The sequence below is a fragment of the Salmo salar genome, chromosome 14 (assembly GCF_965601325.2).
Source record: "Salmo salar chromosome 14, fSalSal1, whole genome shotgun sequence".
NCBI lineage: Eukaryota > Metazoa > Chordata > Actinopteri > Salmoniformes > Salmonidae > Salmo > Salmo salar.
Genome location: NC_138304.1, coordinates 65918334 through 66062512, shown reverse-complemented (window position 1 = coordinate 66062512; position 144179 = coordinate 65918334). Strand labels below are relative to the sequence as shown.

At 42.7% G+C, this 144179-nt stretch overlaps 3 protein-coding genes and 1 long non-coding RNA gene across 14 annotated transcripts in view; 3 read left to right on the top strand and 1 right to left on the bottom strand.

The window, feature by feature from the left end:
• The first annotated feature begins 2289 nt into the window (after positions 1–2289).
• Positions 2290–8103, top strand: eomes (eomesodermin). 3 transcript variants are annotated; one of them, XM_082960660.1, is made up of 7 exons: positions 2290–2666; positions 3725–4355; positions 4768–4922; positions 5673–5794; positions 6035–6193; positions 6822–6883; positions 7027–8101. In XM_082960660.1, the coding sequence occupies exons 2-7, from the start codon at positions 3838–3840 to the stop codon at positions 7775–7777; spliced, it is 1767 nt and encodes a 588-aa protein (XP_082816786.1). In that variant the 5' UTR covers positions 2290–2666; positions 3725–3837; the 3' UTR covers positions 7778–8101.
• Positions 8104–28448: 20345 nt separating this feature from the next.
• LOC106570077 (sodium bicarbonate cotransporter 3) lies at positions 28449–94481 on the top strand. 6 transcript variants are annotated; one of them, XM_082961093.1, is made up of 28 exons: positions 58258–58730; positions 59878–59959; positions 62660–62806; positions 65874–66012; positions 66817–66977; positions 67277–67465; positions 68835–69156; positions 72724–72752; positions 76122–76240; positions 77835–77992; positions 78243–78330; positions 78570–78716; positions 79192–79304; positions 83732–83906; positions 84613–84746; positions 85444–85689; positions 85964–86069; positions 86168–86329; positions 86641–86754; positions 87635–87796; positions 88054–88179; positions 88522–88647; positions 89062–89130; positions 89383–89556; positions 89776–89913; positions 90090–90196; positions 90947–91057; positions 91858–94481. In XM_082961093.1, the coding sequence occupies exons 1-28, from the start codon at positions 58671–58673 to the stop codon at positions 91940–91942; spliced, it is 3789 nt and encodes a 1262-aa protein (XP_082817219.1). In that variant the 5' UTR covers positions 58258–58670; the 3' UTR covers positions 91943–94481. The 6 variants fall into 6 exon arrangements, with proteins under 6 accessions (XP_082817215.1, XP_013997516.2, XP_082817219.1 ...); XM_082961089.1 differs by lacking the exons at positions 58258–58730; positions 68835–69156; positions 72724–72752 and adding an exon at positions 28449–28609; XM_014142041.3 differs by lacking the exons at positions 58258–58730; positions 68835–69156; positions 72724–72752 and adding an exon at positions 43755–43939.
• An 18072-nt stretch (positions 94482–112553) lies between these two features.
• On the bottom strand, positions 112554–130814 carry LOC106570080 (homocysteine-responsive endoplasmic reticulum-resident ubiquitin-like domain member 2 protein). 4 transcript variants are annotated; one of them, XM_014142045.3, is made up of 11 exons: positions 130613–130814; positions 128450–128525; positions 128162–128237; positions 122096–122398; positions 120086–120163; positions 119777–119904; positions 115552–115665; positions 115245–115376; positions 114530–114820; positions 113429–113540; positions 112554–113197 (listed from the first exon to the last, which is right to left on the bottom strand). In XM_014142045.3, the coding sequence occupies exons 4-11, from the start codon at positions 122228–122230 to the stop codon at positions 113015–113017; spliced, it is 1173 nt and encodes a 390-aa protein (XP_013997520.3). In that variant the 5' UTR covers positions 122231–122398; positions 128162–128237; positions 128450–128525; positions 130613–130814; the 3' UTR covers positions 112554–113014. The 4 variants fall into 4 exon arrangements, with proteins under 4 accessions (XP_013997520.3, XP_013997522.3, XP_013997525.3 ...); XM_014142047.3 differs by lacking the exon at positions 130613–130814 and adding an exon at positions 128709–130234; XM_014142050.3 differs by lacking the exons at positions 128162–128237; positions 128450–128525; positions 130613–130814 and adding an exon at positions 123116–128124.
• Positions 130228–144179, top strand: part of LOC123726740 (uncharacterized) — a 47047-nt gene continuing 33095 nt past the window's right edge. The window contains exons 1-2 of the long non-coding RNA XR_006758863.2: positions 130228–130375; positions 131041–131169. This is a non-coding gene — a long non-coding RNA (uncharacterized LOC123726740). The remainder of the gene's footprint in view (positions 130376–131040; positions 131170–144179) is intronic.

The following is a 144179-nucleotide window of genomic DNA, read 5'->3' as shown; positions in this document are numbered from 1 at the left end:
GGTCAATACAGTTGAATATATTGATAAAAGTTACCTTGTCCTAGAGAGATTAAAACGTCACGCCAGGGTAAGACTACACGAAACACAGGCCTTACTTTAAGTGTTTCTAAAATCCTCTATGGGAAAAATATATGATTGGAACCATTTCCCTGTTTGACCGCTAGGTTTTACTCTATATCAACCACTGGGCACAGAAGTCAGTTCAATCTTTTGATGTCCATTTGATTGAGTTGTCAACCAAAGTGAATTCAACAAAACATTTCACCATTTCATTGGATTTAGGTTAAAAGTTGGGAGAAAAAATATGAAATGCCCTTATGTTGATTACTTTTTGCAAATCCATTTAGTTTTCCATCATCACGTTGATTTTTTGGGGGTTGAAATGACTTGGAAACAACGTTGATTCAACCAGTTTTTCCCCAGTGGGCACGGTGGCATATGAACTAAATTATAAAAGAGCAAACAACGCAATTACCACAACACAGGTTGTAATATGTTTTTTTTTGTTTTCCTGGTTTGGCTTCCCCCGTGTTTTTTTACCCACGCGCTGCTAGTGCATTGCAGTAAACGTCTGAAAGGAGACATAATCATTAGGTTAACGGTATTGTCAAATTTCAGCATTGGAATTATAGTAGCCTGGTGTTATATCTGTTTGCTCTGCACAATCACTAAAGAACGCTGTCCCAGATAGTCCCACCGTGAAACAAGGCGGCTGCTGCTCAACACTAGGTTAATTCTCAAATCTCTACAACACTTCACAGTGAGCAGTGAACATAATCGAGTAGCTTGTATGCCTAAACCTTTTTTCTGGGGATGTTAGTTTTAATTTAGAGGATACTTTTCATAACAGATATATAATTCCTACCCCTTTTATTTGTGTATGTTTGTGGAATAGCCTACTATTAACCTATTTAAACCAATTCGTTTCTATAAGAAATGGAACATAATGTCTACTCAAACATAAGATTGTTTATGTTATCTTTAGCAGACCGCCAAATAAAAATGACACATTTAAAAGCTACGTTTGCGTCAACTTTTGAATGTGCAATTGTGGCCAATGGGCTTTATGGGTGTCAAAGCGAAGTGGCAGTATAGTGTTTTTCTTATTGGGGCACGCAGGCGTTGTCTGCCAAGCCTCTGTACATGTACTCGTCGTATTCTGAATAAGGAATTTAGATACGGCTGTGGCTCTTTCCCGAGCTGTCTCTTCGTTATACATCACCGGTTACCTCAGACGGAAAAATAATTGGCCGTTTTCCTTTTCTTGGAGAAGAGCAACCCTGTGGGATTTGTATCCGCATGTCCCTTTCATATAGCATAACCGTTTGATTATGAGGACACGATCAGATGTTACATGAAATTAAAATATATATATTTTTGAATCTAAGAGTTATGATTATATTACAATTAAAATACAAAAACAAATCTATCAAGATCAGTTTATTTAAATATAGGTTTAGGCTATGTGATTACATCTAGGCTAATCATCTTGCTATCCCATTCAATTAAACCATTCCCAAAAGTAGGCCTTGCCTAGGCTACATATTATTTGCTTGATTGAGAGCCATGATTGTTTACACTATTTTCCCTTTAATTATAGGTTATCCAATTGATGGTCATTTATGAATATGTTTCATGAGTAGCCTTTTTGTGAGATTAATAACAAATAATACATTTTTTAGATGAGTTTATTTTAATTTTGTAAACCACAGACCTCACAGGTAAGACTTTCTCTTTTTTCATCGTTTCCTGTAAACAGGTTCACAGTCACTTCACATAATTGGTGCTGCAAACAAATGTGTCACTTCAGAAAGAACAGATGAGGACTGAAAGACAGATGAAGACTGGCTGATGTCGCGTGCGTAATGATGCAAATAAAGCAAAGTTCTTTATTATTTCACATCATTTTAACGTCTTATAATTTGACTTCAACATGCACACTTTCCTAGTATTCGAAGATGGAAATGTCTGCCATAGATTTTTCAATTTGACATACAAAAGAGTTCTCAACAGAGAAAACAACAAATAATGAGTTGATATGAATGGAGAGCCTAAACCTGACGTTTAGCGCACGTGCCGACTGATTAGACGCTCTAGGAATTGTTTGTGTGCGAAAAAAATCGGACTTTCTAATTAACTGCGGTACGAATTCGTACATACAATATAGCCCCGAGGAATGCGTAAAGTAACAAAATAATCCGAAATAGTTTCAATCCAAGTCTTTTTTTTTTTTAAACAAGAGTAAAATATGTTAATTGTGTATATAGTCCAAGAAAACCAATGGTCCAAACCTCATGTCTCCATCATAATCCGATCAAACGTTATTGGATTATTTACCCTTGTAGGATGACCAGAATTCGGGTGACTTAATGGAGGCCAGAGGGGGAAAAAAAGTGGTTAAAAATCTGGAAAAATTGCATCGTGTCAGAGCCTTAATTCTTGCACAGAATCTAGCCTATTGGCTACTTGACAGGCTCATTTTCCCATTTAACTCATCTTTCTTCTCGAATCCGCAGTATAGAGGTAAGATGGATATCGCGTTTGAGACATGACATGTAGTATTTTCATTTTATAGTATACGCTTTTCATATTAATTCGACATTCCTGTTTTTTTTCTTCGAATTCTTAAAAAACAAGTCTAGGCCCATCTCTGAAATCTCAACTGAGTAAGTACTTACTGAGCGTAGTTTTATTTCCAGAATCTTTTACATGTAATTCAACTCGTTATGTTAATTTTGCGACACGCGGAAACAACTTTGAAGTTGACGACCACAAAGTCATTTTCTCCAGTTGTTACGAGAAACGTGCATCGCTATGTCAACAGAGCTTGGTGCTTATTATCAGATGCATTATATTAAACCTTTTGGACAGAACGCTAATGATATGTTAGAGGGAGACCGTACCGAACGATTCAGAACATGAATAATCATGTCTTCATACTATATTTTATAACAAAAGGAAGTTGAACTTCATAACCAAAGCGCGTTTTCACCCACTCTGGTCAGTGGGATATCTCCCAATTACTTTGACATGTTACGGGAAGAAACTGATTTTCTAGTCCTTCAGGCATACTTTAATCAAACTGTAAAATGTTCAGCAAAAGTTGATGCATATAGGCTAATTGCTTTTATCCATAATATTCCCAAACATTGCGCGTAACTAACAATTTAGCAAATTCAATGTCATAGCCCTGTAGAATAGCCTAAATCATTATCAGAATATCTAAAAAGTGGTTTCGTTATAGGCTACCCGAAGTCAGTGCAAATGTACAATGGATTTAAAATGGTTAGCCAAATGTCAATTATGGTAGCCTCTGTCTAATTGAATTAAAATCAGTGAGTTGAACCAATGGGCATGGGAAGGGCTGTAGCCTATTCCATGGATCCCCAAAAGCTCCTCCCCTGACGCTTGCGGTGAGTTGGGTGTGTGAATAAGGCGATCTTATAAGAGCCCTTGAACAAGTCGTGAGCAGATCATAATCGTATAGTGAGCGTAAATTCGTAGGTGCAACTGAGAAGGTCAACATTAGTTATCAGAGTGGCGAGCCGCACACAGAGGACTCATACCAGGGCGCAGTGGTGTAGCGTCTTGATGGTTGTAGCCAATTTTTGGATCCTTTAAAACTTTGCAGTGTTTGCTATTTCAAAAATAATGCAGCTGGAGAATATTCTTCCCAGCGCATCAACCAACTTACCCAATACTTTTTATAACCTCTCGTCGTCAGATAGTGCAAATAATAGCCCGGGGCCATCGCAGATCGAATATCAAGAAGTTGACCGGACGGAATCCGAACCAAGTAACGGTCCCAATAAATATTTGAGCGGAGTGGGGAACGCCATGATGGGTGAGGGAGAGGGCAATGCCTTCACCGGGACTAAAGCTGCCCCAGACGGAAGAAAAGGCTCACCGGTCCTCGGCGAAGATGACCAGTCCACTGGCCGGCGGTACCACATAGATGAACTTGGCTCTGACAGATACTTTATCTCGTCCTCACAGACGAGCTCCGATGTGGCAAATCAGTGTTCCCTCTTTCCATACGCAGGACAAACTGGGACAATGTACAGCGGGTCAAATGGATCCAGGTATTCCTCCCTTCATTACGGATCGGTCCTGCCACCGGCAGGCTTTTCATCCTCCGTGTGCCCTAGCCGGAGTCAGTTTGGCAGTAGCTACCAGTTCGGCCAGGGTCCAGGTTGCCTGTACCCCTCCTATCCGGGAACGGGTTCAGGTATTGGTTCCATGGCTCTCCCGGGGTCCACACCGGGAACGAGGGCTCAAGTTTATCTCTGCAATCGGCCCCTGTGGCTCAAGTTTCACCGATTCCAGACGGAGATGATCATCACTAAACAGGGCAGGTGAGCAGAGACGTTGGAGACCAGTTGATGGAATGTCATGTTTGATGATGGTTACCTTACTAAATATCCGCCCATCTGATGTTCCAATAGTCGTTTATATTACGGTGTCATATTTGCATATTTTGACATGTTATTCACACCATTTTTATGAATAGCCATACATGCCGACTTGTACATGTATTTAATTGTGTATTTGTAAATTATTATGTAGTCTATACAAACGTTTAAGACGTTTTTTTTTTTTTTTTCGTGCAGGAATAGCCTAAGTGAGGAAACGTGTCAAATATTGATTAGTTCATGCCATGACCTAACCTTACGAATTCTCTTGAATGCAACGACTCCCTCTGATCATTTTTCGTTTGAGTAAACACTTAAAATTGCATAATTGTGACGAAATGTATTTTTCTTTCAGGCGGATGTTTCCATTTCTCAGTTTCAACATCACTGGACTTAACTTGGCCGCGCATTACAACGTATTTGTTGAGGTCGTGTTGGCCGATCCAAATCACTGGCGATTTCAGGGAGGAAAGTGGGTTACTTGTGGGAAAGCAGACAACAACATGCAAGGTGAGCCTAATATTAAATGCACCTGTAATGTAGGCTACCTATTTAGAGGGATATTCTCTAAAGTTCTCTATAGGCCTACAGAAGCAGCACGTTTCAATTAACGGAAATTAAATTACATTTCGATGGCGCATAGCCTGTCAATTAGGAACGTTTCGTTATGTCAATATACAATTCCCTAACATTTACACCCAATTAACTGGGTATTTATGCTGTGCAGCTGGTCGTTTCCAACCACACCATCACTTTACCTATACATGTTTTTTGTTGGTTTATTATCCCCATTTTAAAAGAAAGAGAACCATTCAAACATTGTTAGCTGGTGACATTGGTCTATAATGTGCTTGACCCGTTTCCAGTTTTCCTGGAAAACGGATTAAATTATTATTCATTATTAGTCATCATTTTTTTTCATATGGTGTAAAATATCTTACCAATGAGAAGGTTTAATAACATGAAAATAGTGAACTTACATTTTCTCCCAAAATGTTTTTTTTTTACCTGTGCAATTTAACCATATTTCCATATTAGCCTCATAGCTCCAGTTTCACATCTGATTGCTTTTGAAAATTGAAATCCTGAGCATGTGATTCCATAATAGCAATTTGCCAATTTACTGGTCTTTTTGGAAATGTATAGATTTTGACACACAAGGATTCTTAATTTGAACTACATTACATCTTTGTTTTGCATTTGTGCTGCAATGTACTTTAATATTGTGTTTTATGTCCCACATAATTTATTAAATCACAGGTAACAAGATGTATGTTCATCCTGAATCCCCAAACACTGGCGCTCACTGGATGAGGCAAGAGATCTCCTTCGGCAAACTGAAGCTGACCAACAACAAGGGGGCAAATAATAACAACACACAGGTGAGGCCTACACTGCAATTTATTAATTTGGACTCAAATGTCTTTGGCTAGTTTTAAAAAGCGGTCTTTGGTGTTCTAGATCACAAATCAGTCCAAAACCACATTTATTTTTATTTTGACAGTGCTATTGGCAAAAATCTCCAAAGTAACTGGTGACGTGACAAATAACTGACCACATGAACTGTTTTGAAATCATGAAAAAGCCAAGCACTGACTTTGAATTCACACCTTTTTTTGTAGATGATTGTCTTGCAGTCTCTGCACAAATACCAGCCTCGGCTGCACATCGTGGAGGTCACCGAAGAGGGAGTGGAGGACATCGGCAGTGATGCCAAAACACAGACCTTTACTTTCCCAGAGAACCAGTTCATTGCAGTCACTGCCTACCAGAACACAGATGTAAGATGGCCACTACTATGAATCTAGATAAATATTAAGATTTTTCTTAAGTTTCTGCACTGAGTACACAAAACATTAAGAACACCTGTCATAGCCTGACCAGGTGAAAGCTACGATCCCTTGTTGATGTCACTTGTTAAATCCAATTCAATCAATGTAGATGAAGGGAAGGAGATGGGTTAAAGAATAATGTAAGTATGAGACATGGATTGTGTATGTGTGCCATTCAGAGGGTGAATGGGCAAGACAAAAGATTTAAGTGCCTTTGAACAGGGTATGGTAGTAGTAGCCAGGCACACCGGTTTGTGTCAAGAACTGCAACGCTGCTGGGTTTTTCACACAAGTCTCCCATGTGTATCAATAATTGTCCGCCACCCAAAGGACATCCAAGTTAACTGTGGGAAGCATTGGGGTCAACATGGTCCAGCATCCCTGTGGAATGCTTTCAACACTGTAGAGTCCATATCCCCAAGGAATTGAGGATGTTCTGAGGGAAAGGGGTGGCGCTAGCTCAAAATTAGGAAGGTGTTCCTAATGTTTGGTATACTCTGTGAATATTGACTGTCTATAAAATGGGGTTTTGTCAACACTTCTGACCATGCCTTGAACATCAATCTTTCCTTTCCAGATCACACAGCTTAAAATCGACCACAACCCCTTTGCTAAGGGCTTCAGAGACAACTATGACTCGTAAGTGACAATGACTTCCTTTTTTGCATATGGTATTGTGGCAGTTTTTTTTTCTTCTGCTCTGCTACTTTTAGTCTCTAGTGTGAACTTGTTTTTCTTTTGCAAACGACTCATCCTTGGACCTTTTTGTCTCTCTTCCACAGGATGTACACAGCCCCAGAGGGTGACAGGCTCACCCCATCCCCGACAGCCTCCCCTCGCTCTCACCAGATTGTGCCGGGTGCCCGCTATGCCATGCAGCCCTTCTTCCAGGACCAGTTTGTCAACAACCTGCCACAGAACCGCTTCTACACTGGGGAGCGGGCCGTGCCCCAGACAAACAGTCTTCTCTCCCCCCAGGCTGAGGATGCCGGGGCCAGCTCGGCTCAGCGCTGGTTTGTCACCCCGGTCCAGCAGTCGGGCTCCAACAAGCTTGACCTATCCTACGATCAGGACTACTCAGCCAGCAGTCTGCTGTCCTACGGCATCAAGCCCCTGCCCCTCCAGACCTCCCACGCCCTCAGCTACTACCCCGACTCGGCCTTCGCCTCAATGGCGGCCGGCTGGGGCACCAGAAGCACTTACCAGAGGAAGATGACCACAGGCCTGCCCTGGTCCCCTCGGCCCAGCCCTCCAGCCTTCGCAGACGACCAACTGGCTGCTAGCAAAGACAAGCTGCCCGAGGAGAGCACCGCAGCCTCCACTTGGGTAGAGACGTCCCACTCGCTGAAATCTGTGGACTCTACCGATTCGGGCGTGTACTCCATGGTCTGCAAGAGACGCCGGATGTCACCTGGTGGGTCGAGCACAGAGAACTCCCCCACCATCAAGTGTGAGAACTTGACCACAACGGAAGAGTACAACAAAGACAACCCCAAAGGCATGGGCTACTATGCCTTTTACGCAAGCCCCTAAAGACTATTTATTAAAATCGTATTAGTTTTGTTTTAAATTGAGTGCCCACCTTTTTTTATTTAAATACCCTTTTATCTAAAGGTGCCAAAGCTTTGTCCTCCCAAACAAGCTGCACAGATTACTTACACCCCCGAACACACATGCATTGTGACAAATGTTTAAAGCATGTCCCCAGTTGATTTAATTTTTTACTAATGTGATTTTATTTAAGGTCATTTTGTTGTACAGTATTTGTGCACTTTAGTATGTGATGTATCTTGTACAAACTGTCTTCATGGAGGTGTTATGAAATGGGTAATAAAAACAAGCTTTTCATAAACAATGTCCCACTTTGCAAATGTTGTCTCGTTTATTATCAATAATATGTATTTACTTAAGGACGACTCCGTGAAATTACATTGCCAATAGCAGCATTGCAGCTACTTAGATGTGAGATACAAGTCTTCGCCCTCATGCAGTCACATATCTGCGCATGTGCACGGGTTCACTCACGCTGTGCACGGCGTGGGAGCCAGGGTTCCAAAACAGCGGAGAAGTTGAGCCTCACTCTTGAACGTTGCTCAAATCAACGTTTACAGTTCAGCAGATGTTATAGTAACATAAGCATTTCGCTGCACTCACTATCTCCTAACAATACAAAAAAGTTATCAAGAAATGTCCAATTTAATAACCCAAATGGCGCTAACAGTAATCCAAATGCAACCTATACACTCGATGAATTTACACTATTTACTGAGAATGATCTGTACAGCAGTAGATAGTGAGCTAAGTCAAGAATCCAGTATATAAATGTTGAATGCAACTAAAATGCAATGTACAGTATTAGAATGAGCTATGTCAAGAATACAATATTTAAACCTCATGGTAAAATAGAATTGCAGGAAATTAGCTTCTGAAAGACTCCAGAATATATGTATGTGAATAGATGTGTATAGCAATAGTTAGAGTGAGCAATGAGTAGAATACATAGTGGCTAAAATGGTATGTTCAATTACTATGTACATAGGTCAGCAGTTTAAGGTGCAGGGTAGAGTACTGGGTGCTAGCTGGCTAGTGACAGTGTCTGAGGTTCAGGGCAGGGTACTGGGCGGAGGCTGGCTAGTGGTGACTGTTTAACAGTCTGATGGCCTGGAGATAGAAGCTGTTTTTCAGTCTCTCGGTCCCAGCTTTGATGCACTTGTACTGTCTCCGCCTTCTGGATGGTAGTGGGGTTAACAGGCCGTGGCTGAATTTCTTCAGCCTATTGAAGAGGCGCGGTTGCACCGGTCGGTGTGAAGGGACCATTTCAGATCCTCAGTGATGTGCACGCAGAGAACTTGAAGCTTTTGACCCTCTGCTGCAGCTCCGTCGGTGTGGATGGGGGCGTGTTCTCTCTGCCATCTCCTGATGTCCAAGATCTGCTGCTTCGTTTTGTTTCCATTGAGGGAGAGGTTATTTTCCTGGCACCTCTCTGCCAGGGCTCTCACCTCCTCCCTGTAGGCTGTCTCATCGTTGTTGGTAATCAGGCCTACCACTGTGGTGTCATCAGTAAACTTGATTGAGTGGGAGATGTGTGTGGTCACGCAGTCATGGGTGAACAGGAACAGGAAGTACAGCAGGGAGCTGAGCATGCACCCCTGTGTGGCTGCTATGTTGAGGATCAGAGTGGTGGAGGTATTGTTGCCTACCTTCACCACCTGGTTGGCCTTGGCCAGTCAGGAAGTCTAGGACCCAGTTGCACAGGGAGGGGTTCAGACTCAGCAGTCTGAGCTTAGTGATGAGCTAGGAGGGCACTATGGTATTGAAGGCTGAGCTGTAGTCAATGAACAGCATTCGTACATAGGTATTCCTCTTGTCCAGGTGGGATAGGGCAGTGTGCAGTACAATGGCGATTGCGTCGTCCGTGGAATCCGTATGCAAATTGTAATGAGTCTCGGGTGTCGGGTAAATTGGAGGTGATATGATCCTTAACTAGATTCTCAAAGCAGTTCATGATGGCAGAAGTGAATGCTACGGGGCTATAGTCGTTTCGGTCAGTTACCTTCGCTTTCTTGGATACAGGAACAATAGTTGAAATTTTTAAGCATGTGGGGACAACAGACAGGGAGAGATTGAATGTCTGTAAATACTACAAAATGTACCCGCTATTCTGTTTACTTTCTGCACCTAGCCTACGTATTACCGATGAGTCTACCTTTAATTTAAATGAACAGTTATAGGCCTACTTTTTGGAAATGTCCAACATAATAAATGATTTGTTATTATGGTACGGTTGACCCAACCACAAACAATTAAGTGTAACTTTAGTTAGCTACGGTATGATTATCATGAGGCTACTCACCATTTCCATTGTGATCACGAACGCGCACGAGTGTGTGCAGGCCAGAAAGTATTGTTGATGACAAATCTTTTTGATTATCACCCCTGATCATCTTGGACAACCAAATATTTTTGTTTAATTCGTACCTTTTCGCAATAATTCCGAAGCATTAATTTGAGATGCTTGGAGATATAGCTGTCGTGAGCCCCGCACGAGCGCGTTGGTCTGAGATACATTTATAACTTGTTAAAAGGTACCTAATTTGCCTTATTTTTTATTTTATTTTTCAAAATTTCAAAAAATACAACATTCAAGTTTTTGTGATGGACTTAATGCAGCCTGTTGGAGATAACTCAATTTAGACAAAATACGACTGTAGTCATTCATCTACAAAGACCACAACCATATCCATATTATAGATAATAATTTACTGATCATTATTGTTATTAATATTAGCCTGTTATTATTACAATGTATGAGTTCATTCAATATGACATGATGTGTGGTGGATGGTGTAAGGCCTGGGTGTCAGAATCGCGAAAGTCCACCACCAGCACCATATAACAACAGTAAATTCCAACAAAAAACAGACTGTTAACTGTATAATAAGACTGTGCACTTCCGTTAAGAAGTAATTACAGGATATTGTTAGGCCTATAAGTTTGCTAGCTCATTTATGTATATAACTGGACTCAGTTACCCCCACCCCCTGCCCCCCTCTTGACTATGGAGAGAGAAAATGTACGTTTTCATTTCTGTTAATTCTACACATTTGCAATGGGGGAGTAGGGAAAATGTTTCAGTTTAAACTAAAGCTTTCTGCAATTCTACAAATATTGGCATGGGGCGGAGAGAAAATATTGTTGTGAGCCCCCTAGCGGCCAGGGGCCCTAAGCAACCGCTTGTGTCCTTATGCCTGGAGCCGGCCGTGCTTAGAATAGTAGAAGAATACACAAGGTGCAATTTCGAAATTTGGTTGTGCATCAGAAATGTTCCTCTTGTTATGTCAGTCACTGACAGTCAGTCAATTAGCCATGTCAGTTAACACTTTTTAGATTGGTAAGTCAGTGTAGCCAGATATCTAAACTTGTAGTATTCATGGCTGAATTACTTACTGGGCTCGAAAGGCATGTACCAAGGTGTCCTGACCTCAAGGAGGCCCCTATAGATTCACTCTTATGCAATTGTCATATTATCATATATTGCATAAGTTATGGTAAAAGGGGTAGGATTGCAGGAAATTAGCTGTGAAACCTTCCTGATCATGCAAAACTATATATTAATTCACCATTAAACTGGTGTAAACCAGTCTAAGTAATGGATAATACTGTGCCTTCAGAAAGTATTCAGACCCCTTGACTATTTCCACATTTTGTTACTTTAGAGACTTATTCTAAAATGGACTGAACAAAAAAAATCCTCAGCAATCTACACACAATACCCCCTAATGACTAAGTGAAAACAGGTTTTTAGAAATGTTAGCAGATTTAAAAAAGAGAAATACCTCACTCTAGAGTTCCTCTGTGGAGATAGGAGAATCTTCCAGAAGGACAACCATCTCTGCAGCACTCCACCAATCAGGCCTTTATGGTAGAGTGACCAGACAGAAGCCACTCCTCAGTAAAAGGCACGTGACAGCCCGTTTGGAGTTTGCCAAAAGGAACCTAAAAACTCTCAGACAATGAGAAGCAAGATTCTCTGGTCTGATGAAACCAAGATTGAATTCTTTGGCCTGAATGCCAAGCGTCACATCTGGAGGAAACCTGGCACCATCCCTACGGTGAAGCATGGTGGTGGCAGGGACTTGGAGATTAGTCAGGATAGAGGAAAAGATGAACGGAGCAAAGAACAGAGAGATCCTTGATGAAAAACTTCTCCAGAGAGCTCAGGACCTCAGACTGGGGCGAAGGTTCACCTCCCAACAGGACCACCCTAAGCACACAGCCAAGACAATGCAGGAGTGGCTTCAGGACAGGTCTCTGAATGTCCTCGAGTGGCCCAGCCAAAGCCCGGACTTGAACCCGATCAAACATCTCTGGAGAGATCTGAAAATAGCTGTTCAGCAACGCTCCCCATCCAACCTGACAGAGCTTGAGAGGTTCTGCAGAGAAGAATGGGAAAAACTCCCCAAATACAGGTGTGCCAAGTTATACCCAAGAAGACTCGAGGCTGTAATCGCTGCCAAAGTACTGAGTAAAGGGTCTGAATACTTATGTAATGTGATATTTCAGTTTATTTTTTATTTTTGATAAATTAGCAAACCATTCTAAAAACCAGTTTCTGCTTTGTCATTATGGGGTATTGTGTGTAGATTGATGAGGGGGAAAAACAATTCAATCCATTTTAGAATAAGGCTGTAACCTAACAAAATGTGGAAAAAGTCAATGGGTCTGAATACCTTCTGAAGGCATTCCTTTTCACAGACATTTTTGCACTACAGTTTATCCAATGTCCAAATGGTTAGTTGTAGTGAAGGGAGAAGTCATAACATTCGCAATGAGAAACTAGTGAGAACTTAAAAATCCTGTTCTCAATGATTCCCATTTGAATTGACTTAAATACCCCATATTCTAATTAATTCTGTTGTCAGACTCCTTGACAGAAAGTGAAAAATCTGACTTACTCCAATTAACACCTCCTAACAAGCTAGAGTTCTGATTGCTCTGGCCTTTCAGGAAGGAAGCATGCAAGAAATAGACTCTTGGGGGAACGGCGTTTAGAGCAAAACATCTTCCTTGTTTGCTCTGTGTTAATGTCAGTGAATCATTGTATTCCGTAGCATCTGACGAGCTAAGTGCTCTTGTGTATTGGCCTCTGCCTATAACACCAGGCATGAGGTGTTATACGTAGCTTGACATTTAGGCTTGTCAAGTGAACGCCCAAGATATTTAACAAGTGAAGTTTGCCTTGAAGGAAATGAGTGCTTTAAAAGTAGCCTGTATAGATATCGGAGGGCAAAGGTCTCAAGGGGCCAGTAGCCTTGAGGCTATACACTAGAGGGCTGGTGGTGCCTGAGGACCTATATAGCATAAACTCAGCACAAAAATAAATAAATTCAAAGACAATTCATAAAAATCCAAATTGTAAAGGGTTCAAACATTGTTTCCCATGCTTGTTCAATGAACCATAAACAGTTAATGAACATGCAATTAAGGTCACAGTTATGAAAACTTAGGACACTAAAGAGGCCTTTTTACTGACTCTGAAAAACACCAAAAGAAAGATGCCCAGGGTCCCTGCTCATCTGCGTGAATGTGCCTTAGACATGCTGCAAGGAGGCATGAGGACTGCAGATGTGGCCAGGGCAATAAATTGCAAAGTCCGTACTGTGAGACGCCTAAGACAGCGCTACAGGGAGACAGGATGGACAGCTGATCGTCCTTGGAGTGGCTGACCACGTGTAACAACACCTGCACAGGATCGGTACTACCGAACATCACACCAGCGGGACAGGTACAGGATGGCAACAACAACTGCCCGAGTTACACCAGGAACACACAATCCCTCCATCAGTGATCAGACTGTCCGCAATAGGCTGAGAGAGGCTGGACTGAGGGCTTGTAGGCCTGTTGTAAGGCAGGTCCTCACCAGACATCACTGGCAACAACCATCCTGTATGGGAACAAACCCACCGTCGCTGGACCAGACAGGACTGGCAAAAAGTGCTCTTCTCTGACGAGTCACGGTTTTGTCTCACCAGGGGTGATGGTCGGACTCGCGTTTATCGTCGAAGGAATGAGCGTTACACCGAGGCCTGTACTTTGGAGCGGGATCGATTTGGAGGTGGAGGGTCCGTCATGGTCTGGGGCGGTGTGTCACAGCATCATCGGACTGAGCTTGTTGTCATTGCAGGCAATCTCAACGCTGTGCATTACAGGGAAGACATCCTCCTCCCTCATGTGGTACACTTCCTGCAGGCTCATCTTGACATGACCCTCCAGCATGACAATGCCACCAGCCATACTGCTCGTTCTGTGTGTGATTTCCTGCAAGACAGGAATGTCTGTGTTCTGCCATGGCCAGCGAAGAGCCCGGATCGCAATCCCATTGAGCACGTCTGGGACCTGTTGGATCGGAGGGTGAGGGCTAGGGCCATTCCCCCCAGAAATGTCCGGGAACTTGCAGGTGCCTTGGTGGAAGAGTGGGGTAACATCTCACAGCAAGAACTGGCAAATCTGGTGCAGTCCATGAGGAGGAGATGCACACAGTACTTAATGCAGCTGGTGGCCACACCAGATACTGACTCTTACTTTCGATTTTGACCCCCCTTTGTTCAGGGACACATTATTCCATTTCTGTTAGTCCCATGTCTGTGGAACTTGTTCAGTTTGTCTAAGTTGTTGAATCTTGTTATGTTCATTCAAATATTTACATGTTAAGTTTGCTGAAAATAAACGCAGTTGACAGTGAGAGGACGTTTCTTTTTTAGCTGAGTTTATATGGTCTGGACCTTCTCTCTTGCAGACCACACTATACAGTGAAATTCTGCTGTTAACATGACACTTGGGAGATTAACTTGGTTTCACCAAACATTCAGAGAAAAGCCTATTTACAGCATATACAGACTTGCATTAACTACACATAATCTCTGCTCATAGCGTGTGAGATATGTGAGAGAGGAAGAAAGAAAGCAGGAGAAGAACCTAAAAGCAGAACTTTCTGTGTGGTGTGTTAACATTACTAAAGTGCCTATGTTGTGTTGGACTGCACTGCCCTGCACTGCAGTGTACCGTTCTCTAAACTCCCTCCCTTCATTGACTTAAAGCTGAAATATATAACTTTCTGGGCGACCAAACCAAATTCCCTTAGAAATGTGTGAATTATACGTGTCATTCTCATTGAAAGCAGTTCAAAAAAGTGGAGAATTTGTTCTATGTGCGCTATTTCTATGCCTCCTGTTCCTGTTGATTTTGCTTCTTTTACTTTCTGTTTTGTACACCAGCTTCAAACAGCTGAAAATACAATATTTTTGGTTATGGAAAATATATTTCACAGCGGTTTAGATGGTACAATGATTCTCTGCGCCATACTTGCTCGTTTTGTCGCTTAAACTGAAATTAGGCGAATTGTAGCAATCAGGAAATAGGGGATCGATTTCTGCATAGTGCATCATAGATCTTTTCCTGGACAAAACAAGAGAGAGCTCAGGGAGCCGTGACAAGTCAGAACTCCAACAACAAGTCGATAGACTTCAGTCGCTGTTCAAAACCATTCATGCAAAAGGTACAGTAATCAATAGACACCTCAACAGCATGCTCTTGAAACTCAGACATTGTTGAATATAGGAGCTGGGCGCAGTGGGATGATTCCGATGTGCACATTGTTTTCTTAGCTTCCCATAACAAAATCATTTTTTATTCAGTATCAGTTAAGCTCTATATTAGTAATCGATTGAATCTATACTGAACAAAAATATAAAAGCAACATGTAAAAGGTTGGTTGTTTCGTGAGCTGAAATAAAAGATCCCAGAAATGTTTAATACGCACAAAAAGCTTCTTTCTCTCAAATGTTGTGCACAAATTTCTTTACATCCCTGTTAGTGAGCATTTCTCCAGTGCCAAGATAATCCATCCACCTGACAGGTGGGGCATATCAAGAAGCTGATTAAACAGCATGATCATTACACAGGTGCACCTTGTGCAGGACACAATAAAAGGCTACTTTAAAATGTGCAGTTTTGTCACACACCACAATGCCACAGAGTGTGCAATTGGCATGCTGACTGCAGGAATGTCCAACAGAGCTGTTGCCAGAGAACTGAATGTTCATTTCTCTACCATAAGATAATTTTTTAAAACTTGGCAGTACCTGCAACCAGCCTCACAACCACAGACCACGTGTAACCACGCCAGGCCAGGACCTCCACATCCGTTTTGTTTTACCTGCGGGATCGTCTGAGACCAGCCACCCAGACAGCTGATGAAACTGTGGGTTTGCACAACCAAAGAATTTCTGCACAAACTGTCAGAAACCATCTCGGGGAAGCTCATCTGCGTGCTCGTCGTCCTCGCCAAGGTCTTGACCTGACTGCAGTTTGCCGTCTTAACCGACTTCAGTGGGCAAATGCTCACAGTCGATGGCCACTGGCACACTGGAGAAGTGTGCACTTCACAGATGAATCCTGGTTTCAACTGTACCAGGCAGATGGCAAACAGCGCGTATGGTGTCGTGTGGGCTAGCAGTTTGCTGAGTGGCCTATGGTGGCGGTGGGTTATGGTATGAGCAGGCATAAGCTACAGACAACGAACACAATTGCATTTTATCGATGGCAATTTAAATGCACAGAGATACCGTGACACGATCCTGAGGTCCATTGTCATGCCATTCATCCACCGCCATCACCTCATGTTTCAGCATGATAATGCACGGCCACATGTCGCGAGGATCTGTACACAATTCCTGGAAGCTGAAAAGGTCCCGGTTCTTCCATGGCCTGCATACTCACCAGACATGTCACCCGTCGAGCATGTTTGGGATGCTCTGAATCGAGGTGTACAACAGTGTGTTCCAGTTCCAGCCAATATCCAGAAACTCTGCACAGCCATTGACCTGTAGTCTAGCGATTAACCTGTTGGGGCTCGGGGGCAGTATTGAGACATTTTGAAAAAAATATGTGCCCATTTTTAACTGCCTCCTACACCAACTCAGAAGCTAGGATATGCATATTATTAACACATTCGGATAGAAACCACTCTGAATTTTCTAAAACAGTTTGAATGGTGTCTGTAAGTATAACAAAACTCATATTGCAGGCAAAAACCTGTGAAAAATAGATTAAAAAAAAAGTGAATTTTGTGACTGTACTATTTAGTGTCATTGTTTTATAGATACCATAGTGAGAAATGATTCATTTCGCAACACCTACGGCTTCCACTAGATGTCAACGATCTTTATAAAGTTGTTTGAAGCGTCTATGATAAACAGAGAGCAAATTAGAATCCAAGGAAGTTGACATGTCATCACTTCATTTTTTTTGCGCCTGCGCATAAATCTGAGAAACGTGAGTTTTGTCTTCATTGTTTATCTAGACATAAGGATAGGTTGTGTGAAAATATTACTGATGTTTAACGTTAAAAATGGACCAAAAGATTAATGCTAAACAACATTTGACATGTTTGAACGAACATAAATAGATTATTTACTAGGTTTTTTTTAGCTTTTCGGCGTGATTTTACAGTCCCCCCACCACGTTTTGTGGGAGCATAATGAACGCTAAGTACTTGGTGTTATTTGGACATAAATTATGAACTTTGTCAAAAGAAACCACATTTGTTCCGGAGCTGGGATGCCTTCCGGACCTGGGATGCCTGCCTTCTGATGGAGATAATCAAAGGTAAGGGGATATTTACAATGTTATTATCGATTTTAGATGATGCTAACTGTATAGCATAGCCTGTTGTTCTTAGCATAGCACCCCGTTTATTGCAAAATGTGATTTCCCAGTAAAGTTATTTTGAGATCTGGCCATTCGGTAGCAATTACGAGATGATAATATATTATTCTTTGAATGACAATATTATAATTTACCAATGTTTTCGAATAGTAATTTTGTTATGTTCACCGGAAGCATTTCAGAGAAGAAAAAAATCTGAATTTCACGCTACTGTAAAATGCTGTTTTTGGATATAAATATGAACTTGATGGAACAAAAAATGCATGTATTGTATAACATAATGTCCTAGGAGTGTCATCTGATGGAGATTGACAAAAGTTAGTGCATAATTCAAGCTGGTTTCTGCTTTTGGTGACGCCTGACCTTGAATTGAAAATGGATGTTTGTACTTTTGTGGCTATGTACTGTCCTAACATAATCTAACTTTATGCTTTTGCCGTAAAGCCTCTTTGAAAATCGAACAATGTGGTTAGATTAAGGAGATGTTTATCATTTAAATTGTGTAAAATAGTTGATTGTTTGAGAAATTGAAATTATTAGATTTTTGATGTTTTGAATTTCCAGCCTTGTTAGCAATCCCGGCTCGGGGTTCATTGCTAACCTGTAGCCCCAACAGGTGAGCATTGGGCCAGTAACCGAAAGTTTGCTCGTTCGAATCCATGAAATTGACTACGTGAAAAAGCTAACCCTAATTCTCTTGGAAGTCGCTCTGGATAAAAACGTCTGCTAAATGACCAAAAAAAATGATAAAGAAGTCGTGGGACAACATTCCACAGGCCACAATCAACAGCCTGATCAACTCTATAAGAAGGAGATGTGTCGCCCTGCATAAGGCAGATAGATGGTGGTCACACCAGATACTGACTGGTTTTCTGATCCACGACCCTACTTTAAAAAAAGGTATCTGTGACCAACACATGCATATCTGTATTCACAGTCATGTGAAATCCATAGATTAGGGCCTAATGAATGTATTTCAATTTACTGATTTCCTTATATGAACTGTAACTCAGTAAAATCTTTGAAATTGTGGCATTTTGCGTTTATATTTTTGTTCAGTGTATATTGAATTAACTGGCAAGCCGTAATTTCAACATGTAGTCCTACAGCACTGGTATAGGTCTGTCTGGGTGTATAGGGACTTTGTACAGTATGTGCCCTTCCCATAGGCCTTCATTGGTCCCAATGTGCTGTTTTCACATACTGTAAGAGCCCAACTCAATCACAAAAGAAAATGCAGTCCCTGTGCACAACTGCAGCAACTTATGGACCTTGTGGATTACGGATTATTTTGATGTACAGTGCATTCAGACCCCTTGACTTTTTACACATTTTGTTACGCTACAGCCTTATTCTAAAATGGATTAAATAAAACATTTTCCTCATCACTCAATACCTCATAATCACAAAGCGAAAATATGTTTTTAGAAATGTTTGCAAATATATAAAAAACAAAAACAGAAATACATAATTTACATAAGTATTCAGACCCTTTGCTATAGACTCGAAATTGAGCTCAGGTACATCCTGTTTCCATTGAACATCCTTGAGATGTTTCTACAACTTGATTGGTGTCTACCTGTGGTAAATTCAATTGATTGGACATGATTTGGAAAGGCACATACCTATATAAGGTCCCACAGTTGACAGTGCATGTCAGAGCAAAAACCAAGCCATGACGTCGAAGGAATTGTCTGTAGAGCTCCGAGACAGGATTGTGTCGAGGCACAGATCTGGGGAAGGGTACCAACAAATGTATGCAGCTGTCAGGTGCATCGTAGAAAGTGGACCAAGGCGCAGCGGGTATCATGCTCATCTTCTTTTATTTATATAAGTGAACACTTTAAACAAAATAAATCAAAGTCAACCAACAGTTCCATAAGGACACAAGGACTATACGAAAAACAACTACCCACAAAACCCATGAAGAAAAACCCCTACTTAAATATGGCCTCCAATTAGATACAACGAAGAACAGCTGCCTCCAATTGAAGGCCAAATCAAAACCCTGAACATAGAAAGAGAATAACTAGAAAACCCTCATAGAAATAGAAAACATAGAACATAAACCAAAACCCCGAACCACACAAAACAAACACACCCCTGCCACGTCCTGACCAACTACAATAACAAAATGACCCCTTTACTGGTCAGGACGTGACAGCAGCATTGAAGGTCCCCAAGAACACAGTGGCCTCCATCTGTCTTAAATTGAAGTAGTTTGGAATCACCAGGACTCTTCCAAGAGCTGGCCTCCCAGCCAAACTGAGCAATCGTGGGAGAAGGGCATTGGTCAGGGAGGTGACCAAGAACCCGATGATCACTCTGACAGAGCTCCAGAGTTCCTCTGTGGAGATGGAAGAATCTTCCTGAAGTGCAACGATCTCTGCATCACTCCACCAATCAGGCCTTTATAGTAGAGTGGCCACACGGAAGCCACTTTTCAGTAAAAAGCACATGACCGCCTGATTGGAGTTTGCCAAAAGACACCTAAAGACTCTCGAACCATGAGAAACATGATTCTCTGTTCTGATGAAACCAAGATTGAACTCTTCGGCCTGAATGTCAAGCGTCATGTTTGGAGGAAACCTGGTACCATCCCTAAGGTGAAGCATGGTGATGGCAGTATCATGCTGTGGGGATGTTTTTCAGCAGCAGGGACTGGGAGACAAGTCAGGATCAAGTGAAAGATGAGCGGAGCAAAGTACAGAGAGATGCTTGATGAAAACCTGCTCCAGAGCGCTCAGGACCTTCCAACAGGACAACAACCAGGGGCGGAAATCCCGGGGGGGACGGGGGGGACATGACCCCCCCATCCTGGGAAAAATATGATTTGTCCCCCCCCCAATATATCACTGAAACATAACTATGTAATTTAAATAATATTAACCTGTTAGGGCTAGGGGGCAGCATTTGCACGTCTTGATAAAAAAAATGTACCCGATTTAATCTGGTTACTAATCCTACCCAGTAACTAGAATATGCATATACTTATTATATATGGATAGAAAACACTCTAAAGTTTCTAAAACTGTTTGAATGGTGTCTGTGAGTATAACAGAACTCATTTGGCAGGCAAAACCCTGAGACATTTTCTGACAGGAAGTGGATACCTGATGTGTTGTATTACCTTTAAACCTATCCCATTGAAAAACACAGGGGCTTAGGAATATTTTGGCACTTCCTATTGCTTCCACTAGATGTCACCAGCCTTTACAAAGTGTTTTGAGTCTTCTGGAGGGAGATCTGACCGAACAAGAGCCATGGAACGGTGATGTCCCATTAGACACCTGGCGCGCGAGTTCATGTTGGGTACCCTCGTTCCAATACGTTATAAAAGAGTATGCATTCGTCCACCTTGAATATTATTCATGTTCTGGTTAAAAAAGGCCCTAATGATTTATGCTATACAACGTTTGACATGTTTGAACGAACGTAAATATATTTTCTCCCCTCGTTCATGACGAGAAGTCCGGCTGGCTTAGATCATGTGCTAACAAGACGGAGATTTTTGGACATAAATGATGAGCTTTTTTGAACAAAACTACATTCGTTATGGACCTGTGATACCTGGAAGTGACATCTGATGAAGAGAATCAAAGGTAATGGATTATTTACATAGTATTTTCGATTTTAGATCTTCCCAACATGACGTCTAGTCTGTATCGCAACGCGTATTTTTCTGGGCGCAGTGCTCAGATTATTGCAAAGTGTGATTTCCCAGTAAGGTTATTTTTAAATCTGGCAAGTTGATTGCGTTCAAGAGATGTAAATCTATAATTCTTTAAATGACAATATAATATTTTACCAATGTTTTCTAATTTTAATTATTTAATTTGTGACGCTGACTTGACTGCCGGTTATTGGAGGGAAACGATTTCCTCAACATCAATGCCATAGTAAAACGCTGTTTTTGGATATAAATATGAACTTGATAGAACTAAAGATGCATGCATTGTCTAACATAATGTCCTAGGAGTGTCATCTGATGGAGATTGTAAAAGGTTAGTGCATCATTTTAGCTGGTTTTATGGTTTTGGTTACCCTGTCTTCGAATTGACAAAACATTACACACAACTCTTGTAAATGTACTGTCCTAACATACTCTAAATTTATGCTTTCGCCGTAAAACCTTTTTGAAATCGTAAAACGTGGTTAGATTAAGGAGATGTTTATCTTTCAAAGGGTGTAAAATAGTTGTATGTTTGAAAAATTTGAATTTTGACATTTATTTGGATTCAAATTTGCCGCTCTTGAAATGCACCTGCTGTTGATGGAGTGCACCACGGGTGGCACGCTAGCGTCCCACCTAGCCCATAGAGGTTAATAATACGCAATGAAAGCAATTGTGCTGATTATAGACACTTAATAGCGCATTTTTAAGTTTCAAAAGATTGCGACCCCCCCACCCTTTGCCTCACAATGGTTTGATCCACTGCCAGTTCCTTAGCTTGCTAGGTAACAGAGAGGTCGTATCTACTGTCTGAAAGGCACTCAATGCACATAACTGACGTGAGGTTAATCCAGTCAATCGCGCACACACACTAGCTGAATATGCAGAGCTAGCGCGCAAATATTAACTATTAAGCTAGCTAGTACCTATTCCATTTATGTGGCGTCGTCAAAGATGGAATCTTTGCTATCGTCAATTTATTCCAAGATCAGCACGCAGATGATGTAAGTTAGTGCTTCAAAGTCCCTGTGATTAGGTTAGCGATAAACTGAAATCCAAACTGAACAGAACTACACTCTCTTCTACCATTGTCTTAAATATATTTAATGGTCTCATTGCAAAAGCTAAATTGTCGCAAGGGAACTTTTATTTATTTATTTAATTTCACCTTTATTTAACCTGGGTAGCAAAGATTATAGCAAACACCACTGAAACTGAATTGGTGCTCGCTAGCTTTGCAAATTCAGCAATTGTTGGAAGCCAGCCAATATGAAACAAACTATTAAAATTACAAAAGGTTGCAGCATATGTTGTGTAAATGGTGAACTCATACAGCTGTCAACTCTTGTCATTTTAATCCGTTTCACATTTGCTAGCTACCTTTTAGATCGAAGCCCATATAGAATGATTGAAGATGATAGAAGCCCATCTCCTACTGTAAATAACCTACACACTGTGTGTGTAGCCAGCCAGCCAGCCAGGTAGAAAAATGGCAGAAAAATAAAAGACGGACATCAGAGTATTTTTCAATACACCAAAACGCATAGTAAGAACCCTAGTAGCCTAATATCTCAAAGACTAGTTGATAAAATGTTCATAAGAAAGAAATGAAATTCTAATGGAAATGTTTCACAATGATGTCATTAGGCAGAGCAGGCAACAGATGGCACACAGACAGCAGAGTTGGGGACAGATATGCAGGGACAGACTGGCAGAGACAGGGAGTCTCAGGTAAGTTTGTTGAGTCTTTGTTTGGCAACATTATGAAAGGTTCTCAATTTTTTTGACTTGTAAAATAGGAACATAATTGGAAAATGCCATGGATACCCCCACTCTCAACTTAAACTGGTGACTGAACTAAGATTTGTTAAAGGCAATGGTATTGCTGTTGTGATTAGTTGTGTAGTTTTGGGTACCGGTAGTTAGGAGTACGGCAAACACCTTATTTCTTTGGTTCCTCAATATACATTTACCATATTACAATGTAGGCTATGTGTTACAGCACTACTTTTGGTGTCCCCCTCAGGAATTGCTCTTGAGAAAATTTCATGTAATTGTCCCCTCCAAAGTTGATATCAGATTTTCGCCCCTGACAACAACCCTATGCACACAGCCAAGACAATGCAGGAGTGGCTTCGGGACAAGTCTCTGAATGTCCTTGAGTGGCCCAGCCAGAGCCTGGACATGAACCCATTCAAACATCTCTAGAGAGACCTGAAAATAGCTGTGCAGTGACACTCCCCATCCAACCTGACAGAGCTTGAGAGGATCTGCAGAGAAGAATGGGATAAACTCTCCAAATACAGGTGTGCCAAGTTATACCCAAGAAGACTCGAGGCTGTAATCGCTGCCAGAGGTCCTTCAACAAAGTACTGAGTAAAGGGTCTGAATGTTTATGTAAATGTGATATTTCAGTATATATTTTTGTTGTTGTTGCAGAAATGTCTAAAAACCTGTTTTTGCTTTGTCATTATGGGATATTGTGTGTAGATTGATAAGGGGAAAAACGATTTAATCAATTTTAGAATAAGGCTGTAAAGTAACAAAATGTGGAAAAAGTCAAGTGGTCTGAATACTTTCTGAATGCACTGTATGTTAGCTTTCAGTCAACTCAACAGTTAAGTTGAGGCATTCATTCCGAGTGGTTAAGGAAAGGGTTAAGGTTTGGATAGGGTTAAAATAAAATGCAAAACGAGCACCTACCACTGGGATTGAACCCATGAACCTCAGAGCCATAGCTTGCGAGCCTAGTATATGGTAATACTTGCTCACGCTGTCCCTATTGGATGGTAGGACATTGCAATGGAAATAATAATGACACCAGGGTGTTGTAATGGGGTGCCTGCAGTTCTGCACCCAGGAGTCATAATCCATACGAGAGTGGCCTGTAAGAGCCATGAGAAAGGCCGCTGAGACAGAGAGCCAAGGAGGGTTGACATCCTCAGACCAGAACCCGAGGCAGTTTCCTCACCTCTCCAGTCACACACTATCACTGCTCTCAGTGGCTAAACGGGACCACAGGCAACAACATGTTTCTGGGTCAGGAGAATTCTAAAGTTCCCCTTCAAAAAGTAACCAAAGGACAGAATGCATTGAGATGGAGGTGAATGTTTTAGAGATGTGAAAGAGACTGTGTCTTAATTTAAGGTTTCCTGGTTAAATACATGTTAAATCAAATAAAAGGTTTCTTCTTTGTGATATAGCCTCTTTTGATGTGTTGCATATTATGTCATTATGTCTAATGAAAAGTCACAGCTCACATCTGTAACAAGAGAAGATAAGCATTTGGTTGACCACCATAGTGCCACCACTATGGACCACTATGGACCACCATGTCAAGTCATTCATACAAACCTATGTGCTTTACTGGTATCATGTTGAAGATTCTTTCATGCAGTTCTCAGCATATTTTTTTACATAAAAAAATGATTCAGCAAGCAAGGAAAATACATCTTTGACTCCTGTATTGTCAGCAACCGGTTCTTCGCACATACGTAGACGGCAAACACATCCATCTATTGAGCTTTGTGACACTTCTACATTCCTCTATAGGGGAAACTGGGGCTGGGTGTCACGTTTTACTCACACCTTTTTACTCGTGTGTGTACAGTATTTCTCAGCACTAGTATATCTTACAAGACTCTTGTCAACATTAATAGAAAGACCAAGGTATTGGTTTGAAATGGGGACCACTTGAATTCTCATATCTTATTCTAACTTGCTATGGGGTCGGATGTCACAATGTTTGCGGGGGCTGTAGTGGTGGATACATTCATTATGATGATGTGCAAAATCCTATGGCTGATGTTTTAGATCCCCCCCCCCCCCCCGGAAAAAAACTACATCAATCTAAATTGAAATGACTAAAACCAAATCCAAACTGTATAAATTATAATGGATGTTTATACAGTCTCTTCACTCTGTCCAGCTCGCTAACAATCACCCGAAACGAAAGCTAGACAGTCAGGGAGCATCAAAAATTCCCAAATCGGTGGATAGAGGAAAATATTTTGGCACATTTTGACAGCGAGGAAATATAACACATTTTCAGTGCTGCCCTCCGGACCTTGGTGAAGACCGAATGTTGAGTTTGACACCCCTGATTTAATACAATGATGTTCCAGCAACTTCTCCTTTGACTTTCCTTTAAATTTCAATTTGTTTTCATTGGGGGACATCTGATTTTCATAATGATGACAAAGCGTTCTTTCTAGCAACCCTAAGAATGTTATGTACTGTAAACAACATATTTGCTCATTGAATCTTTTCCTCAACCGTCAGGGAAAGGCGTGGACCGTGTTTGCGGCATGGGGTGAAACGCTCACAGGACCCTTATGTGTTAGGCCTATGTGTGAGTTGAGTCTCAACTTAGCAAGACCCTAAGTTTCCTGAGTAGGGCGTTGAGTGTTAGCAGAGACACTCAAGAAACAGAGAGGCGCTGCCGCTTGCAGGGCCTGCATGGTAGCCTACTCCGTCCTCCTCGGACCCTGATAGGGCCCCACTCTGTGGCGCATGACTAATGCCAGAACAAGAGACAGTGTCCCGCTGCTAGGCTGCACTTAACAGTGCATTGATTTCAAATCCCCAGCGCTCTTCCCAGGGGGTGCTGGGACGCACCTCTGCTGGTGGGTCGTAGGACCCCCCCCCCCCCCCATTCCTTGCCCCCCTCTATCTCCAGACCACATCCCCTACCCGCCGCTGTGTCTATTTGTGTGAACTAGACTAGATGGGTCTCTCCATACCCCCCCTCCCTCTCTACCTCCCCATGCTGTGGGTCTCAGTGGAGCCAACCAGGGTTCAGGGGCACTAAAGCTCTCACAAGACTGCAGACATGGTTTGGTCGGGAGGGGAGGTTAGGGCCAAGTGGAGTCAGGAGGCGGCCGAGTGGAACAGGTCTGTGGTCAAAATCAATGCATTGGCAATTTGGAGGAGCGCTTCCGACAGAGTTGGGAATTTCACATTCCCTAACCCCTTCTCTCCTCGTGCCTGGGAGAGCATCACCACTAGAAAAAAACAACATCCTGTAAATCTGTAGGAAAAGAGACTAGAGACTCTTGATTTCTGCAGCCTCCTGTCACAAAACTTGACCTGTTCAATACTCATCAGTGTGGTGGCCAGTGTCACGTTAAACACTCAAATCTATTGCATCGTTTGGAAAAGATTTCAGCTGTTTGTGTGGTTGAGGATATCAGTAAAAGCCTATGTGAAAAGCCTATTGATTGGATAACCTTCATTAACCTGCATGCATTTCTAGGGTTCAGTTGAGTCTGACCAAATTGCACGATATTATGACATTAGCTGAGCTACCAAAACATAACTGCAGAAAGTCCCCCCTCACTGCCTTTACAAGAGGGTTCCTTGATATTGATATCACTACAAGACGTCAACCTCAAGGGCTAGATACTTCCCATTTTTAAACTGTGAAATCACTACCCTTTTCTCTCCATTTTGATGCTTTAAGAGTGAAAACTCTGTCTTCTTCATGCATTGTAATGTAGCAATTTACATCTGTTAGTGTTAGTATCGTCCCTTGCAGGTGTGGAGGCATACGCAGCTTTCATGTGTGCATGATACTTCAGATTGATCTCTCCCAGCTGCATTCAGCGTGGTGCATGTTTTAAGTAAGGCAGACAGCATTTCACTGTGCGTTAATGGGCTCTCAGCCTGTTAAGAATCAGGGCACAATTAAGAGGTGATAGTTTGATCTCCCACCTCACAGTTCTATTTCAGCTCTGCCGTGTGATTATGCCTTTTTGGGGGAGCCTTATTTATAGTCTCACACGAACACTGCTGAAGGCAGGGTTTGGCTTGTTGAACCTTTGTTTGATTCTTGTTGTAATGTTCAGAATGACTATGGGTATATCTTTGGTCTGAAAGATGGTGTTGGGGTTTAAAAAATAGAGAGAGATCTGAGGGCTTCAAATTGAATGGAATAGCTTGTTGATCAGGCCAAACATAACAGGGTTGGGGATGATTGCGTTTTAGTGCATTTTGGAATTCCAATTCAAGAATAGAAAAATCCTTATTTAAAATCAATTTCAATACATGTTCCATTCAATAAACAAATGTATTTCTAGAATTTAATGTAGTTTATTAAAATGGAAATGACCCCAAACTTGTCACAGGATACTAACCTTTTACAATGCATGAATTAAGAAAATATTGCAATGTCTAGGTAGTTTTAATCAATAACTTAATTTGCCCTTCTGTTCCTTATATAGTTAATGATTTTTGTTGAGTAAATATAACATAATCTATATGTTATATTCCAGGCTAGGGCAACATTTTGTAATACTGGACTGCCACTTGCTGGTTAGAATGAGAAAATGCATTCTGTCCCTGACACTGATCATGCTCAGAGGCCTTACCTTATTTCATGTATTTTTTCATGGCCTATATTTTAAAGTCATAGTGCTTCATAGTACATTTAGTCTCCTGAAGAGTAATGCATCATTTCATAATCAGTCACAATGATTTTATTCCAAATTGTGTAATTAGTTAACTTACATGACTTATAACTCTGGTTCTAATTGGAAAATGATGATGATCTCTGTGGGCTGCTATGGAAACTTGACCTATCCTCTAGTCTAGAGATTAGGGGTGTGTTTGTTAATTCAATCTGGAGGGTCAGAGTGTGCTCTGGGTGTTCGTTAATTCAGAGCCTTGTCAGATTGTCCGTTTGTAAATTAATCAGTTACACTCAGACGAGAGTGCTCTGAAATCGGAGTAGATAGTAGCCAGAGTCAATTTACGAACGCACCCTAAGAGTGATTCTTAATTGCAGGGGCCTAGAACCCCTGGCATAGGGGCCTCAGTGAGCTTTGAAATAGGTTGATAAACCCTGTTTTAGAGTAGCCGACTTTCAAGGAAAGACTACAGAAAACTCATGAAATCAAAATGTTCTCTACTTTAGGTTGACAATTAGCTAGGGATTGTCACTGACTGTCATGGACTACGAAGAGTGCAGTATGCTCTCTTTTGTGTTTTTGCTTTTCAAAGCGCTGTTCTCTGCTCTGTGGTTTACCAAATATATTCTACGCATTTCATTATTGTACAAATGTCTCGAATGTATGTTGATTTACTACTTCCCCTTTGACGTATCTATTTTGAATAGAATTTGCATCCCTGTTGTCTGCTCAGGACCTGTTCAAGACCATGTTGCTAGTCACTTGCTTTGTCACAAAGCTCGCTGGAGGAGGGGACAGGGATACGCACCGTCCATCTGACATTCCTTGCATTTAATTGGCTACGGACACCAATCATTTATCGGCTAGTGGTGCGAAAGGCTGTCAATCGTGTCGAAGGGCGTCTCCATAACGTACGCTGAGTGGCTACAGTGGCGAAACCTTTACCAGACCGTCACACTTTCTTTTAGTATATTGAAGTGTCACCGGGCTATCACATTTGCTGAGGCGACAGGTGAAATGGAAGAAAACAGTGAACAGGAAAGGCCCCTTTTGAGGACAGTAAGTCATCGATAACGTCATGTGATATATATATATATATATATATATATATATTAGGTCGACCATAATGTCCTTTTTTGCGACTTAGCAAATGCAGAGATGGAGAAAGATGCTTTTGCCACAGTGGTCCGGTCTCTGTACAGGATTGAATAGCTTTTGTATTAAAACACATGGTGACAAAATACGATGTAAAAATGTTTTGACAACCGCACTTATGCAAAGCAACAGTTATTTTTATTTCGTTTTCTAATACTGTGTCAGATTTAGCTTCGGCTTTGGGGGATGCTAGCCAAGTTGCTAGCTAATGTCAACAAGACACTCGTGGCTTTCTGTTTCTGTCGCTATGACGCTTGTGAGGAGGATGAGCGAATCATGAACTCCTCATTGACTGTCCTCTAAGAAAAAGTTTAAGTAAATAGCTAGCCAGCTAGTAAAGTTTACTTTTCTCTGACTGAGTTGCAAGTCAAATATGCTTCGATCACTTTAGTTTTGACTGTTAAAATTATACTGATATGACAGCCCAGTTGGACTAGTTAGCAGGTAATGTGCTGTGAGGCATGCGTGATAATAATGGCTTACTGTACTTCCTGTTTTGTTGGGTGGGTCTTTCATTTTGGTGAGAGAAAGATAAGTGATGAAGAGGCAAAAGAGCAACATGGCCCAAAAACCTATATACCCTACTTATTTCTTCCGTCCACAGTGGCAGTGCTCTCTGAAGTGAGATTAGAGTTGGTAGCCTGGTCCCAGATCTGTTTGTGCTCTTGCCTGCTGCATTGCTCTCCATGTCAAGCATAAAATGTTTGGGATGGCTATGAGTCACAAGGACTTTGCATCATAGCACAAACAAACTGGTACACAGGCTAAGAATCGAGTGCATCTTTATATGTGCTTTCCCATCCTTTCTTACATTCCTCAGTCCTTCCTTAGCTGTCACTTACTAGAAGGTAAGTATACTTGCCATTCCTCCTCATCCAATTGCAGTCTTATCATAATGATGTCTTAGGAAGTGTGTGTGTGTGTGTGTGTGTGTGTGTGTGTGTGTGTGTGTGTGTGTGTGTGTGTGTGTGTGTGTGTGTGTGTGTGTGTGTGTGTGTGTGTGTGTGTGTGTGTGTGTGTGTGTGTGTGTGTGTGTGTGTGGGGAGGTGAGAGGGTGGAGTAACCTGACCCTTTGCTGCCCTGCGTGCATCTTTCCACTCAAGGCTGCCTCTCGTCAATCAGTGGCTTGACGGTGACACAGGAGACCTCAGACTAATGACTGCTTGAAAAGGACATGTTTAATGAAGCCCAGCTTCACTCTTTGTCAGAGCTGCTCCCCCTCCATCTTGACTTGAAGAATACGTGATTGTTCTTATGTCAGCAGGGAATTAGATTTGCTCTGTTCATCTTTTGGGACTGTTTAAATACAGTATTACCAGGAATGACATCATATAGACCTAGCTGGTCTCCCATATTTAACCCACAATTATACAACGGGTGGGTCGAATCCTGAATGCTGATCGGTTAAAAGCGCATTCCAGCCGGTGTCTATTCCACAAGTTACCACCGGCTAAATCAATGACGTTTCGTAAATTATAAACTTGATCTCCACTATACAAAGCATGTAGACATGATCTCACATTTCTTTTAGGCTAACATTTAGTTTTCAACAGCGGAGATTTGTATAAACCTTGCTGTCTGTCTCTCGGACATTTGCAATATTGTTTCGATATTCAATTTCGATCTCCAGCTGTCCCATAGTAATGAACGTGTCGGGAGTCAAGATGAGACAGACAGGCAGGCAGCGTATCTCAGCCAGTCAAAATCATGAATCAGCTGGCATCATTTTTATGGATATATACAAAGAAATGTAAATTGAAAAAAGGTCAAATGAAACGAAGTGCAGCTAGTTTGCAGTCTTTTCCAGCTTCAGTTTGAAGTGATTGTGTTAGCTGTGTTGTTGGCTAGCTCATCTGAACAACAGTGTCCTGACGAGAGAGCACATTTTCCGTGCCAGGCGAAATTGCACCTCATTAGTTTATTGTCATGGATGTATCCAAATAAATGTCACTAGAAAACAGCTTAAACAAATACAAATGCAGCAACTGTTGTTATTCTGGCTGCATGTGACGTGACTGTAAGTTAGCCATAGTTGGCTAGCAAGCAAGGGATAAGAACGTTGCCAGCCAGTATGGCAATGTAATATTTAGGACAAACAACATTTATCCCTTGCTTGTACAGAACAAAAAGACTGAACGACTGGGTCGCCGTCTCTGGCAACCGAACCAATGGAACAAACAACCAGCCGGCTTGGTAGCAACTCTAGATTTGTGTCTGGACTATATCTTGTGGAAGGATGAAATAGGATGAATAAATTAATCCAAATAACGTTTTTAATGAAAATATATCAATCATTATTTGAATTATTTGTATAAAAGTGATAATGCCTTATCACTTAAGTGTAACCCTCCTGACCTCTCCCACTGTGCATGATTCCTCCTGAATCTGTTTATGGCATTTGTGGAGAGCCCCTGAAACTCCTGACAAACAATCATTGTAAGCCTCAATGTATTAGATTATGAAATCAACTAACATTTTATTTGTCACATCATTTGTAAACAACCGGTGTAAACTAACAGTGAAATGCTTACGGGCCTTTCCCAACAATGCAGAGAGAAAAATAGGAAAATTTATATAAGAAATGCTACCAACAGGAATAGATAAACAAATGAGGGGGAAGGGGTGGTGAAAGCTGTGGCCTGATTGAAGCCAATGCCCATCCAAATGGACAGTGCTGTCATGGCCACAGACCTTGCCTGTGCTCGGCAAGTCCAAATGAAACTAGTTAGGTTTTAGACATTAATCACCCGACCCTGAGTGAAACCAAAATAGCTTTCATTCATACACGGGCTCAGAGTACATTACTTGGTGGGCTTACTTTCCCCAACAAATGATAGCTTGTGTGTGTACACCAATCCCTCTCTTAAGTCATTTAGTGGACATGCTCCTACAGGATTTTTATGCACTTGGTGGGAAAGCTTTAGAACCACTTTTCAAGAGATGAAATTCAATCACAACTCCTTCACCCTCAATTTAAGAATATCCCCCATAGTTTGAGCTAATATGGGAATAATTTTCTCAAAAATTATTTTGGGCATTTAGACCTATAGGTCCTATGACTGACCAGCGAACTCTTCCCTTATCCATTTCCCCTCAATTACTGTATGCATGGTGACCACATCCCCTTGCCTTCCTGATATACAGTTCATTCGGAAAGTATTCAGGTCCCTTGACTTTTTCCACATTTTGTTACATTATAGCCTTATTGTAACGGGCGTCGTATAGAGGGGACCAAGGCGCAGCGTGTTGAGTGCTCATAATTGTAGTTTAATGAAAACGAACACTTTGACAAAAGAAACAAAACGACAGCCAACAGTTCTGTCAGGTTACATTAACGAAACAGAAAACAACTACCCACAAAACACAATAGAAAAAACCCCAACTTAAATATGATCTCCAATTAGAGACAACGCGAACCAGCTGCCTCTAATTGGAGATCATCCCAAAACTCCAACATAGAAATAGAAAAACAAGAACTAAACATAGAAACAAAAAACAGAATGCCCACCCGTATCACACCCTGACCTAACTAAACTGAGAACAAAACGGAGATAAAGCAGCTCTCTTCGGTCAGAGCGTGACAGTACCCTCCCCCCCCCCAAAGGTGCGGACTCCCGGCCGCAAACCTGAACCTATAGGGGAGGGTCCGGGTGGGCATCTGTACTTGGCGGAAGCTCTGGTTCGGGGCGTAGCCCCCACACCGCCCGCTGATCCCCCTGCTTCTGTGTGTCCGGAGGAACCAGACCGTGGATCATCGCCGGAAGCTTTGGACTGCCAACCGCCGCTGAAGACTCTAGGCTAAAGGCCGCCGCTGAAGAACCTGGGCTGCAGACCGCCGCTGAAGACTCTGGGCTGCAGACCGCCGCTGAAGACTCTGGGCTGCGGACCGCCGCTGGAGACTCCGGACTGGGGAGCGTCGCCGGAGCCTCCGGACTGGGGAGCGTCGCCGGAGCCTCCGGACTGGGGAGCGTCGCCGGAGCCTCCGGACTGGGGAGCGTCGCCGGAGCCTCCGGACTGGGGAGCGTCGCCGGAGCCTCCGGACTGGGGAGCGTCGCCGGAGCCTCCGGACTGGGGAGCGTCGCCGGAGCCTCCGGACTGGGGAGCGTCGCCGGAGGCTCGGGACTGAGGAGCGTCGCCGGAGGCTCCGGACTGGGAAGCGTCATTATAGGTTCCGGACTAGGGACCGTTGCTGCAGGCTCCATGCCATGGATCATCTCTACAGGTTCCGCGCCATGGCTCATCACTGGAGGCTTCGTACCATGGATCATCTCTACAGGCTCCGGGCCATGGATCATTCCTACAGTCTTCTTTCCATGGATTATCCCTACAGCCTTCTTGCCATGGATTATATCTACAGGCTCCGGGCAATGGATTACCTCTGGAGGCTTCGTGCGATGGAACATCCCTACAGGCTCCGGGCCATGGATCATCACTACAGGCTTCGTGCCATGGATCATCTCTACAGGCTTCGGACCATAGATTATCACTGGAGGCTTTTCTCGTGGAGCCGGAACAGGTCTCACCGGACTGGAGAGACGCACTGAGGACCGGGTGCGCAGAGCAGGCACCGGACGTACTGTGCTATGGAGCCGCACTGGAGGGAGAGTGCGAGGAGCAGGCACAGGACGTACTGGGCTATGGAGGCGCACTGGACGGAGAGTGCGAGGAGCAGGCACGGGACATACTGGGCTATGGAGGCGCACTGGAGGGAGAGTGCGAGGAGCAGGCACAGGACGTACTGGGCTATGGAGGCGCACTGGAGGGAGAGTGCGAGAGGCAGGCACATGCTCACCACAATAAGCACGGGGAGTTGGCTCAGGTCTCACCCCTGGCCCCGCCAAAATACCTTTGTACCCCCCCAAAAAAAAATTTGGGGGGGCTGCCTCTCGTTCTTCCCCGGTAGGCTACGATACCTGTCTATTACCTGGCCCCAAGTCCAGTTTCTCCTTTCAATCCAATCCTCATTAGACCAGGTATCCATCTCTGCCCGGGCACGCCGCTTGATCCAATCGCGGTGGGTAGTTCTGTAACGGGCGTCGGATAGAGGGGACCAAGGCGTAGCGTGTTGAGTGCTCATAATTGTAGTTTAATGAAAACGAACACTTTGACAAAAGAAACAAAACGACAGCCAACAGTTCTGTCAGGTTACATTAACGAAACAGAAAACAACTACCCACAAAACACAATAGAAAAAACCCCAACTTAAATAGGATCTCCAATTAGAGACAACGCGAACCAGCTGCCTCTAATTGGAGATCATCCCAAAACTCCAACATAGAAATAGAAAAACAAGAACTAAACATAGAAACAAAAAAACATAGAATTCCCACCCATATCACACCCTGACCTAACTAAATAGAGAAAAAACAGCTCTCTTAGGTCAGAGCGTGACACTTATTCTAAAATGATTCAATTATTTTTTCATTAATCTACACACAATACCCCATAATGAAAAAGCGAAAAACAGGTTTTTAGAAATATTTTCAAATGTATACAAAATTAAAAATAGAAATACCTTATTTACATAAGTATTCAGACCCTTTGCTATGAGACTCGAAATTGAGCTCAGGTGCATCCTGTTTCCATTGATCATCCTTGAAATGTTTCTATAACTTGATTTGAGTCCACCTGTGGTAAATTCAATTAATATGACATGATTATGAAAGGCACACACCTATATAAGGTCCCACAGTTCACAGTGCATGTCAGAGCAAAAACCAAGCCATGAGGTTGAGTCAAGGCACAGATCTGGGGAAGGGTACCACAACATTTTTGCAGCATTGAAGGTCCCCAAGAACACTGGCCTCAATCGTTCTTAAATTGAAGTAGTTTGGAATCACCAGGACTCTTCCTAGAGCTGGCCGCCCAGCCAAACTGAGTAATTGGGGGAGAAGGGCATTGGTCAAGGAGGTGACCCGATGGTCACTCTGACAGAGCTCCAGAGTTCCTCTGTGGAGATGGGAGAACCTTCCTGAAGGACAACCATCTCTGCAGCACTCCACCAATCAGACCTTTATGGTAGAGTGGCCAGATGGAAGCCACTCCTCAGTTAAAGGCACATGACAGCCCGCTTGGAGTTTGCCAAAATGCACCTGAAGGACTCAGACCATGAGAAACAAGATTCTCTGGTCTGAGGAAACCAAGATTGAACTCTTTGGCCTGAATGCCAAGCGTCACGTCTGGAGGAAACCTGGTACCATCCCTACGGTGAAGCATGGTGGTGACAGCATCATGCTGTGGGGATGTTTTTCAACGGCAGGGACTGGGAGACTAGTTAGGATCGATGGAAAGATGAAGAGAGCAAAGTACAGAGAGATCCTTGATGAAAACCTGCTCCAGAGTGCTTAGGACCTCAGACTAGGGCGAAGGTTCACCTTCCAATGGGACAACCACCCTAAGAACACAGCCAAGACAAAGCATGAGTGGATACGGGACAATCTCTGAATGTCCTTGAGTGGCCCAGCCAGAGACCGGACTTGAACCGGATCGAACATCTCTGGAAAGACCTGAAAATAGCTGTGCAGTGACGCTCCCCATCCAACCTGACAGAACTTGAGAGGATCTGCAGAGAAGAATGGGAGAAAATCCTCAAATACTGGTGTGCCAAGCTTGAAGCGTCCTAACCAAGAACACTCGAGGCTGTAATTGCTGCCAAAGGTGCTTCAACAAAGTACTGCGCGATGGGTCTGAATATTTACAGTACCAGTATAAAGTTTAGACACACCTACTCATTGAAGGGTTTTTCTTAATTTCTTACTATTTTCTACATAGTAGAATAATAGTGAAGACATCAAAACTATGAAAATTACACAAATATATTTTATATTTGAGATTCTTCAAAGTAGCTTTGATAACAGCTTTGCACACTCTTGGCATTCTCTCAACCAGCTTCATAAGTTAGTCTCCTGGAATGCATTTCAATAACAGGTGTGCCTTGTTAAAAGTTCATTTGTGGAATTTGTTTCCTTAATGCGTTTGAGCCAATCAGTTGTAGGGGTGGTATACAGAAGATATCCCTATTTGGTAAAAGTCCATATTATGGCAAGAACAGCTCAACTAAGCAAAGTGAAACGACAGTACATCATTACTTTAAGACATGAAGGTCTGTCAATCCAGAACATTTCAAGAACTTTGAAAGTTTCTATAAGTGCAGTCGCAAAAATCATCAAGCGCTATGATGAAACTGTCTCTCATGAGGACTGCTGAAGAGGATAAGTTAATTAGAGTTAACTGCACCTCGGATTGCAGCCCAAATAAATGCTTCACAGAGTTCAAGTAACAGACACATCTCAACATCAACTGTTCAGAGGAGACTGCGTGAATCAGGCCTTCATTGTCGAATTTCTGCAAAGAAACCACTACTAAACGACACCAATAAGAAGAAGAGACTTGCTTGGGCCAAGAAACACGAGCAACGGACATTAGACCGATGGAAATCTGTCCTTTGGTCTGATGAGGCCAAATTTACGATTTTTGGTTCCAACCGCCGTGTCTTTGTGAGATGCAGAGTAGGTGAACGGAGGATCTCCGCATGTGTGGTTCCCACCGTGAAGCATGGAAGAGGGGGTGTGGGGGTGCTTTGCTGGTGACAGTGTCTGTGATTTATTTAGAATTCAAGGCACACTTAACCAGCATGGCTACCACAGCATTCTGCAGTGATTTGCCATCCCATCTGGTGTGTGCTCAGTCGGGCTGTTATTTGTTTTTCAACAGGACAATGACCCCAAACACACCTCCAGGCTGTGTAAGGGCTATTTAACCAGGGAGAGTGATGGAGTGCTGCATCAGATGACCTGGCCTCCACAATCACCTGACCTCAACCCAATTGAGATGGTTTGGGATGAGTTGGACTGCAGAGTGAAGGAAAAGCAGCCAACAAGTGCTCAGCATATGTGGGAACTCCTTCAAGACTATTGGAAAAACATTCCTCTTGAAGCTGGTTGAGAGAATGCCAAGAGTGTGCAAAGCTGTCATCAAGGCAAAGGGTGGCTACTTTGAAGAATCTAAAATATAAGTTGATTTGTTTAACACTTTTTGGTTACTACCTGTTTCCAAATGTGTTATTTCATAGTTTTTATGTCTTCACTATTATTCTACAATGTAGAAGATAGTAAAAATAAAGAAAAACCTTGAATGAGTCGGTGTGTCCAAACGTTTGACTTGTACTGTACGTAAATGGGATATTTCTGTTTTTTTATTTTCAATAAATTAGCAACAATTTCAAGAAACCAGTTTTTGCTTTGCCATTATTGGGTATTGTGTGTAGATTGATGAGGGAAAAAAATATTTTATCCATTTTAGAATAAGGCTGTAACGTAACAAAATGTGGAAGATGTCAAGGGGTATGAGTACTTTCCCAATACACTGTAGGTGGTTTATTTTCCCTTCACACACGTTTCCCTTGACCACACATAAGGTTCTGAGCTTTTACCACCACCTGCGTTTGACCTTGGCTCTACCTCTGTTGTCATGGAATTGTACCTCAGGTGCCAGGAGAATCGTGCCAAAGGGCTTTGTGTCCTGCTGTCTTCCCCCACTAAGATCTGAAATAGGTTCTTAGTTCAGCAGGTTCAGGCTCTCTGCTCTATTCCATTTAAAGCTCTGTAGAGGCATTATCAAAGAAGCTGACGTCTTCCTTAATTGCTGAACTCCAGTATCCAACAAAGCCTCCATCTTCACCCTACATTTTGTACCGTATGAACCTACACAAGACACAATGGGGCTTCTGTTTATACAGTACTGTATCTATAATGCTAGGCATAGTCTGGGGTAGGGTTGAAGTAAAGCACAGTCTGTAGTGGGCTAAGACTGTAAGCTTTTAAGTGCTGTTTTTCTTGGAAGGCTCACGGCCAAGAATGTGAAAATAATACCTTTTTGTACGCTTTTGTTTGTTTATGCTTGGTTACTTACTTTAAAATTAAATGTCATTATTTGCCCACAGAATTCTCCCCCCTCCCTAATTAAATTCCAGTCATGAGAATTTGATTGAGTTTTTACTGCACTGAGCTTATTGCTTAGTCTAAGCATGATTTGTAGGAGTGGGGTCATGAAGTAGGTACAATGGGGTATAAGCCTAAAGGAGAAATAGACCAAAATGATGGCTGGTGATTCTGGTCTCTACTTCCTACCACTGAGGTGTATTGTTCAATCTGATTCATCGGACCGCAGTAGTTAGTTAGTAAGCTTTGCCGGTGTGTGGAGACTTGATTCTGCAGTCATATGAATTTACAGGTGGTAGCTTAGTCTGAGGAGTCTGTATACTAGCTACTGCATGTCTGAACATTCATACTGGAGTCTGGACAATAGCCTGTCTGTCTACGAGACTCAATTAGACTGAAACATTTCCTGCTCTGGATCTTTCCCAAGGTCAGGTGCTGAGAGGAGACTGAGGACAGTGGTTTAGCCGTGAGCTGGAGTGCAGAAAGTCCCCCATCCCCACTCAACCCCCCCCCCCCCCCAAAAGCAGTCAACCCATTGGGTCCAGTCCGACACCTTCAGTATACAAAAGTATGGCCCTATAAATGTGCGATACGGATAACATGGACGGGATCACAGAATCCGACATTGAAACGGAATTGTACAATATTCAAAAATGCATTTAAGTTAGGGAATCAACTAAATGTATTGAAAATGAATTAACATGCCCAAGTTAATCATAAGACATGGACAAAATGCATCATTGATTCGTATTTCCTGCAACTTTCTAAAGAGACAATAAGAATTCCCCGTCTGCGTATGTGCGTTTACCACTTTGTGTAGCCGTTAGCGATGATGCTAATGAAAAGTCTTCTGGTAGATGGAAAGGCATTCAGTTAAATGTTAACTACAAAGTAGCCTATGCTTACCAGGCATAATGATATCATGATTATTTGCATCTATCCAGTGGGTGTTTGTTTTGCAAACTCAACCATCACATGTGCAATACAAAAACACAGTTACACAACAGCCTCTTGCTGGTGCTCACTGGAATTAAAGGGTTACTACACACCAAAATCTACATTTTTCCCAGACCTCAAAAGTGGACTTCTGATGTAGCTTAAGCATTGTTGTGGACTTAGAAAATCGAATTTAGTTGTTTTTCTACATAAAAAAAAACGGGGAAACCTAAACCTAGAATAACTGAAAAAACAGAATTTTAGGGAAAATTACGGAATCAGGCAAAATATTTTTACTGATTTTATAGAGGCCTACAAAAGGCAGTGTTTTTATGATTTGATTGTTGGACCTCATATTTCGTAAGTTCAAAATGTCATGTCTGTGCAAATTATGTTTTTCGGGCTATGATAAAGTAACATAGTTGTACTAACATAGACCTAGTTCAAACATTTGTCATATCCTCCAGAACTGGAGGGGTGTATTTCAGTTAGGGCTGGCACAATTACCGTATAATCGTGAAACTGCCGATTATGGATGAAAATAAAATTACTTTCAGAACCGTTTAATATTTGTTTTTGTTTTTGTGGGGGACATCTGACTAAAGACGGGACAGCCGTGCATTTGTGCGGTTGAGTCCATTTCTGCGATAACATAGGTTCTTTACAATGTGATGAAACTTTGTTGCTCCTTGCTGAAAGGAAGGTGTTGTAGCAAAGTCTTCTGTTGCCTAGGCATGAGCCATGAGAAAATTAGTTTTGATCAGCCATGGAAACAAAAGATCTGAAAAGAAATTGGCTCCATATTTTAAAAGAAGATGGAGAACAAACTGAAGGAAAAATACAGGAGTTTTCGTGCGGGTTCAGCAAACTAGCGCAAAAATAATATTGCGATATTGTCAAAATGATATATTGTCAAAAAGAATAACCCGATATGTAACTACCTATTTTCTTTTCACGCATCACTAAAAGATGGGACCAAATCTGTGCTCCTGGCACCAGTTTTGGATGGGTACCATAATCTTTGATCATTTTCAATCATGCAAGATCATTGTAATATCTGGATATAGCTTGGTTCTTGACTGGTGAGTCAAGCAATTGACTTGAATTAAAGTTGGGCAAAATGGCCAAAATATCATATCACTGTATTTTTTTTTTTTTAACGACGGTATTTTATGTTTTTGAATAATAAAAGTTAGACATTTGCTTTATGAGTAGTGTGTGAATCTAGGGTGCCAACACATACATTCTAAGTGATTTCAATGGGTCTTTCTCCATTCTGTGTTGTTTGACATGAAAATGCCAGGGAGGAGTTATTGTGACAGGGTAGGATTCAAAGTGATGGTCAGTGTTTCCTAGGGGACTATATATAACCTTTGGCTACATTGAATGTTTCTTCTTAGCTACTTCATGTAGATAACATATTCATGCTTTGCACATTCCTCTTTGATTTAGAAGATATCGTTGTACAAACAACATGCTGAGTTAGGTCGCACCATCCTTGGTATTATCAGGCTGTATAGCTAGTTACGTTTGCTCAGACTCAGTCCATTTATTAGCTAGCTAGCCAGCCAGCTAGCTAGCAATTAGCACGATTTAGGCCCAACTTGCTAAGAAAAGACAAACTAGCTGTTTGCAGATGTAAAAAACACAAACTAATAGTGTGATTATAGAACGCTAGTCTAGTGGATTTATATTAAGAAGTAAAGTGAAAACATATGTTGTCATCAACACTTTACCTTCTATAACGGTATTTGAATGTTTGAAATGCTTACTTACACGGTAAGGTCTACCCCTGTTGCATTCGGCGCATGTGACAAATACAATTTGATTTGATTTGATGTGCTGCATTGACCATGCAGACTGAACGCAAGGAGCTAGGTCTGTGTGGAAAGCGGCATGAGGAGAGAGATGACAGATGACTCAAGTAGCAGAGTAAACTATAAAAATGGGCGTTATAAAAGGCATATCATATTTAACAAACAAACATTCAAATACTGTTATAGAAGGTAAAGTAAAAACCCAAACCGGTCTGTGCATCAATACCAGTAAAATACGGTATACGGCCTAGACCTACCTTGAATGTGCCATTGTTGTGGCATAGTGAAACCTTCAGAAATGAGGCCTCTTCCTCTCTGTCTCACACAAATAGGGTGTAGGCCTAATTGAATTGGTCACTGAAATCAGCTTGGAGGACAGTTTTTTCTGCATTGGGCGGGCAGTTTTTTTTGGGGCCGCCTATGTCCAAAAAGTACATTTAGAAAATAAAATGTGGGATGGAAAAACGTTTTCCGTGTAAACTTAAACGACTAGGCTAAAACCAGATATAGAGTATGTAGAAAATGACCTATATATATATTTTTTAGAAGATCATCTTTGAGAACAAAAAAATCACACAAATATAAGATAGACAGAGAATCTAAAATTCCAATAATGATCCATTCAGGAGTATTTTTGTTATGGCATGGTGCCCCCATTGATTTTGTTATAATGTTTGAGTCACTCAGATAGCATAAACCATAGCAAAATGTGTAGAATTAAAGGGCCTAACATTTACTTTTTGGTCCACCAGCCACTGTGGCAGGTGGATGTAAAAATCTACCAGCCACTCAGATTTTTTACCAGCCAAAATATTTTTTTACGGCTAAAATTACACAAACAAAACACCAAAAATGGATGAACATGCTTTGTTATGTTTCTAAAACAATACATGTATTACTAGTTAGAAGTAATGTGGTATATCGTTTAATTTCATTTTTTTGTGACCTGAGTCTTTTAACCAAAATATCACAGATGACACAAACAATTTCACCTTCTCTTTTAAGGGTGAAAGGTTATCTCGGTAACGCGACATTCTTCATGTTTGCGCCTGTGCGATTGAGAGTTTGAGTAGTTGCCCAAATTGTCTTCTCTTGTCTAACAGTTGAAACTCAAACATTGAAAAACAACCTAGCTTGTGAACAAAACAGTGTAAATAGCCAAGAAACACAAGGACAAAGTCTCTCTTCAGTAGACTTCCTTTCAAGTAAATTAGACCAACTTGTCTACCTGTGCAGAGTGCTTCTCAAAATGAATCTTTACTCAGCTCTTCACCTGCGCACAGCCCCCAGCCAGACAGTGTTGCAGCGCGAGGTGGGATTGGCTATAGTAGGATTCGTAGTTCTTTGACTTTGTGCGTTTAAATTTACCAGCTTTGAAACAAAACGGAAGAAATCATTTGAGATCAGATACAGCAGCATTTATTTTGCTATACATGTGATCATACTTGACTATTTTCATTCACAAATGCTCGCACTGTGGAGCCCTGACCACCCGCCAACGTGGCTGGTGAAATAGACATCTTACCTCACCAATACAAAATCTACCCTTACTGCTGCCGACAGGCGGGCTTAAAGAATGTTGGTCAGCAACCTGACCATTGGCCATGCCCATGGTCACCACTTTAGCCCCATTTTGATCCAGAAAAAACCCAGGAGTAAAATGATGCCCCAGGGGGAGCACAGCACACCTCCAGCCATGGCGCCCAGCCTTCTCACGGATGATCTGGGGTAATCTAATTGATCATGGCTACTGGTCAATCCTACCTGTTGGCTTCATGTCTCAGCTCTCCAGCCCTCTACAATACTAATCCTATCTGGTTAATAATCCTCTCAGATTAAAAGACTGAGTGAGTCTTTGCTGTCGGCCATGTGATCAGTCTCTCTCCGTGCAGTGGTGGATAATGGTCTCCAGAGCTGGTGGTGAGTCCATGGTGCTTACGAATAGACTGCCTGTTGCAGGCTGAGTCCCAAATGGCACCCTATTCTCTATATACTGCACTACTTTTGACCAGAGCCAATACTTAAATAGGGAATAGGGTGCTATTTGGGACTCATTTGGTCAAAATGAGACACTGTCTTGCTGACAGTACACATAGTACAAGAACATAATTGGAGAGCCTGACCTTCAAATCCGGTTTAAAATAAATAAACTGAAAGTTCGCCGGTTCGAATCCCAGAGCCAACTAGGTGAAAAATCTGCCGACGTGTCCTTGATCAAGGCACTTCACCCTCATTGCTCCTGTAAGTCACTCTGGATAAGAATGTCTGCTAGAATCTAAAAATGTGTGTCAGCTGGCGTGCCAATACTTCGCCTCCATGTGAGATTCAGAGTTGGCCATTAGGTGTCACCCTGCCCCCCAGTTTCATCAGAACTGTATTGTACGTGAGGCAATGATCAGATGTATGGTTCTGTCCTGTCTTTAGCCATTCATTACTTGTTGTAGGCTACCTTTCTGTGATTGCGACTAAAAGTTGAACATTTTATTTTATTTAGGCGGTGTAGGCCTAGGCATCCCAAATGGCACCCTATTCCCTATGAAGTGTACTACTTTTGACCAGGGCCCATAGTGCAGGGCACCTCTTCTGTAGGGCTCTGGCCAAAAGTAGTGCACTATATAGGGAATAGGGTTCCATTTGGGACAGAGACCTTGATTTACCATCTTCTGTCTATTACCATTGTATGATGTTACACTGTTATTTCCCTATGTTTGACGACCTCATGTGGCCATGAGTCTCTATGGGATTAGAAGGTGCTGAAAGACGTGTACATGACCTTGAGACTGTGATAAAGATCACTAATGTATCAGAATCAAAGGAGGCAAAGACATTTAATGAGTACATCTCTGTCTGTCCTTCTCAATTCTCCATGCCCTCTGGGTAATGTTTGTGTGTGTGTGTGGGCGGGTGTGTGCCCTGAATGCTACTGTGGGTGATTTTGTGTGTGTGTGTGTGTGTGTGTGTGTGTGTGTGTGGGGGGGGGGGGGGGGGGGGGGGTCGTCTGTGTATGTCCTCTCTGTGTGCACGTCTGGGTGCGCTCTTGGCTGGGCAAATGAAATATTCATGGTGGCGGGGGATTGGCTGCTGAGAAAGGAGCGGGCTGTCAGAGAGGAGCAGGTCTGTTTTAAGACAGGCAGCACTCTGCTTTCTCCCTCCGTATTAACACAGACGAGCAGGCAACAGCAGCCCAGTATTCCAGTGTCTTAGTCAGAGCTCAGACACACACACACACACACACACATACACACACGCTTACAGCAACACACACACACACGCTCACAGAAACACACGCTCACAGAAACACACACGCTCACAGAACACACACACACACACACACACACACACACACACACACACACACACACACACACACACACACACACACACACACACACACACACACACACACACACACACACACACACACACACACACACAGGGGAGATAACAGAGAGACAAAGCCAGCTAACGCCACAGCTTCCTCGGCTGCCGCTGATGTTTTAGCCCCGATGGAGGGGAACCATGAAGGGGAGCATGTGCTGACGGTAGGTCTGCTCTGTCTCTTTGTTTTGTGTGCGTGTTCGTGTGTGTGTCTTCTCCATCTCTGACATTGTCTGGCTGTACCATAGAACAGTGGTCGTGGTTACCGAATAGAATATTGGATGTAGCTCAGAGGAGGAGGGGGGTGGCGTGGGGGGGGGGAGTGATAGGGGGAGAGTCCCCGCCTGCCTCACCAACAAATGCCTCTTAGAAAGGAAATGGTCCTTCCCGCTCTTCACTAGCCCTGAGGAGCCAGAATGGGAGAAAATGAGACAGGAACAGATATGGCTGCTTTAAAGAGCGTGAGAGAGGAGTAGAGGAGGAATATGGGGCAGCAGACCAGAGTATGCTCCTTTGATAAAAATGTATAGATTATGGATATGATGTTTATTGTTTATCTATTGAATATAAGTTCATGTCAGACACATTGAGGGAAATACAAAATGTTTGGCTATTGAAATAGCCTAGATAAGGCGAGAATGACATGGAAGGGGGAATATGTAACCTGTGGTTATTAGGTTGTACATACAAGGAGAGGAAAATGTGTTTTAGAGAGGAATGGAAATTATTTCCGTGACTGTGTAGCCTATGCTTTAGCCTATTTCCTGGGGGTGGGGGGCATGCAATTTGCTGCTGGCTCTGGTATCGCGTTTGGCCCATGTGTGACGGTGGAGATACAACTCAGAGGACTGGTGTGTGTCTCTAGAGCTAAGTGACTCCTCACTTACGTCATCCCCCCCCTGCCTGGAACAAGGCCCAGTAACAACAGCCTGGAATAGAGGGAACCTGGCTGTCTCTGAAATCACTCCTACACTAAACACCAGTCATCCACACCGATTCATTTCACATTCACACACAGTCACGGTGACAAGCACCAGTATTCATTGCTCAGTGAATTTAATTTCAAATGGTAGCCCCCATTCGAACAGATACTGTAGACTATACAATAACTGACCCTTTACACACACACAAATACAGTTTATTGGTCTAACTTGTTAAGAAAAATCTAAACCATGGATGACGGCAATTGGCCAGCCAAATGACCGCGGTCTCCGTAATATATATTTTTCGCTCCTGACCGCATGTGCTGTCATAGAAATAGAATGAATAGAACTGTCGGCCATTGCAAGTGTACCCAATAGGAGCAAAGCAGGAAGTAAAAGCAGGAAGTGTACCCATCAGTATGTGCTGTGATTTGTTAATTCAACTGAACTGACATGACCAAAAATACATTCCATTACATGAGCCACATCAGTTTACATCATTTGAACGAACATTCTACATTACCATGGAAATGATTGCATCACAATACCAGGCAGCCATTGCGAGTGAACCCATGAGTTTACCAGTCAAATTGCCAGTGTCAGAAGTTCCAAACCCATTTTATTCATTTAAATTTCTGTGTGTGCTGTTGCATTGTGGGGCGTTGCCTTGGCAACCAAAGTGTCATTTGCTAGTTTCTTGTTTCAGCAAGGAGCAACAAAGTATCATCACGTTTTTAAGACTCCATGTTACCTGTCACGTCCTGACCAGTAAAGGGGTTATTTGTTGTTGTAGTTTGGTCAGGACGTGGCAGGGGGTGTTTGTTTTATGTGTTTTTTTTTTTTTTTGGTTAATGTTCTATGTTAGTATATTTCTATGTTCATTCTAGTTTTTCTATTTCTATGTTTAGTTTATTGGTTGACCTTCAATTGGAGGCAGCTGTTCCTCATTGCCTCTAATTGAAGGTCCTATTTAGTAGGGGTGTTTTTCTATGGGTTTTTGTGGGTAGTTCCGTGTGTAGCTGTGTGCCTCACAGGACAGTTTTTTCGTCGTTGTTTTTGATTAAGTTTGGTTTTCTTCGTAATAAAGAAGATGAGTATTCACATTCCCGCTGCGTTTTGGTCCCATCCTTACGACGAACGTGACATTACCGCAGAAACAAACTCCCGTCTACGACTGTTGTGGTGACCGTATTACTGCCACACCGGCAGTCATGAGTCAGGGCCGCAATAAAAATTCCAAGTGATCACTGTTGAGTCACGGTAATCTCCTTTTATGCCCTCTGGACATGCGTTGGTAGTACCCAACTCGCCAACTACCATCAGGTCGCTAATGGCCTGGTACTCAGGGCTCTATTGTCCCAATAACCACACTGACATCAATGCAAATGCAGTTGAAAATCACATCAAAACAGTATCATGCCTTTAAAACTCACCTCACTGTGATGATCAGTTTGGAGAAAGAAGTTCAACAGCAGGTTGAAACCGTGTAAAACATGTTTGTTTGTGGATGTTGTTTCAAAGCCTAACAACAAAATGGACAGCACTTTCTAAGGTGATGATTAATTCATAACACCCATATGCATATTAGAGCTTATAAGGCTAATGAGCCCAAGCACGAAAGAAAAGCCTGAATTAAGATATTGATTGTGCTGTTATACAATGCATAGCCTACCGCATATTACACATGGCAGAAAAACATAAAACAAAACTGATTTAAGATGTCTTTGTTCCATAATTGGTCTAGCCTATGCTCCAAAATTACACAAATTCGAGTAATCGCCTTTGAATGTGGACTGTATTATTGTGCATACTGGATGGACCTTACGCTACATTTTGGAGTGTAGCGTAATTTTGGATTTTCTCTCCCCATGAGTCGGGGAGAGAACTAACCTGAGGCGATGCTGTTAGTTCATTGATTGTGCAGGGCGGCTTACAGTTAGCCTACAATTAGTGAATTTCTATTTGATTTTGAATAGACGAGTAAAAGATAATTAATTGGGTAGCAAAAGGTCTGAATACTTATGTAAATGTGATATTTTTTTAAAATAAATTTGCAAACATTTCTAAAAAACCTTTTTTCGCTTTGTCGTTATGGGGTATTTTGTATAGATTGATGAGTATTTTTTTTTGAATAAGGCTGTAACGTAACAAAATGTGGAAAAAGTCAAGGGGTCTGAATACTTTCCGAATGTACTGTGTATACAGTACCAGTCAAAAGTTTGGACACACCTACTCATTCAAGGGTTTTTCTTCATTTTTACTATTTTCTACATTGTAGAATAATAGTGAAGACATCAAAACTATGAAATAACACATATGGAATCATGTTGCAACCAAAAAAGTATTAAACAAATCAAAATATATTTTATATTTGAGATTCTTCAAAGTAGCCACGCTTTGCCTTGATGACAGCTTTGCACACTCTCAACCAGCTTCATGACATAGTCACCTGGAATTAATTTAAATTAACAGGTGTGCCTTGTTAAAAGTACATTTGTGGAATTTCTTTCTGCGTTTGAGCCAATCAATTGTGTTGTGACAAGGTGGGGTGCTATATAGAATATAGCCCTATTTGGTAAAAGTCAATATTATGGCAAGAACAGCTCAAATAAGCAAAGTGAAATGACAGTCCATCATTACTTTAAGACATGAAGGTCAGTCAATGCGGAGAATTTCAAGAACTTTGGAAGTTTCTTCAAGTGCAGTCGCAAAAACCATCAAGCGCTATGATGAAACTGGCTTTCATGAGGACTGCCACAGGAAAGGAAGACCCAGAGTTACCTCTGCTGCAGAGGATAAGTTCATTAGTTACCAGCCTCAGAAATTGCAGCCCAAATAAATGCTTCACAGAGTTCAAGTAACAGACACATCTCAACATCAACTGTTCAGCGGAGACTGCATGAATCAGGCCTTCATGGTCGAATTGCTGCAAAGAAACTACTGCTAAAGGACACCAATAAGAAGAAGAGACTTGCTTGGGCCAAGAAACATGAGCAATTGACATTAGACCGGTAGAAATCTGTCCTTTGGTCTGATGAGTCCAAATGTACGATTTTTGGTTCCAACCGCCGTGTCTTTGTGAGACGCAGTGTAGGTGAACGGGTGATCTCCTCATGTGTGGTTCCCACTGTGAAGCATGGAGGAGGGGGTGTGATGGTGTGGGGGTGCTTTGCTGGTGACAGTGTCTGTGATTTTATTTAGAATTCAAGGCACACTTAACCAGCATGGCTACCACAGCATTCTGCAGCAATACGCCGTCCCATCTGGTGTGTGCTCAGTTGGACTGTCATTTGTTTTTCAACAGGACAATGACCCCAAACACACCTCCAGGCTGTGTAAGTGCTATTTAACCAGGGAGAGTGATGGAGTGCTGCATCAGATGACCTGGCCTCCACAATCCCCATGACCTCAACCAAATTGAGATGGTTATGGGATGAGTTGGACCGCAGAGTGAAGGAAAAGCAGCCAACAAGTGCTCAGCATATGTGGGAACTCCTTCAAGGCTATTGGAAAAGCATTCCTCTTGAAGCTGGTTGAGAGAATGTAAAGAGTGTGCAAAGCTGTCATCAAGGCAAAGGGTGGCTACTTTGAAGAATCTAAAATCAAAAACAAAAAATATTTGTTTATCGCTTTTTGGTTACTACATGATTCCATATGTGTTATTTCATAGTTTTGATGTCTTCAATATTATTTTACAATGTAGAAAATAGTAAAAAGTAGGTGTCCCAACCTTTGACTGTGTCACGACTTCCGCCGAAGTCGATGCCTCTCCTTGTTCAGGCGGCGTTCAGCGGTCGGCGTCGCCGGTCTTCTAGCCATCATCGATCCACTTTTCATTTTCCATTTGTTTTGTCTTGTCTTCACACACCTGGTTTCAATTCCATCATTACATGTTGTGTATTTAACCCACATTTCCCCCCCATGTCCTTGTCCAGAATTGTTTATTGTAAGTGCATGTGCACGTTATCTGGTGTGTGACGGGTTTTGTTACCCATTGATTGTTCTATTTTCCGGTGGTTTTTATTATTAAACTGCTCCGTTGGAACACAGTTTTTGCTCTCCTGCGCCTGACTTCTCTGCCGCCAGTACGCACCCTTTACAGACTGGTACTATATATATATATATATGGTGTCCGGTCATCATACAATGTTATGACGGTTATTTTATTTAGGCACTAGGTATATTTTAAGAGGCTTTGAACTGGTAATGAACCTGGAATAATCTGCTTTTCTCAAGTGTAAACGCTGGCTTAGTATAGCCTAGCCTATTTGATGCCTTGTATCCGGTCGATGTATTAAACGGATTCAGTCTCTAGCCTCCCCAAGTCCCCATCACAATGAACAGTCAACAACTGTAGTTATGCAGCCCACTGAGCCCAGCCCAGCATCATCACTCCACTAGTCCTGGCCCGCTATCAAACCCCTGTCTTTATTTCCTGGCTCACCTTTCACTTTTATTACCATTCCCCCATCAAGAGACAGTCAGAGAGCTAATTGCCTTGGAAATCCACGAGCAGCAGAAGAGAAGTCGGTTACTTGCCAAATGGCACCTTTTTTCCAATACTGTGCACTACTTACGACCAGGGTCCATAGGGCTCTGGTCAAACGTAGTGCACTATGCAGGGAATAGGGTGCCATTTGGGACACAGAGGTCAGGACAGCAGGCAGGTGCTCGCTGTTCTTCCAAGGTGGTATTTCAAACAGGAGAGAGGTGATTATGGTAATGTATAGGTGGTGTGAATCTCAATGTCATCGTAAGACAGTCACATGGAAAGGAATGGAATAGATCACTGCTGCAGTTCCCCGGCCAGTGTGATGACTCTTGAAATCGATTATGGATGCTATCTCGTGAGGGGTGAGATGGAGACCCAAAGGCCATACTAATGATTGTACAAAAGATTAAGAACACTTTGCTAATATTGAGTTGCACCCACCACTTTTGGCATCAGAACAGCCTCAATTCGTCAGGGCATGAACTCTACACAAGGTGTCGAAAGTGTTCCACAGGAATGCTTCCCACAGTTGTGTCAAGTTGGCTGGATGTCCTTTGGGTGGTGGGCCATTCTTGATACACACGGGAAACTATTGAGCGTGAAAAACCCAGCAGCGTTTCAGTTCTTGACACAAACCGGGGCGCCTGGCACCTAGATGAAGGGTATGCCCCGTTCAAAGGCACTTCATCTTTTGTCTTTCCCATTCACCCTCTGAGTGACACATACGGAATCCATGTCTCAATTGTCTCAAGGCTTAAAAATCCTTCTTTAACCTGTCTCATACTCTATATCTACGCTGATTGAAGTGTATTTAACAAGTGACATCAAAAAGGGATCATAGCTTTCACATGGATTCACCTAGTAAGTCTATGTCATCGAAAGAGCATGTTTTGTATGTGTGTACTCTCTGTTTACAGGTAGACTAGCTGTGTGTCGTAGACACGGTTTTTCAAGACGCAGGTCACTTGTGCTCTGACTGATATGGAAAATACAATTTGTTCCATTTTAATTGACGCTTGTAAGACTTTTAGCTAGGCCTAGTTTAGATTTAAAACACAGCTTTGTGTTGGCAGTCCTACTTGCACACTGATTGCCAGAGCTGACTATTCTGCCAATCTCATTTGTCTCAGACAGCGCTCTCATTCACATTTTAGTCATTTCACAGACCCTCTAATCCAGAGATTTACAGGAGCAATTATGATTAAGTGCCTTGCTCAAGGGCACATCAACAGATTTTTCACCTTGTCGGGTCTCTTGGATTCGAACCTGCGCCCTTTCAGTTACTGCCCCAATGCTCTTAACCGCTAGGCCACCACCATGAAGTGTCCTTCAAACAGTGTCCTTCAAACAGTGTCCTTCACCATGGATGCTCTGCTCCTTGGGGATCTGCCTTTGTGAGCACTGCGAATGTGTGCGTGGTGTACCTCTGTATCTGTGTGTCTCTGTTTGTAGTAGCTCGAGCATACGTGCTCTTCATGAGAATGGAGGCTCAGTGCAAGAGGGGCTTGTATAGTTCAGTGGAGAGAAGGGTCGGAGCAAAAGAGACCCCAATGTCAGAGATATGTGCTCTGTGCATATCATGTTCCTATCCTCCTACTGTGTGTTTAACATCCTCACCCATTGTATCAGCTCTCTCTGCTGCTTAGCAGCAGTGTTTCTTTGTGATTGGTGGGATATCTCAAATCCTCCTCCAGTGGAGGAGATGTTGCATTTAAAGCCCTCAAATACACTGATATTCTTCTTCATCACTTACCAACCAAGTACCATATAGGCCTTAGGGCTGAGCGATATGGCATGACCCTAGGATGTCTTTCCCCATTCTGATTGTTTTATACTGTTCAATCAAATTTCAATCAAAAGTTTATCTAATTTGAGATAATTTCCACACTGTCATGTAGGGCTGCACAAAAATGTAGACCTTATTTTTGACAAAATATTGCATTTGCAATTTGACTTGCAATTTAGATCAAAACACTTGGGTGAACTGTTGGGCACTTTGAATACAGTGCCGTTTGACATGACAACGGATGGCAAAGCCAGGGAGGCGTTCATAGAATTAGGAATTAGTATACTAATAGGATCTTTTTGGATGCGTTATTGTGACAGGGTAGGAACCAAAGTGTTGGTCAGTGTTTCCCAGGGGTGTGGGACCCTATAATCTTTGGCTACATTAAATGTTTTCTCTTACTTCATGTAGCTAACATATTCATGCTTTGCCTATTCCTCTCTCATTTAGAAAACAACATGCTGATTTAGGCCTACACCAGCACTGGTATCAGGCTTTATTAGCTAGCTATATTTGCTCTGACTCAGTACATTTAGTAGCTAGCTAACTAGCGATAAGCATTAGTGGCTAACACAATTTATTTGAGCCATAACTTGCTAAGAAAAGACGAGCTAGCTGTTTGCAGACAGTAAGATACACAAACAAATAGTGTAATTATAGAACACTTGCGGATTTATATTAAGAAGTAAAGTGGAAAGCAGCATGGTTGTCATCAACATATTGTTCCATCTGCTCCATTGACCATGCAGACCAAAGAGTGAACCAAAGACAGTACAGTAACTCTGAGTGAACTGTCTGCAAATGCTGCGCTCCTTGAGTGACAGGGGGCGGGATTTGGTGAGAGAGAGAGAGACGACACAAGTAGTGGAGTAAACTCTAAAAAACGGATTGGCATACCAGATTAAACAAACAAAACATTGAAATTCCATTATAGAAGGTAAAGTAAAAACCCAAAACAGTCCCTGCATCAGTACCGTCATTTAGTAAAATACGGTATAGAGTAGGCTTATTTCTATTCTATTAAGAATTTCTGAAATAACCTGTCTGTAATTACGGACTGGACAAGTGCAAGCACAGACAAGTGCTGCTCTGAAGGTTTCTAAACCATAACTGAGCGGTCCAGTGGACAGCACTCCTTGTTTTACAGAAATAAAATACAGAAACACTAGAGAATTCTACTTACAGCAACATTACTTTTTCCCTCTTTTAGCCATACAACCTTTCCCCATACCCAATTTAATCCAGCCAAACTCCTCAGTATAGTAGATCTAAGCCAGCAGAGTTCTGGTTCACCCCGGTGGTATTTTTGCATCCGTTATGGAGGCTCAGGCAGGTCAAAAATAGCCTCCTCTCCCAGTCACAATACCTCATGTGGGGCTGAAATAGATTGAGAGACTTGCCTGTCTGTCCTCGTCGGGGCCATAGGAAACAGAGGGGAATGGTGTGAAACATCACTAATGAGGGCTAAGAGGCTTTGTATTAGGTTCGGTTGGATTCTGGTCACATATCAAGTGTAATTATTATTATCAGTATAGCACTGATTCAAAACAAATCTGTTTTTAATTGGACTTTGGAATCAAGAGGTTGTCACTATGAAGTGTGAACGTTTCTGTTAGGTAGTGTTGTTGCTACAAGGCATGAAATATGAATACCTTTTGGAACGGTGTAAATGGTCCTTTTGTCTAGTGCCACGATCATGACTGTTATGCTATTTCATTTCATTGGGCTCATAGTATTGCTTTATTTATGGCGTTTCAATAGCCTGTCACAGACATCTTGGTGATTCGTATATTTTCCAAAGCCACCTTATTAAAACTTAAATATGTTCTTCTGCATCATAGTTCAGGGCCCCGTTTCCCGAAAGCACCTTAAGGCTAAATTCATCGTTAGAACCTTCACAGGAGCATCGTTAAATCTCAGAGCTGTTTCCTAAAACTATTGTTAGTACTATTGCTCTTGAAAACGCTTGTTATTTACCAAATCCGTTTGCCTTCCAGACCAGAACGGCTAAGTGCGTTGTTAGAAAATGTTTGGCCCTTCCGTGTCACTTTATACACAGAAGATCTCCGCTTAAGATAAACATCTTGATTTTATCTGTCATTCTGTGACCGCCGATAACTTCAGAATGAATATGACTACAAATACAATGATGCCAATTTCTTTGCAATTGTTAATAACAAGCTTATGATAAAAGGATGATTCAATGAAAACCGAGATGACTGTATTAAAATACATAGACCCAGGGGTTGGAACCGGTTCAGGAAACAGAACCAAAAACTGGAGGAACAGAATCAGAACGAACGAGATCTATACTGTTTTGGAACAGAACCAATATTTTAAAAGCATGGGAACCGATTAATAGCGTTGTTTTACTTTCCGGGGATTTTTTTCAGACCCACAAAAAAACACAAAGCTCTTATGCAAAGCCCTCTCTCTGTCACTCAGAAACTTATTCCAGTGTCTGCCTGTCAGCTGAAAATCTTTGTGCGTGTGTGTTCGTGTGTGGGCTACCTGCCTCTCCCCTTCCGAAGCATAGGATACTGTAGCCTATTGACATTACAAGCGTGATTCTGAAATTAGGGAGAATTTTTAATTACAGAAGAATGGATTAACTTTTTCAATGCTAGTTAAGGATACTATAGTTATCATGTTTCACATTGGATTTATTACGCTCTGCACACACAAGCTTGCTTTCGCTCTAGTCCAACGTTAAGCCAACTCTTGATAGTTCAAAGACATTCAAAGTTCCTCCATAGAAGCCAATCCTCCGTAGGTATAATTCTGTGGGCATAATTCAAATAATGCATGTCATAACAACAAGATGCCAAGTGCTTCAAACCAAGCCTCCTCACCCACCCTCTCTTGCTTTCTCCCCACCTGCAAAAATCACATCTCTCGCCCTACATTTGTCTGTCCATCGTGCATGTAAACAACTATAGCTTGCCTGCTCCTAAACTGCTCTATCAGCACTGATTGGTGAAGTAAATAATGTCGAGCTAAATGTAAAAAAATATATATTTCAGAGGTTTACAAAGGAACGCTATAAACCGGTACTTTTTTTGGTTAGAACCGGTTCAGAACTTTATTTTGTAGGTCAGAACAGTAGAACAGATGAAAGGTATATTGGTTCTGTTCTGAATTAAATTATTGGAATATAATTACTGTTCCAACCCCTGTATAGACCTATATATTTAAATTATATTAAAATCAATTTCATGTACATCCAGTTGAGTTTGATTTAGCTATTTGTACATTACTACTGTCTGTACATTTTGCCTCAATATATTTAATGATGCTGTAGCAGGATCAAGGGTGTGGGATTTCTGCATCACCAAGTTCAATAACAAAACAGTAGCACAACTAGAATGCAAATGGGAAGTTTTAAGGATTTTTGTACACTGGGGAAGAAGGGGGAATTCACTAATTACTTCACAGTCCACAAGTGAAGTAAAATTCACGTTGGGTCTGGAAGTCCATATAAGGCTCGGGGGTGGAGCCAATAACCACTCCCCTCACCTCTCCCTGCCGTCTGCCACAGTGCATAACATGTGCACAACGATGTGCCAAATCTTGATTTTGTACTTATTTTGAATCTTTTTTTGTATTTTACCTCCTTTTTCTCCCAAATTTCGTGATATCCAATTGCGATCTAATTACTATGTTGTCTCATTGCTGCAACTCCTGGGCTCGGGAGAGGCGAAGGTCAAGTCGTGCATCCTCCGAAAGATGTGCCTTTTAACACCCGCCCGCTTAACCTGTAAGCCAGCCACACCAATGTGTCAGAGGAAACACTGTTCAAGTGACGACCGAGTCATCCTGCAGGCGCCCGGCCCACCACAAGGAGTCGTTAGAGCGATGAGCCAAGTAAAGCCCACCCCCGGCCAAACCCTCCCTTAACCCGGACGACGCTGGGCCAATTGTGTGATGCCCTATGGGACACCCGGTCACGGCCAGTTGTGACAAACCGGGTCTGTAGTGACGCCATAAGCTCTGCGATGCAGTGCCTTAGAACGCTGCGGCCACTCGGGAGCAAGATTTAGTACTTTTTTATAGGGTAAGCATTAGAACAAGCTGCCTGGGAGCTGATCAGTTGCCAGTATTGTGGTATAATTACAATGTTAAGGTAAGATTTGCTGATCCGACAGCAGCGCTGCTTTTCTTTTGATCCTATCAGTATTGACACACGCCTCAACGGCGTACTTAGCAAACATTCTCTCTACGTGGTGTTTTGGGAAACGCATGTTACATCATTGTCCGTTGTAGGAAAGATGCATCGTTAAAACACTCGTAAGCCTAAGTCAATCGCTATTGGGAAACCGGGCCCGGGCCATTAATCAGAAGTTAGGCAGCTAATCTGCAAGATAAGTCATATCTTGATCGCGTCTCATCTCATACCATCTTCTCATACCATCTTCTAGGCGTACTGTAGTAATTACTTCTCCCTTTTATTATTCTAGGATATACAGTTGAAGTCGGAAGTTTACATACACCTTAGCCAAATACATTTAAACTCAGTTTTTCACAATTTCTGACATTTAATCCTAGTAAAAATTCCCTGTTTTAGGTCAGTTAGGATCACCACTTTATTTTAAGAATGTGAAATGTCAGAATGATACTAGAGAATGATTTATTTCAGCTTTTATTTCTTTCATCACATTCCCAGTGGGTCAGAAGTTTACATACACTCAATTAGTATTTGGTAGCATTGCCTTTAAATTGTTTAACTTGGGTCAAATGTTTAGGGTAGCCTTCCACAAGCTTCCCACAATAAGTTGGGTGAATTTTGGCCCATTCCTCCTGACAGAGCTGGTGTAACTGAGTCAGGTTTTGTAGGCCTCCTTGCTCGCACACCCTTTTTCAGTTATGCCCACAAATTTTCTATAGGATTGAGGTCAGGGCTTTGTTATGGCCACTCCAATACCTTGACTTTGTTGTCCTTAAGCCATTTTGCCACAACTTTGGAAGTATGCTTGGGGTCATTGTCCATTCACGACCAAGCTTTAACTTCCTGACTGATGTCTTGAGATGTTGCTTCAATATATATATCCACATAATTTTCCTGCCTCATGATGCCATCTATTTTGTGAAGTGCACCAGTCCCTCCTGCAGCAAAGCATCCCCACAACATGATGCTGCCACCCCCGTGCTTCACGGTTGGGATGGTGTTCTTTGGCTTGCAAGCCTCCCCCTTTTTCCTCCAAACATAACGATGGTCATTATGGCCAAACAGTTCTATTTTTGTTTCATCAGACCAGAGGACATTTCTCCAAAAAGTACGATCTTTGTCCCCATGTGCAGCTGCAAACCGTAGTCTGGCTTTTTTATGGCGGTTTTGGAGCAGTGGCTTCTTCCTTGCTGAGCGGCCTTTCAGGTTATGTCGATATAGGACTCGTTTTACTGTGGATATAGATACTTTTGTACCTGTTTCCTCCAGCATCTTCACAAGGTCCTTTGCTGTTGTTCTGGGATTGATTTGCACTTTTCACACCAAAGTACGTTCATCTCTAGGAGACAGAACGCGTCTCCTTCCTGAGCGGTATGACATGCTGCGTGGTCCCATGGTGATTATACTTGCATACTATTGTTTGTACAGATGAACGTGGTACCTTCAGGTGTTTGGAAATTGTTCCCAAGGATGAACCAGACTTCTGGAGGTTTACATTTGTTTTTCTGAGGTCTTGGCTGATTTCTTTTGATTTTCCCATGATGTCAAGCAAAGAGGCACTGAGTTTGAAGGTGTGCCTTGAAATACATCCACAGGTACACCTCCAATTGACTCAAATTATGTCAATTAGCCTATCAGAAGCTTCTAAAGCCATGACATAATTTTCTGGAATTTTACAAGCCTTTTATAGGCACAGTCAACTTCTGACCCACTGGAATCGTGATACAGTGAATTATAAATGAAATAATCTGTCTGTAAACAATTGTTGGAAAGATGACTTGTGTCATGCACAAAGTGGATGTCCTAACCGACTTGCGAAAACTATAGTTTGTTAACAAGAAATTTGTGGAGTGGTTGAAAATGACTCCAACCTAAGTGTATGTAAACTTCAACTGTAACTGGCCTACAACAGTTTTTCTATGAACTTTCATCCTCAGACAGAACCTCCTCTGTTCCACTGCACCAGAGATCTTTATATAATGACGAGATGCTCATGTCTCCACCCTAACAATTCGGGCTGGGACGATGCCAGTATCGTGGTACTCAACAAAACACGAAGCAGATTGAACTTCTTTTAATGTCGGAAACGAACATCATTATGTTGTCATCCAGAGTCATATTTATTTCCTTTCCGAGCTGTAGCGCACTATATCTTACATACAGCAGGTTTTTAATGGACCAAAGAGTTTGGTCTGCTTTGTGTTTACATTTTTGCCATGGAAAAAAATATCCTAACTGCCCTACTAACAATGGGAGTCGTTGTCCCAAAGGTGGGAAGCCAGGCGACAAGCTTAGGTCCAGAATAAGGCAGAACCGCTCCTGTTCCACTACACTGCCAGCCAGGCAGAACCTCCACTGTTTATAGCCAATTTATGGTCAATCCGATGTCTGTATTGCCTGTACAGCATTTACGGCGATGCGGCCTCTGCAAAAGTCAGGGTATTCATAATTATTGCGCTTCACGGAGCAGAGCTGTTGTTAAGGAAGTTGTCAAGGAAGTGAGTTTGTGTTTATACAGGACGTACCGCCCCCACCTACCAACAACCAATCATGTCAATGCAGAGCTATATGGAATTCACGTAGCCCTCCATATACATAGCCCTTGTTACAACATTTGAGAGGTGCACAGCGATGCGATATGGAGCTTGATTTGGACTCCGCAAGCATACAGAAGCTCTGCAATTGCATCACACCCTCCGTATGGAGCCTCCGGACAGGATAGCTGGATCAAGCATAAATCAGCTTTTACCCTCAATGCCAGCCAGGCAGAACCTCGCCTGTTCCACGTCACTGCCAGCTGGACAGGCAGAGTGCAGTTTGCATTATTGAAGCCCCAACATGCATCATGATCGGTGTAACTCCCACAGTTCAAAGTCAGATGCTGAGCACTGCTGACTGTGCTGGTTAAAGGTAGACTCACAATGCATGAAGTAAACTGCAATACCGGGTCCAATTCAGCAACTAAGACCGTTTGAGCATGAGGCTAAGTCCACTGCTTTGGTCCTGTAGCTATCAGGTTGTAGCAGCGTGACACGCACCCTTGCACATGCGCAGATATTCTGTGTGCCTGTGTGAGAGCAAAGTGTTACATCGCGCTCATTTGAATATCTGCGTTTCTGCTCGTACCAACATATCGCTGAGACTCAGTTTAATATGACATTATTTTAAAGCCCATCTAGGAACTGATGTGTGTAACTCCCAAAGTTAAAAGCCAGTTACTAAGCATTGCTGACAGTGCTGGTTAATATTATATTACTTCAAAGTCCATCAATGGACTGATGCTGCAAATTCGGGCAAGCTTAAAGGACAGTGTTTTTTTTTATTTTTACAAAATCTCTATTTTTGCTGAAAGGACGCACATGCTTACACACTAAAAAGTATTGCTCGAGTTCAACAAAATAAAATCTATAATTGCGGATAGTTTGGAATGACACAATTTCATGTGTACAACATTTAAAGACCTGCATCACTATACTGGAAGCTTTGCCGTTTCTGAAAGGACGTATTTGGGTGTTTTTGAGCTTTGTTCATGTTTTCTGCGTGCCCAAATAACTGCCGAATGAGCCTTACGAGGTCTATCACTGGTGGGGTAAGTTTCTCAAAACCAAGTGAAGTCATAAAAAAGTGTCTGAACACTTATATAGCATGCAATTTACATCCCAAAATAGAGATTTGGTAAAAAAAAAAAAAGGTACTTGCCCTGACTAACGATAGGCCTAATTCAATGTGTCAATGTTTGAAACTGTTCCTTAACAAATACACTTTATTATTAAATTGCCCCATTTCTGGGATGCCGCTTTTTGCATCCCTGCATTAGTACATTTACGCTAAATGATACATCTACTTACTTACTCTTGCCAAACTGTGATTTATGTTACATTATGCTTGTACTGTACCAGTACAGGTCCATGAAGAATACTTAAAGCAGATATAGGCCTAATCCACTAGTGTAGGGCTATTCAAATCATACCCTGCAAGTTCTGGAGCCTGCTGGTTTTCTTGTTCTACCTGATAATTAATTAATTACACCCACCTAGTATCCCAAGTCTAAATCAGTCCCTGATTAGAGGGACATTTATTTTTTTAAAGCAGTGAAACTGGCTTCGAGGTCCTGATTTTAATTTGAGGGCCCTAGTGTATCTCCCCATGAAGACTCCGAAACATCCTTGCGATAAAGTACCATTACCTTTCCTCCAGAGGATGGAAAATATTCATCCTATCCGATAAGCTACATTTCCCCTAGCTTCGTAGGACCATCCTGATGTCACGAGCGTATGGTGTTCCGTTTTGCTACACGGATTCAGTTAAGTGAAACGAAACGAGAGCACAGTGTTCTGGATGGTGGGATCAGGCTAACATTTCCTAGCCCAGGTGCAGGAATACTGTCAAATATGCCTATTCCCAGAGACAATATATTATAGTCGCCTGATATTCCTGAATCCTGAGATCAAATCAAACACACAGAAATGGTGTGTGTGTGTGTCAAAGCAGCTTGTTCTCTGCGAAGGCAACAAAAGCTGCTGTTACACATGTGGTTCTTTGAATATCAGGCAGACATCAATCTTGTTGGTGATTTCGGTGGTAAACCTAGACTTTTGGTTGGATGTGCTGTTATGCCACGCTGGCAGTCTTCTAAAGTCATTTTTTTTTATATGCCTCTGGCTCAGTCTTGGTTTCAACTGTCAGTTTATTGGTCCATTAAAGGTCTGACACCTCTTTCCGTCTCTGTCTCTCAGGGTCTTGACGAGGAGGCCATCGTTGACCTTGGGAAGACCAGCTCCACCACCCACACCAACTATGAGACGGAAGAGCTGGAGAGTAAGACCCTACAGTACAGCCCTACCCACTTACTGTAACGTTGTGTATGTCTATTCCTGTGTGCATAGGGAATGTGTTGGAGTGGTGTAGCAGTCAGGAATGGGGTTAATTCCACGTCCAATTTCCTTCCTGAATTGACTGAATTGATATTGAATCGACCTACCTTGGTATCAGTCAGTGTGTGTGTGTGTGTGTGTGTGTGTGTGTGTGTGTGGTGTGTGTGTGTGTGTGTGTGTGTGTGTGTAGCTACAGTATGTGTGCTTTCCTTTGTTACTGTGGTCTACATGCCTGTTTGGTTGTCTCTGTGTGGGTGCTTCCTGTCCACATATAGGCCTAGAGACGTGCTGTGAATAGAAAGAACAGGTGTTGCTGAGTTCTTGGCAGGTTAAAGCCAGCCCCAGCCTGGCTCTCCACTCCTGTAGCTTTCCAGAAGGGTATGTTCATTAGCCAGGCGTACATGAACCCGCAGGAATATTGTAACTGTAATAGAGCTTATCTGTCATGTACAGCTATATTCAAGTCCAGCCGGAGACTCTTTGTGGGTTTTTTTTTAAACGCACCTGTAGGGCTATATAAAATAATTATGTATAATTATGTCACATAGCCTAGAGCTTAGGTTTCAATTACAAAATAAGGATTTCCAATGGGATGAAATGCCATGCCAGCGGGGAAAAAACATCTGAAATGATGTCATTGCAACCAGAAACTGGTTATGGGATGATTTCGACCCGTTTTACCCGCTGGGATAGTATCAGCTGTGGTATTGTAGTGTCATATCACATAAAACTACAGTACATAAAACTACAGTACATAAAACCACAGTACATAACAGTACGGTGGTGTCTCCTTACCCCAAACATTCTCTGGTTATCTAACTTTGTTTAGCCTCAAATTGGGAGATTAGGACATGATTAGCTGTCCACATGGCCTCTGAGTATCTTGGCTGTCTAGGTTACAAAGCTAGCTTTCTCTATCTGAGCTGTACATTCAAGGGGATTTCAAACAGGACCTGTGATTATCTCTAATTACTAGAAAAGAACTCTGTGTTTGCCTTGAAACAGAGGTGGCAGTGAGCCAGCCGTGATTGAGAGTGACCCTCTGTGGTCCATCTCCTGGGAACGAGGCAGAGAGAGGAGAGGCTTTTAACCCTTTTGATTCAAATCTCATTAGCATAATAAAACAATCCGCATTAAAAATCGGCTTAAGTCTGTTTAAGCTAGAGATATGTTTTGCATGAGCTGCGTCTCAATCCGCCACATCCGCCGATATTGACCTTCCGTGTTTGTCGGACCATGAAACATCCCGTAAATCGGTCTTCTCACGAAAACGGCTGTAGTGTCCGAACGGTTTAGCCTACAAAACTATTATGACATGTCTATGGAAACACTTACATCTCGGTGGTTTTGCTCTACGACCCCCACAAGCTTCACAGGACTCGTCTGAAGGTAGCCCGAAACCAGTTTAAAAAAATGAATGGACGTATACACTAAGTGTACAAAACATTAAGAACATGACAGACTGACCAGGTGAATCTAGGTGAAAGCTATGATTCCCCATTGATGTCACATCCACTTCAATCAGTCTAGATGAAAGGGAGAGACAGGTTAAAGAAAGATGTTTAAGCCTTGACACAATTGAGACATGGCTTGTGTATGTGTGCCGTTCAGAGGGTGAATGGGCAAGACTTAAGTGCCTTTGAACAGGGTATGGTAGACATACCAGCTTGTGTCAAGAACTGCAATGCTGCTGGGTTTTTCACGCTCAAAAGTTTCCTGTGTGTATCAAGAATGGTCCACAACCCAAAGGACATCCAGACAACTTGACACAACGTGGGCCAGCATCCATGTGGAGCTCTTTCGACACCTTGTAGAGTCCATGCCTTGATGAATTGAGGCTGTTCTGATGGCAACTCAATAAAAGGAAGGTGTTGTTAATGTTTTGTACACTCAGTGTATATTGACGTAGTTTAGTGCCTAAAAAAGGGTTTAAATATGTGTCAAAAGTATTTTTCTTCTATATCTCCCACACTTCAAAAGAAACTTCCTTTTGATATTTTTTTCAATTTTTACATGTATGAATCTGTTATTCAATGCGTTTCTATGGGCTAATAGCAGTAAGGCTACTTAGACTCGAGGGTTAAAGGAAGTGTCAAATGAGGCTCACGTCTGGAGAATGCTGCTAGCAACAACATCATTGCCACGTGTATCTCCGATTCCTCCCTCGCTGTATCTGTCGTGTGTCTCTCTCTCCATTATCTTTTCCCTCTCCCCCCGTTCTGTTCTTGTATTTTCCGTCTCTGTATCCCGCTAAAACACTATGGCTCCTTCCCTTCATCTCTTTCTCTTTGTATATTCATCTGATAGACTCATGTCTTTCTCTTATCCTTTCCTTTCTCTTCTCCCCTCATGTCTTATTTTCATTATTCCCTAACTTGAGAGTATCTCACAATTCAAAGTGCAATGACTCATCCTCCAAAGTGACTATTGGCACAGAAACTAGGACATTTCCATTTCAGAGCAACAATCTAACAATCCAGTGGAACAAAAACTATAATGAGGGATTGTGGAAAAAAGTAACAACAAAAATAAACATGTGAAAAAAGTGATGGTCTTTTCCTTCCCTATCTAAGTAGGTTATTCACAGAAAATGGAAACCAGCTAATCTGTCAATCTCTCTCTGGTCTGGTCTGGTTTGTCTTAGGCCACAGGGCGGTCTACGTCGGGGTCCATGTGCCCCTGGGCCGGGAGAGCAAACGCAGGCACCATCGCAGAGGCCACAAACACCACCGCAAGAGGCGGGAGCGGGAGGAGGACCATGAAGAGGAGGACCGTGAGGACCCCACTTATGGTAACCAACTTCTACCTTAAAGTCCAGTAGAAAGCTGACTGTTAGAAATGTTAGTTAGAGGTGCTGACTAAAGGAATATGAAACGGTGTAATAAATTAATAAAGTTAGACACTTTATATGCTGACAACAATTTAATAAGTTAACAATTTTTACCCATTAGCTGACTGTTAGAAATGTTAGTAGAAGTGCTGACTAAAGCATTAGTAAAAAAAAAAGGAAGGAAGTCAGACACTATATATGCTGACAACAATTTAATAGGTTAATGTAGTGTCTTTTTTTTTTTTTACACACAATTAACTTCTATTCTACCTTCCGTGGTGTTCCTCGTTCATCTCCTCATGCAATTGAATAAATGTGTGGTGGCACATACAGTGCATTCGGGAAAGTATTCAGACCCCTTGACTTTATCCACATTTTGTTACGTTACAGCCTTATTCTAAAATGGGTTAAATAGTTTTCTTCCCTCATCAGTCTACACACAATACCCCATAATGACAAAGTAAAAACAGGTTTTTAGAAAATGTCGCTAATTTATATATTTTTTTAAAACTACTGAAATATAACATTTACATAAGTATTCAGGCCCTAGGCTGTGTGCTTAGGGTTGTTGTCCTGTTGGAAGGTCAACCTTTGCCCCAGTCTGAGGTCCTGAGCGCTCTGGAGCTGGTTTTCAACAAGGATCTCTCTGTACTTTGCTCTGGTCATCTTTCTCTCAGTCCTGACTAGTCTCTCAGTCCCTGCCACAGAAAAACATCCCCACAGCATGATGCTGCCACCACCATGCTTCACCGTAGGGATGGTGCCAGGTTTCCTCCAGATGTGACACTTGGCATTCAGGTCAAAGAGTTCAATCTTGGTTTCATCAGACCGGAGAATCTTGTTTCTTATGGTCTGAGTCCTTTAAGTGCCTTTTGGCAAACTCCAGGTGATCTGTCATGTGCCTATTTTTTCTGAGGAGTGGCTTTGGTCTAGCCACTCTACCTTAAAGACCTGATTGGTGGAGTGCTGCAGAGATAGTTGTTCTCCTGGAAGGTTCTCCCATCTCCACAGAGGAACTATGGAGCTCTGTCAGAGTGAGCATCAGGTTATTGGTCGCCTCCCTGTCCAAGGCCCTCCCCGATTGCTCAGTTTGGCCGGGCGGCCAGCTCTAGGAAGAGTCTTGTTGGTTCCTGTAACGTGTACACTTCGAGTTGGGAAGCAAGTACAGGGAGTGAATTTAGTAATCAATAAAACAAGAAACACAAGTAGCGTACCGACATAAAACACAGGAACAGAATCAATAACGCCTGGGGAAGGAACCAAAGGGAGTGACAGGTATAGGGAAGGTAATCAGGAAGGTGATGGAGTCCAGGTGAGTCTCATGGGGCACAGGTGCGCGTAACGATGGTGGCAGGTATGCGTAATAATGAATAAACTGGTGACGTCGAGTGCCGGAGAGGGAGAGCGGGAGTAGACATGACAGTACCCCCTCCCTGACACGTGGCTCCAACCGCAGGACGCTGACCAGAGGGACGGTCCCGAGGACCAGGAGCGGGCCTGTTGCTTCTGCTGATGCGCATTAACCTGTAGAGCCAACTGAGGCGCGGGAACATGTAGAGCCGGCTGAGGCCTGGGAGCCTGACGAGCCGGCTGAGGCCTGGGAGCCTGACGAGCCGGCTGAGGCCTGGGAGCCTGACGAGCCGGCTGAGGCCTGGGAGCCTGACGAGCCGGCTGAGGCCTGGGAGCCTGACGAGCCGGCTGAGGCATCCCCGGTTGCTTCGGCAGCTGCACTTAGACCCGATGTCACCAATAAAAAATAAAAAAACATCCCGGTTGCATACCTTTGGTGAGGCGTTATTCTTTAACGTGCAAGCTAGGAGTCAGGAAGCAAGTACAGGGAGTGAATTTAATAATAAATAAAACAAGAAAAATGAGTAGTGTACCAACATAAAACACAGGAACAGAGTCAATAACGCCTGGCGAAGGAACCAAAGGGAGTGACAGGTATAGGGAAGGTATTCAGGAAGGTGGTGGAGTCCAGGTGAGTCTCATGGGGCACAGGTGCGCGTAACGATGGTGGCAGGTGTGCGTAATAATGAATAAACTGGCGATGTCGAGCGCCGGAGAGGGGGAGCGGAAATAGACATGACAGTTCCAAACTTCTTCCATTTAAGAATGATGGAGGCCACTGTGTTCTTGGGGACCTTCAATGCTGCAGACATTTATTGGTACCCTTCCCCAGATCTGTGCCTCAACTCAATCCTGTCTCGGAACTCTACGGACAATTCCTTTGACCTCATGGCTTGGTTTTTGCTCTGACATGCACTGTCAACTGTGGGACCTTATATAGACAGGTGTGTGCCTTTCCAAATCATGTCCAACCAATTGAATTTACCACAGGTGGACTCCAATCAAGTTGTAGAAACCTCTCAAGGATGATCAATGGAAACAGGATGTACCTAAGCTCAATTTCTAGTCTCATATCAACATACTTATGTAAATAATGTGTTTCTGTAGTAGGCTACCATGGGCTAATTTGGATCAGTCAGTTGTGTAGCACTAGACATAATCATAACGTATTGGAATCACGTCAGTCAACTCAAAACAACTCCCACCCCAGCTGCTACCCTCAAGCATTCTCCCAAATAACATTTGGATTATTATTGTCAATTTAAATACTGTGTTGTGTCATGCTTCCCAGAGGCAGAAACAGAAACCTGTAGTAGCCAGGGTACCTGGCAAAGTCTCTAAGGCATCTGTGAGTGTTTGGCTGAGCTCTTCAAATAGAGGCAGAAACATGGAGACCTATCTATCTATCTGTCCGTTCGTTTAGAGAGAGTGTGCATGCTGTGAATGGAACGTCACTCTTAAAGGCAAACCCAGGCCTCCAGGAGCAAGCAGTGACACTGACGGAGGGGGAGAGTGTGTGTGTGTGTGTGAGTGTGTGTGTGTGTGTGTCTACATCTACGTCTACGGGAATTCACAGCAGTTCATTCAGAAGCTAAGCGTTGGATCCTGCTCCTCCCACACTCTCCTCCAGTCCTCGTCTCTATATCTCTTGTCTTCTCTCTCTCCCCTCCCCCTCTAGACACGCCCTCCCAGCGGGTGCAGTTCATCCTGGGTACGGAAGATGACGACGTGGAGCACGTCCCCCACGACCTGTTCACCGAGCTGGACGAGCTGTCCTTCAGGGACGGGAGCGCCACCGAGTGGAAGGAGACAGCCAGGTAGTTCACAGCCCAGCTCAGGGTCCAGCCTCCACACTCCAGGGTCCAGCCTCCACACTCCAGGGTCCAGCCTCCACACTCCAGGGTCCAGCATCCACACTCCGGGGTCCATGTGACTTCATCATGTCGTTCTTTGTTCATTCAGGTCTAAATTCAGTGGCACTTTATTGCTACCGCCGGTTTTCCATGAAACGTCGATGAGTTTAACTTTGCATCTTGAGAATTTTGAAGTCGTCTTCTTGACTGTGGTAAATATTCAGGGAAACCAACTTTTTAATGGCCAAAACTGTAGGCTGGTAAACTGTGGCCTTTTATAACCCTCTTGAAATTGTCTTGCGGGGGCTGGGGAACAGAGAACTATGAGATAGTGACGTGTCTTGTGTGTGAGTGGGAATGTGTTATCATGAGTAATGGGTAAGATTGACAGAGCTCTACTGCCTACAAGTCTGGCTGTGAGTCAATCTATCTTAGTCATCCTCCATAGCCATGGCAATATCACCATCCCAGACAATGTCAGCCTACGCTCACGGCTCAGACGCAAATACACAGCAATTTACCTCTCTTAAAAAAACTGGTTGAAACTGGTTTCAGTCTGACAGGAGGTAAAAGCCGGAAAAACATTATCAAACTTTTTCCATTACCTCTCAAAAGTGAACCAGTCAAGGGAATGCAAATTGTCTAGTACGTTCAGGCCTGGTCTTAACCTCTGGTCGAGCTGTTCTTAGTCAGCATTGGGGAAATTTGATTTAGATATTTTTTTTTATTGTGTGTGCTTGTCTTGTGTCTGTGCGCGTGCGTGTTTAGGTGGCTGAAGTTTGAGGAGGACGTGGAAGATGGAGGGGAGCGTTGGAGCAAGCCCTACGTGGCCACCCTGTCTCTACACAGCCTGTTTGAGCTGAGGAGCTGCATCCTCAACGGAACCGTCATGCTAGACATGAGGGCCACCTGTATCGAGGAGATCGCAGGTACATTCCTATCAGAAGAGTTTGTGTGTATGTGTGCGTGTGCGTACGCTCATGCGCACGCTATTTGATTATTTCGATTTGTGTGTGCAAACGATAAACAAGGCAATAATGAAAAGTGGGTTCAATAAGGTGAAACTGAATTCATATGTGTGTGTGTGTGCGCGTGTGTGTGCGTGCAAGCTCATTTGCAAGTGTGTGTGTGTGTGTGTGTGTGTACCAGTGGTGTAAACCTCCAAATGAACAACAATACAAGGCAATACAATGCATACGTGTGTGTGTATTTACATGTGTGTGTCCAGACATGCTGATTGACAGCATGGTGGCGTCAGGCCAGCTGCAGGAGGAGCTGTGTCAGAAAGTGCGTGAGGCCATGTTGAAAAGACACCACCACCAGAACGAGAGGAAACTCAGCAACCGCATCCCGCTGGTCCGCTCAATCGCAGACATAGGCAAGAAACATTCAGACCCGTTGTTGCTTGAGAGACACGGTGAGATCCCCTGCACCACGCACAGTCCGTTTCTTTTTCCTCAAGCCTCGAGGGGTTCAGATAATCTTTGCAATCCTTGGTATTCCAAAAAAGGGAAAGGTGACAGCATCTCCCAGATACTCTCTTAGGAAAAAGCTTTCCAAAAGGCTTCTTCGGCTGTCCCCATAGGAGAACCCTTTTTGGTTCCAGGTAGAACCCTTTTGGGGTCCATGTAGAACCCTCTTTTGGAACGCTTTTTCCTAAGAGTGTATGTGGGAGATGCTATGACCACAACAATCATGTATGTGATCTATGCCGTTTAGCCGGCACTTTTATTCAAAGTGACTTACAGTACAGTGAGTACATACATTTTAGTATGTGTGGCCCCAGCGGGATTTGAACCCACGACCCTGGCGTTGCTAGGCGCCATGGTTTTACCAACTGAGCCACACAAGACCAAATCCACCATGGCAGTTCAGGAGGTGTCAAAGTAATGAAGTGAGTAGATGCTACAATGAGGTCATAAGCCTCATAGAGACAACTACTACTGCCCCCCCCCCCCCCCCCCCCCCCCCCCCCCCACCGTAAAAGATACATCTGGGTGCGGATGGTGCGTGTGGCTGGCCTGGCTCAGGGTTTGGCCTCAGGAATTAACAATGGCTTCTACTCTATGTTGGAATGGTTGGGCTGATGCTCTTCTTGCAGTTCGATATGTTTCGTTTGCTGAGCATGACCTCAGGGTGTGATGTGAACGATGAGTATGGTGTGTGACTGTTTTATGTGACTGAAATAACGAGCTCGTGCTACAGTTCTAATGGTCTCTGGTCTCTGTCCTACTGTCACATTTTGTTCTATTGAATGCATTGAATGCAATGTTGCCTGGGTATAAAATACGTGTGAAATGTCATATATTAATGTGCTACACAATCATAGTAAGTTATTGCACAGCTTGGACAGATATGAAGTATGTCTGGTTTGTGTGTGGTTCTGTATTTGTATGCACAATATACTGTACCCTGACACTATGCTAACCAACCCACACCTCTTCTCCTGCTTGCAAGCATCTCTCTACCCAAAATGCTCCCCCTCAGTCTGTCACTGTGTGATTGGTGAGTGGACAAGCCTATTGGTCTGTTGTGGACACCTCCCCTCTCTCACCTTTCCCCTGCAAGAACCTCTCGACGCCTCTGTCTCTCTCTAACCACACTCCTCCCAAGCTCCCACCACCTTCTCTCTCTGCCCCCAGAGAATGCACCCTTAAAACCACCTCTCTGATGACATTCTCCCTCATATGTTCCTCCTTTTACCATCCTCCCCCTTTTTCCTCCCTCCTCCCGTTCTTCTCTCCCTCTTTTCCCTTCTTTGTTGTTGTGTCTTCCCCCCGCTCCAGGGGAGGGCCTCTCTGCCTCCCGCCACTCCCTGAAGCCGGGGGCCTCCGTCTCCAACCTGTCCCAGAGGCGAGAGTCCCGGGTCTCCGTCCTCCTCAACCTCCTCCTGCCTAACTCCTCCTCCTCCACCTCCGCTGGGGGGTCCTCCCCCGGACCCTCGCCCCTCACCACCCCCCAGAACACCCCCCCTACTCCCCGCCGCTCCCCAGACCCTCCCCGCGCCCCTGGACCCGCCCCGGTCCCCCAGGCCATCCCGGAGGTGGTGGTGTCACCGCCTGAGGACGACGAGTCGCCACCCACCGCCATTACAAAGGATAAGGAGGCGTATACCAATCGGCATCCGTCGCTGCAGACTAAAGGGCTCCAGCAGCTGCCCTTAGAAGGCAAATATCTGTGTAGCCTGCCAGTGTGAGTCACGGCTTGAACAGAGAACACTAGCACCAGCATGCTGGCTGTGCCCTCCTTCCCTACCCGACTACAAATCCATGACAAACCCCCAGCAAGGTTCACTTTTTATACCCCTCCTCTATTAACTCAACAAGACCTCACAATGTTTCCCTCTACCTTGTTTTTTTCTTGCACACCTCTCTGTCTGTGTTTCTCTAGTTTAGTCTTATCAAATACATTGTTCTGCACTCTCTCCTTTTCTCTCACATCTCGCTCCATTCCTAGGCTGTTTATTGTTCACGATCCTTTCTCTCTCTCTGTCTATCTCCACCTTTCTTCATCCGGCCCTTCCACACTAACCCCACCTTGCTTGGCTTGGTCCCTCCACTTCTCTCTGGTCAGTGTGTGTGCATGGCTCTTCTCGAGAATGTGTTTCATCATTTACCATACCATAGTTCTGCAGGGTCCGACATTAACAATGGGCCAGTAAAAACATGTCGAGCCAGTGGATCTCCTCAGTCACTGGGCTGCCCGTGCATTTTGGCGTTCCAGTTGACATTTACCTGCTATGTAATCTCTAATGGACAGATCTCCGGAAACATAATTGGTACCTTAGAATCTGTTGGGAAGGAATGGGATGTGTGGGATAGCAGGGAGCATGTAGTTCTGGTGTTGGGGTTTTTCGTCATTGGACAAGTCACGATCTCGTAGGTAAGGGAAAATTCGGCCCGTGACTTGCAAAGAGAGAGGGTGGAACTCGTCGTTCCGGTTCCGCTCCTCGTTCTAGCATCGTTCTAGCACCTGGATGGCAGTGACGTACTGGGCCGTACACACTACCCTCTGAAGTGCCTTGCGGTCGGAGGCCGAGCAGTTGCCATACCAGGCAGTGATGCAACCAGTCAAGATGCTCTCGATGGTGCAGCTGTAGAACCTTTTGAGGATCTGAGGACCCATGCCAAATCTTTTCAGTATCCTGAGGGAATATAGGTTTTGTCGTGCCCTCTTCACGACTGTCTTGGTGTGCTTGGACCATGTTAGTTTGTTGGTGATGTGGACACCAAGGAACTTGAAGCTCTCAACCTGCTCCACTAAAGCCCCGTCGATGAGAATGGGGGCGTGTTCTCCTCCTTTTCCTGTAGTCCACAATTATCTCCTTTGTCTTGATCCCGCTGAGGGAGAGGTTGTTGTCCTGGCACCACACGGCCAGTTCTCTGACCTCCTGTAGTCTGTAATAGTTTGCAAGTCCTGCCACATCCGACGAGTTTTGGAGCCGGTGTAGTACGATTCGATCTTAGTCCTGTATTGATGCTTTGCCTGTATGATGGTTCGTCAGAGGGCATAGCGGAATTTCTTATAAGATTCCGGGTTAGAGTCCCGCTTCTTGAATGCGGCCGCTCTACCCTTTAGCTCAGTGCGGATGTTGCCTGTAATCCATGGCTTCTGGTTGGGGTATGTACGTACAGTCACTGTGGGGACGACGTCATCGATGCACATATTGATGAAGCCAGTGACTGATGTGGTGTACTCCTCAATGCCATCGGAAGATTCCCGGAACATATTCTAGTCTGTGCTAGCAAAACAATCCTGTAGCTTAGCATCTGCTTCATCTGACCACTTTTTCATTGACCGAGTCACTGGTGCTTCCTGCTTTATATTTTACTTGTAAGCAGGAATCAGGAGGATAGAATTATGGTCAGATGTGCCAAACGGATGGCGAGGGAGAGCTTTGTACACGTCTCTGTGTGTGGAGTAAAGGTGGTCTAGAGTTTCTTTTCCCTCTGGTTGCACATTTAAAATGCTGGTAGAAATTACGTAAAACTGATTTAAGTTTCCCTGCATTAAAGTCCCTGGCCACTAGGAGCGCTGCCTATGGATGAGCATTTTCCTGTTTGCTTATGGCCGTATAGAGCTCATTGAGTGCGGACTTAGTGCCAGCATCGGTCTGTGGTAGTAAATAGACAGCTACGAAGAATATAGCTGAAAACTCTCTTGGTAAATAGTGTGGTCTACAGCTTATCATGAGATACTCTACCTCAGGCGAGCAAAACCTTGAGACTTCCTTAGATATCATGCACCAGCTGTTGTTTACAAATCTACATAGACCGCCACCCCTTGTCTTACCAGAGGCTGCTATTCTATCCTGCCGATACAGTGTATAACCCACCAGCCGTATGCTATTCATGTCGTCGTTCAGCCACTACTCGTTGAAACATAAGATATTCCTGTTTTTAATGTCCTGTTGGTAGGATATACGTGCTTGTACGTTGACCAATAGTACCGATGGCAAAGGCATATTAGCCACTCGTCGCCGGCTCCTTACCAGGCACCCTGATCTTCGTCCAGTTCAAGATGAGTAATCTCTGTTCTGATGTCCAGAAGCTCTTTTTGGTCATAAGAAAACAAACAAAATAGCATGGTTGGTTTAGAGCCCATAAAATGGCAGCCATCCCCTCCGGCGCCATCGAAGGGGATGGCTGAGATTACCTGCCGTGTTGCAGTCTTGAAAACCATTGAAGACTACATGCGGAAAAGTCATGCTGTTTGTATTTGAGAAATATGATTGGCCATTCATTCAACCACGCTGATCGCGACTCACAACTTCTCGAGCAGTACATAAGTTGATCCGGTCACACGGCACACGCAAGCCGTCCAGAGTAAAAAGAAGCGCTCACCAATCCATTTACTTTAGGGAAATTGATTTACAAACGTCAACCTTCAATAGTGAACATGCTAGCAATATGCTGGCTACTGTTGATAGTCTGCACATTGAAAGCTACAAAAAGACAGCTAGCATTTGTCTTGGCTAGCCTACTGTGGCCAGATCAATATCTTCTCTTTTGAAACACAGTTGTCTTAAAGGGGTCCTATTTTCAGATGTAAAAAAATCTTCTCAAAATGAAACAAAGCGAATGCAGCAGGTAGCCTAGTGGTTAGAGCGGCAGGTAGCCTAGTGGTTAGAGCGGCAGGTAGCCTAGTGGTTAGAGCGGCAGGTAGCCTAGTGGTTAGAGCGGCAGGTAGCCTAGTGGTTAGAGCGGCAGGTAGCCTAGTGGTTAGAGCGGCAGGTAGGCTAGTGGTTAGAGCGTTGGGCCACTAACCGAAAGGTTGCTGGATTGAATCCCTGAGTTGACGAGGTAAAAATCTGTTGTTCTGCCCCTGAGTTAACCCACTGGTTGCCGAAGACATGGATTGGTTGATTATGGCAGCCCCCCTGCACCTCTCTGATTCAGAGGGGTGCAGAAGACACATTTCAGTTGAATGCATTCAGTTGTATGACTGACTAGGTATCCCCCTTTCCCAATGAATGCAATTCTAAAGAATTATATCGCTAGATTGTATTACACAGCGTTTTGATACATTCCATAATAACCAAATGTAGCCTAATGCTAGCTGAATATAGAGAGGAAACATGCCAACCTGTAGGTCCTGCTTAGGCAATGCATTTTAACTACACAATGTCCGGGCCAGTAGAAATTCTGTTCAGGCCAGTAGATTTTTGGCCAACAGTAAGAAAAAAAAGATTTGGTTGAACCCTGGTTCTGTGATATTTCTTTGTCCACTTTTTCATTGCAAACCTTTTTTTCATTCAGTCCTAAGATGAAACCTGAAGGGGTTTAATCGACTGCACATTTCCATCCCTTATTTTCCATCCCTTATTTTCCATCCCTTATTTTCCATCCCTTGTTTTCCATCCCTTATTTTCCATCCCTTGAGGGCCTTTTTTAAATCCAGTCAGTGTAAGAATTGAGTCGCCAGACTCGCCACTATGGCAACAGGTCTCATATCATGGCGTATCTTCCCAGCTGTAACCGTCACTGGTGACTGTCCTATCGTGAATATACAGTCAGGACAGACTTAAACAACTTAAAAACATCTTGTCTTTTTCCAGAGCAGCATTGTTTGGCATCTCTCCTCCATAATTCCTGAGTATAAACACACAGATGTCTCAGAGATGTTGTCTCCATTAAGAGTCTAGCTCGAGACTCCTACGTGTGCAAACAGCATGCTAAATATAAAGCCATAGAGTGGGGTTTGGGGTGGGAGGGTTGTAACGTTGGCACGTAACTCTCTCAGTCCCAGTGTCATCCACCATGACTTTTTGTCTTCCCAGACCTGGATAGTCTTTATCCCCTGTGTGTGTGTATATATATATATGGTTTGGAGAGAAACATGAATTAAGGGTGGCAGCTGGTGGTCTTATTATAAGTACTAGTGTGGTTCTGTAATCTTCCATTACGTAATGTCTATAAAGACAACGTTTGCCAAGAAACAATATAACGTACTTGACCACGCTGTGAGTATCGCTCGAGTGAACGTTGAATCCCATGCTTGACAACATGACAACATTTGCCAACAAACGATATACTACGTACTTACTTCACCTTGTTCTGAGTATCGCTCATTTGAGTTTGAATTCCATGCTTGCATAGACAGGTGGTTAAAGATGATTTGTTGGAGCTTTTAGTAGCATACAATGAATAGAACACCCTCCCTACAATCAAAGATGGGGGAGGTTTGATAATGCTGTGGGGTTGCTTCGCTGACTCTGGTACTGGGGGCCTTGAACGTACACAAAGCACAATGAACCTGCTGTTTACCAGGTGTTTTGGAGTGCAATGTTCAACCCGGTGTCCAAAAATTGGGTCTCCATTGAAGGTTGTGGGTCTTCCAGCAGGACAACGACCCCAAACACGCATCCAAAAGCACCCAGGGATGGTTCAAGAGAGACGATGGACTGTAATGGAGTGGCGAGAGAAGAGGCCAGATCTTAATCACATCTAAAACTTATGGCGAGATCTGTAAACAGCAGTTGGTGGAGGGGACCCCCTCAAACATTGAAGAATTAGAGCAGTTTGCTGCTAAAAAGTAGGACAAATGACCCGTGAAAGGAGCCGCAAGCTCATTGATGGCTGCAAGAACATTTGTCTGCAGTTATCTGGCCAAAGGCTGTGCAACCAAGTAGTAGCTCCGGGATGCCAGTCATTTTGCCCATGCCATTTGTCTTTATTTTCTAAATTAAAATTAGAAACTTTATATAGTTTACAAAACTAAAATTGGTTCTGCAATGTTGGCTGCTGAGTGTACAAAACAGTGTACTGATATTTCCATGACAGACTGACCAGGTGAATCCAGGTGAAAATCCACTTCAATCAGTGTAGATGACGGGAAGGAGACGGGTTAAAGAAGGATTTTTAAGCCTTGAGACAATTGAGACATGGATTGTGTGTGTGCGCCATTCTGCGGGTGAATGGGCAAGACGAAATATTGAAGTGCCTTTGAACGGGGTATGGTAGTAGGAGCCAGACACATCGGTTTGAGCATGTCAAGAACTGCAACGCTGCTGGGTTTTTCACGTTCAACAGTTTCCCGTGTGTTTCAAGCATGGTCCACCACCCAAAGGACATTCAGCCAACTAGACACAACTCTGCAAAGCATTGGAGTCAACATGGGCCAGCATCCCTGTGGAATGCTTTCGACACCTTGTTGAGTCCATGCCCCAACGAATTGAGGCTGTTCTGAGGGCAAAAGGGGGTGCAACTCAATATTAGGAAGGTGTTCCTAATGTTTTGTACACTCAGTGTATATACAGTATGTATACAAACGTATGTGGACACCGCTTCAAATTAGTGGATTCGGCTATTTCAGCCAATGTCAGCACAATAACTGTTTGTCAGGAGCGTCATGAAAGGGTTTCCATGGCCGAACAGCCGCACACAAGCCTAAGATCATCATGCACAATGCCAAGCGTCGACTGCAGTGGTAAAAAGCTCGCCGCCATTGGAGTCTGGATCAGTGGATTCACTATCTGGCAGTCTGGCGGACGGATCTGGGTTTGGCGGATGACAGGAGAACGCTACCTGCCCCAATGCATAGTGCCAACTGTACAGTACATGTAGTGTCAGCTCTTAGTATGCAGATGAAGGCAAATTATCATAGAGTCAGTAGTTTTTGTCCTCAGTTTACCCCTGGTTTTGGAATGATATGATTTGATTATTCGGACTCGTTTGCATATGGACCGTGGCCTGAGGTCCAGCATGGAGCCCGCATTCCGGGCTTTATCTTCCTGAATGAAGTGTGTCCGCGGATGCAACCTTCACTAATCCCTGTCACTCCCAGGGGCTTTGTAAGGAATGTGAGCGATGGCGCTTCTGTTCATCCCAACGGGGCTGCCTAGTAGCCCGCAGGGCCAGGTTACAACAGGTCACAGGTCAAGGATGACCACAAGGAAATTCACCCATTCATATTCATTTGAACATTCATCTACGTTCTAGGTGATTGAGACAGAGGGAGTGAAGTGTTGCTATGTTACAATTCATTCATTTCTGTGGTCATTTCCTCAATGCATGTCTCCCTCGCTGAAGTGCTGGCGTTTCCTGTGTACGGCTCACCTCACATGGCTATAGGGTGCATTGAAGTGGGGAGGCAGATGCACAATTTCTTGAACCCTTATCACTGCAGGCCATAATGAATTTTAATTATGTTAGCAATTTGTTAAGGTCTTTGAGAGTGTATAAGTCAAACTATGTATCAAATACTATTATATATACATCTGTAGTCTGGAGAACCTATACAGAGAACCTATTGAAAAAGAATTGCAAACCATTTGTCAGAGTATAGCTACATCATTTTTGAATACATTTTCAATAGAAGAGCCTGTATTGTGTTTTGATGCTTTGCAAACTCTGCATATAAAATGATATATGAAAAACACAATATTATCAAATGTAGGCATTCTAATGTATCCACGAGAATGCACTGAGCAGCAGGTGCCTCGGGTCCTCCAGAGCTGAAATTTCTAACACTCTTCTGCCGCTATCCCCTGTCTGTCTGTCTGTCTGTCTGTCTGTCTGTCTGTCTGTCTGTCTGTCTGTCTGTCTGTCTGTCTGTCTTGTCTGTCGTTGCAGGGCCACTGATGTCCACGCACTCTGTCCCCAGTAACCTGGATAGCAGCAGCAAGACCGGAGAGAGGAGGCCCTCCAGAGCTGGGGTCAGTAAAGAGAACAGCAGTGTGGACTTCAGCAAGGTAACCCCTGCAACTGGGCAAAGAAAACCCCTCATCATCAGCCACTCTCATTCAGACATCCAAGACAATCATCATCAATCACAGCCCTTACTCTCTGAGCATAAGAAACTTCACCCACTCCCTGCCTGCTAGAACCAAGAGCCAGTCTCAAAGTGAACTGTCCATTGTTTTAATTCAATAACTGGGTTTGGTTAAGTGAGATCTTATCCCTCATTATATCCCTTTGTGACTCTTTTCAACCATGAAATAAGTAGGCTGGCGGCCGTGAGGAGTCAGCTTACAACCAGCTTTCATGTGTTTTCCAAGAAGCAATCTCATACTTGACTGGGGTAGTCGAATCAAAAGAGGGAGAGTGTGTGTGGGAAGAGAGAGAGTTGCGGATATTACCCATCTCAGTGGGCAAGGTCTCCCAGCTCTGTTACATAGTTCAAACAACCCACCTTGTGATGAAAGGGACTCCTTTGCTCAGTACTGCCCCTTATAGCTTCCCTCTATGCCACTAACAACGTAGCTTCCTCCAACCCTAGCGTCCATCCATAGCTGCTATCTGCCACTGAGCATGATCCCTCCATCCCCAGTCATTCCTTCCTTTCATTTGAAGTTTCTCCCTACTCTGTTGTGCCAATTGGGCTCCAGGTAGATATAATGACATAACATATATATTTTGCTGGGCTTGATTTGTTATACCAGTGTTTCCCAATATAGAGCTGCATTGACCTAAGGTCCCCGACAGATCGTAGCAGCGCGGTTGGCGGTTTTCATGCTGCGGTCGGTCAGACAGACAACTTTGGGATGAAAACATGTCACAGTCCCACAGATTATTTTGAACGGTTGTCTTTCTGTGTTGTATGTGTTATCTATTGTATAAAAAAAAAAACTTTTTGTGTCACAGTTCACAAACTCTTATAGGCTAATTCTGCTTCAATTTCAGTTAGGCTACCTCTCCTCGTTTTTGTTGGGCGTGCGAGAGCAAATGCCCCTATGTGTGGTCTCAGTTAAATAGCCTGTAGCCTATATGCATGGGCGGAGAAGCACGGCGCAGTTGTCTTTCCATGGAAAATTACTTCCTGAATAGGATAGGCTATAGTTTAGGCTACGACATTGACTGGAAATAAACATTGATGACGCATGCATTTGTCTGCCTGCGAATCGTCCTGCTTCTTTTAAAGTTATGCAAGGTTATTTCGAAAACGCTTGGTCTTTCTGTTTTGTATGCTATGTGTTATCTAAACTGCTGGGACTGGGGATGCAAAGCAAGCTGTGTCCCATACACCTACATTGCGGGACTGGGGCCAGATTTAGGACCAGTTCTGGCGGGAGTGGGTGGGAGTCGGACGAGAAGTCAGCAGAAGCGGGCGGGCGCGGTAAGAAATTTCCCAATCCTGGTTCTGGAGACCCAAAGGGATGCACATTTTTAGTTTTTTCCCCCTTAACACTAACACACTTGATTCAACTAATCAACTCATCATCAAGCCTTTGATGGACCAGGATTCACAGGAGTCACAGAAACAGGGCCAGGATTGGGAGACACTGTCTTATATAGTTGTTACATCCTAAAGTCTCTCTCTCTCTCTGTCCCGTTCCGCTCCTTTAGGTGGACATGAACTTCATGAAGAAGATTCCTCCGGGCGCCGAGGCGTCCAACGTGCTGGTAGGGGAGGTGGACTTCTTGGAGAGGCCCATCATCGCCTTCGTACGCCTGTCCCCTGCCGTCCTCATCACAGGGCTCACGGAGGTGCCCGTGCCCACCAGGTAGGTACACTACATCTCTACACCCACTCTTTCACTTCTCTTTCTCTGTCTAACCTGCTGGTTCTAGGTTTTATTCTTGCACCTGCTCCCCTACCATTAGCCTAAACCATTAGTATTTGGAGTCATAAGTCCTATCACCAAATATACTAAATTATGTTGGGTTTTGAATAAAATACATTGTATCTGCCTATACCTGGCCATCTACATTGCGTTCAGTCTAATGTGTGAAAATGGTTTGTGTCCCCTACAGGTTTTTGTTTCTGCTGCTGGGTCCACACGGTAAAGGCCCTCAGTACCATGAGATTGGCAGATCCATGGCCACACTGATGACAGATGAGGTGAGAGGACGGGAGATGTTTTACGTGCTGCTGTTTGTGCAATTACCCTTTATAGTCTTATGAAGATTAGTAACAGTCAGTCATAAACATGAATTAGCTCCCTCCCCACATGCATAGAATAGAACAACTCATTTGTGTAACTTTTTCCCGCCAGGGGGGATCTTTAGGTGTGGCGTTCAGATTAGATCAATTTTAAGATCAAAACGTAAAGCTATACTCTTTCCTGCATTTCACTGTAGATATTCCATGATGTGGCGTACAAGGCCAAAGATCGGATGGACCTGCTGTCTGGGATAGATGAATTTCTGGACCAGGTGACAGTCCTGCCCCCAGGAGAATGGGACCCCTCGATACGAATCGAACCCCCCAAGAACGTCCCATCGCAGGTGAGGGTCTAAGTTGACAATGTGCTCTGCCTATAAACAGAAACAGAAAATCGACATGTCTGAAGTCAAGCCTGATTTTAGATGATTGGTCACATAGTGCTCTTCAATCTTGATCCTGGAGACCCACAAGGGGTTTTGTTTCAGCCTAGCATGAGCACACTTGATTCAATGAATCAAGGGCTTGATGATTAGATGAATCAGATGTGTTGGAAATATAGTCTGCCCTGTACCACCTGTGGGTCTCCAGGATTAAAGAACACCGGCTTGCGTGGTAGTTTTCTATGACGTTTCCATGATGTCTATGACTGTGCCTCCTGGTGGCAGTAGAGGATATAACAGCCCTGTAATAACTTAGTCATGTGTGCATGCATTTTCCTATGGATGGCCCCAGCGGGAATCAAACCCATGAACCTGGCGTGGCCAACTCCATGCTCTACCATCTGAGCCAAACCTATAATGTCTCTCTCACTTGTAGTTGAAGAGGAAGATTCCCTCCCAGCCCAACGGGTCGCCCTCACCCTCTGGGGAGATGTTGAAGGAGGAGGATGAAGGCCACGGAGCTGGGCCCGAGCTGCAGAGAACCGGACGGTGAGCTATGCATATGAATTTATAGGGGAGGTTTCCAGGACACAGATTCATCTTAATTCTGGACCTAAAAGCCTTTTCAATGGAGATTCCCCACTGAGCTTGCTTTTTATTCCAGGACTAGACTTAATCTGTGTCTGGGGAAACTGCCCCATAGAGAAGAGTTGATAAGGGTAAATCTCAAATGATACCCTATTTCTTACATAGAGTTGTGATCAACAGTAGTGGACTACCATACATGTGGAATAGGGTATCATTTGAGACACTGCCTACGGCTTTTTTTTAAATACTATGTTATGACATAGGCAATAGGCAGTAAAACTTTTTCTTTTAACTGTTTTGATGTCATAGAAATAAAATGCTTTTTATTCTTGATGAAATCCATTAAACGTGTATAAGGTAATCCAGTATTGAAACTGTTTATGAAGGCAAAAATGAATAACATACAATGCCCACATACTGTGACATTACCAATGCACTGCCCACGTTACAATTACGATGCTGACATAAGTAAATTGTCAGGTTCTCCGGGTGAAAGTCTCTGAGATCGCGTGGCTGCCCTGCTGGTAGAGTGTGATTATTTGTGACCTCACTCCCCCAGGACACACACACCTCGCAGACTGGGCACTGCATTATTTACCCCTCCGCAGATCCACTCTCGGCGTGCTGCTATAAAAAGCAGCATGCCGGCAGAGAACGACTGAGAGAGAGGTAGAGGGGGGGGAAGGAGGGATAAAGAGCATTAGAGAGAGAGAGAGACTAAAGTAGGGATAAGGGATAGTCTTTACAGGGTGTTATGCAGTCCCTGAACACACAAAGGGGTGGTGACTTAGACCTGAGAGTGGTGGGTTGAGTGTGTTTGTGTGTGTGAGGTGGAAACCTGGGTGTGAATGGGTTGAGTGGTATCTGGGTCAGAGAGCAGGAGCGTGTCCAGCCCTGGTGGGAAACTAACAGGGTTCCCCTCAGCAAGGAACCTAGCTCTAAGCATCACAGTTAGGAAATGACCATTAAACAAAGATCTCTAAAATGTCAATTCATTCTTGTAGAAAGTGTCCAAAAATGTGTACCACATTTGAGGGCTCCAATTTTTTTTCTGGCAGACCCTATTGATGGTAGTGTTGTCACGATACCAGAATTTCTGACTTCGATACCAGGTTTAGTATCATAATACTCAATATCAATACTCGATACCAAGGCAAAGGAAAGTGTATTAGCCAAATTCACAGAATAACCTTTGGGCATCTTTTGAGTTTTTGTCGTACTTTGTGTGAAGGAAGTTGTAATTCTAGCACAGATGTAATGGTAGGCTGTAAGGATCTATGTATAGCTGGTGCAGAGGAGTCAGGCGCAGGACAGCAGAGACGAGGAAATAAAAGTAACTTTACTCAGTCATCAAAATACAAGAGAATTACCAAGCCCACAAATACGGACCACAATACAACAAACAATCACTCACAACCAAACATGGGGACCAGAGGGTTAAATAATAAACAGGTAATTGGGTGAGTGAAACCAGGTGTGTAAGACATAGACAAAACAAATGGAAAATGAAAAGTGGATCGGCGGTGGCTAGAAAGCCGGTGACGTCGACCGCCGAACGCCGCCCGAACAAGGAGAGGGACCGACTTCGGCGGAAGTCGTGACATAGGCTGTAGCTGATGTGTGGACTTCAGCCTAAAATCCTTCTGCAAAACCATACATGAGCATATAAAAATGTTACAATATAATCTACTAACTGTTTTAAAATGTACTTTGATGCATATCAGGGTAAATTTACTCATCCATGGTCATAATATTGGGTCAAATTATACTGAACAAAAATATAAAAGCAACATGCAACAGTTTCAAAGATATTAAACCCACTGCCACCATGAGGCACTCTGTTCACAACGTTGACATCAGCAAACCACGCGCCCACACGACGCCATACACGTGGTCTGCGGTTGAGACATCTGTGGCATTGTGTTGTGTGACTAAACTGCACATTTTAGAGTGGCCTTTTATTGTCCCCAGCACAAGGTGCACCTGTGTAATGATCATGCTGTTTAATGAGCTTCTTGATATGCCATACCTGTCAGGTGGATGGATTTGCTTACTTCCCCAATAGATCCACAGACGATGCAATCGCCATCGCACTGCACACTGTCCTATCCCATCTGGACAAGAGGAATACCTATGTAAGAATGCTGTTCATTGACTATAGCTCAGCATTCAACACCATAGTACCATCCAAGCTCATCGTTAAGCTCGGGGCCCTGGGTCTGAACCCCGCCCTGTGCAACTGGGTCCTGTTCTTCGTGACGGGCCGCCCCCAGGTGGTGAAGGTAGGAAACACCACCTCCACTTTGCTGATCCTACACACAGGGGCCCCAGAAGGGTGCGTGCTCAGCCCCCTCCTGTACTCCCTGTTCACCCATGACTGCGTGGCCACACACGCCTCCAACTCAATCATCAAGTTTGCAGATGACAGTAGTAGTAGGTCTGATTACCAACAATGACGAAACAGCCTACAGGGAAGAGGTGAGGGCCCTGGGAGAGTGGTGACAGGAAAATAACATCTCACGCATTGTCAACAAAAGAAAGGAGCTGATCGTGGACTTCAGGAAACAGCAGAGGGACCGCAGTGGAGGTGGTGGAAAGCTCCTCAGCGCACATGACGATCTGAAATGGTCCAGCAACACAGACAGTGGCAACAGCGCCTCTTCAACCTCAGGAGGCTGAAGAAATTTGGCACAAACTTTTACAGATGTACAATTGAGAGCATCCTGTCAGGCTGTATCACCGCCTGGTACGACAACTGCACCGCCCGCAACCACAGGGCTCTCCAAAGGTTGGTGCGGTCTGCTCAACACATCACCAGGGGCAAACTACCTGCCCTCCAGGACACCTACACCACCCAATGACACAGGAAGGCCAAAAAGATCATCAAGGACAACAACCACCCGAGCCACTGCCTGTTCACCCCGCTATCATCCAGAAGGCAAGGTCAGTACAGGTGCATCAAAGCTGGGACCAAGAAACTGAAAAACAGCTTCTATCTCAAGGCCATCAGACCTTGTTAAATAGCCATCATTAGCCAGCTTCCACCTGGTTACGTAACCCTGCACCTTGGAGGCTGCTGCCCTATATACATAGACATGGAATCACTGGCCACTTTAATAATGGAACACTAGTCACTTTAATAATGTTTACATAATGTTTACATACTGCTTTACTCATCTCATATGTATATACTGTATTCTATTCTACTGTATTTTAGTCAATGCCACTCCGACATTGCTCAATCTAATATTTATATATTTCTTAATTCCATTCTTTTACTTTTAGATTTGTGTGTATTGTTGTGAATTGTTAGATACTACTGCACTGATGGAGCTAGGAACACAAGCATTTCGCTACACCCTCAATATCATCTGTCTATGTGACCAATACATTTTGATTTGATATATTTATCTTGGAAAAGGAGAATTTCTCACAATTTGAGAGATACAAGCTTTTTCAACGTATGGAAAATGTCTTCTATCATTTATTTCAGCTCATGAAACATGGGACCAACACTTTACATGTTGCGTTTATATTTTTGTTCAGTGTACTGAGCTGAAACAAAAGATCCCAGAAATGTTCCATGGCAGACATAGGCTATGGTCAACAAACACAATTGCATTTTATTGATGGTAATTTGAATGCACAGATATACCGTAACGAGATCCTGAGGCCCATTTTCTTTTAAGGTGTCTGTGACAAACAGATGCATATCTGTATTCCCAGTCATGTGAAATCCATAGATTAGGCCCTAATGAAATTATTTCAATTGACTGATTTCCTATATTGAACTGTAACTCAGTAATATCTTAGAAATTGTGGCATGTTGAGTTTATATTTTTGGTCAGTATCATTGTCGAACTGGAACGCCAAACGTGCTGGAAAGTTAGGCTGCTGGCCCAGTCGACATATTACTAGACAGGCTTGATCATCTCAGTCAGTGTACGACGTGAGACACATTTGGTAGAAGAACCGAAAGTAACAAGCTCTAGTACTGAACTGTTTCTCATTTTACAGTATCAGAAAGTACCTAGGTTTTGGTGCACCGTGCAACACTGATGTTCTGTAAAGTTATCTGTGGGTCCTAACAAATCTCTGGGAGCCCTATAGATCCAAAAAGAGTTATCTCGGAGTCCAATAATGTGTTCCCACTGGGCACAGACATCAATAACATCTATTCCACGTTGGTTCAATGTCATTTCATTGAAATGACGTGGAAAACGTTGACTCAACAGGTGTGTGCCCAGTGGCTTGTATGGTCCAAAAAACCTAATCCAGATGTCTACGGATGTAATCTGGGATTCCTCTGGGTTACTTCACCACACTAGTATAATCCTGCTACTTTAGTTAGCCTGCTGTAAAGCGTTGTGGTTTTGCCCTTCCTCTAGGATCTTTGGAGGCCTCGTGATGGATATAAAGCGGAAGGCCCCGTTCTACTGGAGCGACATTCGGGACTCGTTTAACCTGCAGTGTCTGGCTTCCATCCTGTTCCTCTACTGCGCCTGCATGTCCCCGGTCATCACCTTCGGAGGACTGCTGGGCGAGGCCACCAAGGGAAACATAGTGAGTGGGTCCTTGTCCATGAGTGTCAACGAATGCCACTCCGATTACAGCAGTCTGTCTTCTATCTGTGCTGTATCCCATAATGTATGCAAGTCACTCATCTGCCTGGTGAAACTGGTTTAACCCTGCTACAAGTCAATGTAAGCCTTGCACTAATTATGTATACGTTTACCAAAAGGTCTTACTAAAGTTCTTACCCTATTTGCTTATTACTATATAGAAATATCACTAAAAGCATATAGGAATCATATCACTATAAGCAAATCGCATGTGTTTAGACAGTGTCCCTCTTCCTCACTGCGAGCTACTCAACATACTGTCTCCATGCTTTGATCCTGACAATGAGTTACACACACAAACCCTACAGTAACTCCAGAGGGAGACTGTTGGCATAGCTAGCGTCAGCGTGCCGGGGTGTGTGATGCGTCTGAGTAAACTCATTAGAAGGCCAGTGGCGGAGGGATATAAGAACAGACAGGCCGACGGGCTGGAAGAAGTAAAGCAGTTTATCTACACGGTCTGATGCTAGGCAGCCGGAGATGGAATGTCGCTTTAAACTGATGTGCTATGTTGTGTGGGGTGTTCTGTCCGCTTTGCCTTATTCCCCTTAGTACCTCCCTCTCTCTGGTTTCCTCTTATGTATTTACCACCTCCTCCTCTTCCTCCCCTTCTCACTCCTTCCCCTCCCTCTCTTCTTTTGCTACAGAGTGCCATAGAGTCTCTGTTTGGGGCATCCCTCACAGGAGTGGCCTTCTCTCTGTTTGCGGGGCAGCCCCTCACTATACTGGGCAGTACGGGGCCTGTCCTAGTTTTCGAGAAGATCCTCTTCAAGTTTTGCAAGTGAGTGTGCAAACATATCCTGGTTTCACTGTCATTTGCACTGTGGCCCTCTGGTGGTAACAATCTGCAAGTACAAGCTCGCCTGCCATTTGGGGATTTCTAATTTGTTTCTGATCAGTAACTCCCTGAGTTTTATGTACTGTGTACATGCACAGTAAATCAAGTGCCTGGAGTTTTTCTTGGTCAAGTCACATGGTCAGGAAAAACTCAGGGCCATAACTAGTTATGAAAGAAGTTGGGACAGGCTCAAGGTCATTCATTGATGAATCCTCAATCATTTCATAAGGCATGGTCCGAGTGATGGCGCCTCCCCTACAACTGTCATAACCTCTATGCTTTGAGCTCACTGCTTGCAGTACCTAATAAGATATTAATGTGAAAATACACTGAAAACATCCAAAATACATGATATATACAGCTAAAATCTACAGTACAATGCTTTGTAAAGTTTATATTGAGGTTAAATAAAGTGTGCTTTCTTAATTCACCAAATTTTTCTAACCGTTGCTTTAGATAAAATCAAGAGATCAATATTCTTATGTTTTTTTGTATGAAAAATCTTAAATTACAGCTCACTTTGAGCAAATTCATAATTTGCGATTAATCGCAGAGAATCCTGCGAGTCAACTCGATTACATTGTTTAATGATTTGACAGCCCTACTATTGAATCTGGAACTCCTCTCCTCTCCTACCCAGGGACTACGGCCTGTCCTACCTGTCTCTGAGGACCAGCATCGGCCTGTGGACGGCCTTCCTCTGCCTGGTCCTGGTGGCCACAGACGCTAGCTCCCTGGTCTGTTACATCACCCGCTTCACAGAGGAGGCCTTCGCCGCGCTCATCTGCATCATCTTCATCTACGAGGCCCTGGAGAAGCTCTTCCACCTGGGGGAACACTACCCCGTCAACATGCACAACGAGCTGGACAACCTCACCCTCTACTCGTGAGTCTGGGTTAGAGAGCCTCGGTGGAGGGCAGAAGCCACGGGAAGTGGGCACTGCCATTTTTCTGCTGCCTTAAAAAAAAAGAAGAAAGAAAAACCGTTTTGATAGCTGACCAAGCACACATTTTATTCAGGAAATGTACCTTTTCTATTTGGATTGCAGTGTTTTAGATGATATTACCACTGACTCGCGCCCAAAGATGGAAAAGGGGAAATGGTGGTGGTGTGGGGAGTGTAAGGCATGGAGTGTGTAAGATTTCTTCTCTTGACTCAGGTGTCAGTGTTCTCCACCAGCCAACACCTCCACTGAGATCTTGCAGACGTGGAATCGGACAGGACACACACCAGACACTATCTCCTGGAACAGCCTCAACGTGTCGGTCAGTCAGAGGACACACACACACACACACACACACACACACTGCAAAAACATCTGTTGAGCCTGTGTATTTCTCTGACCCTTTACACTCTTTGCCAGATGTGTAACCTGCTCCATGGAGAGTTTTCTGGTCCTGCCTGTGGTCACCACGGCCCCTACATCCCAGATGTCCTCTTCTGGTCCATCATCCTCTTCTTCACCACCTTCTTCCTCTCCTCCTTCCTCAAGGAGATCAAGACCGAGCGATACTTCCCTACAAAGGTGTGTTATTCACTTGCAATCAGGGCGTACAGCTAGTGTGTGTGTGGGTGGGTGGGTGGGTGGGTGTGGTGTGTGTGTGTGTGTGTGTGTGTGTGTGTGTGTGTGTGTGTGTGTTCCTCTAAAAGTTTATTGTGCTGCAACAACATTCACAGTTAATTTCAAGGTCATCACATTCTTCCCACACAATATGTCTCACGCTTTGCTGTTACCGTTAGCTACTGTGTGTGGGTGTTCCCACTGAGTGAATTATAATGGTTTTGTTGTTTACACATTACCATGTTTATGTAATGTCATTATTATGGGTTGTGCAGGTACGCTCCACCATCAGTGACTTTGCTGTGTTTCTGACCATTATGATCATGGTGCTGGTGGACTATCTGATGGGCATCCCCTCTCCTAAACTCAACGTACCCGACCGCTTTGAGGTAGGACTCTTCTGATATTGTATCTCTGCGTAGGCGTTCAAAAGACGCCGTACTGCCATATGGCGTACTGATCATATCAACATGTCATGTGATACTGATGACGGCAATGATATCTATCCTGGGCTGATACTTGAGCCAGTAGTGATCCTAGTAAGCTAATGTGGACACTGACCTTTTCAGATCTGTCTAGGGCAATGGGATGGCTTTCTTTTAGCCTTAGCGTTGACGCTAACTCTCTGCCCTGCTGCAACCCACCTCCAAGCACCACGGCAGGCTATCCGGTGTAACGCGATAGCTAGCTACTAGCCTTAGCATTATAGCTAAAGTCACTCACTCAGTCACTCAGTTACTCACTCAGTTACTCACTCAGTTACTCACTCAGTCACTCACTCAGTTACTCACTCAGTCACTCACTCACTGAGTTACTCACTCACACAAGCCCACACATATGCAGATACAAACACATATATATACACACACACACTCCCAGGCACACACACACATTCAAGCCACACACACACACACCACTGCTGTTATTGGACTTCTGTTGAATAATGCACAACACACTTCATATCTCCCTTCCCCGGTACACGTGTAAATATTGCAATGTGCCTTCCTTGTATTTATACCGCTGCTAAATTTGTATTCTATTTTTTTTTATAGCTTCTATTGAGCTTCTATTCTTTATATACATTTTTATTACTTATTTTCTATTCTTATTGTTGTCGCATTGTCGAGAGGGGGACCTGCAAGCATTTCATTGTACTGTTTACACCATGTGTTCCTGTGCATATGACAAATAAACTTAACTCGAAAACTATAGCCTGACTGCAAGTTATTAGCATTGGTTTAAAAGCTAACTCTATGCTCTGGTCTACAGCCTACCTCCAAGCATCGCGGCTGGCTGATCTCCCCGCTGGGCCCCAACCCCTGGTGGACCCTGCTGGTGGCGGCGCTGCCCGCTCTGCTCTGCACCATCCTCATCTTCATGGACCAGCAGATCACCGCCGTCATCATCAACCGCAAGGAGCACAAGCTCAAGGTGAGCAAGCGCTGGTTATGGCATAGACTTCCGTAGTCTACAGACTCCATTTCCATTGTCAAGGTGGGTGGAACAGACACATTTCTTACAATGCTGTTCTGTTTCCTAGTTCTGTCCATTATATGATCGTTCACTGTGTTGAATGTAGCTAGTGTTTCCATGAAGCGTATTCACTGTGTACCATTTGGTGCTCCCAACTATAGTATATTATAATCACTTTTTATCCTCTTCTTCCCCCCCTCTTCTCCATCATGTAGAAAGGCTGTGGCTACCATCTGGACCTGCTGGTGGTGGCGGTAATGCTGGGGGTTTGCTCCATCATGGGCCTGCCCTGGTTCGTAGCCGCCACCGTGCTCTCCATCTCCCACGTCAACAGCCTCAAGGTTGGCAGCCTGCTGCAGTCTTTGTTTATTCGTTATAGGTCAGTGGTGTAAAACGCAATTCCTGGAGGGCAGAGTGTTTGCGTTTTTTGTTGTTGTTGCTCCTCCCTTGTACTTCATTGATCAGTTAAGGCCATCAATTAGTTAGGGACTGCTCTCACCTGGTTGTCTAGGGCTTAACTGGACACATTAAAAGAAAATGACAAGAACCAGCAGACATTCTGCCCTCGAGGTATTAAGTTTGACACCTCTGTTGTAAGTGATTAGTTGTGGGTTGGGTTTTTGTTTGAAAAGTAATGTGTTTCTCTGAGTATATAACAGATATTCATCTAATCAAATGTAAAGGTGGAGTCGGGCTGCTCTGCGCCAGGAGAACAGCCCAAGTTCCTGGGCATCAGAGAGCAGAGGGTCACCGGCTTCATGATCTTTGTCCTCATGGGCTGCTCTGTCTTCATGACCTCCGCACTCAAGGTGACAGCTCTTTGGGTTTTAGAAAAGTGTTCTAAAAAATCTGATGGATCATTAATATAAGACAATGGGCGCTGGACCCCTAATGCAATGTGAATGATAAGCAGTTTGACTCACAGGCTTCCCTGTGGCTCAGTTGGTAGAGCATGGTGTGTGCAACGCTAGGGTTGTTGGTTCGATTCCCACCGGGGGCCAGTACAAAAAAAAGAAATTATAATAAATGCATGAAATGAAATGTATGCATTAACTACTGTAAGTCGCTCTGGATATGAGCGTCTGCTAAATGACTAAAATGTAAATGTTATGTGTTCACCTTACAGTTGAAATGGTGACATGGATGATTTTTTAAAAGGCGCTTGAAATTATTATTATTGTCATTATATACTGTATGTTCAACTTTTCTCCCCCAACCTCCAGTTCATTCCTATGCCAGTGCTGTACGGGGTCTTCCTCTACATGGGAGCCTCTTCACTCAAAGGCATTCAGGTGAGATTATATTCAATGATTAGTTGAAGATATGATCATAGATTTGGATCTTTAACAGTAAAGCAATGCCTTGTCTGTAATGATGAGCTTACTCTTTTGTAATGAAACTCCCTTTGATCAAGAAAACATGTCATTGCATTTGAACTCTTTCATTTCAAATGTGTCTCCTGACAAAAATGTGAAGTGGATGATGAATGGTGCTCAGTACAATGTTCACATCTCTCTCTCTCTCTCCCTCTCCCTCTCTCTTAGTTCTTTGACCGTATCAAGTTGTTTGGTATGCCAGCCAAGCACCAGCCCGACCTGATCTACCTGCGTTACGTTCCCCTGTGGAAGGTCCATGTGTTCACCCTGGTGCAGCTCACCTGCCTGATACTGCTGTGGGTCATCAAGGCCTCCGCAGCCGCTGTCGTTTTCCCCATGATGGTAATACCCATAGAGAGAAATGTTTTATAGTAGTACTGCCATCAATCTATCTCTCCGTGGTTAATATCACTCTCCACATTTACAAACTGGAGAAATGTGATATCTTGTCTACCAACAAGGGTGTTTGTAAACATGAAAATATCTAAAACCGTGTGTATGGGTCTGTGTAGTTCGTTTGCTTCCTCTCTCCCTCTTAAAATATCCTGCTTTTGCTTAAAGGTGCTGGCCCTCGTCTTCATTCGGAAGCTTCTCGACTTTTTCTTTACCAAGAGGGAGCTCAGCTATCTGGACGACTTGATGCCCGAGAGCAAGAAGAAGAAAGAGGATGACAAGAAGAAGAAGGAGAGGGAGAAACGGGTAACACACAGTGTAACACACTTTAAAGCCATTAGTTCCCCCGTCTAGCACGCTAACATGACTTGGCCCCACAGAAATCAAACTAGATCGGGCAAAGCCGCTCAGACGATGTCAATTTGACTGCACTCTCATGGGTACACATGATTGTAATTCTCCGCTTGTCCCCTTGGTCCCAGGAGGCCCAGGCTTTATTGCTCGTAGAACAGGTGGGCGTGAATTCTGTGAAGGTCCATTATGATGGTGGGAACCTGCTCAAGATCCCAGTCAAAACGTTCTCAGGGAGGTGAGTGCCGCCCACCATGCAACAGGAGTACAATACAAAACATTACACTGGATAGATAAATGAAGGGCACGCTTTTCTTTGGCTTTATCTAAGTATGATTTGATGATATCATTTTATTATGCTATAAAACAACAACAAAAATCTCCATCTCTACATTCTTGGTATTGCAACGTAAAGGTAACAGTGGTGATGTTAGTTCTGTAACGTGTTTATCTTGAACAGATCGTACAGAATAACCGCTCATACCCTCCCAATGGATGAAGAGGCGGTAGGGGTGGGTGTCCGATATAGCCAGCCCACGTGCTGAGTTTTAACCCTACTCAGTAATATACAGTAACATCAGTGAGCGCATGGCCAAAATCGTAACTTGGCTATTTACTATACCTGTAGATGATGCCTTTTTATTGTGTTTTGGGGGGGGGGGGGGGGGGGGGATTGTTATGATGATACATACTGCTCTATAGTATCATGGCAAGGTAAAAAGGCTCTAAAACCATGTGAATACTAATGACTAATGTACACATTGATTACATAGAGAACTCACCCCAGACAACCATCCAAGAGTCACAATTGCCTCCAAAGCGATTGTTACATATTTTTAGTGCAAGATACAATGACAGAGAAACGCTTTGACTGAGAACTGGTGCCAAGTAGCCCTGTGTGCTTCAATTTTTTGTTTGTTTACCTTATCCATATGCATGCATGTCTGTCTCCCCTCCCTTGTTCTGTCTTGTTCCTCGCTGCATGTAGCTCATGTGACCTCAGCAATGTTAATATCTCTGAGGAAATGGCCAAAAGCGGGGCATGCAAAGCAGTGGCGTTGAGCGCCGACTTCGGCCCGTCTATGAAGCGTAGCCAAAGGTAGCTATGCCGACGACGACTCGCCTTTAGCTGTCACCCCTCTTTGTCCTGAAAATGGAGGAGCCTTTTTCCAGACACACCTCAGGTCTACTGAAATCTCATCAAGACAAGATCACATTGATAACTTACCCCTTGTAGATCATATAATTCTATTATATTCTGTGACTATTCTAATGTACAGTAACGAATCTAATATAACTAAATAATCTACTTAATTCTGTGACTATTCCATGAATGAATAGGTATGATAAGGACAATCTACCCATTTGTATGTAATGAGAGTATTAAGATCTTGCTTTTGCTGTGCCATAACTTGCATAATTTTCAGTTGCATGTATGTTGTGAGATCTGAATTGTGTGTGGATTTTTCCATAAAACAAGAACACATTCTATTTTCCTGAATATTGTATTTGCCTACAGATATATTTGCCTACAATATATAAAAGCAAAGCGTTGAAGAGGCTTTGCCCTGAGGTTCTAACATGTCCTGAGGATCTAACTGGGTGCTGCCACATTTTATCCTTCCGTCCCAATTATAATGGTTAAGAACAACATACTTTAACACGTGAGCCCGCCATCTTTAAGTCTAGGGTGTTAACAACCGTGTATTCTTAGAGCATGGTATGAGCTTTGAGTTTAATTTTAGCATCGCCGTCTGACACTTTCACAGACAGCATTGCACTTACATCAGAAACACATTTCCTGCTCATCCTTGACACATTGATATCCTGGCCCAGCACAGCACAACCAGCCCATTGATGCTTCTCTTCACATCTGTTTCCCTCCCTCGTCTCTGGCAGCCAGGAGAAGGTAGCCTGTGTTAGAGTCAACATGGACACTACCGAGGCAGGAGGAGAGAGTTCAGCCTTAGAGACTGCCTTGTGATGGAGGAGACCTTGTCCTACCCCCCACCTAACACCACAGAGGGCCACCCTGGTACAGTGAGCAAGCTAGGACTTGAGCAGAGCAATCAGACTGGTCTCTGGAAAATAAGCCCCTTTTGTGGGTCTGCTGGGTCAACAGTTGAGCTCCAGTGACCTCCAGTGGTCCAGTGTAGCTATGGGGGTCTTGAGGCCCCCCCAGTGCACAGAGGACTGACTGCCCTGTAGTGGCGAGCACATTGCCGGGACATGAATGAACCAGACTCACACTGCCTACCGAAACCCCATGTCAACCAATCATTTCCCACCCACTGCCACAGATGCCAAAGGATGGGGCCACCACCATCACACATATGCGGAATCTTCTTTAATTGTTGTGTATGCGTAAATTTACTTAATTGTATTATATAAGGTATATTTTCTCATGTACATTTTAAGTTATATTTTATTACCAATTAAGAGAAACACATTTGCATCCTGTTTTTTTTGGCACACGTCATGTGTGAGCTATTCTGGTCTGTCGAAAAAAAAATATATATATATATATATATATTTATCCTTTCCACAATGTACTAAACACAAACCAGCTACACCAGCTCCAAAAACAGATGTCAGTCAAGCCATGATGATTCAAGTTGTTATTGCTGTGATTTCATCAGTGCAAACTGGTTACATCATGACTAGACACTGGTCATCTAAATCTAAACTGTTGCAAACCAAAAGAAGAATGTAGACATTCAGACGCCTATAGCCCATAATCTTTCTTGCTTGTGAAACATTGACAAAGGTTGGAGTGGCAACATCTTTTCACTGCCCCTGTACTGTATCTGTACTGTATCTGTACTGTATACTCTGCAAGTTACATTCTCAGTATTGGTATTGCTGCTCAGATCAAGTTGTTCAACTGAGAATATTTTTTTTGTAAGTATATGTCATTGTTATGCTGTTTTAGTGGAATTGTGTGCTTTCTGTTGTATGTTTTAATGGAACATTTTCTGAAATACTAATTTAAGGTTAAGAAAGTGATGGGATGAATACTACAATAAGCACTTTAGATTTGTTTGCCTGTAGGAATTAGTGCACAGGCCTGAATTGAGTTAAAAACCATTGAATCTGAAGATCCACAGAACTGTTGCTCAAATGTCTAGAAAAAGTTACAACTTTGGAATCAACATGATTTCTGATTGTGGGAAGTTCTTTACACTCATCACTTGTCTGTCACTATTCGTACAGTATTTCAATATTATAACCTATTTGTGTATTGTTGGATTTATTATTCTTGGGACAATTATTTTTTGATAAATAGGAAAGTGAACAAAAAAGTCATGTGCCGTCAGATTTCTTCTAAAAGCAATGAACAACATTATTCGGTGCAGTCAAATTGTATTCTCACAATATTGTACAATTTATGCTGTACAAGTTTTGATACTTGTGAGTCACAATGTACACCGTATCAGTAAGTTCAATATTGCAGATGTCATTTCAAAAAATGATCTGTAAAATGCAATTATATATTTCTCATTTGCTTAGCACACATGCTCCTGTTTTAGCAATAATAGACGAGTTTTCAGTACAATACAATGTCTGGAGTGATGTTTCTATTGAGCTGTCTAGGGGGAGTTTGTCGAACCCCATCCACGTTGTGTGTCTCCTCTATTGACTATTAGTGTGTAGCTGATTATACAGACAATAGCTTACGTGCCTTGTGAATGCTCTTTGTTTGTCTTTTATTCATACTGTAGGCATAGTGTTAATGTTCAGGTAGTACACACACACACACACACACACGGCCCAAAATGCGTAAGAGAGACGAGCAAGCTAGGACGGCATATCGACAGGCTGTTCATATCTGTTGAAACTGAAGTGAAATATGAATGCGGTAGTGCTCTGAATGTCCTCAACCCAACCCGACAACTAACCTGATGTATTACATGACAAATATGTACTCATTAGTACTTCATCATACTCATTTTTGTCAATAATGTACTGTATGTGTTTGTATGTCACAGATGTAGTGTTTGTTCACGAATGGTATGCACTGTCATTTTTTTACATGCAATATCAGTGAATGTGCACAGAATTATTGTAACTTCAATATCACTAATGAAAATTACAGAAATCGAATGCATTTCGCCAAACACATTTCTTTTAACAAAAATGTAAATGTGCATTGTTGCAATTTTTGTTTGAACACAATTCTGGTAAAATGTTGGCTATTTTAAGTCATTACAAATGTTGTTTTGGTATTTGTAATACTATATGTATGCAGTAGGTACAATTCATTGTAGAACACAAATGGTATTGCAGTGCAATGGATTCCATCTGTATTATATGATCTTTACCATAAATAATATATGGCTCTGATCTGTACCATAGAAACAGGGTATTGTTTAGGACCATGTATTACACTGACCTCACAACTGCTGTCAGTCAAGCACAGAACATTCTCCTGTAATATGTTGTTGAATGCGATAAGAACATGTAGGGTGGAAACTATTTTTTGTAAGTGTTGATGGAAAGCAATTAAAAGTAAATGAAATGTCTATTGTTCCTCTTTGCATATTTAAGCCAAGCGCAAAGCACACCATCAGTACAATACCTACGGTGAATCCCATACCCCTACCAACTCTCTCGGAGGGCTCTCATTTGTCACGTGTTGCTGACGAAACTCGCAGGGTGACTTCAAGAGTGGCGAAGGGATCAAATAAACCCATCAACTCCAGGACACACCCTTGACTTGAATGATGCAATTCATGTTCGACATTTAAATAATACAACAAGCATGACATTCAAATGAAATAATTCCCCCTGACGTTTTACACGATAAAAAACCTTGATAACAGTTAAGCATTTAATGTGGGAAGTATTTCAGATGTAACGTGTCATGTCTCGAAATCAGACACAAATAACTACAGGTGACTCATAATTAGGAAAGCCTCCATTCATTTGTGTTAAATTGCGCAAACTCAATAATGCAGTGCGTTATGGGATACCACTTCGCTCTGAAGCCGCAGTGGTGGAAAAAGTATCCAATTGTCATACTTGAGTAAAAGTAAAGATACTTTAATAGAAAATGACTCAAGGTAAAGTGAGTCAACCAGTAAAATACTGCTTCAAGTATTTGGTTTTAATTATACTTAAGTATCCAAAGTAAATGTAATTGATAAAATATACTTAAGTAACAAAAGTAAAAGTATAAATCATTTTGAATTCCTAATATTAAGCAAATCAAGACAGCATAATTTTCTTGTTTTTATTTATTTACGGATAACCAGGAGCACCCTCCAATGCTCAGCCATAATTTACAAACAAAGCATATGTTTAGTGAGTCCACCAGATCAGAGGCTGTTGGGATGACCAGGGATGTTCTTTTGATAAGTCTGTGAATTAGAAAATGTTATTGTCCTGCTCAGCATTTAAAAATGTAATGAGTACTTTTGGGTGTCAGGGAAAATGTAGGGAGTAAAAAGTACATCATTTTCTTTAGGAATGTAGTGAAGTAAAAGTTGTCTAAAATATAAATAGTAAAGTACAGATACCCCAAAAAACTACTTAATAAGTAGTACTTTCAAGTATTTTTACTTAAGTACTTTACACCACTGGAAGCCAGTGTTGCAGATTCAGTCAAAGTGGCTATCGGAGGGTCCAATTAGCTTCTACACCCCCCATAATTTTCAGTCACTCAGTTTTGGGACACTTGTGCATATGGTGGAGGTGCGTGTGAATGCGAAAACAGAGGGGCGAGGGGAACAGGGTGATTTTGGATTCAGCTAGAGCTTTTTAAACTGTTCAGGAGATAAAGGCATTATTCTGTAGTGTAGAGATTAAAGAAAAACACCAGACTAAAGAAATTGAGATTGAAGGTGAAATTTAACATGTTTAATCAAAATGATATCCCTATATTAAAAAGGTAATATTTGGCAGCTTTGGGGATTTTCAGCACTTTGTAGACTTTGTTCTCGAACATTGTGGTGAAGTGAGGTGGGGAGTTGATGGACAGGAGGGTACATAGCGACAACTTTCCCATTCTCCTGATCCTCCATGTCCCAGATCGCAGAACTGTGAAGTGTAGCACAGTTAGGTGGGAATCAGTGTGAGAGAACATAGTACAGGGTTTTGTTCATAATGCACCAAATGGAAGAAAACGGACTGAAACGGAGGGAAAGTGACCAATAACAAACTTGTTTTCATTTTCTATTGCAAAACGTATTTGTCACGTGCTTCGTAAACTACAGGTGTAGACTAACAGTGAAATGCTTACTTACGGACCCTTCCCAACAATGCAGAGAAAAAAATATAGAAATAGAAAAATAATAACAAGGAATATATATATACACTGCTCAAAAAAATAAAGGGAACACTTAAACAACACAATGTAACTCCAAGTCAATCACACTTCTGTGAAATCAAACTGTCCACTTAGGAAGCAACACTGATTGACAATAAATTTCACATGCTGTTGTGCAAATGGAATAGTCAACAGGTGGAAATTTTCGGCAATTAACAAGACACCCCCAATAAAGGAGTGGTTCTGCAGGTGGGGACCACAGACTACTTCTCAGTTCCTATGCTTCTTGGCTGATGTTTTGGTCACTTTTGAATGCTGGCGGTGCTTTCACTCTAGTGGTAGCATGAGACGGAGTCTACAACCCACACAAGTGGCTCAGGTAGTGCAGCTCATCCAGGATGGCACATCAATGCGAGCTGTGGCAAGAAGGTTTGCTGTGTCTGTCAGCATAGTGTCCAGAGCATGGAGGCGCTACCAGGAGACAGGCCAGTACATCTGGAGACGTGGAGGAGGCCGTAGGAGGGCAACAACCCAGCAGCAGGACCGCTACCTCCACCTTTGTGCAAGGAGGAGCAGGAGAAGCACTGCCAGAGCCCTGCAAAATGACCTCCAGCAGGCCACAAATGTGCATGTGTCTGCTCAAACGGTCAGAAACAGACTCCATGAGGGTGGTATGAGGGCCCGACATCCACAGGTGGGGGTTGTGCTTACAGCCCAACACCATGCAGGACGTTTGGCATTTGCCAGAGAACACCAAGATTGCAAATTCGCCACTGGCGCCCTGTGCTCTTCACAGATGAAAGCAGGTTCACACTGAGCACGTGACAGAGTCTGGAGACGCCGTGGAGAATGTTCTGCTGCCTGTAACATCCTCCAGCATGACCGGTTTGGCGGTGGGTCAGTCATGGTGTGGGGTGGCATTTCTTTGGGGGGCCGCACAGCCCTCCATGTGCTCGCCAGAGGTAGCCTGACTGCCATTAGGTACCGAGATGAGATCCTCAGACCCCTTGTGAGACGATATGCTGGTGCGGTTGGCCCTGGGTTCCTCTTAATGCAAGACAATGCTAGACCTCATGTGGCTGGAGTGTGTCAGCAGTTCCTGCAAGAGGAAGGCATTGATGCTATGGACTGGCCCGCCCGTTCCCCAGACCTGAATCCAATTGAGCACATCTGGGACATCATGTCTCGCTCCATCCACCAATGCCACGTTGCACCACAGACTGTCCAGGAGTTGGTGGATGCTTTAGTCCAGGTCTGGGAGGAGATCCCTCAGGAGACCATATGCTACCTCATCAGGAGCATGCCTAGGCGTTGTAGGGAGGTCATACAGGCACGTGGAGGCCACACACACTACTGAGCCTCATTTTGACTTGTTTTAAGGACATTACATCAAAGTTGGATCAGCCTGTAGTGTGGTTTTCCACTTTCATTTTGAGTGTGACTCCAAATCCAGACCTCCATGGGTTGATAAATTGGATTTCCATTGATTATTTTTGTGTGATTTTGTTGTCAGCACATTCAGCTATGTAAAGAAAAAAGTATTTAATAAGATTATTTCTTTCATTCAGATCTAGGATGTGTTGTTTAAGTGTTCCCTTTATTTTTTTGAGCAGTATATATACACAATGAGTAACATATTTTATTTCTATACAGTACCAGTCAAAAGTTTGGACACACCTACTCATTCAAGGGTTTTTCTTTATTTGTACTATTTTCTACATTGTAGAATAATAGGGAAGACATCAAAACTTTGAAATAACACATATGGAATCATGTAGTGTTAAACAAATCAAAATATATGCTATATTTGAGGTTCCTCAAAGTAGCCACCCTTTGCCTTGATGACAGCGTTGCACACTCTTGGCATTCTCTCAACCAGCTTCATGAGGTAGTCACCTGGAATGCATTTCAATTAACAGGTGTGCCTTCTTAAAAGTTAATTTGTGGAATTTCTTTCCTTCTTAATGCGTTTGAGCCAATCAGTTGTGTTGTGTGTCGTGGAAATACTAATCAATAATGAGGAGAAACAAGGTCACCAATCAGGATATTACTTCATTTAAAACATATTAATAACATTGATTAATTATTGCAATAATGAAGCTTGTCGACGAACCACCCCTAGATGATTCGTTGAGAGCCCAACGAGCAGATTTGAGCCACAGAATTTTATGGTATATGGAAGATATCACAATTTGGTAAAAGACAGAGTCCATATTATGGCAAGAACAGCTCAAATAAATAAAGAGAAACGACAGTCCATCCTTACTTTAAGACATGAAGTTCAGTCAATCAGGAAAATGTCCAGAACTTTAAAAGTTTCTTCAAGTGCAGTCGCAAAAGCCATCAACCGCTATGATGAAACTAGCTCTCATGAGGACCGCCACAGGAATGGAAGATCCAGAGTTACCTCTGCTGCAGAGGATACGATAATTACAGTTGCCAGCCTAAAAAAATGCAGCCTGAGTAATAGAGACATCTCAACATCAACTGTCCAGAGAAAACTGAGTGAATCAGGCCTTCATGGTCAAATTGCTGCAAAGAAACCACTACTAATGGACACCAATAAGAAGAAGAGACTTGCTTGGACCAAGAAACACGAGCAATGGACATTACACCAGTGGAAATCTGCCCTTTGGTCTGGAGTCCAAATTTGAGATTTTTGGTTCCAACCGCTGTGTCTTTGTGAGACGCAGAGTAGGTGAACAGATGATCTCTGCATGTGTGGTTCGCACCGTGAAGCATGGAGGAGGTGTGATGGTGCTTTGTGGTGACACTGTCTGTGATTTATTTCGAATTCAAGGCACACTTAACCAGCATGGCTACCACAGCATTCTGCAGTGATACGCCATCCCATCTGGTTTGCGCTTAGAGGAACTATCATTTCTATTTCAAAAGAACAATAACCCAACACACCTCCAGGCTGTCTAAGGGCTATTTGACCAAGAAGGAGTGTGATGGAGTGCTGCATCAGATGGCCTGGCCTCCACAATCACCCGACCTCAACCCAATTGAGATGGTTTGGGATGAGTTGGACCGCAGAGTGAAGGAAAAGCAGCCAACAAGTGCTCAGCATATGTGGGAACTCCTTCAAGACTGTTGGAAAAGCACTCCAGGTGAAGCTGGTTGAGAGAATGCCAAGAGTGTGCAAAGCTGTCATCAAGGCAAATGGTGGCTACTTTGAAGAATCTAAAATATATTTAGATTTGTTTAACACTTTTTTGGTTACTACATGATTCCATATGTGTTATTTCATAGTTTTGATGTCTTCACTATTATTCTACAATGTAGAAAATAGTGAACAATAGTAAAAATAAAGAAAAACCCTTGAATGAGTAGGTGTGTCCAAACTTTTGACTGGTACTGTATATATATATATTTAGGGGTGGGTCAGCTTTAATATTTCAGATCGATTGTGGCTTCCATCAATGTAATTGTCTGCATCATTTCCAATACCCCATATACTGTATATTTTTTATAAATATATACACTATACAGTATATATATCAGTATGTGGATTCGGCTACTTCAGCCACACCCGTTGATGACAGCTGTGTAAAATTTAGCACACAGCCATGCACTCTCCATAGACAAACATTGGCAGTAGAATGGGCTGGCAGCGTAGCCTAGTGGTTAGAGCGTTGGACTAGTAACCGAAAGGTTGGTTGCAAGTTCGAATCCCCGAGCTGACCAGGTACAAATCTGTCGTTCTGTCCAAGGCAGTTAACCCACTGTTCCTAGGCCGTCATTGAAAATAAGAATTTGTTCTTAACTGACTTGCCTAGTTAAATAAAGGTTATATATATATTAATTAAAAAATGGTCTTAATGAAGAGCTCAGTGACATTCAACCTGGCACTGTTAGTTTGACAAATGTCTGCCCCAGTCAACTGTAAGTGCTGTTATTGTGAAGTGGAAATGTCTAGGAGCAACAACAGCTCAGCCAGGAAGTGGTAGCACACACACGCAGAATGGGACAGATGAGTGCTGACGCGCATAGCGTGTAAAAATCTGTTCTCGGTTGCAACATTCACTACCTACTTCCAAACTGCCTCTGGAAGCAACATCAGCACAAGAACTGTTCGTTGGGAGCTTCATGAAATGGGTTTTCATAGCCGAGCAGCTGCACACAAGCCTAAGATCACAATGCCAAGCATCGGCTGGAGTGGTGTAAAGCTCGCTGCCATTGGACTCTGGGGCAATGGAAACACGTTCTCTAGCGTGATGATCATCTGGCAGTCTGACGAACTAATCTGGGTTTGGTGGATGCCAGGAGAACTTTAACTGCCCCAATGCATAGTGCCAACTGTAAGGTTTGGTGGAGGAGGAATAATGGTCTCGGGCTGTTTTTCATGGTTCGGGCTAGGCCCATTACTTCCAGTGAAGGGAAATCTTAATGCTACATCATACAATAACATTCTAGACCAGTGGTTCCCAAACTTTTTATAGTCCCAAACATTCAACCTCCAGCTGCGTACCCCCTCTAGCACCTGGGTCAGCACACTCTCAAATGTTTTTTTTGTTGCCATCATTGTAAGCCTGCAACACACACACTATCCGATACATTTCTTAAACATAAGAATGAGTGTGAGTTTGTCACAACCCGGTTCGTGGGAAGTGACAAAGAGCTCTTATAGGACCAGGGCACAAATAATAATAATCAATAATTTTGCTCTTAACCATCTTACATAAAACCTTATTTGTTCATCAAAAATTGTGAATAACTCACCACAGGTTAATAAGAAGGTTGTGCTTGAAAGGATGCACATGACTGCAATGCTGGGTTGTATTGGAGAGTCTGTCTTAAATAATTGTGCCTGAATTTGGGTTTCATGCTAGTGAGGGCCGAGAATCCACTCTCACATAGGTACGTGGTTGCAAAGGGCAGTGTCTTAACAACGCGATTTGCCAAGGCAAGAAACTGAGAGCAGCCCTATCCAGAGATCTGGCAGTGGCTTCTGATTAAATTGAATTTTCACAGAACCGCTTGTTGCAATTACGATGAGGCTCTCTTGTTCAGATATCGATCGGTAAGTGGACTGGAGGCAGGCCATGAAAGGGATAACGAATCCAGTTGTTTGTGTCGTCCGTTTCGGGAAAGTATCTGCGTAACTGTGCACCCAACTCACTCAGGTGCTTCGCTATATCACATTTGACATTTGTCCGTAAGATTGAGTTAATTTGCACACAAAAAATTATACAATGATGGAAAGACCTGTGTGTTGTCCATGTTAATGCAGAAAGAAAAGAGCTCTAACTTCTTAATCATAGCCTCAATTTTGTCCTGCACATTGAATATAGTTGCGGAGAGTCCCTGTAATCCTAGATTCAGATCATTCAGACGAGAAAAAACATCACCCAGATAGGCCAGTCGTGTGAGAAACTCATCATCATGCAAGTGGTCAGACAAGGGAAAATGATGGTCAGTAAAGAAAACTTTAAGCTCGTCTCTCTATTACAAAAATATTTGTCAATACTTTGCCCCTTGATAACCAGCGCACCTCTGTATGTCGTAAAAGCCTTACATGGTCGCTGCCCATATCATTGCATAATGCAGAAAATACACGAGAGTTCAGGAACCTTGCTTTAACAAAGTTAACCATTTTCACTGTAGTGTCCAAAACGTCTTTCAAGCTGTCAGGCTTGAAAGGCCCTGGCAGCAAGAGCCTCTCGGTGGATGCTGCAGTGTACCCAAGTGGCGTCGGGAGCAACTGCTTACACGCGCGATACCACTCCACCATGTCAACCTCAAATCAAATCAAAGTTTATTTGTCAAGTGCGCCGAATACAACAGGTTTAGACCTTACAGTGAAATGCGTACGTACAAGCCCTAACCAACAGCTCAATTCTTAAGTAAAAAACAGGTATTAGGTAAACAATAGAGAAGTAAATTTAAAAAAAAAATTAAACAGTAAAATGACAGTGAAAATAACAGTTGGAGGCTATATTCAGGTGGCACCGGTACAGAGTCAATGTGCGGCGGCACCGGTTAGTCGGGCTGATTGAGGTAATATGTACACGTAGGTATAGTTAAAGTGACTATGCATAGATGATAAACAGAGAGTAGCAGCAGCGTAAAAAGAGGGGTTGGCGGGTGGGGGGAAACAATGCAAATAGTCCGGGTAGCCAATGTGCGGGGGCACCGGTTAGTCTGGCTGATTGAGGTAATATGTACATGAATGTATAGTTAAAGTGACTATGCATAGATGAAAGAGGGGTCGGGGGGGGTGTAGAGGTCCTGGATGGCACCCTCTGTAGTGCCTTGCGGTCGGAAGCCGAGCAGTTGCCATACCAGGCAGTGATGCAACCAGTCAAGATGCTCTCGATGTTGCAGCTTGTCCCTGTCATGGCTTTTTCGCCATTAGTACAGATAGAACACATCTTGACCACCAAAGTCCATTTGGTGTCACAAAGCTGTCCAGTACTTTAAAAATATCCTCTCATGTTGTCCTGGTTTCCAGAAGAGGATGTCTTCCTTAATTGACCCCCCATAAACGTAACGGGCATATACCAGGAGCTGTGTCAGGCCCGTCTGTTGACTCATCCAGCTGTAACGCATAGAATTCACTGGCTTGTATGCGAAGAAGTAATTGTTTCAAAACATCTCCTGCCATGTCACTGATGCTTCGGGAAACAGGGTAGTTTGATTTAAGTCATTGTCTGTATAGTTTTTTTGGGCCTTTTCACCCAGCATTGTCCCAGCCAGATCTGCGGCAGCAGGAAGAATTAAGTCCTCCGCAATAGTATGGGGCTTGCCTGTCCTAACCACTCGGTAGCTCACCATATAAGACGCGTCTAGCCGCTTCTTATTAATGGTATCTGTTGCTTTTATACATGTCCTACTACTCGAAAGTCTTAATTCTCACTCAAAAATCTCACGTGGTTTATTTCTCTAATTGTCATGTTTCGTTCTTAGGGACCATCAATGCTGCAGACATTTTTTTGGTACCAATCTACAGATCTGTGCCTTGACACAATCCTGTCTCGGAGCTCTACGGACAATTCCTTCGACCTCATGGCTTGGCTTTTGCTCTGACATGCACTGTCAACTGTGGGACCTTATATAGGTGTGTGCCTTTCCAAATCATGTCATATCAATTGATTTTACCACAGGTGGACTCCAATCAAGTTGTAGAAACATCTCAAGAATGAACAATGGAAACAGGATTAACCTGAGATAAATTTCTTATCTTATAGCAAAGGGTCTGAATACTTACGTAAATAAGGTATTTCAGATTTGTTTTGTTTTTATACATTTGCTAAACTTTCTAAGAAACTTTTCGCTTTGTCATTATGGGGTATTGTGTGTAGATTGATGAGAAAAAAAAATCTAATTTCAGCTATTTTAAAATAAGGCTGTAATGTAACTACATTTGGAAAAAGAGAAGGGGTCTGAATACTTTCCCAATACTCTGTATGTAATTGCATGTTACCAGGTGTTACATTGGGGGTATAGAGTTGAGACCCATGGGATGCTATCATACCAGTGGAATTCAATAGATCTCTCTTGAAAAAGGTCACAGAAAAATGTCAAATTCTGAGGAATGTAATTTCACAAATGTACCCCAGCATATAACTAAATTACTGCAATTGTGACGATTCCAGGTTTGCAGACTCGTGCAACATTGTCTCTCAGTGCGACGATGGCCTGAAAAACACCACCGTACAGGAATGAGTGTGACAGAATGACACTTGTGTATTCAGGCATTTCAGTCTATTTCCTAGTCTACTCACCCAACCAGCAACCAAGGAAAAAGTGTAAAAAGATGTCAAAGTGCCAAATTCTCAAACAACATAATAAAGCAGATGGCAAGTGAAGCCTAAAGAGAGAAATAAATAACATTTGAGCAAATCAAAATACATTGATCCATCATCAAACCATAATTTATGAAAAATGTTCATGTTGGAACTATACTATGATAATTTCACAACAACAGCAGATACTAGTATGTTTCTTAATCCTGTGACAAGTCTGTCTAAATATCAATTCAGTAGTAATACCAGGTGCACAACAAGTAGTGACGTCATCTTGGCAGTGGAGAAAGCCCATCAAATAACAGGCAAACAGACATGCAACCTGAAGAGACAGACAACATAAGCATTTCAATGTATTGTCATGGAACCCTACTGTACAGCTAAGGATCTTCAGTACATAAACAGAATCTTGAAAATTGACTGGTACATCCCAGGTATGCGTTTTTACCTCAGTGTGTGGATTTATTTACCTGAGTTAGCAAGACAAACTGGGCAAATGGCCAAGGAAGAAGGAACAACACATTGCAAGCACCAATAATTACTAGGGATCTTCCTCCAGGGTTGGAATGCCTACAAAATGGTGCAAAGACAACAGTATTATTTGCATTAATCATCAGTGACATGTATTAATTTATCTAAGTGAATATATATCTAACTGAATATTTATCTATAAAACATAAATAGGGTTTTGAAAAGAGTGGTGAAGCCCAAGATGGTCATAAATAGGTAAGATCAATGGCATGTGAACTGAAAATACCCGAGAATGTGTGTTCACAGCAGCATCTGCAGGACAAAGAAGGGATAGGAGAAGCTCTCCCTCAGCGGTGGAGTCCACATGACCCAAGTGCTCTGGAATACATAGCATGAGTTGAGATTACGCACTGATAATACATTTTTGGCCGATACCGATATCCAATATTTTCCTTGCCCCAAAAAATGATACCGATAACCGATACTTAACATTTTTGCGGCCTTTTAAGCATTCTAGTACAGTTAAATAGTTAACACACACACGGACGTAGCGGTCTAAGGCACTGCATCTCAGTGCAAGAGGTGTAACTGTAGTCCTTGGTTCGAATCCAGGCTGTATCACATCCGGCTGTGATTGGGAGTCCCATAGGGTGGCGCACAATTGGCCCAGCATCGTCCGGGCCGTCATTATAAATAAGAATTTGTTCTTAACTGACTTGCCTAGTTTAAATAAAGGTCTCACTCACACACACACACACCACACTAACCAACAAGTTATTTGTTGGCATTTATGTACAGTATGTCCCCATTACCAGTAAAACAATCAAAACCTATTTCTTTCACTTACTTGCTGTTCAGTCGTTTCATTCTTACCAGGATTTCTATGGAACGCGTGTCTGGGTCTTTGCGTGTCAAAAAAAGATACGTCAAATAACACTATTTGAGTGTCAAATAAGCTTGTCGACCAATCAGGACCGGAATATGACTGCACGTCACAAATTATTTAACACGTTCATAATTTTTGTACGTAGTTATTACACATTGATTACACTATCACTCGTATTTCATATGTCACAACGATTCATCGATACGTATGCTATGATGCTGGTAAAGTTGTCTCGCACACCTACAGTGCTGGTCATAAAAAAAAGCTAGCTAGCTCATGGATGCAAACAATGTTCTTCCCCAAAAACATAGTAAAACGACATCTGTTTCAGTGCTATAGTTAGCTAGCTGACTATATAGCTAAGTGTCATCATCTAAAATAATCCTAATTTATAAAACAGTTCTTATTTGATTAATGGTGGTCGGAACCATCTATGTGAAGCTAGCCACAATAAGGATTTGCCACAATAGTGGAAAGTATGGAATACTTCTACTATTTGTATTCATTGCATCATTGTCAATGACAAACTTTTATTTTGAAGGCAAACCGCAAATTCCACTACTATGCCTAATCCTTACTGTGGCTAGCTTCACAACACATAACCTGGTTTGGTCGAGCATCGCTAGCCAGATGAAGCTAGCTGGCTGCTTATAACGTTAGCTTTGGGCAACCGGGTTAAGTAGCTGGCTAGCTATTTATTTTCATGAACTGAAGTTAAATGTTACTAGGCAAACAATAAGTGGCAACCTAGCTAATACTTTCTCACAAGGATTCCTAAAGCATTGCTAAGAATAATGAAAATGACTGCAGTTTCTACTGGTTCTACCAGTTCTTCTCTGGATATCATAAGGTGAATGCACCAATTTGTAAGTTGCTCTGGATAAGAGCGTCTGCTAAATGACTTAAATGTAAATGTAATGTAAATGTCATTGTTTTCAGGCTGGTTGTCTTGGTGCTAGCTAGGTATCAAGCTAAAGCTAGCTACCCCAGAAGTTGCGGTTGAACAAATGATGCTTTATCACCAACACGGTATTGTAAATAACATCGTTCGTGGCCGGTGTTTGCAGACTTTTTTGTACAGCTTTGACAGTGCTACTGTATCTTTTTTGATACCCAAACAGCATTCCATAGTATGCATGTCGTGAAGCTAATAGCAGTGACGCTATTACTGTGTAACTGTGTTAGGGCAACATCTGAAAAATAGTGCACTTGGTAGTGTGCACCAGTGCTCGACCAGTCGGCAAAAGCCAACATCACCCACGACAGAACGGTTGATTGTCAAGGTCAACGAATTCCATTATCTTGGCTTTAATGGATTTCACCTTTGAGTTGTCTCACTGAAATGTTCTTACTCTTTCAAATGACTGCTCGACTCATTACGTTATGTACCTACATTATATAGGTATGCACGGTAGCTTTGACATCAGATTTTTAACATCGTTGTTAAACTAGACATCAGGCCTATACCGATGTTGGCATTTTTAGCTAATATCGGTCGATTCCGATATGTTCACCTATATATCGTGCATCCCTAGTTGAGATAGCATTCACCACCAGCCAACCCCTGTGAGGATCTAAGATAGTTTCCATGCACTGTATACAACAATCAATTTACATGAATCTCAACAAAACATGATTTTTTTACATTTAATTTTACCTTTATTTAACTAGGCAAGTCAGTTAAGAACAAATTCTTATTTAGATGGACGGCCTACCCCGGCCAAACCCTAACGATGCTGGGTCAATTGTGAGCCGCCCTATGGGACACCCAATCATGGCCAGTTGTGATACAGCCTGGAATCGAACCAGGGTCTGTAGTGATGACTCTAGCACTGAGATGCAGTGCCTTAGACCGCTGCGTCACTCGGGAGCCCCAAGTGAGGAAACTTTCATATGGATTTCACAGAGTACACAGCTCCAAAGTGCAAAACTCTCTCTTACCTCTCCATGGTTGAAGAGACCCAGGACGTTGATGACACCTCCAAGACAACTGCCTCTGGAAAGGACCCCCCCCCCCCCCCCCAAAAAAAACTCAGATTTTCTTCTAGAGTGGCTAGGGGCACCAAAACAGCATGGATACCAAAGACCATGGTTTTATGGAGTACCATAGGGATAAACTAGCCTGGGTACCTGTCTGTTTGTGCCATCATGCCACTACTTGTCATGGCTTACAACAAACCAGTGGTCATCGACTGGTCGATCTTCTAGGCATTCATAGTTGATCACCAAACATACATATTTTTTTGCGCTGTTGGCGGTATGTTCACTTGATTCAGAAGCCCTGCGCACCGGGTAAGCAAAGTGTTTCCCTTTTGGACCATTTCATTTGTCTGAAAAGAAACTCTTGAGTGTGCCTACAGCACTGGCCAATTGGATAGCTCAAATCACCATGCCTGCAGCTTCCACGACCCCAGCCAAAGCAAAGTTTGATAGCCATTGTTTCTCCTTTGTCTTTGTTTGGTGAAATAAATAAATATCTGCACTTGCATATTTACAAAATGATAAATTCTTGCTAGCAAAGTAATACCAGATAGTTCCAACTCCTCCACTTCCTCTGAGAACAGATTGAGCCTCTTCAGAGCATTGATCACAAGAGGGTACTCCATGATCAGGTGGAGCCAATACAAATAGGATGGTGCTTTGATGAAGAACTTGAAATAGAAATAATACAGATCCTGACAGATAAAACCAACAAAATGTTTACAGCAATACCTATGGGCTAAAAAGACGTTAGCTGAGGGGTAGTTGATCTGGACATTTCTATAAATAGCTCTCTAAGGTATGACTAACATTACAAGATGAACTGATGATGCACTACCCAATTTAGAAATTGCACCTTGTGCATTCTACTATTACAACTTTCAAGAGTAAGTTTAAAGCTGGACTGAGTTTCTTTTGGGGGAGTTGGTATAAACTGGGTAGTTCCCGAGCCCTGAATGCTGATCAGCTGACAGACGTGGTATTTCAGACCGTATACAACGCATATGACAAAACATTTATTTTTACTGCTCAAATTGGTAGTTGGTAACCAGGGGTTTGTGGTATATGGCCAATATACCACGGTTAAGGGCTGTGTCCAGGCACTCCACGTTGCGTCGTGATGAGAACAGCCCTTAGCAGTCTTATATTGGCCAGTTACCACACCTCCCCGTGCCATATTGCTTAATTAGCTAATAGGTTCGTTCATTAATATTTGAGGCGAATATTGACACTTACCAAGAATGACTGATACCAATGTTTATACAATCTCGCAGTTTGGCCTAGTTTATCTCGCAGTTTGGCCTAGTTTATCTCTGATGAAAACAGACACGTCAACTCCCATCTTCTTTGGTTTGCAAAACTCAGTTGAGAGAAACACATTTCCGTGCCTGTCGTTTGTTGACATGACGGCCAAATTCAATGCCTTTACCCTTTCCACCATTCTGGATGACTTCGGTTGATTGTAACAATTACTCATCGTCCCTTTCAGAACTAAATTGGGGCTCATCGACTGAACTGTGAGTCATCAGGTTCAGACTCCGAGTCCGATAATGCCTCAAAATATTACATAATTGCCAGAGATACCAGCTAGGCAACTCGTTTCAGTATTTTCAACCGGTTATTTTCTTTGTCAAACTTCGAAGTAATGAGCTAACGTTAGTTTGCTAACTAGCAAGCATTTGATGTGCCACTCAACTTCAGAGGACGCGCCGCAATTTTAGTAACCATGGAAATCCCGTATCAACAAAACAGGACGGTTTTACTGCACCATCGTTATATTAATTCATATAAAAAAAAAATAATAATATTCATGTTTTCTTATACTGGATACAATATTTTCAAAAAAAAAGAGTTGTCTGTTTTCAATAATGTTTGAGCTCGAGCATTTATCTGATGCTCACGACCGTTACCAACAAACATTTACATTACATTTAAGTCATTTAGCAGACGCTCTTATCCAGAGCGACTTACAAATTGGTGCATTCACCTTATGATATCCAGTGGAACAACCACTTTACAATAGTGCATCTAAATCTTTTAAGGGGGGGGGGGGGTTAGAAGGATTACTTTATCCTATCCTAGGTATTCCTTAAAGAGGTGGGGTTTCAGGTGTCTCCGGAAGGTGGTGATTGACTCCGCTGTCCTGGCGTCGTGAGGGAGCTTGTTCCACCATTGGGGTGCCAGAGCAGCGAACAGTTTTGACTGGGCTGAGCGGGAACTGTGCTTCCTCAGAGGTAGGGGGGCCAGCAGGCCAGTGGTGGATGAACGCAGTGCCCTTGTTTGGGTGTAGGGCCTGATCAGAGCCTGAAGGTATGGAGGTGCCGTTCCCTTCACAGCTCCGTAGGCAATCACCATGGTCTTGTAGCGGATGCGAGCTTCAACTGGAAGCCAGTGGAGAGAGCGGAGGAACGGGGTGACGTGAGAGAACTTGGGAAGGTTGAACACCAGACGGGCTGCGCCGTTCTGGATGAGTTGTAGGGGTTTGATGGCACAGGCAGGGAGCCCAGCCAACAGCGAGTTGCAGTAATCCAGACGGGAGATGACAAGTGCCTGGATTAGGACCTGCGCTGCTTCCTGTGTGAGGCAGGGTCGTACTCTGCGAATGTTGTAGAGCATGAACCTACAGGATCGGGTCACCGCCTTGATGTTAGTGGAGAACGACAGGGTGTTGTCCAGGATCACGCCAAGGTTCTTAGCACTCTGGGAGGAGGACACAAGGGAGTTGTCAACCGTGATGGCGAGATCATGGAACGGGCAGTCCTTCCCCGGGAGGAAGAGCAGCTCCGTCTTGCCGAGGTTCAGCTTGAGCTGGTGATCCGTCATCCACACTGATATGTCTGACAGACATGCAGAGATGCGATTCGCCGCCTGGTTATCAGAAGGGGGAAAGGAGAAGATTAATTGTGTGTCGTCTGCATAGCAATGATAGGAGAGACCATGTGAGGATATGACAGAGCCAAGTGACTTGGTGTATAGCGAGTATAGGAGATGGCCTAGAACAGAGCCCTGGGGCACACCAGTGGTGAGAGCGCATGGTGCGGAGACAGATTCTCGCCACGCCACCTGGTAGGAGCGACCTGTCAGGTAGGACGCAATCCAAGCGTGGGCCGCGCCGGAGATGCCCAACTCGGAGAGGGTGGAGAGGAGGATCTGATGGTTCACAGTATCAAAGGCAGCAGATAGGTCTAGAAGGATGAGAGCAGAGGAGAGAGTTAGCTTTAGCAGTGCGGAGAGCCTCCGTGACACAGAGAAGAGCAGTCTCAGTTGAATGCCCAGTCTTGAAACCTGACTGATTAGGATCAAGAAGGTCATTCTGAGAGAGATAGCAGGAGAGCTGGCCAAGGACGGCACGTTCAAGAGTTTTGGAGAGAAAAGAAAGAAGGGATACTGGTCTGTAGTTGTTGACATCGGAGGGATCGAGTGTTGGTTTTTTCAGAAGGGGTGCAACTCTCGCTCTCTTGAAGACGGAAGGGACGTAGCAAGCGGTCAAGGATGAGTTGATGAGCGAGGTGAGGAAGGGGAGAAGGTCTCCGGAAATGGTCTGGAGAAGAGAGGAGGGGATAGGGTCAAGTGGGCAGGTTGTTGGGCGGCCGGCCGTCACAAGACGCGAGATTTCATCTGGAGAGAGAGGGGAGAAAGAGGTCAAAGCACAGGGTAGGGCAGTGTGAGCAGGACCAGCGGTGTCGTTTGACTTAGCAAACGAGGATCGGATATCGTCAACCTTCTTTTCAAAATGGTTGACGAAGTCATCCGCAGAGAGGGAGGAGGGGGGGGGGGGAGGGGGAGGAGGATTCAGGAGGGAGGAAAAGGTAGCAAAGAGCTTCCTAGGGTTAGAGGCAGATGCTTGGAATTTAGAGTGGTAGAAAGTGGCTTTAGCAGCAGAGACAGAAGAGGAGAATGTAGCGAGGAGGGAGTGAAAGGATGCCAGGTCCGCAGGGAGGCGAGTTTTCCTCCATTTCCACTCGGCTGCCCGGAGCCCTGTTCTGTGAGCTCGTAGTGAGTCGTCGAGCCACGGAGCAGGAGGGGAGGACCGAGCCGGCCTGGAGGATAGGGGACAGAGAAAATCAAAGGATGCAGAAAGGGAGGAGAGGAGGGTTGAGGAGGCAGAATCAGGAGATAGGTTGGAGAAGGTTTGAGCAGAGGGAAGAGATGATAGGATGGAAGAGGAGAGAGTAGCGGGAGAGAGAGAGCGAAGGTTGGGACGGCGCAATACCATCCGAGTAGGGGCAGAGTGAGAAGTGTTGGATGAGAGCAAGAGGGAAAAGGATACAAGGTAGTGGTCGGAGATTTGGAGGGGAGTTGCAATGAGATTAGTGGAAGAACAGCATCTAGTAAAGATGAGGTCAAGCGTATTGCCTGCCTTGTGAGTAGGGGGGGAAGGTGAGAGGGTGAGGTCAAAAGAGGAGAGGAGTGGAAAGAAGGAGGCAGAGAGGAATGAGTCAAAGGTAGACGTGGGGAGGTTAAAGTCACCCAGAACTGTGAGAGGTGAGCCATCCTCAGGAAAGGAACTTATCAAGGCGTCAAGCTCATTGATGAACTCTCCAAGGGAACCTGGAGGGCGATAAATGATAAGGATGTTAAGCTTGAAAGGGCTGGTAACTGTGACAGCATGGAATTCAAATGAGGAGATAGACAGATGGGGCAGGGGAGAAAGAGAGAATGTCCACTTGGGAGAGATGAGGATTCCAGTGCCCCCACCCCGCTGGCTCGATGCTCTAGGGGTATGCGAGAACACGTGGGCAGACGAAGAGAGAGCAGTAGGAGTAGCAGTGTTATCTGTGGTAATCCATGTTTCCGTCAGCGCCAGGAAGTCTAGGGACTGGAGGGTAGCATAGGCTGAGATGAACTCAGCCTTGTTGGCTGCAGACCGGCAGTTCCAGAGGCTGCCGGAGACCTGGAACTCCACGTGGGTCGTGCGCGCTGGGACCACCAGGTTAGAGTGGCAGCGGCCACGCGGTGTGAAGCGTTTGTATGGCCTGTGCAGAGAGGAGAGAACAGGGATAGACAGACACATAGTTGACAAGCTACAGAAGTGTTGTTTCTTGTATTATTGTCTCTTGTGTCTTTAGAGAACTGTTTCACTTTGATATCCTTTTTCTTCTGTCCTGATTTTCTCTCTTTTCTTCTGTTAACTAGATATTCTTTGTTGTTCTTCGTTAGCTAGCTAGCTTCTTCCAAAAGAGAACGCCAAGGTTCCATTTGAACAGATTAAGCGCCAAACACATCACAACAAATAGGATTTAGGGTACTTTCTAACTGATTGCTTGAAGTTTATATTAAAATACACTTATTATACAATTCAACAATTATTGCAACTATACAGACAGTACATACTTGATCATTCTTTCACACAGAAATAGGGCTAATTATCATTGTATTAAACAGATAATATTACACAGGGATCAATGTTCTCTTCTTAGAAGTCATAGTTTCCTACACTACAACGACGGAGAAGATCATACTGAAGAATATTTAGATCTCATATTGAAAGTTTCAAATGATGTCATTTCCCCCCAAAGTGTCATTCTGTTGTTCACTTCAAAACCTTTCTGTCTGTGACCATTCAGTTCTTTGGTAGTGCCCTGTGATCCGGTAGATGTACAATGATTGTGTAGACCTAGGGGTGAACTTGCTGGGCATACTAAGATAGTGTATTCAGTTCAGTCACTAGTGCCATTCTGACTTCCATGGCTCATTGCCTCAGTTGGCAGCATTGGGGGGCCCCTCAGGTATAAGAGACATGAAGAACGTGGCAATAAATGACCAAGTTGTATTGAGGAAGCCAACATGGGGAATACCATTGGGATCCTCTGGTCCTTCCTCTCCACTGTCCGCATCATCATCATCATCATCATCCCCTAAGCCGTCATCCATCACCCGTTCCTGTGTAGGTCAAACAATACAAACTGTAAAACTAGATAGATTTTTTCCCCCCTTCTTACAATTGTAATCATTCACCATAGCAATGCCATTTTACGTTACCAGACAAGCATTACATAAATCACGCATCACTGCTATTGCAAATTAAATTACTGTATCATTCCAGGGGTTCTGTCCGGACATTCAAAAGCACTTAAACTAGAGGTAAAATGTCAGAGGTTACAAATGACCTACCGTCTCTTGGAGGTCATGATGAAGGTCAGCCTCCAGCTCGTCCTGGTGGGGCCCGTCCCCAGGGTTCTGAAGTTCGTTCTCCAGGTTAAAGGGGAACCACGCTGCTTGGTGCCTAACGAAAACACAGAGAAACAGCCAATAACAAACCCTGTGATACATAATAGGTGACAATTTCACAACACATTTGCTGGGTCAAAGAGCCAAGAAGACCAGGAAAGAAAGGTATAGGGTTAAAATAAAGTATTCAGAACTCACTTTCCATTTACACAATTTGTACAAATACACTGAGTATACTAAACATTAGGAACACCTTTGCTAATATTGAGTTGCACCCCCTTTTGCCCTCAGAACAGCCTCAATTCATTGGGGAATGGACTCTACAAGATGTTGAAAACGTTCCACAGGGAGGCTGGCCCATGTTGACTCCAATGCTTCTCACAGTTGTGTCGAATTGTCTGGATGTCCTTTGGGTGGTGGAACATTCTTGATACACACTGGAAACTATTGAGGGTGAAAAACCCAGCAGCGTTGCAGTTCCCCGTTTAAATACCCCGTTTAAAAGGCACTCACATTTTTTGTTTTGCCCATTCACCCTCAGAATGGCACACATACACAATCCATGTCTCAATGCTTAAAAATCAGTCTCCTCCCCTTCCTCTACACTGATTGAAGTGGATTTTTTTTTATTAAACTAGGCAAGTCAGTTAAGAACAAATTCTTATTTACAATGACGGCCTACCCCGGGCGAAACCCGGACAACGCTGGGCCAATTGTGCACCGCCCTATGGGACTCCCAATCACGGCCGGATAATGATGCAGCCTGGATTAGAACCAGGGACTACAGTGACACCTCTTGCACTGAGATACAGTGCCTTAGACCGCTGCGCCACTCGGGAGCCCATTTAACAGGTAACATCAATAAGGGATCATAGCTTTAATTTGGTCAGTCGGTCATGGAAAGATCCTGGTCCCAGAGCTGTATAGCTATCTCTTTGGATATTGGCAAGACAGCACATACATCGAGTTCTGGGGCCAGTCTAGTATGTCACCGCTAAAAGGGACACACAGCATTAATTTGAGAGGGTGCAGGGGAATACTCACAGGTATAGCAGCAACATGGCACCAATCACCATGACGAAGCGGCTAAAGGATGAGTAAACGTAGACTATGCTGAGCAAGATGGCGGCGCGTGACACAGTGTACACCCAGTCCAGCCAATCACAGTTCTGATCCTCCTCGTTCAGCAGCGCCTCCGCTCCCTGGGCATTCAACTGGATGTTGGGGTCGCCATGGCGCTCCTCCGGGGGAGGTGGGTTCAGAGGATCTGATTGGCCAGGCTGGGCCGAGAGCAGGTCAGGCCTGAGATGGTGAGACGAGGCAGCCAACATCTGACTGAAGGGCGAGAGACAGAGAGAAATTAATGTAAAGAGAAACTGGATTAGTAGTTAGGTTTCCATCTAATCGTTGACAGATTTCATGCGAATATTATAAAATCCACATAAAAACAATATTTGTGCATGAAGGCGTTTCCACCGCCATTTATCGCACTATTAATTTTCACGACACAAAAAGATCCCATGTCGAACAAACATTTTCTGTCGACAATTATGAAATTGTACCGATACTTCCTCGTTCCATCAGCATGGTCGTGACTTTTTTCCATGCGTCAGATAATTAGTCCACCTGAGAACCTGGTTAGTTTTATATAGAGAACATGTCAAAGTGAGATAATTGTGATTGAATCTCAGTGATTCCATGACACAGCATGGGTAATTGAGCACATTGTGACACAGTTATTGGGAGACAGCAGACTTACTAGTGCATGTAGTATTGCCGGGCGTACACCTGCTGCCACCACAGCAGCGTCATGGGATTGTACTGTATGCCAGGGTAGGCTGGCATGTTGGTGGGAGGGCCTTGCTGTGGCGGGAACTGGTTCCACATGTAGCTGCAAGGTAAGTACACAGCTGCAGGGTAAGGGGTTTGGACATTACTTGTAGACAACAAGCACATTAACACATAAAAACACACACAAATCTATTATGAAGTGAGTCAACAGTAGTTCACCTCTTGGCCAATCATAAAGTGTCCAGAACTAACCGTGTTGGTGTATAAGGACTTACCCTTGCATAAAGGCAGGGTGTGCTGCATGGTTAGGGGCGGGGCCTGTCCGATGTCTCAGCCCGTCAGAGCTCTCTTCAGAGGAGGTTGATTGACTCTGGGAGGGGACACTGGGGCTTTGACCCATCGAGAAAACAGACCAATACTTTTGGATTATTTTACTTCTCTAACTCCACTTTTTTTATTTTATTTATTTCACCTTTATTTAACCAGGTAGGCCAGTTGAGAACAAGTTCTCATTTACAACTGTGACCTGGCCAAGATAAAGCAAAGCAGTGCAACAAAAACAACACAGAGTTACACATGGGAAAACAAACATACAGTCAATAACACAATAGAAAAATCTGTATACAGTGTGTGCAAAACAAAGTAAGGAGGTAAGGCAATAAAAAGGCCAATAGTGATTACAATTTAGCAATTTACACTGGAGTGATATGTGAAGATGAGGCTGTACAAGTAGAAAATACTGGTGTGCAAAAGAGCAGAAAAACAAATATGGGGATGAGGTAGGTAGTTGGTTGGATGGGCTATTTACAGATGGGCTGTGTACAGCTGAAGCGATCGGCAAGCTACTCTGACAGCTGACGCTTAAAGATAGTGAGGGAGTCTCCAGCTTCAGTAATTTTTGCAATTCGTTCCAGTCATTGGCAGCAAAGAACTGGAAGGAAAGGCAGCCAAAGGAGGTGTTGGCTTTGGGGATGACCAGTGAGATATACCTGCTGGAGCACGTGCTACGGGTGGGTGTTGCTATGGTGACCAGTGAGCTGAGATAGCAAAGACTTATAGATGACCTGGAGCCAGTTGGTTTGGCAACGAATATGTAGCGAGGACCAGCCAACGAGAGCACAGGTCGCAGTAGTAGAGGTCGACCGATTATGATTTTTCAACGCCGATACCGATTATTTGAGGACCAAAAAAAGCCGATACTGATTAATTGGCTGATTTTTATTTATTTATTTGTAATAATGACAATTACAACAATACTGAATGAACACTTATTTTAACTTAATATAATACATCAATAAAATCAATTTAGCCTCAAATAAATAATGAAACATGTTCAATTTGGTTTAAATAATGCAAAAACAAAGTGTTGGAGAAGAAAGTAAAAGTGCATTATGTGCCATGTAAGAAAGCTAACGTTTAAGTTCCTTGCTCAGAACATGAGAATACATGAAAGCTGGTGGTTCCTTTTAACATGAGTCTTCAATATTCCCAGTTAAGAAGTTTTAGGTTGTAGTTATTATAGGAATTATAGGACTATATCTCTCTATACGATTTGTATTTCATATACCTTTGACTATTGGATGTTCTTATAGGCACTTTAGTATTGCCAGTGTAACAGTATAGCTTCCGCCTCTCTCCTCGATCCTACCTGGGCTCGAACCAGGAACACATCGACAACAGCCACCCTCGAAGCAGCGTTACCCATGCAGAGCAAGGGAAACTACTCCAAGTCTCTGAGCAAGTGACGTTTGAAACGCTATTAGCGCGCACCCGCTAACTAGCTAGCCATTTCACATCGGTTACACCAGCCTAATCTTGGGAGTTGATAGGCTTGAAGTCATAAACAGCGCAATGCTTGAAGCACAGCAAAGAGCTGCTGACAAAACGCACGAAAGTGCTGTTTGAATGAATGCTTACGAGCCTGCTGGTGCCTACCATCACTCAGTCAGACTGCTCTATCAAATCATAGACTTAATTATAATATAATAAACACACAGAAATACGAGCCTTAGGTCATTAATATGGTCGAATCCGGAAACAATAATCTCAAAAACAAAACGTTTTTTTATTTCAGTGAAATACGGAACCGTTCCGTATTTTATCTAAAGGGTGGCATCCCTAAGTATAAATATTCCTGTTACATTGCACAACCTTCAATGTTATGTCATAATTACGTAAAATTCTGGCAAATTAGTTTGCAATGAGCCAGGTTGCCCAAACTGTTGCATATACCCTGACTCTGCGTGCAATGAACGCAAGAGAACTGACACAATTTCACCTGGTTAATATTGCCTGCTAACCTGGATTTCTTTTAGCTAAATATGCAGGTTTCATTTTTTTAATTGATTTTAAGAAAGGCATTGATGTTTACGGTTAGGTACAGTCGTGCAACGATTGTGCTTTTTTCGCAAATGCGCTTTTGTTAAATCATCCCCCGTTTGGCGAAGTTAGCTGTCTTTGTTAGCAAGAAATAGTCTTCACAGTTCGCAACGAGCCAGGCGGCCCAAACTGCTGCATATACCCTGACTCTGTTGCAAGAGAAGTGACACATTTTCCCTAGTTAAAAGAAATTCATGTTAGCAGGCAATATTAATTAAATATGCCGGTTTAAAAATATATACTTGTGTATTGATTTTAAGAAAGGCATTGATGTTTATGGTTGGAGCAACGTGTACCTAAGCGATTATATGCAACGCAGGACAGGCTAGATAAACTAGTAATATCATCAACCATGTGTAGTTAACTAGTGATTATGATTGATTGATTGTTTTTATAAAATAAGTTTAATGCTAGCTAGCAACTTACCTTGGCTTCTTACTGCATTCACGTAACAGGCAGGCTCCTCATGGAGTGCAACGTAAAGCAGGTGGTTAGAGCGTTGGTCTAGTTAACCGTAAGGTTGCAAGATTGAATCCCGAGCTGACAAGGTAAAAATCTGTCGTTCTGCCCCTGAACAAGGCAGTTAACCCACCGTTCCTAGGGCATCATTGAAAATAAGAATGTGTTCTTAATAACTGACTTGCCTAGTTAAATAAAGGTGTAAAAAAATATATATATAAAAAATAAAAATAAAAAATAAAAAAATCGTCCAAATCGGCGTCCAAAAAACACGATTTCCAATTGTTATGAAAACTTGAAACCGGCCCTAATTAATCGGCCATTCCGATTAATTGGTCGACCTCAAGTGGGTAGTATATGGGGCTTTGGTGACAAAACGGATGGCACTGTGATAGACTGCATACAATTTGCTGAGTAGAGTGTTGGAGGCAATTTTGTAAATGACATCGCCAAAGTCAAGAATCGGTAGGATAGTCAGTTTTATGAGGGTATGTTTGTCAGCATGAGTGAAGGAGGCTTTGTTGCGAAATAGGAAGCCGATTCTAGATTTAAATTTGGATTGGAGATGCTTAATGTGAGTCTGGAAGGAGAGTTTACAGTCTAACCAGACACCTAGGTATTTGCAGTTGTCCACATATTCTAAGTCAGAACCGTCCAGAGCAGTGATGCTATAGTCGGGGGGGTGCAGGCAACAATCAGTTGAAGAGCATGCATTTCGTTTTACTAGCATTTAAGAGCAGTTGGAGGCCATCGAAGGAGTGTTGTATTGTGTTGAAGCTCATTTGGAGGTTTGTTAACACAGTGTCCAGAGAAGGGCCAGATGTATACAGAATGGTGTCTGCCGATAAGAATACGGTGATTGACAGAGTCGAAAGCCTTGGCCAGGTTGATGAAGACGGCTGCACAGTACTGCCTTTTATCGATGGCGGTTATGATATCGTTCAGGACCTTGAGCGTGGATGAGGTGCACCCCTGACCAGCTCGGAAGCCAGATTGCATAGCGGAAAAGGTACGGTGGGATTCGAAATGGTCGGTGATCTGTTTGTTCACTTGGCTTTCAAAGACTTTAGAAAGGCAGGGCAGGATGGATATAGGTCTGTAACAGTTTGGGTCTAGAGTGTCTCCCCCTTTGAAGACAGGGATGACCCCGGCCGCTTTCCAATCTTTAGGCATCTCAGACGATACAAAAGAGAGGTTGAACAGACTAGTAATAGGGGTTGCAACAATGGCGGCGGATAATTTTATGAAGAAAGGGTCCAGATTGTCTAGCCCAGCTGATTTGTAGGGATCCAAAGTAGAAGTCCTAACTGACTTGCCAAAACTATAGATTGTTAACAAGAAATGTGTGGAGTGGTTGAAAAACTAGTTTTAATGACTCCTACCTAAGTGTATGTAAACTTCCGACTTCAACTGTATGTATGTATGTATGTATGTATGTATGTATGTATGTATGTATGTATAATCATCTCAGGAACTGTGTGGATTACAATAGAAAGTAGGCCTAGATAAGCCAGGTTTAGGTCTGTTTGTGCTCTTGCCATCTCCATAGCTCATTTTCAAGCCATTTTTGGCATGATAGCACAAACAGACTGGCACTCAGGCTAGCCCAAGGTGTGCTGGGATGATGAAATGTGTGGCAATCAATGGGTGTTGCATGCATACCGGTAACTCACCATGGAGCTAGTAGAGGGGACTCCAGTGGCCTTGTTACTGTGGCTCCTGAGGACCTTGGGGGACCCAGGAGGGGTGCGTGATGCACACACCAGGTGGACCATGTGGTACTCATCCTGCTGTAAGAGTCATCCGTGGCCATTAGCAAGGACAGCCACAATATTGCATTAAAATACAATTGTCAAAGTAATCATCTTGACTTTAAGAATGTAATCTAAAATGAATGCATACATTGCCGTAATCTCTGGACAGAATATCAGGTGAAGATGAAATATAAGAAAATGAATGCTTCAGACAGACCTTTCTGAGCACATCTTTCAGTGTTAAGTGATCCAAGAGCAGCTTCCCAGAATACACCAGCCTCTGGTCTTTGGAGCTCTACAATGAAAATCAGACAGTTCAGAACATAGAACAGCTTATTTATTATCTGACCCTGCTGGTCATCTATGAACGTTTTGAAAAACGATTTGGCCACATGTACTCTTAAATCTCAGTTTAGTTAATCAGATTGACACAGGTTTTTTTCTGGACCAAAAGGGGGCTTAGGTAGCCCGAAAAAAACACTTGGGCCGTACGCCCAAGGATTACAGTGGCAGAAAAATCCCTGCGACAGGTGTTAGGAAACCAAGGATTAGGTTAGTAGGGTAGGGTAATGACAACGCCGGGAAGCAAAGAAATAGCATACATAGAACAGATCTACCGCTTCTTACACTGGCTTTCAATGAGAATGACAGATTTATAACTCACATTTCTATGTGAATTTGGTCAGGTCACCCAAAAAGTTACATATTGCAGCTTTAACAAAGATGGCTGTCACCTGGTTAAAACTATTATGGTAAACAGTGATAGATGACACTAACCAGAGAAGTTGGAGAACAGACAACAGACTGAGATTACCAGACTAGAGTGATTTTAAATGCTCAGTGTTTACTGAGCAGGAACCATAAGGAAATCAGAGAACAAAGGAATCTCACTGCCCTCCTTCCAGCCTGACGTCAAATCCACACACTTTCAAGAGAAGAATCTTTTCAAATACAGGCCCAGCACAACCTTTCATTATTGCTTTATCCTCCTCCCACCTCTCTTTTTCCCCTATAGTTAGTTATTCAAGGTTATTCAACTGTGTTTGACATTATTTTGGTTGTGGTGATGGGTTCTAAAAATGAATCTCCATTGGTAATAGGTTCACATCACAGACATTAGGCGATCCATTTTAGTAATATGACATGACATGAATTCAAAAGTGCTGGCCTAGATATAAACATATGTTTATCCAGGTTAGGAAATCATCACTGTGTAGCAAAAAGCAATTGCAGGGGTACATAGGATGTTAGTGTAGAAAATGTGATGGTGAATTCAGCGAAGACTAAATTAAGCTAGTTAGACTGTCAGTATTCTGCGGCCCTTTTTTTCAGACAAATAAACGAGGTAAATAAAACACATAACACTGTTTATAAACCTATACTACTAATTGGCTCATTCACATCAAAGCAAACCGAGCTAGGTTCTGTTTCTCTCTCCAAGCCCACTCATTGAAAAATATTAACGTAAACAAAGGATTCAATTCAAATTAGTCTTGGACTACTAGGCTATGTATCCTACTTATAGCCTACTCCTGCATCAGATCACAACGCAATCCAGTCACAATCCTCAATGATGGCTGCTGTAACTGTGCATACAAATGCAGCCCTGGAAATTTCAGGGAGAAGTAGGCCTAACCCACTGGGCACAGATGTCCGTTAAACATCTAGTTTTGATGTACATTTGGTTGAGTTATCAACTGATGTGAATTCAACATGAAATCAACAAAACATTTCACCATGTCATTGGATTTAGGTTAAAACTTGGGTGAAAAAGACTACATTGATGACTTTTTGCAAATCCAATTTGTTTTCCACGTTAATTAAAAGTCTTCACAGATTTTTGGGGGTTGAAATGACATGGAAACAATGTTGATTCAACCAGTTTATGCCCAGTGGGAAAACAGTAGCAGTTTAACATTTGTGCTACTGACAGTCTGCCAATATAATGTTTCAGGGATAGCAACAAATTGTCCCAGATGGCTGCAACCTCCATGAATTAAAAAGTTAAATAAACAGGAAGTGCATTTCAGAATCAAGACATCCCACATCAGAGTGGACATGGCTCTATTGTTCTATTTTATGTAATCTACTATGCAATATATTTCTAACTGAATGTTCAAACCCCATCTGAACCAATGATTTTTATATACATTATTGATCTGAACAGACCGCAAGGGAAATTAAAACTGAGACCAATCTCACTGTACGTAAGCCATAACCTACTCACCGGTTTACTGGGATATACATGTGAGATATGGGTTTTTAGTTTATCCACTGTCCAGTTCAGGAAGCAGTTGATTGTCTGGTCATCATACTTCTGGTTGGGTGCCTTAATGACAAGGATAACAGGACCCAGGTCCATGTTTTTCACCAGCTGTTAGTGTCCTCTTGGAGTCTTATGGTGCCTTGCACATAGCCCAGATATGTTGGGCTGGAACAACAGAATGGTCTCTTCCAATGCGGACGACTACAAAATGCTATCCAGCTGCAATATGTAACATTAGCTGATACTTGGTCACCGCAGTGAAACCTGAAAAAAGATTAAAGACACATTGTTTGGGGAAGTTAACACATTTTACATTTTAGTCATTTAGCAGACGCTCTTATCCAGAGCGACTTACAGTAGTGAATGCATACATTTCATACAATTTCATACATTTTTTTTTTTTTTTTTTCCTGTGCTGGCCCCCCGTGGGAATCGAACCCACAACCCTGGTGTTGCAAACACCATGCTCTACCAACTGAGCTACAGGGAAGGCTGTGTTATGCAAGTAGATTTGATTTGCACAGACTACATACCTAGCTACGGTTTGTAACTTAGGTGACTAACGTTAGCTGGCTAGGGCCAATAAGAATTTACCATGTGTAACTTTTTGTATTTTTTATAAAGCGACCCTTCTGAGTTGACATTGAAAGGAAGGGAAAGGGGGATACCTAGTTAGTTGTACTGAAATGTGTCATCCGCATTTAACCCAACCCCTGATAATCAGAGGTGCGGAGGGCTGCATTAAACGACAAGCCTAGATAGTACTTATTAAACGATCAAGCTAATTTATGTTAGCTTGCCATTTCATTTAGCACGGATATTTGATGTTTGTTAGCGATCTCGGTACCAGCCTATACTACCAGCAGAAGTTTGCTATCAGAGTTAAGTTTGTTAGCTAGCTAACAAGTTATCCTCAACTCAACGTTCTGGCAATGAGGATGGTCAGTCTTTCGCAATGTCAGGCCGATAAAATGTCTGTACCTTGATCACCTTTGCCTTGATCACCTATAAAGTTCAATTACAAGTCCTTCAATATAATCGGAATATCCGAACGGTTGTTGTTGTTGGCCTGCTAGCCAGCCGATAGCTAAAAGAAAGCGGATATACGTCATCGTGTCCGAAACAGCTGTTCCTCCCACATCCGGAACTCGTATAATCGAATGGTCCGTGCTGACCGGGATCCTTGGGACTTCCATACCCCATTGAAGTTTACATTTACAATGGGTTAAGGTTAGGGGCTACGTGTTAAGAACTCTTCTATGGTGGTGGTTGGGAGATAATGGCGACTGTGCTAGAAATTGAAAGTGAGGCAAGTGAAGTGTGTGACAATGAATGAAAAAAAAAGTTGAAATCAAAGAATGCAATTAAACGAGCAAAAGATGAAGGACCGGTCCAATAATGCATTTCTTATTGGACTACGTTTTTGGACAAGGAGATTCATTTGGGAAATCCATTTGTGATATCAAGGACTGTGAAGAAAGCAGTGGGAAAGATGGATTCAACCAAGGTGACTAGACGCAGCCTTGCTTTGGTTAATTGTGTTGATGAAGAACAGAACAAGCTTTCACTGGATCTGGCACAATTGTCCACGAGAGAAGTAACATGTATTGATTTTCGGAGAAGGGCGCCTGCCAAAGGAGTTTTAAAGCTGGAGGCTCGTTGGAAAAAGACGAGGAGGACCCACGAGTGCACGTCGCCTGACCCGTATGGTGAATGGAAGGAAGGAGAAAAGCCGGTCGATATATATATATATTTTTTGAGGAGACTCTACCAGAATATGTGAAACTTGGAAATCAAATTTTATTGGTCACATACACATGGTTATAAAAAAGAACAATGTAAGAAATAATACATTAAAAAAAGAAAATACTGCACAGTTTCCTAAGGACTTGAAGCGCCATCTTCTATGTGAGGTATGCGGTGAGAACATTTGTGTCCAAACAATTACAGTGTGGGAATTGGCATTCTCTCAACCAGCTTCATGAGGAACCTGGAATGCATTTCAATTAGAAGGTGTGCCTTGGTTAAAGTTAACTTGTGGAATTTATTTCCTTAATGTGTTTGAGCCAATCAGTTGTGTTGTGACAAGGTAGAGGTGGTATACAGAAGATAGCCATATTTGGTAAAAGACCAAGTCCATATTATGGCAAGAACAGCTCAAATAAGCAAAGAGAAATGACAGGCATTCATTACTTTAAGACATGAAGGTCAGTCAATGCGGAACATTTCATGAAAGTTTCTTCAAGTGCAGTTGCAAAAACCATCAAGCGCTATGATAAAACTGGCTCTCATGAGGACCGCCAAAGGAAAGGAAGACACAGAGTTACCTCTGCTGCAGAGAATAAGTTAATTAGAGTTAACTGCACCTCAGATTGCAGCCCAAATAAATTCTTCACAGAGTTCAAATAACAGACACATCTCAACATCAACTGTTCAGAGGAGACTATGTGAATCAGGCATTCATGGTCGAATTGCCACAAAGAAACCACTACTGAAGGACGCCAATAAGAAGAAGAGACTTGCTTGGGCCAAGAAACATGAGCAATGGCCATTAGACTGGTGGAAATCTGTCCTTTGGTCTGATGAGTCCAAATTTGAGATTTTTGGTTCCAACCTTCGTGTCTTTGTGAGATGCAGAGTAGGTGAACGGATGGTCTCTGCATGTGTGGTTCCCACCGTGAAGCATGGAGGAGGAGGTCTGATGGTGTCTGTGATTTATTAGAATTCAAGCCACACTTAGCCACCATGGCTACCACAGCATTCTGCAGCGATACACCATCCCATATGGTTTGTGCTTAGTGGGACTATAATTCGTTTTTCAGCAGGACAATGACATACCTCCAGGCTCTGTAAGTGCTATTTGACCAAGGAGAGTGATGGAATGCTGCACCAGAAGACCTGGCTTCCACAATTACCAGACCTTAACCCAATTGAGATGGTTTGGGATGAGTTGGACCACAGAGTGAAGGAAAAGCAGCCAACAAGTGCTCAGCATATGTGGGAACTCGTTCAAGACAGTTGGAAAAGCATTCGAGGTGAAGCTGGTAGAGAGAATGCCAAGAGTGTGCAAAGCTGTCATCAAGGCAAAGGCTGGATACTTTGAAGAATATCAAATATAAAATATATTTTGATTTCTTTAACACTTTTTTTCATTACTACATGATTCCTTAAGTATCATTTCATAGTTGATATCTTCACTATTATTCTACAATGTAGAAAATAAAGAAAAACCCTGAAATTAGTAGGTATGTCCAAGCTTTTGTCTGGTACTGTATGTGGAGACGTTGAAGAGAGTCAGGGGGGCAAGAGGCAACCGTGTTAAATTTGGTGGTGGATGCATTGCAACCAGTTGCTAGTGTTTTAAGTCAATTGAGTTATCTGGATACACTCATTGGGAAGAAAGTGGATTTTGTGTCATTTATTGCCACAATTGTAAAGCACAAGTGCCTAAGAAGTCCAAGAAGCTAGATATATCTGCAGCCGAGACATTTTTTTGGGCTCTAAAACTTTACGGCAGAAGCACTGCAAGGACTATTGTCGCTAGGAAATATCCGTGAATTTTCCAAACAATTCAAACTAATGTGTGGTGTAGGCTTACCTTGGCGTGAATGTTTTGATAACTGTAATTCTCTTTCGGACAAGGTGAGTTTTATCAATATATTTGCCTCAATTTGCTCCCAAAAATGTGAAATGCTAATAAGCAAAAGAGAAGACCTCAGCAAGACTTCAAATTCCTGCAGGAAGGTCCTGCACGTCATCTCTGCTCGATCAGAGACCTGTGCACAATCCATGATGCATCCATGTGCTGTATTGAAATTAATTGAATAAAGAGTTGAACTTCTTCAGTCCCCTTTCTGTCTTAGCTAGTCATTGACTACACTTTATCTAGCTACAGTTGAAGTCAGAAGTTTACATACATTGAAACTCATTTTTCAACCACTCCACAAATTTCTTGTTAACAAACTATAGTTTAGGCAAGTCGGTAAGGATATCTACTTTTTGCATGACACAAGTAATTTTTCCAACAATTGTTTACAGACAGATTATTTCACTGTATCACAATTCCAGTGGGTCAGAAGTTTACATACACTAAGTTGACTGTGCCTTAAAACAGCTTGGAAAATTCCAGAAAATTATGTCATGGCTTTAGAAGCTTCTGATAGGCTAATTGACATTACTTGAGTCAATTGGAGGTGTACTTGTGGATGTATTTCAAGGCCCACCTTCAAACTTAGTGCCTCGTTGCTTGCCATCATGGGAAAATCAAAAGAAGTCAGCCAAGACCTCAGAAAAAAGATTGTAGACCTCCACAAGTCTAGTTCATCCTTGGGAGCAATTTCCAAACGCCTGAAGGTACCACGCCCATCTGTACAAACAATAGTATGCAAGTATAAACACCATGGGACCACGCGTTCTAACTCCGAGAGATGAACGTACTTTGGTGCGAAATGTGCAAATCAATCCCAGAACAACAGCAAAGGACCTTGTGAAGATGCTGGAAGAAATGGGTACAAAAGTATCTATATCCACAGTAAAACGAGTCCTATATTGACACAACCTGAAAGGCCGCTCAGCAAGGAAGAAGCCACTGCTCCAAAACCGCCATAAAAAAGCCAGACTACGGTTTGCAAGTGCACATGGGGACAAATATTGTACTTTTTGGAGAAATGTCCTCTGGTCTGATGAAACAAAAATATAACTGTTTGCCCATAATGACCATTGTTATGTTTGGAGGAAAAAGGGGGAGGCTTGCAAGCCGAAGAACACCATCGCAACTGTGAAGCACGGGGGTGGCATTATCATATTGTGGGGGTGCTTTGCTGCAGGAGGGACTGGTGCACTGCACAAAATAGATGGCATCATGAGGCAGGAAAATTATGTGGATATATTTAAGCAACATCTCAAGACATCAGTCAGGAAGTTAAAGCTTGGTCGTGAATGGGTCTTCCAAATGGACAATGACCCCAAGCATACTTCCAAAGTTGTGGAAAAATGGCTTAAGGACAACAAAGTCAAGGTATTGGAGTGGCCATCACAAAGCCCTGAAAGTCCTATAGAAAATGTGTGGGCAGAACTGAAAAAGCGAGCAAGGAGGCCTACAAAACTGACTCAGTTACACCAGCTCTGTCAGGAGGAATGGGCCAAATTTCACCCAACTTATTGTGGGAAGCTTGTGGAAGGCTACCTGAAATGTTTGACCCAAGTTAAACAATTTAAAGGCAAAGCTACCAAATACTAATTGATTGTATGTAAACTTCTGACCCACTGGGAATGTGATGAAGAAATAAAAGCTGAAATAAATCATTCTTTCTACTATTATTCTGACATTTCACATTCTTAAATTAAAGTGGTGATCCTAACTGACCTAAGACAGGGAATTTTTACTTGGATTAAATGTCAGGAATTGTGTAAAGTGAGTTTAAATGTATTTGGCTAAGGTGTAGGTAAACTTCCGACTTCAACTGTAGTTCGCAGAGCAGTAGATCAAAGCATAGTTTTGTATTAGTTATCCAAGGATATTTATTTGTAAAGTGTGTCGACTTTGGTGTCTATTTCAAACATGATGTAATGTTTAAAGGATGAGCATAAGAGTATTAAAAGGTGGATAAGATCACTATAAGTCTAGTCATGTGGAGAAGCGCAGCTATAGTGAGGGGCAATTTACCAGTTTGGTCAGGGTCAGCATGAGGGATAAAGTTTCTCCTGTGTCGGTGAGTGTAGCTAGTAAGTTAAGTTTGAGTATCGTAGCAATACAATGTGTTCTATACAGCTGTCAACATTCAACAAGGAAAGTACCACATAATTAAAGTCATTAACCAGATTAACCCGGATACCAGACTTAGATGAGTTATAACTCAAGTTGTCATTGATGAGAATGTTTAGACATCCATTCTGTATTGTAGTTGCATGACCAGAGACAAATCTTCAAAGGAAGACTCATATTGCCCGATTAGAGGAGTTTTTCAAGCACCATATGCTCCCGAAGTTGGCACTGCATAGTGAACACAAATCAGTTTTTGTTCATACCTTGTGGTTTTATTCCAATCAGTAAATTGGGGGGGGGGCATTTCATCAGCGTCCTCGTCACGATTCCTGTCAGTACCTGTTTTCAGGGAAGCCAATGGTCCAAAAATATTCCACATCGTTCATACACACACTAGGCTCCCAGAATAGGTTATATTACATACACGCTTTGCTCAAAGCAGCCAACTAAAATAATGTAGTTAACGTAAATTCAACACAACACAATTAACATTGCATTTTATCATGGGCACAGGAGGAATCTTTATCTGTGATGTTTAAATTATTTCTTACCCCCTTCGTAGTGTGGAGCTTCCTTTTCTGGTGAATGCAGGCCCATTTTTCTTTCCCAACGTAAAATGGCAGCTGCCTGAGCATTTGCAATAACGCAACAATTAAAGTACATGGACAAATAAACGCAACATGCAACATTTTCAAAGATTTTACTGAGTTACAGTTCATATCAGTCAATTTAAATAAAAACTCATTAGGCCCTAATCTATGGATTTCACATGAATGGGAATACAGATAAGCAACAGTTGGTCACAGATACCTTAAAAAAAAAAGTAGGGGCATGGATCAGAAAACCAGTCAGTATGTGGTGTGACCACCATTTGCCTCATGCGGCGCGACACATCTCCTTTGCATAGAGTTGATCAGGCTGTTGATTGTGGCCTGTGGAATATTGTCCCACTCCTCTTCCATGGCTGTGCAAAGTTGCTGGATATTGGTGGGAACTGGAACACGCTGTTGTACATGTCGATCCAGAGCACCCTAAACATGCTCAATGGGTGACGTATCTGGTGAGTATGCAGGCCATGGAAGAACTGGGACATTTTGAGCTTCCAGGAATTGTGTACAGATCCTTGCAACATGGGGACGTGCATTATCATGCTGAAATAGGTGATGGCGGCGGATGAATGGCATGACAATGGGCCTCAGGATCTTGTCACGGTATCTCTGTGCATTCAAATTGCCATCGATAAAATTCAATTGTGTTTGTTGTCCGTAGCTTATGGCTGCCCATTCCATAACCCCACCCCCACCATGGGACACTCTGTTCACAACATTGACATCAGCAAACTGCTAGCCCACAATTGAAACCGGGATTCATCCAAGAAGAGCACACTTCTCCAGTGGGCCAGTGGCCATCGAAAGTGAGCATTTGCCCACTGAAGTTGGTTACGACGCCAAACTGCAGTCAGGTCAAGACCCTGGTGAGGATGACGAGCACGCAGATGGGCTTCCCTGAGATGGATTCTGACAGTTTGTGCAGAAATTCTTTGGTTGTGCAAACCCACAGTTCCATCAGCTGTCCAGGTGGCTGGTTTGGCACATTGTCTGATGGCCCTGTCTGAAAAGTACTAGCCTCGGGCTAGCTTAATTTCCATCCCTGTTGACATCTATAACTGACTTCACGGGGCATTTGATTAGACATGTACGACAGATGCACTCGTGAAACAAAACTGTTTGTGTTTTGTATGGGAAAACATTGACCCCTCAAGTCCTTTGTGAGCTAGCTAGCCAGCTAGTTAACATTAGCTCATAATTTGTGTTGTCAGACTTTTCCCCAGACTCCACGGGTGGTGACATGCTAGCTAATCCACCAGGGTAGGGATATTTAACACTAGCTAGTTAGCGCTAATCACTAATGTTATGCACATTCGCTAGCATTTCACAGCTTGTCAGGAAAGTGAGACTACACCACAGTGAGATAGTGTGCAACGTTAGCTAGCTAACATTAACTAATGTAGCCAAGTAGCCAACCAAGGTGCCTAACTAGCTAGGGCTATAGCTTGCGACAGGATGTGTAGTTCTGTGTGATAGCCACATTAGCGGCTAATTTAGCATTTCAGTTTTGGGGGGTAATTACAGGCAAATTAATTGGTAAAAGTTTACTTCTCAGAAAGAGATTTGCGCAGTTACCAAAACGTCAAGCCAGGGTAAGCCTACACGAAACACAGACCTTATACGAAGTAGTTCTAATATCCCCTACGGAAAAATGAATGGTGGAAAAACTATTTGAACCATTTACGGGTTTTACCGCTAGGTTTTGTGGGTATTATGACTGTTGTAGACTTCTGACCTGTGCATGGCAGTAATGGCATGTAAATCACTCATTACTGTGTTTTAAAGTTGGTTTAATAATACTTTCCTGTGGACATTTTGTCTCAAATTTTCTACATCATAAGGATGAAGTGTCAGCGGACAACCGGTAGAGTAAGTTCAAATGAAGTTTTTTCAACATTCTGACATGTAAAGAGACTGTTCTGAAATTTTCCTAAGTATATATTAGAGACCAGTCCACACTAGGAATTGGGAGAGGCTAGACCTAGTTTAAGAGAACCCTAACTATAAAAAATATAGCTTAGTCAGACCACTACTACCATTCCAGCTGGCTGATAGGCGTTATTACTTATGTAGTGTAAAGCGTTGTACAGAGAATGTTTGACCAACCTTGACTTGGCGATACTTCCTCAATTCCTGACTTGAAAGACAACGCATGTCTTCTAAACATCCATAGCTAGTTGCAGGGGGTTTGTTTGAATTTAGAAAATTCTCCGTTATTAAATTACAGTAAATATTTTGTGCCATGAAGTAATCCAACAATGTGTACGCCGCCATCTTGTCTATTTCAAATCTGCTGCGTGTCATGAGCGCGACACAGAAATCAATCGTTACGTTGAATGACTCTCACCTGTCTCGATAAATTAGAATATTTAAAAAAAAATACAAGATGGTTGTGTACACATTGTTGGATTACGTTAATAATCATGGCGTACAATGCCGTTTTGAAAATCTCAGAAGCTGCTGTACTTTCATATAAACCCAAACTAATTCTACAAATACAGAAGATATACTTACTGTGTGCCGTTTTATCACAGATTCCAACAGAAGTGTTTTGCTGTTTTGCGATGCAATTCCTGAGCTAATGGAAACTCTGGAGGGAACACAAAAAAAAGCCTGCTCGAAGCGGTTTACCGATAAACTTGTGGTAAAACAGCTAGCTAAAAGTAAGTGTATATTTTGTATTTGTTAAGGTATTTTTGGATGATAATTAAGTTGTGTTCAAGGTTTTCAAAATCGTAGCGCTATCAAGGATCAATTGTTTCTAGATAGAGCGTCTCACACTTGACCTAATCAAAAGAGATGTGGAATGGCATTGGAGTCAGAAGGGCAAGCCCTATAATTATTTTATGACATAGGCCTACTGTTCGTGATTTGGATTCTCATAGCCTACTACCCACAGTATTAAATAGAACATTATATGATATCTGTGCTACTACCTACATGATTGTGTCAGTCAATGAAGTTATTGTAAGATCATTTGGACCTGAATTGACTGCTTTCAAGGTAAGGAAACCAGTGTTGTATTTTGTAATTTGGGTGAACTATCCCTTTAATGCTAACTTATAATTAGTAATGCAAATAATTTAATACCAATTCTTAAATATGTTTGAGAGGCCAGAGAATATTACAGGAATTAAAAGCGTGTGACTGACTTCTCTTTGAGCATAATCACCACACTGCCCTGTACAAATTATCTTAGCAAAACCTCTTATTTTTTACGTAATCAGTCTTCATTGAAGCTCATATATTTCCAATTTGACATTTATATGAGGTTTTCTTTAAACAGAGTGCTTTTAAGCATAGAGAGCATGCTGGGTTTGTCTCCACTTGGGAATGGGCGACAGCACTTACCATTGTAGACCAGAGAATGCAATAGCTTTAGGCAGCCCCAAACAGAATTTGATAATCAAAGCTATTCCCCTTAATTTTAAGTCCACAACAAAATAACAACATAACATAGGCTATACATTATATACCTTCCACTATTGATATACACTCCCCTATGTATTTATTTGGACAGTGAAGCTAAAACATTTAATTTGGCTCTATACTCCAGTATTTTGGATTTGAGAGCAAATGTTTTATATGAGGCGACAGTACAGAATGTGAACCCTTTGGAAATACCTGGATTTCTGCATAAATTGGTCATAAAATTTGATCTGATCTTGATCACAACAATAAAACACAGTCTGCTTAAAACTAATAACACACAACCAATTATACGTTTTCAAGTCTTTATTGAACACACCATGTAAACATTCACAGTACAGGGTGGAAAAAGTATGTGCACCCTTGGATTTAATAACTGGTTGACCCTCCTTTGGCAGCAATAACCTCAACTAAATATTTTCTGTAGTTCAGACTTGCACAACGAGGTCAGGTGGAATTTTGGACCTTTCCTCTTTACAAAACTGTTTCAGTTCAGCAATATTCTTGGGATGTCTGGTGTGAACTGCTCTCGTGAGGTCATGCCACAGCATCTCAATTGGGTTGAGGTTAGGACTCTGACTGGGTCACTCCAGAAGGCGTATTTTCTTCTGTTGAAGCCATTCTGTTGTTGATTTACTTCTGTATTTTGGGTATTTGTCACCCAACTTCTTTTGAGCTTCAATTAACATTCTCCTGCAAAATGTCTTGATAAACTTGGGTATTCATTTTTCCATCGATGACAGCAAGCTGTCCAGGCCCTGAGGCAGCAAAGCAGCCCCAAACCATGATGCTCCCTCCACCAAACTTTACAGTTGGGATGAGGTTTTGATGTTGGTGTGCTGTGCTGTGCCTTTTTTTTCTTCACACATAGTGCTGTGTGGTCCTTCCAAACAACTCAACTGTAGTTTCATCTGTCCACAGAATATTTTAACAGTAGCGCTGTGGAACAGCCAGGTGCATTTTTGCAAACTCCAGACGTGCAGCAGTGTTTTTTTTTGGACAGCAGTGGCTTCTTCCGTGGTGTCCTCCCATGAACACCATTCTTGTTTATTGTTTTACCTATCGTAGACTCGTCAACAGAGATGCTAGCATGTTCCAGAGATTTCTGTAAGTCTTTAGCTGACACTCTATGATTCTTCTTAAGCTCATTGAGCATTCTGCGTTGCGCTCTTGCAGTCATCTTTGCTGGACGGCCACTCCTACGGAGAGTAGCAGTGCTGAACTTTCTCCATTTATAGACAATTTATCTTACCGTGGACTGATGAACATCAAGGCTTTTAGAGATACTTTTGTAACCCTTTCCAGCTTCATGCAAGTCAACAATTCTTCATCTTAGATCTTCTGAGATCTCTTATGTTCGAGGCATGGTTCACATCAGGCAATGCTTCTTATGAATAGCAAACTCAAATTTTGTGTGTTTTTTTATAGGGTAAGGCAGCTCTAACCAACATCTCCAATCTCGTCTCACTGATTGGACTCCAGGTTAGCTGACCCCTGACTCCCAATTGGCTTTTGGAGAAGTCATTATCCTATGGGTTCACATACTTTTTCCAACCGACACTGTGAATGTTTAAATGATGTATTCAATATAGACAAGAAAAATACAATAATTTGTGTGTTATTAGTTTAAGCACACTATATTTGTCTATTGTTGTGACTTAGATGAACATCAGATAACATTTAATGACCAACTTATGCAGAAATTGAATTTGAAAGTTCTATTACCCAAACCACCTGTGTATCCCAAGTTCTTTGTCTCATCTTGAGACCGGGTCCTTGTTTGAACAATTTATTTGTCTGTGGTGGCCGGAATAATCTCAAAAGCTTTGGAGAGGGAACAGTTCAAATAGGTTTGGAAACCTCTGCCAAACTCCGTGACAGTGGTACACTACAGCAGTGCAATTTGACTTGACACCACTAGATGACAGAGAAGATCTAGAAGAGAAAATAGTCAATTAAACTCTGAATAGTTGATCTGTAGCTAATAGTAAGACTAGTTCAATTAGGTGGGTGAGTGCAATGGGTTCATTATGTGACAAAACTATATCTTCAGATAAAGATGGGAAGTAAGTGGCTGCATTCCAAATGGCATCTATTCCCTACTTTTGGCCAAGACCGATATTCTTTTTTTAAAGTAGGGTGCTATGTAAGAAATAGGGTGCCATTTGGGACACATTTTTATTTCTTTATAATACATTTTACTGGTTTTATATTCAGTGGTTCTCATGAATAGACCTGGAACCAACTTATTACTACTGAGCACTATGACTGTGGGATTGAAAATAACCCATTTGGAGAGTTTTGTTGGCTTTTACCTACAAAGTACTTACAGTGAGAGTTTTTTCCATTTGGGAAAAAATACTTTAAAATTCTACAAGTGGGTAAGTTCCGCTTATCACATGAAACCCTAATAGATCTTGCTGAATCAATTCATTCCAAAATAGCACAGGAAGATGGTTCTCTTGACAAGAAAATATACACTGAGTATACAAAACATAGACTAACCAGGTGAATCCAGGTGAAGGCTATGATCCCTTATTGATGTCACCTGTTAAATCCACTTCAGTGTAGATGAAGGGGAGGAGACATGTTAAAGACGGATGTTTAAGCCTTGAGACAATTGAGACAATTGAGACATGGGGTGTGTATGTGTGCCATTTAAGTGCCTTTGAACGGGGTATGGTAGTAGGTGCCAGGCACACCAGTTTGTGTCAAGAATTGCAACACTGCTGGGTTTTTGACACTCAACAGTTTCCCGTGTGTATCAAGAATGTTCCACCACCCAAAGGACATCCAGCCAACTTGACACAACTATGGGAAGCATTGGAGTCAACATGGGCCAGCATCCCTGTGGAATGGGGTCATCACTTTTTAACATGATTCAGTATTTATTTATTTTGGTTCAGAAAGTTGGCTAGTTGGCTACCAACTAGTTGGCTACTCACTGCAGCTGGGGACACATCATTGATGGTCACCCGTTGATAGTGTTGTTAGATAATGTAAGGTGGAAGTTTTGGATAACAAAGACTTATGCTAGACCCAAGGTAAACTAACCCCTCTGGGACACTAGGATACAGTGTCTAGTAAAAGTCTACACACCCCTTTGCACCGTTTTCACATTTTTGCTGCCTTAAATTGAAATCTAAAAAAGGCAATTAAAGTGAGAATATTTAATCTGGAGGACACTCTGAATGGATTAGTTCCGCTTACTATATGAAACCCTGATAGACCTTGCTGAGCCAATTCATTCTTCAATGCCACAGGAAGATGGTTTAATAATGTGACTGTTCTTCATATTCCATTTCCTCTTTTTCTGTGAATGACCTTGGGCAAACGGAGAAGTCAGGTTCACCACTTTTGAACATTCAAAAAAAATGTCTTGGAATTCCAGGTGCAAACAGTAGGCTACTTAGAATATCAAAAATACCCCCGCTCTTCTTATGTAGAAGGGGCTCTTTGAGAGTGCATGACAGTACAGAGGTCATCTTCTTGTCACCTGTCTTTCTACCACATTTGCCTGGGGAAGACACTGATGGTTCCAAAAGGCGCTACATGTTACCATAGAGACTGTGCATACTAGTCCCTCTAATGGTCCACACCGCATTAGTGGCTAAGAGATGTCCAATTTATTTTATATTCTTTACCCTGTGTTAATACGTCCATTTATTCCCTCAACACAAATAATTGTTCACACTGCAGCTCCAAAACCCTCCATGGGCATTAATTACTCTTTGGTGAGACACTTCCTGTGTGTTACTGGTGTTGTAGGAAATTGCAACAATAGTAGGCGTCCAAATGACAACAGCAATAGATGTGAGATGGGATTACATGACTTTGCGTAACAAGGCTTTTTGCTCGTCTAACACTTACTCTCAAACTTTTTCAGTCTTATTTGTCAACAGGTGAAGAAAATAAGGATAACCTCCACTGCAATTAAATATATCTTGGTCCCAATCTTATCCAACCTATTCTATTCAGCAGGCTAGTAAACAAATATAGGACAATTCGGAAGATGTGCTTGTGGGTTTGGATTAAGTTTAATTTATATGCACTGAAGAAAACAAGTGATAGACAACAATACAGATAAAAACAGTGTGCAGGTGTGGTTGGAAGCCCAAGGGTTTATATGAAAACCACAATACAGAAGTACAAAATACAAATGTTTGTTAAAACAGGTAACAAAACCTACTAATTACAAATGTATAAATTTAATTGATAATCCCCAAAAAATAAAATGGTTGCTATAGTGTACAAAGTTCCATCTGACATGATGTCTGGTATGTACAGTAGATGGAACAGATCTTCAATCGTTGAGGGTTGTGTAGGCTAGACCACATAATATGCAGAGTTTCAGTCCATCCTGGTCTCTTAGTAACAATTTACCTAGAACTTAAATAAGACATCAGCAAGGACACAAAGGCACTTGTGTCATCTCACCCCAGTTGTGAACTTGAGGCAAACAATGGCAAAATTGCTTTTCTTGAGGAATCATTACTCATTTGACATAGTTTCCAGTGGCTTCTGTGATGGGGTTGCTGTTACCGGAGGTTCCCCTTTGTGTCATGCCACTAAAATAGAGGTTAATCGTAAGTAAGTAGCCTTGTGCGAGCTGGGATGGCGCATAGGAGCAGGAGCCTATCGCCTGTTTCTGTAGCGTGAGTCAGCTTTAATGTACAAGTACACCCTCTGGAGAAGACGCTAGTCTATCACAGGGACTTACCCCCAATCTACAGTGTCTCCTTAATGCTGAGTGCCATGCAGAGACATATCGGGTCCCATTTTTACAGTCTTTGGTATAACTTGGCCGGGCATCAAACTCCCAACCTTCCAATCTCTGGCAGACACTCTAACCACAAGGCCACTGAGGTGGTATCAGATGTTACTCATACCCTGTTAAAATCTCTGCTTTTCTGAAGAGTATGAATCAGAAGTACCTGATTGCTGACACACTAGTTCTCTTTATTATTATTTGCAGGAAAGGCTTGATTACTGAATTAATGGCAAATACTATTTTCCTATTCCTGAACGTGTAGCCTATGTGTAACGGGGTGAGTGACTGGGGGAAACAGAGGGTAATATAAATTTAGTCTGATGAGGGAATGTGAACAGGTGTGCGGGAAAACAAGACAAAACAAATGGAAAATGAAAGGTGGAGCGGTGATGGCTAGAAGACCGGTGACGTCGACCGCCGAACGCCGCCCGAACAAGGAGAGGGACCGACTTCGGCGGAAGTCGTGACACTGTGCACTGTGCAGAGAGCACAAGATCTGTCAAACGTTGCCTTTAGCAAACAAAAATACTTTTCTCAGACAGTGTAGATCCCTGCTAACTAATCAGAAAGAATCATTATGCACTTGTAAGGATCGGATATTCTGAGGCAGAGATTTTGGAACTAAAGGGTCAGGTGTAAATGCAGGCAGTGCTATTTTTTTTTTTTATATGTATACACCATATATATACACCGTAATTTCCGGACTATTAAGCCTCACCCACTGAATTAATTTTATTTTATTTTGAACATAAATAAGCCGCACATGTCTATAAGCCGCAGGTGCCTACCGGTACATTGAAACAAATGAACTTTACATATGCTTTATCGAAACATGGCTTGTAACAAAAATAAATAGGCTTTAACGAAACACCCCTTGTAACCCAAAAATTATAATTAGCAGTAAGCTTTAGTTGTCTTTTTGCACTGAGTCAATTCCTCACGTTGCTGTTTCCAACGTCTTATCATCGACTCATTAAGACCAACCTCTTGGGGCTAGGTGGGACGCTAGCGTGCCACCCGTGGTGCACTCCATCAACAGCAGGTGCATTTCAAGAGCGGCAAATTTGAATCCAAATAAATGTCAAAATTCAAATTTTTCAAAAATACAACTATTTTACACCATTTGAAAGATAAACATCTCCTTAATCTAACCACGTTTTACGATTTCAAAAAGGTTTTACGGCGAAAGCATAAATTTAGAGTATGTTAGGACAGTACATTTACAAGAGTTGTGTGTAATGTTTTGTCAAGTCAAAGACAGGGTCACCAAAACCATAAAACCAGCTAAAATGATGCACTAACCTTTTACAATCTCCATCAGATGACACTCCTAGGACATTATGTTAGACAATGCATGCATTTTTAGTTCTATCAAGTTCATATTTATATCCAAAAACAGCGTTTTACTATGGCATTGATGTTGAGGAAATCGTTTCCCTCCAATAACCGGCAGTCAAGTCAGCGTCACAAATTAAATAATTAAAATTAGAAAACATTCGTAAAATATTATATTGTCATTTAAAGAATTATAGATTTACATCTCTTGAACGCAATCAACTTGCCAGATTTAAAAATAACCTTACTGGGAAATCACACTTTGCAATAATCTGAGCACTGCGCCCAGAAAAATACGCGTTGCGATACAGACTAGACGTCATGTTGGGGAGATCTATAATCGAAAATACTATGTAAATAATCCATTACCTTTGATTCTCTTCATCAGATGTCACTTCCAGGTATCACAGGTCCATAACGAATGTAGTTTTGTTCAAAAAAGCTCATCATTTATGTCCAAAAATCTCCGTCTCGTTAGCACATGATGTAAGCCAGCCGGACTTCTCGTCATGAACGAGGGGAAAAAATATATTTCCGTTCGTTCAAACATGTCAAACGTTGTATAGCATAAATCATTAGGGCCTTTTTTAACCAGAACATGAATAATATTCAAGGTGGACGAATGCATACTCTTTTATAACGTATTGGAACGAGGGTACCCAACATGAACTCGCGCGTCAGAGTCTAATCGGCCATCACCGTTCCATGGCTCTTGTTCGGTCAGATCTCCCTCCAGAAGACTCAAAACACTTTGTAAAGGCTGGTGACATCTAGTGGAAGCAATAGGAAGTGCCAAAATATTCCTAAACCCCTGTGTTTTTCAATGGGATAGGTTTAAAGTCAATACAACACATCAGGTATCCACTTCCTGTCAGAAAATGTCTCAGGGTTTTGCCTGCCAAATGAGTTCTGTTATACTCAGACACCATTCAAACAGTTTTAGAAACTTTAGAGTGTTTTCTATCCATATATAATAAGTATATGCATATTCTAGTTACTGGGTAGGATTAGTAACCAGATTAAATCGGGTACATTTTTTTTATCCAGACGTGCAAATGCTGCCCCCTAGCCCCAACAGGTTTTAAGACCAAGCTCCCGTGCAGCAGCTCTATTTCCTTTTCCAACAGCCAGATCAATCGCCTTCAACTTGAAAGCTGCATCATATGCATTTCTCCGTGTCTTTGCCATGATGAGGGTGACAAAATGACTACCGTAATCAGAATGATGGGAAGTTTGAGAGCGCTCGATTTAATCTAAACAGTAAACAAAAAAGTTGTTTGACCTTAACCCGTTCGGCAATTTCATTGGTCTAATGAAAGCTTCATGCCGCCAAAAAACTGAGCACGTCACAGAATGTGTTTTTTGGAAGAAAAAAAATTGAAAGCGGGAAAAATCCATATATTAGCCGCGTCATTGTTTAAGCCGCGAGGTTCAAAGCATGGGAAAAAAGTTGCGGCTTATAGTCCGGAATTTACGGTACTCGTAATTCATAATGACAGATTATTGAAGATGATTACTGTAACTCATGACACACAAAAACACATAATTTCAAAAGCATTTGAAGGACATGTGCTCTTGGGTTGGTACCATTCTATAGGAATTTAGCTACCCTCTAAAGTTTGTCAGGATAAAAACATTTTATCCAAGACGTGTTATGCAGGGCCTTCATTTAGCGTTTTAATATCAAATGTAACGAATCACGTGTAGATATAGTAAACAAACATTTGGATTGGTGATACATTTTGATAATTATCTTTCCCAGTTTGACAACAGCTGCTCTCCGGTGGGAGAAATCAATAGGTGAATATCACAGTCAATCACAACACAGTAAGTAATACTGTGAAACACCATCTTTCCACTGTTAGCATTACATTTTAGTCATTTAGCAGACGCTCTTATCCAGAGCGACTTACATTTCATTTCATACATTTTTTTTTCTTCATACTGGCCCCCCGTGGGAATCGAACCCACAACCCTGGCGTTGCAAACACCATGATCTACCAACTGAGCTACAGGGAAGGCCACTAGATATAGTATGGACATTTGCTGTAATTACAATGCAAAAATATCATATGTGTAGCACCTTTAAAGCATAATAACTGTATGAAACGTAACTAATGCATCCATTCCACAATCTAAGTGTGTACGTTTGATAATCCACTCAATTTTTGTGAAGAATTTCAGGATCTTTCAACAAAATCGATTACTACTTCAAACGCACTGAATAACAGATTCACTACATGGAACAACAGATAGTCCCCCCAAAAATGTTTTAAGGAAGTTTGTGCTGAAGTGATCAGAAAACTTTTTTTAATATGTTTTTAACCCCTTATTTTTGTGACTAAACAGTCTCCGTACTGTATACTGTACTTCCATATTTTTTTTGGACTGATACCGGGGACCTTCAGACGAGTCTTGTGAGGCCTGTGGGTGTCCTAGAGCAAAACATGTTCGTGTTTGTGAGAGTTTCTCCTTTACACAGAGGGTTCATATTAGTGTGTAGCCCAAACTGTTCGGATGCTACAGACAGAATTTGGCAGATCGGCTGCACCGACTTTAGACGAGTCCCAAGATGCTTGTGGGGTTCGTAGAGCAAAACAACCAACATCAAATCAAACTTTATTTGTCACATACGCCGAATACAACAAGCGTAGACCTTACCGTGAAATGCTTACTTACAAGCCCTTAACCAACAGTGCAGTTCAAGGAGAGTTAAGAAAATATTTACAGAATAAACTAAAGTAAAAAAATTAAAAGTAATACAATAACAAGGCTCTATACAGGGGGTACCGGTACCGAGTCAGTGTGTGGGGATACAGGTTAGTTGAGGTAATTTGTACATGTAGGCAGGGTTGAAGTGACTATGAGTAGATTATAAACAGCGAGTAGCAGCAGTGTACGAAACACATGGGGGGGGGGGTCAATGTAATAGTCCAGTGGCCATTTGATTAATTGTTCAGCAGTCTTATGGCTTGAGGGTAGAAGCTGTTAAGGAGCCTTTTGGTCCTAGACTTGGCGCTCTGGTACTGCTTGCCGTGCGGTAGCAGAGAAAACAGTCTATGACTTGGGTGACTGGAGTCTGACGATTTTATGGGCTTTCCTGGATGGATGGCAGGAAGCTTTGCCCCAGTGATGAACTGGGCCGTACGCATTACCCTCTGTAGCGCCTTGCGGTCAGATGCTGAGCAGTTGCCATACCAGGCCGTGATGCAACTGGTCAGGATGCTCTCTCGATGGTGCAGCTGTAAAACATTTTGAGGATCTGGGGACCCATGCCAACATGTACGTGTTCATGAGATTCTCATCTTTCCATACAGTAGTTTGTAGGCCAAACCGTTTGGATGCTACAGACAATTTTGTTAGAAAACCAATTTTCAGGATGTCTCATGGTCTGACAAACACCGCTCTAGCTCTGTCACCTTTCACCGCTGATGCGGAGGTGTCACATAGGCGGGTGTGGTGGATTGAGATGCATCCAATGCAAAAAAAAACTGATATCTCTAGTTTAAACTGACAGATTTTTATGGGGATTTGGTATTATGCAAATTTGATTTCTGCGGGGGCGTGCACATCGACCTTAGGGGGCTTAATTAACAAGCTAAATAAATGGCAAGCACTTTTACCAGGTTGGATGGTCTACTACAATCCTGATTCAAAGATACAATTGGAACTGATGCATGCTAGACCATGGAAATACATTAGCAGTAGATATGATGCCAGACAGACAGTCACTGCTGACCCAATCGAGTGGAGCAGCGTCAGAGAGGCAGAGGAGAAAATGGACATTTAGCCCTATAAGTCAGAGTAGAGTTTAAATTCAGCTCCGCCACAAGCTTTTCCTGGAAAATTATGTTTAGTTGGGGAGGAAAAACACATTTTCCAGTCTTGAAACTCTTTGGGTAAGTTTGAAATCTAGTTTTAATGGTTGACATCCAATTGTCTTCTTCTTGGAACACTCTATAAACACAATCTCGCCATAGAATCTCATTCTCTCCCTTTCTATAGTTATATTATTTTCCTTCTAGTGTTGCTGCTTGCATTGTGTGTGTGTTTGCCTCTAGAAAGAACAGTACATTATGTTGGAGAGAGTTGACTCAAATGCCTCTGATGTGACTCATGGGATCCTCATCCTACATCATGACTAACACGAGTGAAAAGTCTGGTTGGGAGGAAGAGATTTCTAAATGCATGCCTCTCCTCCGGCATGACCGGGATAACAACCGTGATGGCCAATTCTAATGCCATGTCTTATTTGACATCTTTAATTGCCAAATGAGCAGTGTTCTTTCCCTATTGTCAGCCTGTGACAAGACAACCTCCGGTGTCTGATCGTTATATGGCATTCTATTCAACTGTGGAGTGATTACTTGCTCATGTAAGTGTAAATTATTGCAAATTACAGTTTCACATCTATGATTATTGAGGTTTTGTCTCATGAAACCTCTTTTCTAATCGACCTATCCTGAGCAAACCATACGTCATACACCACACAGATTGTCCATACCTTCTCAATCTGTTAAGGTTAAAGAAAAGCGCATGTAGCATGGCTCCCAAGAATGTCTCAGAGCAATCAACATAAAGGCCTGCAATCACCACAACCACATTAGTTGTTGAGTCGCCTGCATAAGAATCAGAATCTAATGGGGTTTAAGCTTTTTTTTCTAATGGGGTTTTCTGATGGGTAAATGCTGCCAGGAGATGGCGATGTTTTAAATAGGTCTAGCTTGTTCCTCACTAGCACTAGCTATCACTGGCTAACATGGAAGACATCCGCTACTTTCTGTCCCTAACACTAAAACTCAAACTAATAGAAAGACATAATAGAAATGTTTCATAAAACTCAAGCTAAATAAAAACAAGGCAACAGTAAACGTCCCCCATGATTGATGCAGCGCCCCCCCTTCAGTAATTTGTAAATGACGGATCTCTATGGCAAGACACACCACTCACCCAAGTTTTGTCAGAATCGGGCTAGTGGTTTCTGAGATATCGTGTGGGTTAGCTAGACTAATATCCCTGAGCATGTGTGCCAAATTTAATCACTCTGAGTCAAACAGATCAAGAGATATAAACATTTGCCTGAATAGCACCTTTGTGTGGTCAATATGAATGTTTTCCCATTGGTTGAGTCTTGACAGTTTGCTACATGTATACCAAATGTACAAGTATCCTTGACTGATTTACAAGCATTTATGTGCCAGACCACACCACGTGAATGTTTATTGGTCAATAGCGGTCATGTTGTTTTAGGTACTGGTCTGGAAAATATTGTGTTGAGAGATGCCACATATCAAGTTTCATGCAGATCAGTCATTCGTGCCAAAGAGTACTGAATTTTTCACAAAATTCTAAAATCCATCATTGCAGACCTTATGGGTCCTATGTAGCGAATTTGTTCCTTGTGAGGAGAGGGGCCTATGTAGTGAATTTGTTCCTTGTGAGGAGAGAGGCCTGTGTAGTGAATTTCATGACAAATGGGGTGAGGGCGTGACCTTTTTCTAAGTTTGCATTTTCCATCTCTTGTTATAGTGCCTCCATCTGGCCAATCAGTGTAATTTTGTAAATGTACCGGTACCCCCTGTATATAGCTTCGCTATTGTTATTTTACTGCTGCTGTTTAATTGTTTGTATTTTAATTTTTTTTACTTAAGAGTCCATGTTATCGCTGAAACGGACTCAACTGCACGTCCCGTCTTCAGTCAGCTGTTCATCTAACTGAAATTCAACTGAATTTGAAATAAACATTTAACTAATATAAATAAAAATGTATACAAAAACAAATTATAATAACCTTGGTCTTAACTCAACTCCCTCTAAGCCTGCGGTAGAATGCTATCTTCTCAATGAAAATGAATGGGTTGGTCACAGACCGAAAGTGCACTTACAGTGGATGGCGGTACATATTTGTTTTTTGTAATGACGTGAAAGTTGGAAAACTAAGCAAGTTCACAGAAGAGCTTCTTCCATTCCATTTGTTTAAAAAAAACTACAAGGGAACTTGGTTTTTGTTTACAACAAAAGCTATTTTTATTTTATTTCATAAAAGCTAGTCTATTAGAGATTGTCTAAGGAGCTTTTTAGAAGTACTCTGGAGTTTGAATAACCCCATAACATGGCCCCCTCTATACAGAATTGTGG

Bases quoted from the DNA above. Each gene is read 5' to 3' on its own strand.
- LOC106570077 (XM_082961093.1), top strand. From the start codon at position 58,671: ATGTTTTCTGCGTGCCCAAATAACTGCCGAATGAGCCTTACGAGGTCT. The intron at 83,907-84,612 runs GTGAGTGGGTCC...CTTTTGCTACAG, and splicing joins AGGCCACCAAGGGAAACATA to AGTGCCATAGAGTCTCTGTT. The intron at 86,330-86,640 runs GTGTGTTATTCA...TGGGTTGTGCAG, and splicing joins AGCGATACTTCCCTACAAAG to GTACGCTCCACCATCAGTGA.
- LOC106570080 (XM_014142045.3), bottom strand. From the start codon at position 122,230: ATGGACCTGGGTCCTGTTATCCTTGTCATTAAGGCACCCAACCAGAAG. The intron at 120,164-122,095 runs GTGAGTAGGTTA...TTTTCATTGTAG, and splicing joins ATGTATATCCCAGTAAACCG to AGCTCCAAAGACCAGAGGCT. The intron at 113,541-114,529 runs GTGAGTATTCCC...TGTTTTCGTTAG, and splicing joins GCCATGTTGCTGCTATACCT to GCACCAAGCAGCGTGGTTCC.
- eomes (XM_082960660.1), top strand. From the start codon at position 3,838: ATGATGGGTGAGGGAGAGGGCAATGCCTTCACCGGGACTAAAGCTGCC. The intron at 4,923-5,672 runs GTGAGCCTAATA...ATTAAATCACAG, and splicing joins AGCAGACAACAACATGCAAG to GTAACAAGATGTATGTTCAT. The intron at 5,795-6,034 runs GTGAGGCCTACA...CTTTTTTTGTAG, and splicing joins CAAATAATAACAACACACAG to ATGATTGTCTTGCAGTCTCT.